The sequence below is a fragment of the Gopherus evgoodei genome, chromosome 8, assembly GCF_007399415.2.
Source record: "Gopherus evgoodei ecotype Sinaloan lineage chromosome 8, rGopEvg1_v1.p, whole genome shotgun sequence".
In the NCBI taxonomy this organism is placed as follows: domain Eukaryota; kingdom Metazoa; phylum Chordata; order Testudines; family Testudinidae; genus Gopherus; species Gopherus evgoodei.
In genome coordinates, this window is record NC_044329.1 from 74,792,161 (window position 1) to 74,927,428 (window position 135,268).

The 135,268-nt window shown below is 41.3% G+C and overlaps 2 protein-coding genes and 1 long non-coding RNA gene across 5 annotated transcripts; 1 reads left to right on the plus strand and 2 right to left on the minus strand.

The window, feature by feature from the left end:
- Positions 1–8,100: 8,100 nt before the first annotated feature.
- On the plus strand, positions 8,101–35,236 carry LOC115656222. Its single transcript, XR_004001602.1, has 5 exons — positions 8,101–9,155; positions 13,338–13,623; positions 23,924–24,072; positions 24,630–25,638; positions 34,810–35,236. It is a non-coding gene; the product is annotated as an uncharacterized LOC115656222 (long non-coding RNA).
- SLC35A3 (solute carrier family 35 member A3) lies at positions 9,532–44,788 on the minus strand. Of its 3 annotated transcripts, none has more exons than XM_030572646.1 (8): positions 44,680–44,788; positions 19,628–19,832; positions 18,342–18,496; positions 18,139–18,261; positions 17,296–17,467; positions 14,647–14,765; positions 12,560–12,693; positions 9,532–11,719 (listed from the first exon to the last, which is right to left on the minus strand). In XM_030572646.1, exons 2-8 carry the CDS (start codon positions 19,812–19,814, stop codon positions 11,629–11,631), a joined length of 981 nt encoding a protein of 326 aa, XP_030428506.1. In that variant the 5' UTR covers positions 19,815–19,832; positions 44,680–44,788; the 3' UTR covers positions 9,532–11,628. The 3 variants fall into 3 exon arrangements, 2 of the variants coding, with proteins under 2 accessions (XP_030428506.1, XP_030428505.1); XM_030572645.1 differs by lacking the exon at positions 44,680–44,788 and adding an exon at positions 23,315–23,808; XR_004001601.1 differs by lacking the exons at positions 9,532–11,719; positions 12,560–12,693; positions 44,680–44,788 and adding exons at positions 16,508–16,731; positions 23,315–23,820 and having other exon boundaries at positions 14,678–14,765.
- Positions 44,789–48,589: 3,801 nt separating this feature from the next.
- Positions 48,590–93,160, minus strand: LOC115656774 (hornerin-like). Its single transcript, XM_030573923.1, has 34 exons — positions 93,064–93,160; positions 88,682–88,818; positions 87,523–87,614; positions 86,061–86,172; positions 85,342–85,377; positions 84,753–84,791; positions 83,711–83,755; positions 82,615–82,659; positions 81,579–81,617; positions 80,379–80,417; positions 79,386–79,415; positions 77,873–77,911; positions 76,749–76,766; positions 75,708–75,752; positions 72,685–72,714; positions 71,088–71,123; positions 70,161–70,202; positions 69,811–69,849; positions 68,485–68,559; positions 66,634–66,678; positions 65,896–65,928; positions 63,494–63,532; positions 62,168–62,242; positions 60,316–60,360; positions 59,578–59,610; positions 57,177–57,215; positions 56,934–56,978; positions 55,091–55,132; positions 54,567–54,608; positions 53,921–53,962; positions 53,276–53,317; positions 53,035–53,070; positions 51,627–51,656; positions 48,590–50,878 (listed from the first exon to the last, which is right to left on the minus strand). Exons 1-34 carry the CDS (start codon positions 93,158–93,160, stop codon positions 50,780–50,782), a joined length of 1,722 nt encoding a protein of 573 aa, XP_030429783.1. The 3' UTR covers positions 48,590–50,779.
- Positions 93,161–135,268: the final 42,108 nt, after the last annotated feature.

The window sequence follows — 135,268 nt, forward strand, 5'->3', positions numbered from 1 at the left end:
GGAAAATACCAATTTATAGCTAGAGGAGGAGTCAGAGAGGAAGAAAGAGAGGGCTGTTTTCCTCATGGGAGGAGTTAGCAGATTTACATTGCACTGCCTGGTATCATACACAACAGCTCATAAATAGAAGCTGCTTACTCGCCATGGCAATGTATAATAATTTTCTCCAGCTACTACTGGTTGATTATGAGAGTCCCTCCCACAGTACAAGGGGAGAAGCTTGTTCAAAGCATGGAGTCACCTCAAATGTGCCCAGTAAAGAATTAAAATATACAAACCTTGGGAGCGTCCCAGTGGGGCCTGCCCAGTATTTCAGCTCCCACAACATGTTCCCCTTCTTACCACCCTTTTACTAGTTATGTATTATTATTAATATAGCACAAAACTGAAGCAGGCACTTTGCAGAAGCAAAGACTCCTACATGGAAGGGCTTCTAATCTGACTATATAAAGAGATCTTAGATGCAACAGAAATCAAAGTGGTTAACTATGATGTCAATTCTTCTCTAAATGGAGAGTAAGGGTTTATAGGATCATGGAAGATGTGTTTTAAGGAAAGATGTGAAGGAGAGGATAGAGACATGCTGGGCAAGGAGAGGAAGGGGAGTTCCAGTAATAGGGAGCATCAGAGAAGACGGCACAGAGACGAGTGGGAGAAGGAAGCAAAGGGGACACTTAGTTGTGTGACTGAGATGGAGCACTAGAGGAGCATGGGATGCACTATCATCCTGCTGTTTAATGAATTCTGGCTGCCACCTGCCTTCACCAACATTATTTCTCATTAATACATTATTAAATTTACAATTTTGCCACTCTTAAGAGTGGCATTCGGGCTCCACCTCATAATTGCCTTCAGAAAAGATCAGGATTATTATGGTTCTTGCCTCAGCCACATTTGTAATACTATATATCTGCTTTCTAATGAGTGGGTCCTATAGCAGGTAGGGACCCTAGGTTTTTCAGAAGCCATGTCTGAGCAGATAATTTTCTAAAGCTGCTTCACAAACAAGGATCTGGGGTTTGGCTTCATTGACAAAATAGCAATAAAATAATAAAGATCAGACCTTTCTTCCAGCTTCGGCTGCTCTTAGACTTCTTCCCTCACGACCCCTCAGACCACAAACCAGATTCTCCCTCCTCTACAGAGCCACTCCCACTGTACTTCCATTAATAATGGCTGTCCACACCCACAAAGCAGGACTTTAAGAAGAGATTTTAAGACTAGAAGGAAGCATTAGATCAACTAGCCTAACCTCTTGTGTAACACAGGCTGCAAAATTTCACCTAGTTACCCTTATACGGAGCCTGGTGACTTATGTTCAACTAAAGAATGTCTTCCAGAAATGCCTCTAGTCCTGATGCGAACACACCAAAAGATCACAAATCCCCCCTTTCCCTTGGTGGTCTGTTCCAATGGTTAATTGCAATGTTAAAAAATTGTGTATTATTTTTCATTTGAATTGGTCTGTCTTCAGCTTACAGCCACTGGTTTTTGTTATGCCTTCCTCAGTTAGTTTAAAGAGCCCTTGTACTCTGTATTTTCTCCCTGTGAAGGCACTGATACACACTAATCAAGTCACCTCTCACTTTTCTCTTTGGTGAGCTAAACAGATTGTGCTCTTCAAGTTCAAATTCTGCCCTTGAAAGTGTACCTGGAGCACTCATTGAGAAATGGACGTCGCATTGCACAAGGGCAGAATTTGGTTTGTGGCTACCTCTGATTCTAGTAGAAACCATACTTTCATTGGAGGAAAGAATTTGGCTGAAAAAGAGACGGGTCAGAAGAGATCATTTAGGTCATCCAGTAGGAAGCCATGTATTTTGCTTACTTCTCCCTATATCTTTCCCACTAATGTCTTTTGATTCTCAGGCACTTATGTATGCATGAATACACACAATGTGTTCACCTGGAAAGAGTGGAATTCCTTAGTTCTGGATTGACTTACTATAGGAAAAAAAGAGAAAGTTACTCACCTTGCAGTAACTGAAGTTCTTTGAGATGTGTCCCTCTGTGGGTGCTCCACTCTAGTTCCTCTGTGTGATGGTGCAGCCTGGCGCCGTTGATTAGAGATTTTTGGTAGCAGTGCCTGGTCGGGACGCACGCACTCAGTTGGTATCTCCTGTCTCGTTGGAATCTTCCTGAGTGTGTGCGTCCCGCTCTCGAACAAAACAGACATTTGCGATTCTGGGTTGTGGCAAAGAGATCTATTGATGGGGTGCCCCAGAGGGAGAAGAGCTGTTGGAGTATTGCGGGGTGCAGCTTCCATTCGTGTTCTGTCAATAAGTGTCCGCTAAGTGCGTTGGCAGTAGTGTTGTGGCAACCTGGTAGGTAGGAAGCAATGAATTGTATTCAATGCTGTATGCACCAATTCCATAGTCAGATGGCTTCCATGCGGTGGGAATGTGATTGGGCTCCCCTTGTCTATTTATGTAGTACATGCATGCTATGTTGTCTGTCAAGACCTGAAGAGATTTGTTTTTTTATGAGGGGAAGAAAGTGAAGGCAAACTCGTCTCACTGCTCTGCGCTCTAACAGATTTATGTGTAGGCGTGTCTCTGATGCGGACTACTGGCCTTGTACCCTGTGTCCCCCTACGTGCGCTCTCCAACCGATTAGGGAAGTGTCTGTGGTGAGCATGAACGTTGGGGATCGTTGCTGGAAGGAAACCCCCATGCAGAGGTTTTCTGGTCTTGTCCACCAATGTAAGGAAACTATAACATTGGGAGAAGGAGTTAGCAGCATCCCTAAGGTCTGTCTGTTGGATTTGAGATTGGAATTGAGCCAGCCCTGGAGACATCTCATGTGTAGCCTGGTGTGCTGAACCACGAAGGAGCTGTAGAAAGATTCTTGCCTGTGTCCTAGGACGAACAGACAGTGTGCATATGAGCTGCGTGATAGCGAGGAATCTGTGATATGGGAGCGAGGCCCTGCTCTGGATTGAGTTGTGATGAGCTTGTAGAACTGATTAATAAAGTGAACAATTAAAAACAATTTCATTTATGTAACTTCTGTTCACCATTCACTACACTTGCCTACATTGTAACTTCTGTTCCATATTGTAATTCAAACCCCATTTTAAAACACTCACTCCATTTTGTAAAAGCTTCCTCCAACCTTCATTTTTGCAAACCCTGCTGTAATCTTATTAGTTTAGTTTAAATGTGTGAATGAGGTATGTATGAATGACGGAATCAACCTCCAGCCCCAGCCTGTCCTGATGAGATAAAGTTCAAATACCAACGGCTGAAGACCTAGACAACAGCCCTAAACAAAGTCTAAACCCAGAGGCAGCGTGACACAGCAAGACCTATAGACTTTGAATCCAAACTAAAAGCCTATAAAAAAGAAGGGTGAGATGAGAAAAGGACAACAGAACAACAGAAGGAAGATCAAAGCCAGGTTCAAGGCTGAAAGTCACGCCTGCAACTGAGACTCTGGGTAACATTCTGCTGCCAACATGGAAGAACATCGGTGCCTGCCCAACAGAGATCCAGCTAAGCCTTGTGCCCAGCTTTCCTGGCCAGTTAGCTGCCACAAGCTACGAACCCAAGCTGCAAAATCAAGCCATGAACTTAAGCTATCTTCAGAACTGGTAACTATGCAGCAGCTGCAGAACACCTGATGAATGTGGGTGGGTGTGTGTGTATAGGTATTAGGTATAATGTGAATGTGTGTATGTGTGTGTGTATAGGTATTAGGTATAATGTGAATGTGTGTATGCGTGTGTGTATAGGTATTAGGTATAATGTGTGTGTATAAGAATTAAGATATTAGTTATTAGTCATAAATTGTTATCATAATAAATGTGGCATCTTTGCCTTGTCCCCTTTAATAAGATCCTGCTGGTTTTTACTGGTCTAATATAATTGGTATAGCATTTTGGTGGAGAATAGCGAAAGGGGGATTATTGGTATTTTTGCCTCACTTATTGTAAACCAATCTGTGTGCACACAACCGGCTCTACAGAGCATGGTTCTATTCTTGGTTAACCAAAACCTGCTGGCCCCCGTGTGGGTAGCAGGAAAATAAAGAGCTCTTAAAATTGTTAACAAAACCTGCTGGCCTCCGCGTAGGTAGCAGAAAACTTAAAATTGTTAACAAAACCTGCTGGCCTCCTCGTAGGTAGCAGAAAACATAAAATTGTTAACAAAACCTGCTGGCCTCCGAAGAGGTAGCAGAAAGAAAGAAAGAAAAATCAGGGGCAGCAAGAGGTCCCAGGGGCCAGCAGTGCTGCTTGCTGAACAAAATTAAAAATGTTTAAGAAAAGGCAAGGGAAAACAGTTTCAGAGGAAGGAATGGAGTCAAAAGTAGCTTCTACCTCACCTTTTATTAAAGAGATAAAGCCTTCTAAACAAATCCTGCAGAGATATGGGCACAGTCCTTAGACTGAACAAGCCCTTGCAGATATCTGCACCATTTTGGATCTAGAGGAAAGCTTGGCCCAATATATCCTCATATGTAAACCCCCAAATGCAACAAAAAGAGACGCTGCAGGGATCTGGCTGCTGTGGGAGGCTTGTAATGACAACTACCTCCACCTAACAGCCTATAAAAAGAAGAAGAAGAAAAAAAGGAACATTTGAGACCCCAGAAGGGGCAGACTTTTGGGACCCCTCTAGAGAGTGGGAAGGGGGATATTTGGGTAGATTCCTCCTCCCAGGGCCAAAATGCCATTGCAACATTAACAACAGTGCCTGCTTCTGCCTCAGATCTCCAGGCCATGGCAAAGTGGCTGGGAATTTTAAAATGAAAAAAAAAAAATCTAAAGTCACAAAGAAATGAACCACCTAATTAGCATTTGTGCAGCCCCAAGTACCAAACACACTGTGGCAAAGACTGAGCAGGGTCTGCCATGTGGAAGCACTGTGCTAATTTGTTTCTAAGCTTCTATTTTTCAGGCTCTGAACCAGAACATCAGAAAAGCTGGTACCAGCTGAAGAGTTATAAAATACCATGGTTATAGCGTCGCGACAAAGTCTGTGTTCTGTGTTGCTAGCACAGGACACCACTAGAGACAGACACAGAACATGCATTGGGTCCAGAAAAGAAAAAGAAATACTACACTAGACAGGACAAATGTCTTTTCCTCTCTCTACTCCCCCCCCCAGTCCATCCAACTTAGCAATCACCACTTGTGTCCAAAAAAACTTTGGTCCCCAGTGCATCAGATTTATTTTTTGTTAGGTTATCTAATAGTCATTTTGTTGTTAATGTTTATTATTAATACATTTGTATTGTTAGTTACATTTGCTTATATTGTTAATTTCACACTTTCCTCTACGCACTCTGGTTCTACTCCCCCAAGCCCTAAAGGGTAGTTCTTGGGCCCTCATAACTTGTAAAACCTTGGCCCATAATTGTAAGGTCCCATCTTTCAGGTCCCCAGAAACCTCTTGAAAACAACTGTTAAAAATAGGGGATTCTGCAACATTTTAGCAACAAAATGTTAGTTTAAGTCCAAATCAGCTTAACCTTGCATGACAACTGTGGTCCTCCTACAAAATCTTATTTGCTGTGTGTGCTTAAAAAGGTCCTGACTTCAGTAACTTTTATTGTTTAATGGCTATTGCTGCATCAAACTTGGTCCTCATTTTATTTGTCAATGTACCCAATGATTGTAATGGTTTTATTGTATTCCCAATTATTATAACTATAATTGTTTTCATTTATGTGTAGGTTATATCTGGTGTTTAGTTAATTGTAATAGGTTTAGTTATATTCACCTAGTTATAATTATTTGGTTTGTTTGCAACAGATCACCTTGCCCTACAATGTCAACCTATTAGTAATCCTAACTATTATGTTGGTTCTGCCTTAAAACAATTACATAAAGTGTGACCCATTCAATGCCCCTGGATTGAAGGGTCAAAAGGGGGACAATGTAGAACTGATAAATGAAATTGTTTTTAATTGTTCACTTTATTAATGTAACTTCTGTTCACCATTCACTACACTTGCCTACATTGTAACTTCTGTTCCATATTGTAATTCAAACCCCATTTTAAAACACTCACTCCATTTTGTAAAAGCTTCCTCCAACCTTCATTTTTGCAAACCCTGCTGTAATCTTATTAGTTTAGTTTAAATGTGTGAATGAGGTATGTATGAATGACGGAATCAACCTCCAGCCCCAGCCTGTCCTGATGAGATAAAGTTCAAATACCAACGGCTGAAGACCTAGACAACAGCCCTAAACAAAGTCTAAACCCAGAGGCAGCGTGACACAGCAAGACCTATAGACTTTGAATCCAAACTAAAAGCCTATAAAAAAGAAGGGTGAGATGAGAAAAGGACAACAGAACAACAGAAGGAAGATCAAAGCCAGGTTCAAGGCTGAAAGTCACGCCTGCAACTGAGACTCTGGGTAACATTCTGCTGCCAACATGGAAGAACATTGGTGCCTGCCCAACAGAGATCCAGCTCAGCCTTGTGCCCAGCTTTCCTGGCCAGTTATCTGCCACAAGCTACGAACCCAAGCTGCAAAATCAAGCCATGAACTTAAGCTATCTTCGGAACTGGTAACTATGCAGCAGCTGCAGAACACCTGATGAATGTGTGTATGTGTGTGTGTATAGGTATTAGGTATAATGTGAATGTGTGTGTGTGTATATAGGTATTAGGTTTAATGTGTGTGTATATAAGAATTAAGATATTAGTTATTAGTCATAAATTGTTATCATAATAAATGTGGCATCTTTGCCTTGTCCCCTTTAATAAGATCCTGCTGGTTTTTACTGGTCTAATATAATTGGTATAACATTTACTAAAAGCCTATAAAAAAGAAGGGTGAGATGAGAAAAGGACAACAGAACAACAGAAGGAAGATCAAAGCCAGGTTCAAGGCTGAAAGTCACGCCTGCAATTGAGACTCTGGGTAACATTCTGCTGCCAACATGGAAGAACATCGGTGCCTGCCCAACAGAGATCCAGCTCAGCCTTGTGCCCAGCTTTCCTGGCCAGTTAGCTGCCACAAGCTATGAACCCAAGCTGCAAAATCAAGCCATGAACTTAAGCTATCTTCAGAACTGGTAACTATGCAGCAGCTGCAGAACACCTGATGAATGTGGGTGTGTGTGTGTGAATGTGTGTATGTGTGTATAGGTATTAGGTATCATGTGTGTGTATAAGAATTAAGATATTAGTTATTAGTCATAAATTGTTATCATAATAAATGTGGCATCTTTGCCTTGTCCCCTCTAATAAGATCCTGCTGGTTTTTACTGGTCTAATATAATTGGTATAACAAGCTCCGATGAACTCGATCTGTTGTGTAGGTGTCAGGGTGGATTTTTGGATGTTTATTTGGAGGCCTAGGCTGTGAAAGAGGGAGATGGCGAAATGGGTAGCTTGAAGTGTCTCGCTATAGGAGTTGACCTTGATGAGGCAATCGTCCAGGTAGGGGAACAGTGTGATCCCGTGTTTGCGGTTGTGAGGCACGACCACGGCTAGAGTCTTGGAAAACACTATCAGTGCTGTGGAGAGTCCGAAAGGAAGAACTCTGTATTGAAAATGGTCGTGACCGATCGTGAATCGTAGGAAGCGTCTGTGAGCTGGATGAATTGATATATGAAAATAAGCATCCTGTAGGTTGAGGGATGTGAACCAGTCCCCTTGATCCAGTGCAGGTATTACTGTGCCCAGTGTGACCATCTTGAATCTTTGTATCCTCACGAATTTGTTCAGTTGGCATAGGTCTCGTATAGGCCTCCATCCTCCGGTCTTTTTCCAAGTCAGAAAGTAATGGGAGTAGAAACCTGTCCCTTGATGTTGTGTTGGCACAGGTTTTACTGCACCTAGTTGTAGAAGATGTGCCACTTCTATGGTCCCTGAAGAGGTCCCTGAAGAGGGACGGGGAAGGGTAGGAGGTCCCTGAAGAGGGACGGGGAAGGGTAGGATGGTAGGATTTAAAAGGGTCCTCGGGTTGCTAAAGTTTGAGAACCGGTGGCATAACAAATGCCAAGATTGATTTGTCAATTGAAAAACAGTTGAACAAAAAAAGCCAACCAACTACTACTTCTAAATTATACCCATGAAAATAAGTTTACCCCCCGCCAAACAATTATATGTTCCCCAAACACATACTGCATTTCTTTAGTTTTTTTAATTAACTGCATGTGAAACTGGTCTAAGTAACTGAAAAGCAAGTATAATGCCAAACACAATATCCATTTCATGAAGAGAAAGGAAACAAAAAGGTAAAAAACACAGGAAACACAAGTTATTTTATAAAATTAAGAACTAGAACACTAATCTAATGATCTACCCACAGGTTTCAAAATTCTTGGTGACAGAGCAACTGTGTTGTACTTTGTCAAAAACAAGTAAGTTTAATAAAGCTAAAAGCAAACTTATTTGAATTCTCTGTGACACAAGAGTTTTAATGGGCACTTGTGGATAGATTATGTCAATTTGTGAAGAAAATGTATTTTTTTAACCTCACATTTTTTCCACCACTGAGCTGCTGGTTTATTTCACTTGCGGGATAAATTCAATATATCAGTAGTTTTAAGCTATGCTGCTTTTCTTTTGTTCTAGCTGGCCTGATAGTTTACTGTTGCTGCACATGCTAGAGGTCCTAAGGTGATTTCCAAACACAGTATTAAATAAAATACTGGTAATTCCATACTGCGTGCCTTTCAAAAAACAAATGATCACACATTCATGTTGTTGTAGATAAATACTGCATTATAACTTTATAAATATTAAAATAAAAGCTTGGTACTAAGTATACATAAGCTACCTAAATATACAAACTAAATTAATCAATCAGCTATTCTAAAGAATGAAAAGATGGGTCAGAAAGCTAGTCTGTGCGCTAAAAATTAGCTTTGGTATATGTGTAAAGCACACCATGTCCTTGCTACTTTCCAGGCTTCTGAATGCTCTGCAATGGCCATGGTTCTGCAATTCCTGTACTGTGCTGGCCAGTGGATCCACAGTTGCATGTCATCCTACCTGGCTCTGAAACTATTCCTGTGAGAAAGTGTAACTGTGCCCTCCGGACAACATTGCTTCACCCATGAGATGTAGACAACCTGTGTAACCTCTTCAAATCCTGTCCTATTCCTTTCCACAGCAACCGCATTGGTTCCACTTATCTCAGGAACAGGATTTGCCTCTTAATGCAGCAGAGAGATGTTTTCCAAAGCCTGGAGGTGACCTATTTTATTCACAGTGTCATATGTGTCTGTTCCTCCCTTTAAACTGATGCTTGTTGTGATATTGGTTCAGCCCTGGGTGAAAGAGCAAGACTGGATTTCTTACAACAAACCCTGCCAATCACTGTCTAGGGTCTGACAACACAGTGCCTTTTGACTCTAGTTCCTCCCCTAATACACGTTCCCTTGCTTTTCTTCAAATTGAAAGAAGTTTCTCAATGGATTAGTCAATAGAAGTGACCTGTTAATTACCACTGCTATAAATATCATGAAATTGAGGATATTATTGTCCTGGCCAAGTTCCAATTCACGTAACTGTATTCCAACTACATAAATTCCTTATGCAGTTTCAAGAAGATGAGGCATCTTTCACTTCCTGTCCTAAACTGCTATGTAAGTATTGCTGTGCACTGCTAGTTACCACACTTTACCTCAGCAGTGCATTTCAGTGTTGAGTGAAGTGATCCAGTTTGTAAATCACTTTATGAAACCTATAAGATTAGTCTTGAAGGTATGATATTCCTTGATCTGGAGATCACAAAACATAACAACCATCCATAGATCTTAGAGCCAATAGTATCTCTAGTTCAACCACTTGCATGCATTTTGGGAGTCCTCTATTCTATTTCCCTTGTAGTAAACACAAAAGTTCAATTAAAGTCAAATCCATATCGTTACCTAGAAAAAAATCATTATTCTTACCTGCTGAAAATAAGAATGATTTTTGCCTTCTCCGTTATAATAGTTTACTTTAAAATCTCATGGCATTTTACCACATTTTCTGTAGAATTCTCTATTAGTCCATTACTAAAACATTTTGGAAAACTGGTTGCAATACTCTGGTAAGCATTTTTTAAAACTCTTCTGTCATAACAATTTTAATTTCTGCTGACCCGTACGTGTGGTGACATTAAATACTTTGATTTTCACTATCTATGATGCTACAGGTAAGGGACTGTCAACATTTCTATTAAAAATTTATACTTTCACAAGTGTAATACTTAGATGAGGAGTCACTTCACATTAATACTTGTCATAAAAGATCTTATGAAAACAATTTATTTTTAAGCTTTTGGGGAAGGTGTGTGTGGGGGGGAAGATGGAACAATATGAGTGGAACAAATAGGTATATGTAAATAATTTAGCAAGAGATTTGTCCATAACATGGTCTAATTGCTTTTGGTATTTTTAGGTAAAAAAAAGATAATATATGTTTTTATTTATCTATTACACAGTAACTATTCTCCATGATTTTCTTGTTTACTATAATCAGCATGTTTCCTAATTATGTAATTCTAACACTAGACTGCATAGCTCCAGAAGACTCATTTAGCTATTGGTTCAGTCACACTGGAAACAAAAAAATCTCTAAACAAGCCATTATATAAAAATGTACTGAAACAGCCTTGGAGGAATTCTTATGAGTTAACACCCATTTAAAAAAACATTTGTAATATGGTACATTACGGTATATACATTATATACCATAATGGATCCAAAACAAGTTGTAAAAGATAACAATAATTTAAAACATTTATTTGTTAAGGTTTCCAAAAAACAAAAACAATTTAAAAAAAAAATCTCCAAAGGAAACAAAACATGAAAACTACTTTAAGATAATACTCAGAAGTTGATTTATATCAATAGGGATAAAGGAATGAATGTTATCCAAGCAAGCACTCCATCATTAACACCAATGCCATTGAGCCAGGTAATTGCTGGAATCTATGGCGGGTGTTCATGTGGAGTTATTAGATGGCTTATAAAACTAGTGACCACCTTAGTTAACTTTGGAATGTCTAGCCCCAACTCTGAATTTCTCTTTTTTACAGATTTAGGTCAGAAGCTTGACCTTATAAAAACTTTATATAGTTAAGCAACAGAATTCAGATTTCTGTTTATTAAAATCAGCCTTCCATAAATATAAAAATCTTGGATATGTGTGAAAATGTCTTTCAATCACAGTCTTCACAGCTTTAATAAGGAACCCCTAATCAAAACCATTATATTCAATTTGATCTCTATAGATAAACAGTTAAAAACACATTTACTAACATTAAATATAATCAATTTGCAAAAACAGATACAGTTTGACAAATATTGTCATGTGCTCTTGCAAAGAGTGCATAGGATATATTTCTGCAGCAATCAAAACAGTAAAATCATCTAATATAACCTCAAGTTCAAGCTGTAAACATTCCTAATTGTAGTTACTTGGAAACATTTTGTTCCTTTCAAGTTTTTATAAGCAACTTGCACTAGGCTTTCCCCTTTATTTTTTTTTTCCATCAGCTTTACATACATTATTTTCTGTCTTTAACCCTTTGGTTCTCCAAAACCATTAACATGTTCTTGCTCAGATTCAGTGTAGTGATCCTTTCCTTCCAGTGCATGATGAAATCTTTCATAAGGAATTCTTGTTGAGGTCCCTAATGCACAGTCTTGAGAAACAGGTTGATAACGAAATCTGTTATGCCTTGATAGGATTGCCTGCAGGTTTTGGATCATAACCATATAGGAATGTAGCTGCTATCACAAGAATGGTTCCAAAGAAAAAGACACTGAATGGAATAGGGGGGGAAAAAGAAGTAACCCTTTGCAGTCAGTACAATTGTATTTATATTATCTGGTCAAAAGAAATAACATTCATTCTCTATGTTATTTCTAGTGGGGGGAAAATACGTTCCTTCAATTTGAAATGAACTGGCAACTGACTCATCTATTATTCTTAAACTATGAGAATAGGGAGAGATGGAAAGAAACAAAGAAGCCCGAACCTATCAACAGTGAAGTCAAAAACAGTGAAGTGTAAAATTGGGAATGGGGAAAGGACAGAAATTTTGGAGGGACAAGGTAAAAACTGAGGACCTGGCGGGGTAGAACCAGCTAAAGATAAAAAACAAACAAACAAACAAAAAAAGTGGAACCAGACAAAGATAAGATAAAGAGAGGACAAACTAAAAAGGGGTGGGGGGGGGACAGGCAGAGAGAAACCACATACTTGAACAAACATTTAGGGAAGCTGAAATAACAGGGGGTGGCAAACAGGGAAGAGAGAGGAAGGAAAAGACCAAGCTGAAAAGCATGTGGGTTGGGAAGGGGGAAAGATCAGGGCAGAGTGCTTAGAGAAAAACAGCAGCAGGAAGTTCCATTCTACATCACTTCCTGGGCTCTGCTTGGAGAGCTCTCAGAGAAAACATAATATTGTCACCTATACTACAATACTTAAGCAAAATGTTATTAAATGAAGTCCAGAATCCTTAACTCTGTATTTTAGCTCAGGAATCCATCTAATCCCTTCAAAAATAATTTCAACCATTCTTCTATATATACCAATACTCATTAAGCATCTAAATTTTTCAGCAACTTTTATATTCACGTATGCATGGAAAATAACTCACCTGGTTGGGACAAAATCTTGCAGCCAGAAATAGGAGATCAACGTTGACAATATAATTGACAAAGATGTTGCAAATCCTTTCAAAATATTGTCTGCATATTTTATAACAGCAGCAATCACAAGGCCTCCCAGTGCCTGCAAAAAGTTTGAAACACATTTAAGATTAGCACATATTTTAGATATTTTTTAAAATGACAGATATGGCAAACACAGACCTATCTTCAGACTATTGTATTTAAAGTTATGAAACGTTAATCAGTGTGTTTGAGCCAGGCCCTGAAAACATGAAAATTTCAAAGACCATTATAATGAGATGAGCAAGATATGAGCCAGTGGAGTATTTATAGACCTTTGTATCAATACATGCGATATGTATTCGTATGTTCCTAACTCACAGGGTGAGGCTTCCTTTGGCTTCTGGAATTACTAGGGGGCAATTACTGTAAAATCCCAAAGCTGGCTATGCAGACTCTCAGGCCCTTGAGGCTTGGGTTGCCTGAAGAGGAAGGGACAATGACTGGTTTTACCTGTTTTTGGGAGGCTTGGAGGCAAAGGCCTTTGGGATATAAAGGCTGAGTGTAAACAGTCTAAAAGGTTTTCTTTCTGATTCGGCAAAAGGACATGACCTTTTCTATAAGGGAGGACTCAACCATATTGAAGGGTTCACTTAAAGTCTGGAATCTTGTCAGGGTCTCCACAAGACTGACGGGGAGCTACGGCCAAGTGCTTGAGATCCTGTTTTCATTTTATAAATTTTCTCTTAACATTTTATATCCTAGACTGAATGAGCTCCGCTTTGAAAGAGCTGTGTGGTAACTTGTAACCACTAATAAGAACACTAACCACTGATAAGAACATTGTCCTTGTCGAGAAAGCAGAGAGAAAGAGTTAGACACTGGCCAGACATGCTTGCAGAGAATCAGAATGCAACTACAGGCAGCTGCAGCCTAAAATCCTGGTCAGAAGATAGTGGGGATGCAGGCCCCTGATCAGAGGAGAGCTGAAGGCTAAAGGCCTGAGACCTGAGAGGGCATTCCTTCAGAAGACCACAGACAGAAATTAAAGGTGCTGTTATCTGAAACTGTGATATGTAATTGATTATTTCAGTGGTAACATCTATTTCAAAATCTTTGCACACATTTCTTAAAAAGTTTTTAGCTATGTATAAAGGCATTAGGTATATTTTATGCCATTGTATCTATGGTGGATGAAAGCAATCAGGGCCGGTGCAACCCATTAGACGACATAGGTGGTCGCCTAGGGTGCTAGCATTTGGGGGGTGGCATTTCGGATCCTTCGGCGGCAACCACGGTGGCCTGATCTTTTGCTCCCCTAGCCGGCGGTGGCATTTAGGGGGAAGGACCTGGGGCAGGGAGGATCGCCTGCAACAAGTAAGAGGGGGGCGCAGCATGCAAGGGAACTGCTCCCCGCCCCAGCTTACCTCTGCTCTGCCTCCTCCCCAGAGCCGCCCTACTCTGCTTCTCTCCCTCCCTGGCTTGCAGTGCCAAACAGATGATTGGCGCCACAAGCCTGGGAGGCGCGAGAAGTGGAGCGGTGACGGTATGCTCAGGGAGGAGGCGGAGCAGAAGTGAGCTGGGGTGGGGAGCTGCCACATGGCTCCACAGGCCGGGGGGCGGGGGGAAGGAGCCTAGGGCGCAAAACATCCTTGCACCCGCCATGAAAGCAATTGACAACAGAACTCTTTCTGTAGAATAAGGGATCAGCGATTATGTTATCAAGAGGACATTACTAGTGAGTGGGTGTACATTTTTGGCTCATAAAGTTGGTTATTAGGGTGGGTTGCATAATTGCTGGTACGCTTTATTTTCTTTATTTATCTGTTTTTAATATTACAAAATCAATAGTTACAGAATTTTATTGTGCAGAATGTTTGATAACTCAATGCTTGGACTGATAATTTGCAATTTCTCTATTTAGAGGTCTATTTTGCCACCGATGCAAGGGACATTTACTTGCAAAATTCCTATTAGCATTAATGGGAACTACCAGTGTAATTTCCCCAAGCATTTATGGGGAAATAGATTCCCAAGTGTCTTTTATGTAGGCATATGGGTTTAGATACATTACCTGTAGAACTACAACTATCCAGGTAAGTTTGTTATATCCTTGAAAAAATCCATTCTTTGACAGAAGTTCTCCATCATATATGTACACACCCATCAATCCAAATATGCTACCAAAAAATCCTAAAAGATAAAAAGACAGACTTGAAAGCTTGAAACAAACAAACAAAAAAACGGTGGGAGGAGGGTCCCCATTCCTATAACTGGATCTGCATAACTACTGGGGTCTGCCCACGTAAATCAAGTCTCAATATCAGGCTTTGGTTTGCAATATAATAACCATGTTTAAATCCAACCAGTGGATCCGACAGGAACTTTTTTTTTTAAATAGTTTTTCCTCTTATAATAGATTTTGATCATTTCAGTTATGACTGATGTATTCTTGGCCTACATTGCTTTACATATAAGCAGATAACTTTGGTGTATGGATTTAATTTTTTAAAAAGATACTCTCAAAGGATTTTAATATTTTAAATATTATTGTCAGTTTATAATGAACCTTTAAGAAACTTAAAAGTTGTTTCCTTATATTTTTTAAAAAGTTCTTTCATAAACTCGTTTGCTGTTACAGAATTTCTCCTGAATGTTGTGTTTGCATTGGAGTTGGAAGTGTTAGAGCATTACTTCTACTACAGAAATAAATGATGAGAAAAAAATCCATTAGATAGTAATCATGTATTTTACAAATTTTAGAAAAATATTTGAAAAGGAAATTGTGACTAATATTCCTTTAATTTCTGAATAGACAACTTAAAAAATTTCTAAACATTTTACATAAATCAGACATTATTCAAATTATTCCATCAGCTTAAGTTAAAACAACTGAAAATGTTAAATATTTTTCTGAAAAAGCTGACATGCCTTTCACTATTATAAACCTCAAATTTAAACTCATAGCTCAAAGTATCATTACCCCATACAGGCACTTTAAAACCCTGTTTTAAGACTGTAATTGTTCTTGTACACCAAGTAATGGAACATTGGGGGATGGGGGGGAGAGGGAGACCAGGGACAACATCAGACTGTTTTTGTAGATTCCTTTCTGCACTGTAGAAGAAAATCTTCAGAACAATTTATCAAAGAATCATCACTTTTCAATATAGTTATGAATATTTACTTTGCAATCATTTCAAATGTGTGTTCTGCTGTTAGTTCCTTACAGTGAGGATGACTCCAGAGTTTTAGTTAAATTTTAGACTTGGCCTGGTTCAAATAAACATGGGTTCCCCTACAAAGTACCTGGATTATGATTGGGGTCCACATCTGAAAACCCAAGATTCAGTGCAAGTTTCTCACCCTCCACCCAAATTCTATACCATGAAAAGGGTGGGTGAGATCAAATCTGTGCGACCCTAAGAGACAGTAAGCATAACTCATGTATTCAGACCTGACATGTGTGTGTGTGTGTAGACAGTTAGAAGTATAGTGAATCCTGTTTTCCTGTTAAGCAGGAGGAAAGGAACCAGAAAATAAATTAAGACGACTGTTCAAATCTATACATCAGTAAGTAACCATAAGTAAACAGGTGCATTAATTTTCCCTCTATTTTGAAAGAGGCAGAATATATACAGTTCCCTAAATTAAAATACCTTTTCAAAGGGTATTCAAATCTTATAACACTCTTCTCTATATTCTAGAGAAATTATGAATATTTTTAGTTCACTTCATTGCAACAAGGAGAGCTCAAAGGAAAAATAAAAGAGTTCAAATCCTGATGGAGGCATTTACTTAAATGTAAATACTTCGACTACAGTTGCAATAGATGGAAATTATATGTCCATCCTCTGCCTGCTAGAAGAGTGTCTCCTTCTACAACCCGTTAAGAGGCAGGGGAACAAGGGGAGGTATTGCCGTTTTTCACTCACGTGAGGAAACTGGTTTAAAAGCCAGTTCAGAATAGATTGTCCCCGTCATCTTCAAAAGCCAGTTTCCAGGGGATTCAGAATCCCTTTTGAGATGGGTGGTGTGAGAGAGATAGAGCATGCAATAGATGAGGATAATGAAGAGCTAGGGTCATAGTTCACACATGTGAACAAATGCGGGTAATGAAGGAGTTCACTGTGTCTTTAAAAATGTCAGTCTCTAATTCCTATAGTCAGAGATATAGGGGTTATGTTTAAATTCTTACACAAACATAGCTTTAAACATTTGTTTTGTTCTACTGTATGTCTAAATTCTATAAAAACCTTGTTAGATGGTGTCCATACTTTTTAAATCAATTCAGTGTTTATGAAACGTGTTGGATTCATATTACTGGACACATATTACTTAATTACTTTATGAGACAAATCACACCATCTTTCAAATAAGTCACATAGGATACGTTTATTTCAAATGCTCCACAGTCCAAATTCAACTGGCTATATTCCAGTTGTTCTCTAGAACCAGTTAGTCTCCATTTTAAATCAAAGTAAACAGACTTACAAATGTTGAATTAGCAAGTTAAATACAATAAGTGAGTTTAGAGCAGGATGCAACTCCTGGTGTTAATGTTAGAAAAACAGATCTCAAACTTGCTAAATGTTTATGTAATAATCTGATTATCCACAGCATGATAAAATATGATTATACTTATTTTACTGTATATCTGAATTTTGTTCACTGTTCATCTGAACGCAGTATCTCCTTTTTAAATGACCAAAACTGGACTTACCAAGTTGGATGTTTCTGATCCAGACAGACTGTTTGGTTTCTTTTAAAATTTTCTCAAAATAAACCCCAGCAAATCCACTTGAAAAGCAGGCTATAAGGACTGCTATAAGACCAACAAATTGAGATCCTGCTGACAACTCTTTAGTAGTTGTTGCTTGAGAATCTGAGGGCCACTAAGTGTAAAAACAAAACAATGTGTGTACATTTTAAAAAAATGATACAAATTATTTCATAAAATTAAGTTTTAATGTTTATAGAATGCACGTTTGTTTTCTATCAAGGCTCTGTACTGCTGATAAATGCAGAGAGGTTTATTGCACGATTGTAAAGTCTTATATTCTGTTATCACATATTTTTGAACATTTCACTAAATCTACTGTTAAAATTTTTTCCTTTGTATCTTGTTGAATAAGGGATAAAATTCTGTGCTCACTGAAATTAACAGCAAAACTCACACTAGCTTCTACAGGGCCAGGATTTCACCCAAGATATCTTATGAATGGCAGGAGGACAGATATTATGTATAGTGTTTGTGTGTATAATGTTTATTATTTTATAAAAAATGATGCAAGGCTGTAGGCAAATACATACTGAAAAGTTTCTTAAGAACTGTAAGAGGTTAAAAAAATCAAAAGTAACTCAAACTTCAGAGCAGACAAAAAAAATTTAATCCATCTCTGCAAACTCTCCTATCCTATGATTCTACCCTGGAAATTTTGGAAACTTTGTATTTGACTCAATTAGTTCCAGGAGCACAATATAATTACCTACACTCAAATACTTGTGTTCCTTAATAAAAAGAATAAAAGAAATCCCAAATAACTTAGACACATACTATATTTACCTGTACAAATGCAACTCCCGTCATCAAAATCACTAATGATAACCATTGGTATACACCTAATTTCTTACTTAGCATGGACACAGAAAATAATGCGGTAGTAAGAATTTTTAATTGATATGTGACCTGAAAAGACAAAATAAAGTTATCACTATACAACCTGTTTTTTGTCTGCACAATCATGGCAAAATCTAAAAACACAATACCTGGTAAGTGGCTGCATCTAGATTTGACAGTGCTACATACAGCAAGTTATTCTGGAGAGTATAAATCCCTGATGGAATAGCAAGTTTAAGTGTTTCCATAGGCTTGTTAAGGATTTCATCACGTAACACTCTGTTCAGAGCCCGTAAATTGCACTCTATTCAAAGAAACAATAAAATAAATAAAGATTAAAAAAAAAAGAGAGAGGGAAAACGGGAGGGCTACAAATTGTAACAGTTTTTTTTAGATTGCTACACACTTTTTATGACAACTTTTGTCTTCAGAAAACTCAAAATGCTGTATGATCTTTCTCAGATTTTTACATTTATTCTATAAAGGCATGCAACTCCTGATACTTGCTATCATACAAAGTGTCCGCATTAGCCCAAAATACTAAAGCTGAAACAATTATCCAAAATAATGTTCACAAATCCTATGCTGATTACAATTTCTGTGACTAAGAATTTAATAAGGCTTCCTAAAAAAAAAAAAAAAAAAAGTAGAAATCTTTCCACTTGAAACTTCAACATCGCTTCATTTTGCAGCTCAATCTTTTCTTTAAATTTATACTAAGCTTATGAAAACCCCTTATGTGTTTATGGATGTGTCACTTGAACCAAATGGGAAGATTTTTGTTTGAGGGTTGAAAACTAAGGACAAGATATTGAGATTCTGGAAAGAGGAAAATGATTGTGCTATATAAAGCATACAATGTGAGAACTAAAGTGAGTTTGAAAATATAGAAAGTTATTTTGATCTTAGATATTGGGCTTCTTTCTATAATACTGAAACAGCTTCTCTCCTTTCATGCTTGCATGACCTCACTGTGGCTCCTGCATTTGTCACTTATGCTTCTAGCACATCTACAGCTTTGTGCCTTCCCTTTCTCCTACTCCTACTCATTCTTCTCTAGAGATGCTTTCTGGGTGAACAGAAGGTGCAGGCCTGTTACCAGGACAACAGTTCTTGCCCTACATCCATGACCTGTCAAGTGGAATCTTTTGGGTATATATTTATACAAAATTTACAAAAGATTATACTGCGTGCTTAGGTATGAAGTACAAAACAGAAGAAGTCTTTCCTGCTTGTAGGTTAACTTTCTCATAGAAATGGTTTTAGATCTTTTCACATATTTTGACATGGGAAGGGCAATCTTTTGTTCTCTCTATCTTGGCATTCACATAGCTCCTTATCACAGCATTCGAGCACCTGTTTTTCCAGTTGTCATTGAAATACAACAATTGGTAAATATAGGAAAGCTACTTCTAGATTAAAATCTGAAACATACTGCTGTCTTTGTAGACCAATAAAATGCAGGCCATAATCTTCAAAAATTCAGCAACAACTACTGCAGTAGAGGATAAGTAACGAGGTCCTTCCTCTTTCAATGTCCGAGAATATCGCATAGTCAAAACTAAACTAGTAGTCTGAAAGACCAAGATCCCCAAGGAAAGGTATTTTAAATTGGTAGACATTGCTTGACTTTCAGTTTCCTGAAACAGAATAAAAAGGAAAAAAATTAAAAGTTAAAACCAAAACCAGACAGTTTCTCTGTGAATTAGCATTTTTAAAGGGTATCCAGGGAACATAGCTACTGAAGGGAATTGAGAGAGAGTTTGTCTATCGAATTCCCTAATCAGAAAACAATGGTGTAAAGAATGAATTCATTTCCAGGGGACTGTATGTAGTAAAATAACGCATGGTGATACTACCAGAGTTTTAGGAAGAATAATCTTTATTACATAAGAAACACCTGCAATAATAATGCTCTTGATTCTCACTCAGTTTTTACTATTACTATGCAAGACTTCATTCCAATCAAGGGTGGAATAAACGTGTTTAAATAGGACTTTGATACTTAAGAGATTACAGAAAGTAAATATTCCACATAATAAGGTTTAGTATAGTAACATGGCAGTCATGAATAGAACGGTTCCTTGCACATTCAAAGATCTATTGAAATAAATAAATCTAATTTGACAATGTTAATAAAAAAGGATATAAAAGCCTAAAAACCTTAAATGCTTTTCATAATACATGATTATAGATTAGAAGAATATAGATCCAACAACAAACATTGCAATGATGTCAGAACCAATATGCTGATTATTGTATTAAAATTAAATATTCCTTATATTTGCTCTGGGTAATGAAAAATTTCACAGACATCTTTACTGTAACTATTAATGCAGGTTCTCCCACTGTACATGTACATTTCTACATATATCTTCTAATTTACCAATTAGAGACCAAATAGTAGTCACTAAGATAGTCCCTCAAATTTCTACTTTAAAAACACTTGAAATGTTGAGAGGCCCTAAACCTGCCAACACTTATGCACATTTAACATGTTTCACAGTACAATAGTTACTAACTACATTTACAGTAACTGCAGTTATAATCAGTGTTGATGAAACATAATCCCTGTACTGAAAATTCATCTGTCTGTCAAACAATGTAGGCTCCAGAAAGGCCAACACTGAAACTACAGGTGTAACTTCAATTACATCATATCAGTAAGATGAAAAGAACAAAGACCCAATTCTGCAAATACATCAGCAAGTGGCAAAGCCTAAATGTCCTGTCTAAAGTATGAAAATTCACTGAAGCTAATACTGGATTACACCAGTGAAGCTGAATCAACATCAGGAATCATAAAGTATATAGGCCTCTGGCTACTACCATCACTTTAAGCACTGTATTTATCAGATCTGAGCTAAGCAGTACCTAGTACAGACGGCAAGAGAGATGATTAGGCCTGTTTTAGGAGAACTAGCAAAATGCTTCGTGTTAACAAGGAAATCCAGAACAGTATCACTGGAATTAAGTACATTATAGTTGCTTCATTTTCTTCTACTCCTCCCAGTTATTAGCTATGAATGCTTACCATACAAATAGATTCATACTGAAGACACATCAACTTTACGTTCCATGGAAAACGTACCAATTACAGCATTCGCTATTTGTATATTGAACCAAAATCATAATATTTTAAAAAAGATTAAAAAAAGGAAGTCCATGAGCATACAAGTAGAATAAACAAAAAGAGTAAAATTCAAGACAAGTCATTCTGGTCCACATTTTTAAGTTTCTGTGCTTGATATATGCAATGCCCAATGCATGCACAAGGTGGAGAGGTGCATATGCTCACACAGGTGATATATAATTCTTGACTTGCAAGTATCTGGCGTTGTGTGTAAAGCTGAACATGTAGAAAATATGCAAGTACCTTTGAAAATTTGCACCTGAAATTAAAGCTATTTTAAAATGACTGCAGTTCTGTGTCAAAATATATTTTATAAAACTAGTTATTCTTTCCCAGATCTGCACAGCTGTATTATTAATATAATTCTGTCTTATATAGATATGGTATCTCAGAGTTTAGATGGATTTTTTCCAGGTAAATATGTAAAGTGGCTATAAAATGTGGGTACTTAAGGAAACAACAAAAATTTGACAAGATTTGTAACCATTCAGCCACAGATGGAGATTAACTGCATTTCTGTTCTCTGGGCACTAAGATTATTTGCAGTATGTAGTATCTGGCTGCACACATTTTTGTAAAAAGCCCATTTGTACTGTTTGTGCTATTTACTTCAATAAATTAAGTAGAAAAACTTCTGGAGTAAGAGGCAATACAAGACTACTGGTGTTGAAAATTAACTGGTTGATCGTCAACCAGAACTGAGCAATATAAAGACCCTATGTACTTTGCAGCAAGTCTGACCTCAACGCTGTGGCAATCGGGTAAGGCAGACTGAAGATTTTTTAGCAGCTTTAGATAAATGCAAAAACTGAGTTATTTAACTAAATATGAAAATGAATGTTACTACAATATCATTTATTTACATAATTTTACATTAAATTAAGTTTTATGCTACTCCAACATTTTTATATCTTCAGTGCATTGGAGATGTACTATATTAGAGAAGATGTTAAGGTAAAGCTGAAGATTTCTGTACTTGGAGTTTTTGACACCTGGAATGGTGTAGAACGCAGCACTTGAGTTTGAGAGATAAGCACATTATTCTTAGGCTGCTACACAAAGAAAACTTGGATAACTTTCCACCTGTAGTAGCAATGGTGGAGGCTATACAGATGACAAACACCTGAGTCCTGTCTACACTACAGCCTTCACTGTTGCTGGCATAGTGAAGCTACACTGATGATGAAACAGAGGAGCTAATTTTCCCAGTATAGAAGAGACCTAATATTTCCCCATTTTATTTTCCTAGGTGTGGGATTACAGTGTGTCCATGTTGTATTAGATTGCTTCTGAAGCCAGCAGATCTTAGGGCTGAAACCCAGTAGTATTCTATGAAATTAATTTCATATTACATTGTATGAATTCTAAGCCACCATATTTTCTTATTCTTTTTTTGGATGAAGGTGATCTTGCATATTAATATGAGAGTTTTGCCAATTATCATTTTCATTCACACCAAACAATTCCTCCTACCTTCTACGGTACCCATCCTTTCTTTTAACAAGGAGTGTTTGGGATCTGGCACCACAATCACCATTAGATGGTTAAAGAGAATATGGGTTTCTCCTAAAATACATTTACGGATAAGTTTTTTCCAAAAAACTTTTAAATCTCATAATCAAAATGCTTCTGAACAAATTCCTTTGAAATAAATACATATAAATTAGAATAAAGACCTTTGCAGAATCCTTTGATAGTCAACTTCTGTATTCTGGGAACTAGCAAAGCAATACTGAAATACAGGTCATCCCTACAAATGAAGTTTTGAACAGTGCTCTGGGATGATCTTTAAAATGGGTCATATCATCAGTAAATACTGCCCATTTCCATTTATTGAAACATATCATTTTATTATGTAATTTAAAAATAGCACTAATGGTTTAGCTATGATGACTGTTAAGTTAATATTCAGCATCACAAATACCATCACAAAACTTTTCCATTAAAAACAAAACAAACATACACTAGACAAATGTGAAAAATACATACAGAAATGTTGTTTTGTAGTACAATCTTCTGTTCATTAGCTGCCATGATTCCAGAAAACAGAAATTTTAAGATTGTAACATTATTTATTTAAGCAATGCCTCCTTAAAATTGGTTACAAATCCTTGGGTTATTTTTTTCAACCAATTCTTCCCCTGCCACACTCCTTCCAAGCAGATTTTAAAATTGGATAAAGTGCCTCAAAACGGTAGTAGCAGTAGAATGTCATATTTGCATTTCATAATTCCCTGAAGAAGTCACACAGTTTTACAAATGATGCAAAGAAAAAAAAACCTCAACAAAAAAACCCACAACAACCCTAAGTATGGTCAGTGATATAGAGAAAAAAAAAATGTTCTCGGAGTTAAGAGTTGAATTTAGGATAGATTCCATGAAAAGTGGCCTCAGCAGTGTTCAGCAACACAGGTTTGTACACAATAATCTCACTGAATTCTAGACGGTAGGGCTGGTTCTATATATCAGATAAGTCACATGCCAGGAATTGTGTAACAATTGAACTTACGTATTTCAATAAATCACCCACGCATTCACCTTTCCAACTTGCCAGTAAGCTTATTAGCTTTGCTTTGTGTCTTTCTTTTTCTTTTCCAGAAGGATCACATATCAGCTTGTACAACTCAGTGCAAATTGGACTTGGATCCATTGAAACACATAAATGGGTACTGAACTTTGGAGCATCTGAATAGTTTCATTGGCTTCAGTGGGACTACTCACACACTTGGAGTCAAGCATATGCTTAGGTGAGTTGCTAGTCTGCTCAGCACTTTGCAAGACATTAAAACAGCAGTGGCTGCCAGCAGCACCTAAGGCCGAGGGAGGGGTTAATCAAAGCTAGGAATTTGGTGGCATAGGTACTTTGACTTCATGAGGGAAAAAGTCTGTTTTTAACCCTGTGTAAACATCCTAGCACACACAAGGCAATTTGCAGTTTTCCTACGTCAGCTGGTTGAGGAAAACCAGGCTCCCGCCAGGGTTTACCTCAACCAACCAACATGATAAAACTACAAAATGCATTATCTACACTAGGATTTTAACAAGTGTGAAAATCATACCTTTCTTCTTTTGCCTTACACTTCATTGGTCTCAGGAGCCCTGCCCCAAACTCCTTTTGCAGGAGCATCAAGAGGCTGGAATCCTCCACAGAATTTCCCAGACGTGGCCCTTAAAAAGGCCCCCAACATCCTTTAGGATGGAGGGACTCAGCAGCAGTTTCATGTCCGAGTAGTATGGCCTCATCAAGTGTTTTATATGTACTCTATCCAGTTTTAGTAAGCTATACATTGTTTGCTCACTAAAGGTCAATTCCTGTAGAAGATCTGCAGAAAGCTCCAAGAGCAGCAAAATCAGCACTGAATGCGAGTCCCAGCTGCAGAGATGCTGCATAGGACAACTTAGTCCCTGTCCTATGTGCCATAGAACAATGATATGTGGCAACTCTGCATATCATACCACTCAAGGGATTTTGAAAGCAGGGGCATCAGCAGCAATTCCATGATTGCCAACTTCAGTTGGCGGAGAGTTCAAAGGCTGTGGCAGTTGCTGAAGTAGCAATGTGAGCACCTCCACTGGTGCTATACAGCTTAGGAAGGAACAAGATTCTGTCCTCCCAGATCCTCACAGAAAATGCCCAAAACAAAGCTTATTTACTTACACTTTCCACAGGAATGAACATTTGGCCTACTGTCTATCAGGAAGCCCAGTACTCTGCGCTCAGCTCTGCTAGCTCTCACAGCATTTCTTTCTGAAACACTGAAAGAGTAGTGAGGCCTCTCATGTTGCAAAACTGTTTTTTATTGTTACACAAGTATTTTGTGGGGAAAAATTAGAAAATAAATTGTTTTGGGAGATATATCTCAATGATGTGAATGCAGGCAGGCTGATCCTTTTTTGCTGGGTCATTTTCAATTTGGCCGCTACAGAGAGAGAAATCATATATAGAGGAGTCAGTACAAAATAATCCTGGGTTCTATTTTTGGCAAGAACTAAACAACAACGACTACAGTTAACCACGATTATCCAAATTTCAAATCTGACTTCGGGTTCCTTGCTCCTGTGTCTATCACTCACACTGACAGTGTTCTGATTATCCAAAATTATTCAATATCCTTCATTAGATTTGAATAGTTTAAGCTGAATTGTTGTATTCCTCTTCCCAAACTTACCACAGCTCACCTACACATCATTTTGTGAAACTTCTCCAGAAAGGCCAGCTTTACAATCTGAGAAACACTGTTTCAGGAATATTAAAAAGAGAAGTGGTGAGTGCAAGAAGAGAATACTGAAACAAGGAGTGCCCCAATGAAAAGGTAAAAGAGAAAGCACTGTGACAACATTATATATGCATGACAACATTACACACATGACTGGAATAGTGGTATAGAAGGGTACAGCTTGCTCAGGAAGGACAGGTAGGGAAAAAAGAGAGGTTGTGTTGCCTTACATATTAAAAATGTATACACTTGGACTGAGGTTGAGACAAATGAGAGACAGACTTGCTGAAAGTCTCTGGGTAAGGATAAAAGTGGGAAAAAACAAGGGTGATGTTATGGCAGGGGTCTACTACAGACCACAGAACCAGGAAGAAGAGGTTGATGAGGCTTTTTTTAACAACTAACAAAATAATCCAAAGCACAGGAGTTGGGGGAGATGGGGAACTTCAACTACCCAGACACTTGTTGGGAAAATAACACAGCTGGGCACAGATTAGACAATGAATTCTTGGAATGTATTGGAGACAATTTTTTATTTCAGAAGTTGGAGAAAACTATTAGGGGAGAGGTTGTTCTAGATTTGATTTTGACAATTAGGGAGGAACTGGTTGAGAATCTGAAAGTGGAAGGCAACTTAGACTCTTAGACTTTAAGGTCAGAAGGGACTATCATGATCGTCTAGTCTGACCTTCCGTACAATGCAAGCCACAGAATTTCACCCACGCTCTCCTGTAATAAACCCCTAACCTATGTCTGAGCTACTAAAGTCCTCAAATCATGGGTTAAAGACTTCAAGGTGCAGAGAATCCTCCAGCAAGTGACCTGTGCCCCATACCGCAGAGGAAGGCAAAAACCACCCAGGGCCTCTGCCAATCTGCCCTGGAGGAAAATTCCTTCCCGACCCCAAATATGGCAATCAGCTAAACCCTGAGGATGTGGGCAAGACTGACCAGCCAGACACCCAGGAAAGAATTCTCTGTAGTAACTCAGATCCCACCTCATCTAACATCCCATCACAGGCCTATATTGGTCATATTTACTATTAATAATCAACGATCAATTAATTGCCAAAATTAGGCTACCCCATCATATCATCCCCTCCATAAACTTATCAAGCTTAGTCTTGAAGCCAGATATGTCTTTCGCCCCCACTGCTCCCCTTGGAAGGCTGTTCCAGAACTTCACTTCTCTGATGACTAGAAACTATCTAATTTCAAGTCTAAACTTCCTGATGGCCAGTTTATATCCATTTGTTCTTGTGTCCACATTGGTACTGAGCTTAAATAATTCCTTTCCCTCCCTGGTATTTATCCCTCTGATATATTTATAGAGAGCAATCACATCTCCCCTCAGCCTTCTTTTGGTTAGGCTAAACAAGCCAAGCTCTTTGAGTCTCCTTTCATAAGATAGGTTTTCCATTGCTCGGCTCATCCTAGTAACCCTTCTCTGTACCTGATCCAGTTTGAATTCATCCTTCTTAAACATGGGAGACCAGACCTGCACACAGTATTCCAGATGAGGTCTCAAGAGTGCCTTGTATAACGGTACTAACACCTCCCTATCTCTACTGGAAATACCTCGCCTGACACATCCCAAGACTGCATTAGCTTTTTTAACGGCCATATCACATTAGCAGCTCATAGTCATCCTGTGATCAACCAATACTTCAAGGTCCTTCTCCTCCTCTGTTACTTCCAATTGATGAGTCCACAGTTTATAACAAAAATTCATGTTATTAATCCCTAAACGCATGATCTTGCACTTTTCACTATTAAATTATATCCTATTACTATTACTCCAATTTACAAGGTCATCCAGATCTTCCTGTATGATATTCTGGTCCTTCTCCGTGTTAGCAATACCTCCCAGCTTTGTGTCATCCACAAACTTTATTACCACACTCCCACTTTTTGTGCCAAGATCAGTAATAAAAAGATTAAATAAGATTGGTCCCAAAATCAATCCCTGAGGAACTCCACTAGTAACCTCCTTCCAGCCTGACGGTTCACCTTTCAGAATGACCCGTTGTAGTCTCCCCTTTAACCAGTTCCTTATCCACCTTTCAATTTTCATACTGATCCCCATCTTTTCCAATTTAACTAATAATTCCCCATGTGGAACCGTATCAAATGCCTTACTGAAATCGAGGTAAATTAGATCCACGGCATTTCCTTTGTCTAAAAAAATCTGTTACCTTCTCAAAGAAGGAGATCAGGTTGGTTTCGCATGACCTACCTTTCGTAAAACCATATTGTATTTTGTCCCAATTACCTCTGACCTCAACATCTTTAACTACTTTCTCCTTCAAATTTTTTCCTAAGACCTTGCATACTACAGATGTCAAAACTAACAGGCCTGTAGTTACTCGGATCACTTTTTTCCCCTTTCTTAAAAATAGAACCTATGTTAGCAATTCTCCGGTCATACAACCTCTGAGTTTACAGATTCATTAAAAAATCTTGCAAATGGGCTTGCAATTTCATGTTTAATATTTAATATTCTTGGATTAAGATTATCTGGCCCCTGATTTAGTCCCATTAAGCTGTTCGAGTTTGACTTCCACCTCGGATGTGGTAATATCTACCTCCATATCCTCATTTCCATTTGTCATCCTGCTATTATCCCTAAGCTCCTCATTAGCCTAATTAAAGACTGAGGCAAAGTATTTGTTTAGATATTGGGACATGCCTAGACTACCCTTAACTTCCAGCTCATCCTCAGTGTTTAGCGGTCTCACTTCTTCTTTCTTTGTTTTCTTCTTATTTATATGGTTATAGACAGGGCCGGTTCTAGGTTTTTTGCTGCCCCAAGCAAAAAAATCTGGAAGCCCCTCCGTTTTTTTTGGGGTTTTTTTTTGGCTTTTACATGTTTGCACTTTGCAATGGTTTTTTTTGTTTTGTTTTTTGTTTTGGCTCCCCCAGGATTCTACTCGGCCCCCATCCCAAGCAAACAGGAGCCCCCCTTGTTCCCTTTCTGTCTCTCTTCAAGCTTTGCTCTGTGCTGGGAGGCAGGGGGTGGGGGTCCTCTGGAAAGGGTGGGGGGAAGTGATCTGCCTGGGTCAAGGGCTGGGATTCTGGACCAGGGTGTGCCTGGGAAGGAGAGCAGGACCCTAGCCTGGGACAGCCTGGCCCCCAGAAGGCTGGGCTGGCAGAGCGGCTGCCGGGGGTGTCTCTCCGGGTGTGCCGCAGGGGGTAGGGGCAGTGGCGGGAGCCTCCTTTATAGACAGCAGCGGAGCACAATGCGGGGCCATGGAGGATGTGGCCACAGGCCCGCTGGGCGGCGAGCCCTACTATTACTATGGGGAGGCGAACGAGAGCAGGCCAGGCATGCAGTGTGAGTGGCCAGCAGACTGGAAGGTGTCCTCGCTGCTGCCTGTGCTCTACATGCTGGTCTTTGTGCTGTGGTTGTCGGGCAGAAGGCTGGTGATCTTCATTGTGTGGGAGGACCCGCAGGCCAAGCACCATACCGCTCCGCCGACACCTACATTGGCAACCTGGTGCTGGCTGACCTGGCCTTTGTGGTGACCCTGCCGCTGTGGGCCGCCTACATGGTGCCATGCTTCCATTGGCCCTTCGGCTCAGCGCTGTGCAAGCTCAGCAGCTGCCAGGTGCTGCTCAACATGTTCGCCTCCGCCTTCTGCCTGGGCTGCCTCAGCTTCGAGCACTACCTGGCCATCATTTGCTCGCTGCCACGCTCCCGGCCCGTGCGTCCCAGCGCCTCTGCGCTGCTCTCGCTGGCCGCGCTCTGGTTGCTGGCCCTGCTGCTGCGCGACACGCAGCCCAGCCCAGCCGACAACCAGAATGCTGTCCCTGGAAATGTCCACCTCAAGCACGTGCTTGCTTTACTGGTGCCTAGAGCTGGTCCTGGTTATAGAACCTATTGGTTTTAATTCCCTTTGCAAGGTCCAACTCTACATGGCTTTTGGCCTTCCTCACTTTATCCCTACATGTTCTGACCCCAATAAGGTAGCTTTCCCTGCTGATCTCTCTCATCTTCCACTCCTTGTAGGCTTTCTGCTTTTTCTTAATCACCTCTCTGAGATGCTTGCTCATCCAGCTTGATCTACAACTCCTGCCTATGAATTTTTGTCCCTTTCTTGGGATCCAGGCTTCTGATAATTTCTTCAACTTTGATCTGAAGTAATTCCAGGCCTCCTCCTCCATTAGATCCACAAGTTCTTTAGTCCAATCTGCTTCCCTAACTAATTTCCTTAATTTTTTAAAGTTAGTCATTTTGAAATAAAAAACCCTACTCACAGATCTATTTTTGTTTATCCTGCCATTTAGTCTGAACTGAATTAGCTCATGATCGCTCGAACCAAGGTTGTCCCCTAAAACCATTTCTTCTATGAGGTCCTCACTACTCACCAAAACCAAATATAAAAGGATATCCCCTCTTGTTGGCTCAGCAACTATTGGTGAAGGAATCCATCAGCTATCGCATCCAGGAAAATCTGAACTATATTATTACTTGCACTTGTCCCCCAGTCTATATCTGGGAAGTTAAAGTCTCCCATGATCACACAATTCATTAGTATTTACTTCACTAAAAACATTAAAGAGGTCTCTAGCCATATCCAGATCAGATCCCAGTGGTCTATAGCACACCCCAAGCACTATCCCAGGGGAGGATCTAGTAGCTTTCTTCCCCAGTGTGATTTTTGCCCAGACAGACTCCATTCCATCACTTATTTCTTTAGAATCTACCTCATCATTGATATACAATGCTACTCCACCACCTCTGCCTTTATTTTTGTCTTTCCTAAACAGCACATACCCTTCAATACTTGTACTCCAGTCATGACTACTATTCAACCATGTTTCTGTTATCCCTATAATATCTGGTTTCACTTCCTGCACCAGTAACTCTAGTTCCTCCATTTTGTTACCTAGGCTCCTCGCATGCGTGTACAAACAACTTAATTTTTGCTGTTTGGGTTGGGTGAAAGAGATCATGAAATAGTAGAGTTCATGATTCTAAGGAATGGTAGGAGGGAGAACAGCACAATAAAGACAGTGGATTTCAAAAGGGCAGAGTTTAGCAAACTCAGGGAGTTGGTAGGTGAAATCCCATGGGAAACAAGTCTAAGGGGAAAAACAATTGAAGACAGTTGGCAGTTTTTCAAAGAGACATTATTAAGGCACAAGAGAAAACTATCCCACTGCGAAAGATAGGAAGTATAACAAGAGACCACCCTGGCTTAACCAGGCGATCTTCAATGATCTAAAACTCAAAAAAGAGTCCTACAAAAAGTGGAAACTCAGTCAAATTACAAAGGATGAATTTAAACAAACAACACAAGTATGCAGGGACAAAATTAGAAAGGCCAACACACAAAATGAGATCAAACTAGCTAGGGACATAAAGGGTAACGAAAACATTTTACAAATACATTAGAAGCAAGAGGAAGAGCAATGACAGAGTAGGCGCATTACTCAATGAGGGGGGAAAGACAATAACAGAAAATGTGGAAATGGCAGAGGTGCTTAATGACTTCGTTTTGGTTTTCACCAAGAAGGCTGGTGGTGATTGGATGTCTAACACAGTGAATACCAGTGAAAATGAGGTAGGATCAAAGTCTAAAATAAGGAAAGAACAAGTCAAAAATTACTTAGACAAGTCAGATGTCTTCAAATCACCAGGGCCTGATGAAATGCATCCTAGAATACTCAAGGAGCTGACTGAGGAGATATCTAAGCCATTAGCAATTATCTTTGAAAAGTCATGGAAGACAGAAGAGATTCCAAAGGAGTGGAAAAAGGGCAAATATAGTGCCCATCTATAAAGAGGAAAATAAAGACAACCCCAGGAATTACAGATCAGTCAGCTTAACTTCTGTACCCGAAAAGATAATGGAGCAAATAATGAAGAAATCAATTTGCAGAAACCTAGAAGATAATGAGGTGATAAATAACAGTCAGGATGGAATTGTCAAGAACAAATCATGTCAAACCAACCTGATAGCTTTCTTTGATATGGTAACATGCCTTGTGGATAGTGGGGAAATGGTAGATGAGGTATATCTTGACTTTAGTAAGGCTTTTGATACTGTCTCACATGAACTTCTCATAAACAAACTAGGGAAATACAATCTAGATGGGGCTACTATAAGGTGGGTGCATAACTGGTTGAAAAATCATTCCTAGAGAGTAGTTGTCAGTGGTTCGCAGTCATGCTGGAGGGACCTAACAAGTGGGGTCCCGCAGGGATTAGTTCTGGTTCTTTTCAATATCTTCATCAATGATTTAGATAATGGAATAGAGAGTATACTTATAAAGTTTGTGGATGATACCAAGTTGGGATGGGTTGCAAGTGCTTTGGAGGACAGGATTAAAATTCAAAATGATCTGGACAAACTGGAGAAATGGTCTAAGTAAATAGGATGAAATTCAATCAGGAAATGCAAAGTACTCCACTTAGGAAGGAATGATCAGTTGCACACATACAAGATGGGAAACAACTTCCCAGGAAGGAGAACTGCAGAAAGGGATCTGGAGGTCATACTGGATCACAAGCTAAATATGAATCAACGTGTAACATTGTTGCAAAAAAAGCAAACATCATTCTGGGATGTATTAGCAGGAGTACTGTAAGACATGAGAAGTAATTCTTCCACTCTACTCCGCGCTGATTAGGCCTCAACTGAAGTGTCCAGTTCTGGGCGCCACATTTCAGGAAAGATGCGGACAAATTGGAGAAAGTCCAGAGAAGAGCAACAAAAATTATTAAAGGTCTAGAAAACATGACCTATGATGGAAGATTTAAAAAATTGGCTTTGTTTAGTCTGGAGAAGAGAAGACTGAGGTGGGACATGATTGCAGTTTTCCAGTACATAAAAGGTTGTTACAAGGCGGAAGGAGAAAAATTGTTCTTCTTAACCTCTGAGGATAGGACAAGAAGCAATGGGCTTAAATTGCAGCAAGGGCGGCTTAGGTTGGACATTAGGAAAAACTTCCTAACTGTCAGACTGGTTAAGCACTAGAATAAATTACCTAGGGAGGGTTTAGATAATACTTAGTCCTGCCTTCAGGGCAGAGGATTGGACTAGGTGACCTCTCGAGGTCCCTTCCAGTTCTATGATTCTATATTACACAGATGAACAGCCAAAGTACAATGCAAGTTATCCATAATGCTAACAAGTCATAAGAAGCAGAAAGGGGCCAGTTAAAGTTACAAATGACTATAACACCACCAAATAAAACTAATTGATTTACCATGAAGTAACTTGCCAAATAACTGAGCTACCAACATTAAACATCATACTACTACAGTAACTCCTCACTTAGTTATGTTCCTGAAAAATGCAACTTTAAGTGAAACAATGTTAATCGAATCCAATTTTCCCATAAGATTTAATGTAAATGTAGGGGGTTAGGTTCCAAGGAAACTTTTTATGGGCAGACAAAAGGTATCATATACTGTACTGTACTGCGGTTGGGAAGTGCCCCTGGCTTACCCCACACAGGCACAGCCCACTGCAGGCAAGGACACCAGGAAACACCTTCACAGCAGCAGCTTCCCCAGGGAAGAATAGGCACCGACTTTGCCGGGGGATGCTCCAGGCCTGCCTCTTCCTGGCCTCGCAACACTCCAGGCTCACCTCTACCCACCTCCACTCCACCTCCTCTCCGGAGCAGCCACATCCCCACTCCTTCTCTTCCCCTTCCACTGCCCAAGTCCTAAGTGCCACCAAACAGCTGTTTGGCCGCGCTTAGGACTTTCTGGGAGGGAGGGGGAGGAATGGAGACATGGTGCTTCCCTGCTCCTCCCCCTCCCACCCAGAAAGTCCTACATCCTGCCAAACAGCTGTTTGGCGGCGGGGGAAGTGCTGGGAGGGAGTGGGAGGAGGCAGAGAAGAGGAACTTGTGCAATGCTCCCTTATAAAGTCACTGCTCTTCCACAGAATCTTACAAGCAGTGGACAGAGCAGGCAGCCAAGCGACATTATAAGGGAGCACTGCACAACTTTAAATGAGCATGTTCCCTAATTGAGCAGTGACATAACTTTGAAACAACGTTAAGTGGGAGGACATTAAGTGAGGAATTACTGTACTACTACTGATTCATATTTTCCTCAGCCAAGTAACAAAATGTCAGTTTTACTGAAATCAGAAACATTAAATTAGATGTAGCAAGAGTACAAAAGACACAAAACCTTTGTGGTAGTTGTGAAAAACTTCTGAACTTACATGCTCTGTTTTGCAGCAGTAACTATATTTCATATTCCTGAGTCCCAAAAACATTATAAAAGTAGATTTAAATAATGAATTTGTTACAAATTCCAATGCATCCGTGACTTTCACATTCTGATATTAAGCATTTGTAAAAGTGAGACTATTATCACTACAAGTTGAGAAAAATCTGAGTGTCTTGTTCTCAGTTATAAAATGACTAATACAGTACTCAAAAGCAGCTCTATAAAGATTAAGAAAATTCTCGCTCTATTCTTCCTATAATTATAATAATTATTTCCTTACTTTTATTATTAGCTATCATCCATTTGCAATTCCTTTAACTGTCATTTTCTGTCAGGCCCTGGGATTTATATATAATTAATTCACAAGTTTAAAGTCTACATCTCACAAAGGCCTCATCAGGAATGGCAGCCACACTGTACTTTTGAGGATCAAGTCTTTAGAGACTAAGGCAATTTAAACTATAGGAGGTTAGCACCTCTTTAATTCAGTCTGGAAGTAAAGCATGCTGGTGACATCGTCATAAAATTCTGTCTACACATAAGAGTGCACTTAACATTGACAATCACTGATGCATCCTCAAAATGCTCCCGTATTGATTGAACCAGGGACATTTAAAAAAAAATAGTGAAGGCATCTTTATTTCCATTTTAGACTCTAATCCTGCAACACATACCATGTGGGCAGACCCTGGGACTCCAGGCAGCTACAGGTTTTCACACACCAGTAACAGCTTGCAAGATTAAGGTCTTAGTTTGTGGCTGTAGATCACAAAACGACAGCATAGAGTAAACACAAAGTGTGTGTTAACATTGTTTCATGTGCCACAACAGAGAGCTGGAGTCAATGTTTAAACTACTTTGTACTGATTCACAAAAAATGTTTGGCAAGAAAATATCTTTTGTTACTCTCCTATCTTTCTTTTTTGTTTTACTGTAAGTTAAATTTTAAAATAAATAAAACAGTCTCAAATTGTTCCTATTGTTACATTTTCAGCCTTCACAGTGACAATTATATGCTAACATAAGCTGCACTCAGGATGGCTAAAAACTAAATTCATCTGACATTTCCAGGGTTGAGGCTCTTTTAGAACATAAGCGTTGAGTGACAGGATGTTCTGCTCCGCTGGAATGTTAGTGCATTTGACTATCAGTGTGTTTTTGCACAGAAAAAAAAAATTAAAACAAGAAAACATTTAATCAAGACACCTGCATTTCTGCAAAAAGTGAGACAGTAGAGAACTGCAGATTCAGGACCTGAGTAAAGCAGAGGGTAAGTTTAACTATGGTTCAGGTTCTGCACCTCACCACAATATATTAAAGAAAGTTAATAAATAAAAGGTGAAAAAAAGTTTGTAAATTCTTTCAAGTTAAACAGGTCTGTGCATATCACCTGTGTCTGCATTTCCAGAAAATGGAAGACAAAAGAGGGACATGAACTGAGTTGTTGATAATCCGGGGGGTAGCTGTGTTTTTGTGGATACAGACTAACAACAAGGAGCCTGGTGGCACCTTAAAGACTAACAGATTTATTTGAGTATAAGCTTTCATGGGTAAAAAACCTCATTTCTTCAGATGCAACAGAAGAAGTGAAGTTTTTTAACCCACGAAAGCTTATGCCCAAATGAATCTGTTAGTCTTTAAGGTGCCACCAGACTCCTTGTTATTTGAGTTGTTAACGCCACAGTTGACAAATATTAAACTGATAAGAACAGATACAACTTTTAGATAATGTTTTCACCTCTTAGCTCAGAGAGAAATGCTATTAACAAGACTTGGGCAAACAAGGAAGGGAAAATGAAGAAGAAAAACTGAGAGGAAGCAAACCTGTCTGAATTCTACTAAAAACTGATGCAATGCACAGAGTATGAAGCTTCTGGTACATACAATTTGAAGGATCCATTTTCAAATGCAATTTCTCTGTACAGTGTCATATGTGCCTTTTCTTTCTCCCTAAACTCCAGTCCAACTCTGACATTTTACTCTTCCGCCCATATTAGATAACATGAATACGGGCTATTTAAAATAACAAAACTAAATTTTTTTGTATGATTGTCCTATTCCTTAAATCTTTTTCAGCAGCTGAGTGTATCAGGAAGTCTTTCTGCACAAGATGTAAGGGTTCAATAAAGTATATTAGGGCTAAGTGATTAAAAATTAATTGTGATTAATTGCACTATTAAACAATAATAGAATACCATTTATTTAAATATTTGGGATGTTTTCTACATTTTCAAATATATTGATTTCAATTACAATACAGACTAAAAAGTGTACAGTGTTCACTATATTTATTTTTGATTACAAATATTTGTGCTGTAAAAAACAAAATAATATTTTCAATTCACCTAATATAAGTACTGTAGTGCAATTTCTTTATCATCAAAGTTGAACATACAAATGTCAAACTATGTACAAAAAAACAACTGCATTCAAAAATAAAACAATGTACAACTTTAGAGCCTTCAAGTCCACTTGGTCCTCCTTCAGCCAAATCCTCAGACAAACAAGTTCGGTTACATTTGCAGGAGATAATGCTGCCCACTTCTTGTTTACAATGTCACCTGAAAGTGAGAACAGGCTTTCGCATGGCATTGTTGTAGCCAGTGTTGCAAGATATTTACGTGCCAGATGTGTTAAAGATTCATATGTCCCTTCATGCTTCAACCACCATTCCAGAGGATATGCATCCATGCTGATGACAGGTTCTGCTCGATAACTATCCAAAACAGAGCAGACTGATGCATGTCCATTTTCATCATCTGAGTCATATGACACCAGCAGAAGGCTGATTTTCTTTTTTGGTGGTTCAGGTTCTGTAGTTTCCGCATCTGGGTGTTGCTCTTTTAAGACTTCTGAAACCATGCTGCACACCTCATCACTCTCAGATTTTGGACAGCACTTAAACCTTGGGTCAAGTGCTGCAGCTATTTTTAGAAATCTCACATTGGTACCTTCTTTGCATTTTGTCAGATCTGCAGTGACAGTGTTCATAAATCAAACAACACATGCTGGGTCATCATCTGAGACCGCTATAACACAAAATATATGGCAGAATGCGAGTAAAACAGAGCAGGGGACATAAAATTCTCCCTGAAGGAGTTCAGTCACAAATGTAATTAACACACTATTTTTTTAATGATCATCATCAGCATGGAAGCATGTCCTCTGGAATGGTGGTTGAAGCATGAAGGGATACACAAATGTTTAGCGTACCTGGCACATAAATACCTTGCAACGCTGGCTAAAAAAGTGCCATGTGAATGCCTGTTCTCACTTTCAGGTGGCATTGTAAATAAGAAAAAGGCAGTATTATCTCCCACAAATGTAAACAAACTTGTTTGTCTTCGCGATTCGCTGAACAAGAAGTAGGACTGAGTGGACTTGTAGGCTCTAAAGTTTTCCATTGTTTTGTTTTTGAGTGCAGTTATATACAACAAAAAAATCTACATTTGTAAGTTACACTTTCATGATAGAGATTGTACTACAGTATGTGTATGAGGTGAATTGAAAAATACGATTTCTTTTATCATTTTTACAGTGCAAATATTTGCAATAAAAATAATATAAAGTGAGCACTGTACACTTTGTATTCTGTGTTGTAACAGAAATCAATATATTTGAAAATGTAGAAAACCCATCCAAAAATATTTAATAAATTTCAATTGGTATTTTATTGTTTAACAGTGCGATTGTGATTAATTTTTTAATTGCAGTTAATTCTTTTTAGTTAATTGCATGAGTTAACTGCGATTAATCGATAGCCCTAAAGTATATCTAAGGTAATAAAATATTTAAAGAGTGGGAAGCAGGACACAGATGGCAATTAGAATGCACAGAAATTCTTAATAACTAAAAGTCTACCAAAAAGTATTGTTGAACTAGTTTATGTGCTGGAATTTAGACATCCACTAACTCTTCCTAAATGTCACAAGCTGTGGAGGGAGACACCCCGGAATCCCAGGAGGCATGCAGCCAGGAGCTCTTCTCAAGCCAGGAGGAGGCTAGCCAGTTGCAGCAGCTGGAAGATGCTGGTGAGGAAGAAGCTGAGGAGCATGCTCGGGGTAAGCAGATTTTTATGTTTTGGGAGAGGAGGGTTGGGGTTATGGCTGCCTGCATGCATGCCTAAACGTGGAATAGCCCATTGATTTGCTCTATCACGTCTCTGTAATCTGCCTCGGTAATCTCTTGAAAAGTTGCAGCCAGAGCGTGGGCAATGTGCTTTCGCAAGTTTATAGGGAGAGCCACCGTGGTCCTTGTCCCGGTCAGGCTAACTCGTCCGATCCACTGTGCAGCGAGGGGTGGGGGGACCATGGCTGCACACAGGCAAGCTGCATAGGGGCCAGGGCGGAATCCACACTGCTGTAGAAGACCCTCCCTCTCTTCCCAGGTAACATGCAGCAGTGATATATCTGGCAGTAGGAAACCCTGTTGAGAATTTAGGGATACTTGAGTGCAGGGCACCAGGTTTGCGGTCCCCCCCCAGCCTCGCGGTGCGTTCTGGTCTCCCCACCCCCTTCCAGCACGTAGCCAGCCCCGCGGTGCGCTCCGGTCTCTCCCCCCCCTTCCCAGCAGGCAGCCAGCCCCGCGGTGCGCTCCGGTCTCTCCCCCCCTTTCCCAGCAGGCAGCCAGCCCCGCAGTGCGCTCCGGTCTCTCCCCCCCCTTCCCAGCAGGCAGCCAGCCCCGCGGTGCGCTCCGGTCTCTCCCTCCCCTTCCCAGCAGGCAGCCAGCCCCGCGGTGCGCTCCGGTCTCTTTCCCTCCTTTCCAGCAGGCAGCCAGCCCCGTGGTGCGCTCCGGTCTTTCCCCTCCCCTTCCCAGCAGGCAGCCAGCCCAGCTGTGAGTCGTCCCCCCCCCTCACCAGCAGGCCGGCAGTTACGTGGACCGCCTCCCCCTCCCCCCCACCAGCAGCTCGCCACCTTCCTGTTCACTACTGTCCCCTGTGCAGGACACCAGCTACCTCCTGTACCCAGTGCAGATAAACCCCAGTGACCCATCGGTCAATTCCCCCTCCCAGGTGCAGTCAGGGCAGAAACACTCACCCCATTGCTCGCCATGCCTTCGCTTCCCTGGCCTCTCTGTGTTATGTTAGATATGTGGGAAGGATGCTACAAAAAGTCTAAAAACTCCTTCACTGTGTGATAATAAACAATGTAGCCTCTGTGTATTACATGTTTCTATCTATGTTTTTTTTTTAGTGACCTTGACTAATGCAGCCGGATCACCGGCCTCACGTCGCTTGCAGAATTTGAGAAAAAATCCACGAAAATCAAAAGAAGAATTGATCAAAGCAGTTATGATTCACTACAACAGAGAAAGTAGGAAGACGCAGGAATGGAGAGAGAAAATGCATGAGTGGAGGCAAACAGAAAGCAGGAGAAAGGAATTGGCTACCAAAAAAACCTCAAAGCATCTGATAAGCCTCCTGGCTCACCAAACTGACTCTTTCGAGTCTCTCGTAGCCATGCAGGCAGATCTGTACCGTGGTAACCCACACACCTCCCAAAGCTCTCTTTCTTGTTCCCCAGTATTTGCACAAAACACCTTTCTCCAGCAGCCTGGTTCTTATTACCCCCAGCTGCCCCCAACACCTGTACGATCACCTACCAGCCCTGATAACTACAAATCTTACCCTGTGCACTCCACCCCCATTACTCTGTAGCATAGTAATCCTGAAGTGCAGCAGACATTGAACAGTAATCCAGACAGGACATATTCAAACCTCTGAATGTACAGTCCACCACCCTAACCCCCCTGGCCTTTTATGTACTCTACTTTGAATAAAGGATTTTATGGCTTTTACAATACGTTTTATTATTGCAGGAAGTGGTAAATATTGTACCCCAAGGTAGAAAGGAGCACAGCAAAGGCACCAAACATTACTGTTGGCCCTCAGCATCAAATTGCTCCCTTAAGGCATCCCTAATCCTTGAAGCCCTTTCCTGGGCCTCTCTAGTAGCCCTGCTCTCTGGCTGTGCAAATTTATCCTCTAGGCGTCGAACCTTGGAGGTCCATTCCTCACTGAATCTTTCACCCTTCCCTTCACAAATATTATGGAGGGTACAGCACGCGGATATAATAGCGGAGATGCTGCTTTCCCCCAAATCTAGCTTCCCATAAAGACACCTCTAGCGCCCTTTCAAATGGCCAAAAGCACACTCCACAGTCATTCTGCACCGGCTCAGCCTGTAGTTGAACCGGTCCTTGCTCCTGTCAAGCTTCCCTGTATACGGTTTCATGAGCCATGGCATTAAGGGGTAAGCGGGGTCTCCAAGGATCACAGTGGGCATTTCGACGTCCCCTACTGTGATCTTGCGGTCTGGGAAAAAAGTCCCGGCCCTCAGCCTCCTGAACAGGGCACTGTTCCGAAAGATGCGTGCATCATGCACCTTTCCAGGCCATCCTGAGTAAATGTCAGTGAAACGCCCACGGTGATCCACAAGCGCTTGCAGAACCACGGAGAAATACCCTTTGTGATTAACGTACTCTGATGCCAGGTGGGCTGGGGACAGAATAGGAATATGCGTCCCATCTATTGCCACTCCACAGTTAGGGAAACCCATTTGTGCAAAGCCATCCACAATGTCCTGCACGTTCCCCAGAGTCACAGTTCTTCTTAGCAGGGTGCGATTAATGGCTGTGCAAACTTGCATCAGCACCTTGCCAACGGTGGACTTTCCCACTCCAAACTGGTTCGCCACCGATCGGTAGCTGTCTGGAGTTGCCAGCTTCCAGATTGCAATAGCCACCCGCTTCTCCACTGGCAGGGCAGCTCTCAATCTTGTGTCCCTGCGCCGCAGGGTAGGGGCGAGCTCAGCACACAGTCCCATGAAAGTGGCTTTTCTCATCCGAAAGTTCTGCAGCCACTGCTTGTCATCCCAGGCTTGCAGGACGATGTGATCCCACCACTCAGTGCTCGTTTCCCGAGCCCAAAGGCGCCGTTCCACGGTGCTGAGCACGTCTGTTACTGCCACAAGCAATTGAGTGTCTTGAGCGTCAGGCGTTTCAATATCATCGTCTGACTCCTCACTGTCACTTTGCAGCTGAAGGAATAGCTCCACTGCCATGCGTGATGTGCTGGTAACATTCATCAGCAAGGTCCTCAGCAGCTCAGGCTCCATTTGTAACAGAAATCTCAGAAATCGTGCTGCAGACTCACAATGCCGCCAAATTGCTCGGAATGTGCAGCAAAGCACCATGGGGCGTTGGAACAGGAAGCGGAAAGACCCGCACACTTCCTTCCCCTTCCCACAAGCCACAGCGCCAAAATGGGATGAGGTGCTCTGTGGGATAGCTGCCCACAATGCACCACTCCCAACAGCGCTGCAAGTGCTGCAAATGTGGCCACACTGCAGCGCTGGTAGCTGTCAGTGTGGCCATACTGCAGCGCTGGCCCTACACAGCTGTACGAACACAGCTGTAACTACCAGTGCTGCAAAACTGTAAGTGTAGACATGGCCTAAGCTTCTTGTTTTCAAAACTCTCCACAGATCAGCTTCACTCTCAAACCGCACTCTTAACATTGGTTTCCTCTCTGTCCCCTCCTATTAACTCTCCTTGGTTGTCAGGCACACTTTCAACTGCACCTCTTCATACAGCTGGAACTTCTTCCATCCAAGCCATTAAATCATTTTATCATTTCAAATCTCACCTCAGTCACCTTCTTTTGTTCTTCTGTTTGTGACTCATTCTCTTTGCAAGGCACTTTACAGTCAATACCGTTAAACAAGTTGTATTTCTCTTGGTACATACTTTCTTCAGCAATGCTTTCACATTAAATAAAAAATGCTCAAGCAAAGTTTTTCCCCTCTCTCCACTTGCAGAAGCTGAATAACCTGCTCAGCCAACAAAGCTTTGTTTTCAATAGGAGCTTTTCTAAGGGTAGCTTTTCTACTTTTTCTAGCCAGTTAAGGAGTTTAAAAAAACAACAACCTGCAACTGAATATTTTCATGATGGGAATATAAAATGTATCCAGTAAAAAACACATGATGATTGTTCCAGCACAGCTACTGAACTCCCAGAGCACAATACTACATTTCCCCCTTTTACGAGCATGCTGCTATGACTAAGTGTCAGAAAATGCATTGTTTAAAAATTCTCCACAGGATAGTTACATAAGAAAACTTATTTGCTAAAAATTCCCTCTCTCCATGAATCCTTCTCAACTCTGTTTCAATTAGATAGTCTTCTGTGGCTAAGAGTTGGGGCCCCTTCAAGGATAGGGAGGGTATTCCACTGACACTCTGGTACATCAAAGTGGAAAACTCCAATATCACTGATGTTTGACATCATTGGAGTTCTTATGCTTACTTGCCTGTCTAGTTTCAAATACTATTTTAACTTCTTTGGGACAACGGCTGTCTCTTCCGGTATTTGTAGAAAACCTAGTAGCATGGGGACCAGTGTTCCTTCTAATTTTTCCCCACACAAATGCAGAATCAATTTTGTTATGTGCACCAATATGGAGGTGATGGTGCACATAACAAAATTAATGTGGCGGGGGAGGAGCTGAAGGGTTTGGAGTGTGGGAGGGGGTTCAGGGCTGGGGCAGAGGGTTGGGGTGCAGGGGTGTGAGAGCTTCAGCTGGGGGTGCGGGTTCTGGGGTGGGGCTGGGGATGAAGAATTTGGGGTGCACAAAGGTGCTCAAGGCTTACAGAGGGGAGAGAGGACTCCCCCCAGCTCTCTCTCCCTGCTACAACACCTGGGCTCGACGGGAGAGGCTCCAGGGCTGGGGCTGCAAGATAGGTGTCCCCCCCCCCCCCGCCGTGGCAGGTCCAGGGCTGAGTTGGGGGATCAGGGAGGGGAACGCGCCGTGCCTTTCCCTTGGCCACGGCAGGGCGAGTACCCTGAGTGCCTGCGCAGCACCAAACAGGCTGCTGCATAGCCACGCAGCTTACAGGGAACTTAAGGGACTCCATTATGGGCTTTCAGGAGCTATTGCAAAACAAATCATCTTTATTTTCTTTCTTTATTTTTCAAATGAAAAATCTCTTGGAAAACCTTTTTATTTAAAAAAAAACCAAACCACCACCACCACAACCCTATATGCATATATACGAACAGCAAGAATTGGAAACTGAGAAGCTGAAGTATTGCATGAGATATTTAAAGTTATCTGAGGTTAAATCTGCAGTTCCTTCTCTACCTCACGCACAAATGTAGAACCTAGAAATAAGATCTCACAAGTTAGATGACCAGTAAGCGAGATCAAATATTGAACCAGTAAACATTCATTATTCCTTTACGTAGGAAATTGAGGAAGTCATTGAGTTGAATCTAATATCAGTAGTATTCATGAGATTAAGAGCTATTGTACACGCATCCTGGTGTAAAAGTTTTATATTGACATAACAGTTATCAAGCCAAACCTTGTCTGTCAACATAGGCAGTAAGGCATACGGTATCAAATTCCTCTCTCCCTCTTTAAAAAACAAAAAACAAAAAACAAAAAAACAGTGCATACACTGTACTATTCATTGTACATATCACTGTAGAGGCAGGCCTGAGCTGCAAAATTCAGATCTAATCTGAATTTCCCCAAAATCTGAGGGTCTTCAGTTCTGGGTTTTGGTTCAGACCCCACCTCAAATATAAATGCATATAAAGGGCTTGTCTTCACTACAGTATTAGTCCCAAGTATAACTCAAGTACAGTCCCCATCCCAACTCCTGTCCACACACAAAAAAACTCCAATTTGAATTAATTAGTGCTTTAAACTCAAGCTAGTTTGCAGCGTTGTGTGTTGAACCATGAATGCTGCTGATGGCTCAGCTACCAATGGGGATGCAGCTACAAATAACTGCTAATACAACCATTCTGTGTAGTTCAAGCATTGTTTCACAGTGTGGCCACTCTCACTTGAGCTAACTCACAATGAAGACAAACCCACAGGTGCTTATCAGCAAAAAACAGTAATTACAAATGAAATTACAGATTAATTAACATTGTTGTGGAAGCTTAACTGCTAAATGGTCTGTTGTATGTGTTTTCCACATTGCTCATCCTTCTTTCAGTGTATCAAATGTTCTCAGTCTCCTCCAAATTCTTCCTCAAAAGTCACTGCTTTTCCCTTGCTTTCCACAAGCAACCTCCTTTCCCTTCTGCCACATTCTCAATTAAAATATAGATTATAAACTTCATTCAATGCAATTCTCAATATTGTTTACTCTTGCCTACTGTGTCCTTTGTCTTCATTTTCTGTTTGCTTGATGTAGATTGTAAAAATTTTGATCTCAAAAGCCCGATACAAAGTTCCAATGATACAACATTTTTCTTATAAAATATATCTAGTACTGTGTTAAATCTGGTATAATTTATGTGCTATTTGCAGGGATCTGTGTGTGTGTTTTATAGTGATGTGAATCAGAGAAACTATCCCAGGCAGGTGAGGGACAACTGGGATTTCATCATCCGGAATTGAGAAACATCTGCTGTCCATGTTTTTTTTGCTTTCTGCTCTCACCTCATCCTCTCCCTGGCTATTTCAGCACAACTCCCTGTTCCTTAAACCAACATTTATCCTCTACTCCAATATCATAACCTACCTCCCCGCACTCACACACGTCCTCCCCTCCCCCTGTACATCCCTCCTCTCCCCCCCAGAGGCCACCCTAATTCTGTGCCCTGCCCCTCATACAGCCCCCCTTTCTCCCCCCAGAGGCTACCCCAATCCTGTGCCCTGCGCCCCCCATACAGCCTCCCTCTCCTCCCCTGGGGATTACCCCAATCTTGTGCCCTGCCCCCGCCATACAGCCCCCCTCTCCTCCTCCGGGCCACCCTAAGCCTATATGCTGCCCCCATACAGCCCCCTCTCCCCACCCCAGCCCCTCACCGGGGCTGTCCCAATCCCATGGCCGGCCCCTCAGTCCCGTAGCTACGCGGTCCCGGCCCTGCCCGAGCCCGAGCCCGAGCCCGAGCCCCTGCCCCGACCCCAGGAGGCGTCTCACCTCCCGCGCTAGGAGCACGGCCCCGCTCCCTGCCAGCCCCTCGCCGCCGGCTCGCACGGCGCTGTGCAGGCGCTTCCGGCTGCCAGGTCTAGGTCGGTCCAGCTCCGCAAAGGCCCCGGCTGCAGCCGCTGCCCCGCCTGCTCCGTTCCCAGGACCCGGCGCGCAGCGAGGCTGCTCCGCTCTCGGCTCGGTCCGAGCCCGCTCGCCGCCGGCAGCGCCCGGGTTAGCCTAGGGCGCCGCGGGAAGGGGCTGGGCTGGGCTGCCCCGCCCCGGCCCGGAGCCGCCGCAGCCCAAGCGCTGCAGGAGGAGGCAGTTTAGGGCAGCGTTAAAAAAAGAGCAAGGGCTAGGAGGAGCGGGGCGGGGGTTGGGGCACAGGGGTCGGTAGGTATCTACGGTGATGGGGGGCATGGCGTGTGCGTGGGGGTGTTTGGGGCACCGGGGTCTGTAGGTATCTAGGGTGATGGGGCGTGGTGTGGGGGGGTGTTTGGGGCACAGGGGTCTGTAGGCATTTAGGGTGATGGGGGCGTGGTGTGTGCGTGGGGGTGTTTGGGGCACAGGGGTCTGTAGGTATCTAGGCTTGTGGGGGGCCATGGGGTGTGAGGTCAGGACCCAGCAGTCATACAGATGTTGGGGCAGTGCCTGGAAGAGACAGTATGATAATTTCACTAATACAATCTGTCTTCCCTCCCCTCCCCCAGGTACTAAGAGAGGAGGGGGCAGGCCAAGCACACACGTTGTGCCAAACCCTGAGTCAGAGACTGCAGGGGAACAATACTCAGAGCCAGAGAAGGGAGGTCATGGCCTGGGAGCGTGATGGAAAGTCAGTGAGAAGATGTACTGTAACCCACCTTGTAATAAGAAATATCAGGGGTGAAAGTAAGCCAGTATGGGTCTGTACAGCGTATTGGTAAAAAGTGGCTTCTAGTACCGGTCAGTAGCAACCGACATTAAAGCATTACCAGTGTAGTGTCACTACCCCTTTTGTGCCCCCCGTCTGTGGCCCTGCCAGGTCCCTACTGGCAGGGCTGCTGACGGGGAGGTGGACCAATAGAGGCAACAACGTTAGTGCTGCCGGGGCAAAGGACTCTGCTTAAAGTGCTTTAAATTGCCACTGGAGCCCCTGCGGCGTGGGCCAGGCAGCGCAGATGGGCTGGCTGGAGGAGCCAGCCCCGTACCCATAAGTGTTGAGTGTTACTTTCACCCCAGAATAAGAGCTTTGTAAATGCAGTGCCCTGGCAGTGCCCCAGTATGTTAAAGTGAAAAAGAAAAAATACAACCTAAGGAAGAACCTTCCTCTCTCTGTCCATTGTGTGTTGTCCATCTGTTTGGATGGAAACCTCCAGTTCATAGGAATGATAGTTTTTTGTATGCTTTCCACAACAGCAAGGATTTAACATAATAATCTCAAGTGATTCACTTGCCCCTGTATAAAGTATGACATACATGGTGCTTATGCATGCTCAACATCATAATTAAAGGAAATAAGGTTTAGCATTGAAGGCACAGTTAGCAACAGGCTCTTTTGCATAGGAAAAAATCCCAAACTTCATACATGTGTAATACGCAAAAATGTGTAACTAAAAGTGATTTTTTTTTTAAATTGAACTACTGAACTGAAATTCCATGCTGAACAGGAAAAACTTGTCTGGCCTCACAAACATGCCAAGTTTGGCAAACCTGGTTCTACCCTTTAAATTGTTTGGGGGGAAGGGCAGGCAGAGGGGAGGAGGAAACAAATTGTAGATTTAATGGGAAGAAATCATAAAACAGTGGCTGAAAGAAATACATCTAAAACATCAGCCATAAGCCATGAGTTAAATTTCATGCAAAGTCTGACTGATTTCCTAAGATTGCAAGCTAAGACTTTTCTTCTAGTTGTGTGCACATTAAAGGAGGTTTTAGAAAGCTTTCTCACTGTTGCTAGTACTGACTCAGTTCTACCAGCATTAACAGTGTTGGCATTCCTACTGTAGGGCAGCTGATACTTACATTTTAATAATCCATCTCTCTAACAGCGAACACTAGATGACACTAGGGTATGGCTACACTTGACATTTCAAAGCGCTGCCGCGGCAGTGCTGCGGGAGCGCTGCCGCGGCAGCGCTTTGAAGTGTGAGTGTGGTCGGAGCACCAGCGCTGGGAGAGAGCTCTCCCAGCGCTGCACGTAAACCACATCCCTTACGGGTGTAGCTTGCAGCACAGGGAGCCGTGCTCCCAGCGCTGCGGCACTGATTACACTGAGGCTTTACAGGGCTGTATCTTGCAGCGCTCAGGAGGGTGTTTTTTCACACCCCTGCGTGCAAAAGTTGCAGCGCTGTAAAGTGCCAGTGTAGCCAAGCCCGCAGCAGCAAACAACCAGTCAACAGTGAAGCTCTCAGTGTCAGACAGTGAGAAAGATTGGCAAACTTTCTCTAATATATACTATTGTCAAACAGGGACGTACTACTGAGCAAATGTCCTGCTATGGTGTTAAGCGACAGAAAATGCCATTTTTCAGATGACGCAACACCAAAGGATGTGACCACTTGTTCAACAGCACATGGCTTTTTTTGTTTTTTTTGTTTTGTTTTGCAAGAATAGAGAGCTAACCCCTGGTGTCATGGCCAAGGGTATGGCTACACTTGCACCTGTACAGCGCTGGGAGTTAAACCTGTCTTCGTACAGCTGAGTAGGGAAAGCGCTGCAGTCTGTCCACACTGCCAACTGTCAGCGCACTGTCGTGGCCACATTTGCAGCATCTGCAGCAGCATTGGGAGCGATGCATTATGGACAGCTATCCCAGCGTTCAAGTGGATGCAATGTGCTTTTCAAAAGGAGGGGGTGGGTTGGAGTGTGACAGAGAGCGTGGAGGAGAGAGAGAGTTGATTTTTGGAACTGACACTCTGTCAGCAGCTGCCTTGCAAGTTCCGACCCTCTCCCCCACCCCTCTCTCACTCATTGAAAGCAAATAGCCCTCTTTGCTTTTTTCCTCACAGACCAGATAAGCAGCTGCTCCGAAACAGACCCCCCCACTCCCGCCCGTTGCACTACTTCTCTTCTTAAGCCCCTTGCTTCCCCCTCTTTTCAAACATACACTAGCTGTGGGCATTCCAAAGGGAGCTCCCTGCCTCTGCTTTGTCACAGCAAACAGGAGCTGTGTTTATTTTTTTGAAAAGCAGCTTCGGGAGCCCCGAGTTCACAACAAAACAAAGAGAGTTATCTTTAAAGGATTATGGGAAGCTTCCGGAGGTCAGTTACAGCGTAGTAAGATTATTCCCTGTTTACACTGGCACCCCAGCGCTGCAGCAGCAGCGCTATACTCTATTCCTCTTGTAGAGGTGGAGTACAGGCAGCGCTGTAGCCAGGGAGATACAGTGCTGTATGTGCCTTGCCAGTGTGGACGGGGTGCGAGTTACAGTGCTATAAAGCCACCACCAGCGCTGCAACTCTTAAGTGTTGCCAAGGCCCAAGTTCCAGTTTGGGTAATTACTTTTTGCCCGCCTACTTCCCCTCACTTAAGTTGAATCCAATAGTCTTCACTTCCCAATCTAAAAGTGTTGTGCAGTTATGCTTAATGGGGTTATGGCTACTCTATTCACAAGAGGATTTAATGATATGATCATATATATGTGGTTTGTCTATAATTGTGTAAAGCGCTATCAAAAACAATAATCCTGGCAAGTGCTTGGAGCAAAGTTGAAGTCCCACGGATTTCCACAGCTTTCTTCATGACACGTGTATTCTGGTTGTTCGAGTTGCATCCTTGATGCTCATCTTACCCAAAGAATAGTTTTGACTCAATTTCATTCTCATCTAGAAGCGGCAGCCCCAAACTCCCACCTAACTATAGAAACTGTTCAGATCATATTTCCTGGTGGGTGTCTTGTGCCAATGGAAAATAGTTACAGAAAATTTCTAACAGCTGAACAAGTTTTATTAGAATAAGGAAAACAATATTACATATAAAGCCTCTCTTTTTCTCTTATTAATTCCCTGTAAAGATTCACGCCAACTATCCCATGTTACCTTTGTTCCTGCTATTGATTTAGAGACAAAGACATACAGTGAATACTTTACAAGTTTTTTTTTTCCCCAGTAACCAAAAATGGTGGTATTTTTCTCTCAAACATCACTTCACCCAAACTCATAATTCTCAGGTCCACATTATTTACACCTACAATCCTTGCATTTTCAGTTGCCCACACATAGTTATGGTGTGTTATGAAACTCACGTAAAACTGCACACACATATTATACCAAAAACCATTTAAAAACTAATTTTTTTATACCTCTGAAAAATGATAAATGGCAAGACATTGTATGGACCCAATGATAGATATTGCACTGCTTCAATTAAGATATGCAAATGAACACTACACAGCATATTCTATTTTAGGTAACTATTTTATTATATATATTAATCTCTTAAAGATATGCACTATGGGTCAAATCTGGGAGTTCTTATTCAAGCAAAACTCATTTTGCATGAGTAATGACTTCAGGATTTGAGTTGAGAATATTAAGACTTTATGGAGTGTTGACAGTGTGCTCTGTACAGAACACAGGGGAAAAAACAGCAATGAATGAAATCCTGGCCTTATTGAAGTCAATGGCAAAATTCCCATCAATTTCAATGGGGACAGGATTTCATCCATGTACTTACCCCAGGAGGTTTACAGTGTGAATGTAGTTTTAAGTGCTTTAAGACTACACACAACTTCTATAGGTCTTGGACTGATTTTTTGTAAAAGTGTTTTAGGTGCACTTGGTTAACATTTGACCTATCTTAAAACATACCATGCTATTAGAACAATGACAGTTGTACACATCTTTTAGAGACAATACTGTACAATAAAGATGTAATTTATTAAACACCATTTACCTGCTGCTAGGAATTTATTGCTTGAAAGTGAGTATGAACAGGTTACATTTTAAAACTACTAGCATTCGCATTTTCTGGGAGTAATCTGCATCTTCTCAGATTACATATCCAGCCTTTCAAAGGCAACACTTCTGAATAGATCTCCAAGGGAAAACACTGCTAAAAGATGCTATATGTGACACTCTGTTTCCTTGAAATCCTTGCCAGTCAAAGATTATGTTTCTCTGGGACTATATCTGCTGCACAGTAATACGGTTTTATGGATCTCAATATCATTCTTGAAATTAAATTTGACAATAAATCAGGTCTCGTAGTTTAGGCAAAATACTTGTGGAAAGAGAGCTTATACAGAGATACTAGCAGTTTCAGTAGCCAGAAATTCTCAAACATTCCCAGAGTTGGTGTTTTTCATCGGTTCCAAGGTTATTAGCCTTCCAAAGCCTCTTCTGGGCTATACTCCCTACTAAAGATCTAGGTGGAGTGTGCCTAGACCTGTGGTTTTCAACCCATGGTCCACACACTATGTCTAAGATTTAAAAAGAGTCTACACCACCAATTTGAAATTTTTTAAGAGGTCTGCAAATGAAAAAAGGTTGAAAATCACTGGTCTAGACACATTGTGTTCTATTCTAAGTATCAGAATGTCTGCCTTCAGTGGCTTTTTATGGAAGAGGTGGAATATCCAAAAGTTTCACTGCAGTAAGAAATTTCTGCATTGCAAGATTTACACTTCGCTCTAGTTTAATTACTATAATAGATTAAATGTAATATTCCAACACTGCTTTTCTGATCCATTGAGGCTTTTTTATAAAAAATTACAGGATTGGCTTTATTTTATGTAATGATGAGAGAGAGCCTTCATCTTGCACACATGAAAATCCGCTATTATTTTTTTCCCTGGGTTAATAGCCATGTGGTTCCAGATATCTTCAGAGTGGTTGGATTCACAACTAGATCAGATTCAAATAGGGTATTCATCACGTCAGTTAGAAATAAAAATTCATATAGTTAGGACACAATATCTCCTTTTCAGATGATGCCTAAAATACTGAAAAATAAACCAGCATATACTGTAAACTAAAAAAGGTAGAACTAATCAAAAGCGTGGCATATTAACCATACATAATGACATTACAACAAACCAACGAATTATATATTCAACTTTGATTAGAATTTTATACAGAAAATTAATCTTATTACAGAATACATTTCGTGGTCTCCAGTCACGTATTCAGATGTTCATATAAACCACTTGGGCACAACTGAAGAGGTGGCAAAGGCACTCAAAACACTGAATAGCAGCAAAAGGCTAGGGCTGGACTGTTTCCCAGCAGAGCTCTACAAAGAACAGAAAGACATGTTATTTATTCTCAGAAACAGCCAGGCAATGAGGAACAATTTGATAAATCTGAAGCAAAGAACAATTTTATTCATTTTGATTCTCAAAGCATGATAAATTCCAGAGAACTGTACTACTTATCTGTGTTCATTAATAAATGTTGACTGTGTGGTTTGGGTAGTAGTACTGGCTAGCCAGTATGTTACATAAAGTTATTTGTGGGATGGGCTAAACAAAAAATACTGTATGGGAGGAGTATGTGTGACAGTTAGCCCTTTTGGCTTGTCTGCAGAACTCAGAATCTGCACGAAATTCAGACTTGATTTAAGGAGGTGCATGCCAGAGATTTCTGTAGAGTTGTGCAGGGTTTCAATGGGATGCTGTGTTCAGTTACCTGGTACTGAAAAGGAAATACTGGTGGTCCTTTAAAGGCAGAGGATTCTGAATAATAAAATATTCCAATTATTAGACCTAATCTAAATAATAACCACGCATTCAGTTTCCAAGTGGTAGGCTGAATTGAAGCAATACAGTGGAAATTCAGTATTTTGTATACTTCTACTTGAATTTGATGAGACTATTATACTTCACTATAATGTCCAATATTCTCAGATATTTGTATGGCCTAAAGGAACTCTGATAGATCTCTCATATCACAAACAGACCTAATCAAAATTATATCCATATTTTCAATGTAAGCTGCCTATTGGAAGAAAACAGTAAAAGCTATAAGGGAAGAGTGCTTACTATGAAGCCGTCTTCTGAGGAATGTGAGCCCTGTTTAAAAAAAAGGGAAACAGTTATTTCCCCCCACATGTAAAATTGTTTTTAATTTATGGTATGAGGGTTTGACTCTCTATTCTGAGAAAGTGGATTGAAAGTGCTGTAATCTCAAAGACAAAGTTGCATGGACATAAAATGGGAGAAAGTGGAGCAGTGAATCAGGCTCACCTACTTTATCTAAAAATCCTTGCTAAATGGAATGAAAGAACATTTATTTTGTTTCCTTTCATTCAGCTGCCTTACATTACACACAGGCCTGGTGTCCATAATTCAAGAAGAATGTAGAAAAACTTTGGGAGGGTTCAAAGAAGAGGCATGAGACTGGTTAAAAGATTAGAAAACATGCCTTATAGTGAAAGACTCAAGGAGCTCAATATCTGTTGAGTTTATCAAAAGAAGATAAGGTTAGTGATGACTTCATCACAATCTAAGTATCTACACGAAGAACAGACATTTCATAACTTAGGGATCTTCAGTCTAGCAAACAAAAGTATAAAAAAAAGTATAATGTATTTAAAAAAAAACTTCTGTGATTACAGGTCTGTGAGGAAAAGCAACCTAAAATTTATTTGTGCTGGCCCTCTGCACTGGTGTGAATTCCACCATTACATGAGCCAACTACTGTGAGTTATGTAGTTTTAATACAGCACAAACATCTGCTACAGTAAGATTAAAAATCCAAGTATTTTCAAAATGGCGGCCACTATTTTTTTTCTGCAAGGAGACCAAACTATTTCATTCTGGTTAATGAAAACGGAAGTTGTTGTTGAATGACTCTAAATTTTCTGTCAGATGTGATTCCTTATATGGGATTACTATAGTGTCATTATGGTTTGAAACTGAAGGAAGTCTTCATTGAAATATCCCATGTCATAACTATAGGTGCCATTCAAACAAACAACTATGCCTCAGAGTATCATCTCATGAGTTTGCTGCAGCCTCTGTACTGAAGGCACTTAGACTGATACCAGGAATATAAAGTTCTAACCACAATTCTATTATTTACATGAAAAGACGGTACCTACAGACTGAACATGCAGACCTGGAGTGTGCTTGCATCATAAACGAGACCCTCTGGTGATTATGCATGACTAGTTTGAGACAGAACTACATTACGCTACACATGTATTGATTTATTGAGTGGCAGAATAGATTAAAACTGTAATGGGTCCCCACTGTGATGTGCAGCATTTGTGCTACTACTCCATTGCAGAGTAGAAACATCCAGTATTCTAATGTATTTTTTATCCAGAGTAAAGTAATTCCTGAACATATTTCTCACATCAGAACTGATAGATATTGTTTGGATTAGGTCTATTTTTTCACTTTACTGGAAGAAAGTGGTAAATACTGTGGGGAAAACAGGACTTACATCTCCACCAGATGGCTTTCCTCCTGAAGGTAATCCCTGTAAAAAGGAACAAACCAGTTATTTTAGTGTAAAGGAGTATCTTTAACTATAGTTCAGTTTGAGGAACAGATATTTGTACTTTGCTGCTTAATGGAATGAAAACAAAAAACAGGAGAGTGAAAATATTGTGTTTCCCTTCATTCCACAACCCTACCTTAGAACAACACACTAAAGTAGAGTGAGAAACCTAAAGTAGTCTTACCTGGCCGTTGGAAGTGTTGTTGAATGAGATAAATGCTCCACCCTTTAAAGAAACCAGAACTGAGTCAATTTCTTGTGAAGAGACTTGATTAAGTGCCATACTTCATTCAGGGTATTTAAAAAAAAAAAAAGGAGAGAGAGAGAGAGAGAGAAGACCCCTGTCTGTGCTTAACTGCTTAGTGAAGTGTAGAGTAAGCAGAAAGTGTACAGTCTCTTTCGTATTACTTCACTCCAGCAATTTGCACTATGCAGTCTTTACATGAAGGTTCTTTGAAAATTTAAATTCAGTGGATGTTGATCCATTTACATCACAACAGGAGGAGAAATGATTGTTTTTCTGGTGAAAGTAGCCAAAATGAAAGACAGCTCATGTCCTGCGATGGAGTAAGTATAATGATTAGAGAGGCTTTTATCAGCTGTGGAAGTATGAAGGATGGAGATTCTAAGGAAGATGAGATAACTCATGTTGGAGTTTAGATCTGATCAGAAGGTGACATTCCAAATCAGTTAATCAAATAACTTCAATCCCTATGTAACCATGTTCACTGTACACCACAAGCGGAGGTAATTTCTGAAACTTGAACGTTCATTGACTAGGAAGCTCTTTGGAAGGAGATTTTAAATTCAGTAGAGAATGTGTTATTACCTGGACATTGGCACTACTGCTGTTTGTGCTAGAGGACTCATTCTGTAAAGAAAACAAAAATGTGAGAACTATATTGTTCCCTGTGAGAACAATTATTCTACCATAATTTTACTGGAAGATTTCCCCAAAAATGTCATACTATACAGGCTAGAGGCCAGTTTTGCACTCTTGTTTGCCAATAGTGCATATTGGGTTCTCCACGCATATGCACACAACATTCTATCTAGAATGCACTTGTAGCAGGATGTGCTCTGTCTCCACTGGATGGATTTGCCTCTGAGCTCTTCAGGTCATTAACAATATTTATTCTGTTCTGAGGGTTCATCACATAAAAGAGACTCTGAATACTACTCTCTTGGCATATATCACCTTGGGTCTTTTATCCTGAAAAACTACTACTTGCCAGGAGACATCTTATGGAAACTGGTGAATATGGTCCAGTGACCTTGTATCCCTGTCCCTAGTCACTGATTTAGGTCACAGTTAGGGGGTGGAATATTCACAGCTCTGAACAACAGAAGTTTTGCCAGCATGTGTGGTAGTGTAGACATAGCCTTAGTGTATGTCTACCCTTAAAACTGCTAGCATTACAACAGCTTTACTCAGACAAAATTCGGGGGGGGGGGGAAGACAGGTGTTGCTTTACCTGTCCATTGTAACTGCTTCTGCTTAGAGCACGAGATGTATCCTGTGGAAAGACAATGAAATGAGCTAGTAACACAAGAAAATTTTGACATGTACACTCAGGCACAATGCCTCATTTTGGGCTATATTTTTATTTGTTCTGATATCTGGAGACCTTTTGGCCTATAAATTAAATGGTACAATACATAATTATAATGTAAAGGCTTATTTGCACATAATTCCCAGGTCCACACCTCCCATACTTGTTGCGCGCAACAACTGTACAGCGTTCCTGAGCACTGCTTAGATGAAATAATTCTACTGCAGTTTAAATGTCCACTAATTTCAGTATGTCCCAATTCTGCAAGATGGATGGAAACCGAGGGTGTCCTGAAGTCTACAGCAAGACCTTACAAGATCAGACCTTCTCCTAAACCTAACTCTCTTTACAGTAAAATTACTCTTCAAATAAATCAATCAAGTGTTCATTTTCTTAGAGGCATACTAGAGCAAATACCCTAAATATGATGAAGAAAGTGTGCTTACCCGGGCAACAATAACCTTGTTGCCTGCACAGTTGGATGATCTCTGTGGAAAAAAACCAGAAGACATTATTGTCTTGTAGAAGTAACAAGATGGACCATTCACCTACACAAAGATAAAATTCCCTGGGACAGATTCTGCCTAGATTTACTGTGGCTTCCACTAGGTGAAAGCCCAGGAGCAGATCCCTGATGGAGTAAATGCAGCCAGAGGAGAACTATTTTTTTTTTAAAATGGCATATATGTACATTTAAATGAATGCTAACTCTGGGTGACACAACAGCTCAAGGTGCTGTGCTGTGTGCATTTGGAGGGTGAGTTCTCAGGGAAGTATTCAGTCAGAGTACCTGGGTTTGAGTACTATATGAGTACTAAAAATTGAAGTAGTCTATATTTTGAACAACTATGCAGCAGCATTAAAAGCTGGTTGAAGGGGGTCAATAGAAATCAATATAATTTCAAATAGCTTCAATCTTTATGTAAATGATCAAATGAATGGTAAAAAATCCATACACCACACTATTGGCCCAGATTTTTGATGTTGAAGCATTCAGTTAGTAAGAAGCACCTCAGCACAAGACCTTCAATACTGTGGAGAAAGAAAGAGCTTACCTGACCACTGACTTCATATATAGAGAAGTGACACCAGGTGACCTGCCCCATAGCACCCACTCCTGACCTAGTATGGTGCTGCAGGCAATCCATGCCTCACCTTCCCTTTCCCCAGGACATGTTAAGAACTCCACAAGTTCAAAAGAGTGTAAGGCAAAATTCCCTTGCTGGGATTTTATTTTACTAGATAAAAATAAACTTGAAATAAAGTCTCACTCCTTGGCTGTAGGGCTACATAGCCCTACTGCTTAGAGCCTACAGTCTTGGAGAGTTCCTGTCCCATAAGGTAGTGTCTCTCTGTGAGCATCTCCCTACAGCTTGGCCCTGATAGCCTTTTATCCAACTCAGCTTCTTCTTATTCAATTATATGCCTAGGTAGGCTCCTTCCCATCGAAATTAGCTCTTTGAGAGGATTCTGGGGCCAGGCTTCCCATGAAGGGGCCAGCACCTTATGATAAGGAGTCAGCCTGGAAAGACACCAATTATTTGTGTGTTAAATAACTTATTTAAATAGAATAAAGTTACAGAAATTTGCCTCCTCTTGTGCAAAGAAAAGATAGGAGATTGCGTACCGTGGGCCTGGTTCTTTACTGCCTTGCATCTTGGCTAGTCGTTTATATTGCTGTAAAATAGATTCCAAATTAATCTGGAATCCTACCATTCTGATCTGTTACCATTGTACATTCTTTGAACAATGTGCAAAATGGAGGACCAGGGACAGTTTTGTCTCCTGTTATTCACTCAACTCAGGCCAATGAAAGGCTTCCTAGAGTTGCAGGGAGGTACAATTGAAAATGACAGTAAAATGGACACTAGTACATTTTGAGCCAAAATTCTTTACTGGTATAAATTGGTGTAGCTTCACTAAAAGCTTTTAATGAGGGTTTCATTTGACCATGGTTAAATAAATGTTAAAGATCACATAATACAAGTGTTGTCACATATATAATAGTTTAGAAATTCCAATATTATTTCAAATATTTTCATAAGTTTTTATTTGGGATTTAGAGACATTCCCTTTGATGTTTTCATTGAAAACACTGCAGCACTGTGCTAGTGCCTGAGGAAAAAAGTGGTTGTTCTAGAGTTAGAAGTGACCCTGGCTAGTAGTTTTCACAGCTGAATGAAAGGTGAAAATTAGGAGAATGTATGCAGAATGATGAGTAAATTAGTGCTCATGTACTAAGAGGCAAGTTGGGACAAAAACTTAGACACTGGAGAAAAAAGTACTCACCTGATCACAATCACGGTTACTGCTGCCTGAATTATTTTGTGAACCCTGTAGAGACACCTGAAATCAGTTATTTCCTCATAAAATGGATTGCTTAAATACAATGGACTAGATCTTGGAGCCTGTAGCTTGGAAATTAAGGTCACACAAATAGAAAGCTTTGGTAGTATAAAGAGTCCCTAAAGTCTAAGGTTTGTGATAAGGAGTAAAACAAGACCTTAAGAAGCAAAATGAAGAGCCACTTACCTGGCTACTGCCATAACTCTGTGAGGACAATGATCCAGTCTTTAAAGTAAACCAAAAATAAATTATTTCTTAGTAAAGGGGATGGGTTCACTATGATTTTATTAGGGAAAAGTAAACTATTGATATTTATTTAGGGGAAGGATGGATTAAGGAATGGTGAATACTGCAGACTGGATGATTATGTGACTTAAATGTAAACTGAAAATAGCAATAAGGTAAATACCGGGGAGCAATAAATATCCCTTTTTAAATGCCCCACACTGCACTCAGATGCCCAGTTTTGAACAGTCTCCACAGAAAGTATCATTTTTCAGTAAAAATTCTGTTTAAGAGAATGGTATTAAAAAAATGGAGCACTCCATGCCCTTCTATTGCGTTAATATGGTGAATGGCCATGAGTTTGTCACATGGGAACTTGGAAGCTTCAAGGAAGTTAATTTTAAAGAATGGTCTAAAGTGAAGGTTCCAAGATGGTCAACATTCATCCATGAGGAGGAACTCTGATCTACAACCGTAATGTCAGTTTTGGCATTTCAAGGAGACAATGGCTCATACCTCGGTCAGACAGCAAGATGGCTTTTCTAACTATAGGGAAATACAAAATGTGTAACAAAGAATGGGTTAAATCCTGGCCCCACTGAGGTCAATGGAAGTTTTGCCATTGACTTCATTGAGCCCAGGATTTTATGTTCTTACATTATAGTTACTGGCAGAGACACTGACTTTATAGCTCATTACAACAATTTGTAACCTACCTCTCCTTTGTTCTAGGACTGCAGAGGTGTTAACTGCCCACTTCGTCTTATGCTTAACAGTCTATTCCACCTTGTATTTAGCTGTGACACTCTTTACCTTCTCTAAAGAAGAGCTCTGTGAAGCTCAAGTTTCTTCCACGAACAGAAATTTGTCCAGTAGAACATATTACATCAGCCACCTTGTCTCTCTAGTAGCAAATAATATAATTCAACCTCTAATTTTCTATATAACTTCATCCTTCAACAAAAATTCCCACCCAACAGCTAATGGATACAATGCAAATTACAGTGAAGTGTTCCAGTACCAAGAAGCATGCTGGAATAAATTTCCATGTGGTAAGTGGAGCTTAAAAGGGTGCAGCACAGGTCACTCGAGGTGGTGAGTGCAAGGAAGTAGACCTGCACAGGTAGTTCCTGCTGGGGGACAGAAGTCCTCCTCTGCCTGGAAGAAACCTCAAGAGGGAGCTGCAGGCCAGCTCCAGAGAGAAAGCAGAATGCCTGCCCATGAGAGAAGGAGTTGAGCTCCTGGACCCCTCTCAGTTGAGGGCATGTTGTGAATTGACAGCTGGGCCCACATTGGGCCTCCAAAGAGACTGAATGTGGCAGGAAGTGATCCAGGGAACAGGGATGGTGACACTCTTGCCCAGGCTGCATGCCTGAACTGACAGTCCCAGGGCCCCAGGTTGGAATCTGGAGAAGCGAGAGAGCCTGGGTTCCCCCAATGCTGACCAGAGACATGAGCCACAAGGGGAACTGTGGACTAGTGCTTGCCCTGCTAGGGGCACAACCCACTCCCAATACGGGGCCCTGGAATTCTGTCTTTGCTAATATTCTATTCTCTGGTCACTTGTCTTTCAGTTCTCTGGTGCTGAGGAGCTGCTTCTTCACCAGCACCCAGCACAGTGAGAGTCCCTCTCTTCTTGTGCTTAACATGAGTTTCAAAATATAAAAACACTATGGCTTTAGTGTAGTCATGATGACAGGGAGCCAGGGACCAGAGACATAGTTAAGTTTGGGTCCAGTAGAGGGGGCCAAACTCACTGCCTCAAAGGGGCAACGTTGGTGTTGGGGAATCACTGTGAAAAGATCCCCCACTTACTTCCTTCCCCACACCTCGTCTTACAGGTGGGACAGGGGGATGATCTGGATCAGGACCAGCTCTATCATTTTTGCTACCCCAAGCAAAAAAGCCCAAACAAACAAAAAAACCCAAAATAACAACAACAACAACAAAAAACACCACACACAAGCTTGAACTGTGCTGCCCCAAAAATTGATGGAATGCCGCCCCTTAGCATCTTCCACCCCAGGCACATGCTTCCTCTGCTGGTGCCTGGAGCCGGCCCTGATCTGGAGCTACAATTTAATTAAGTTAAAAAGAAACTGCCAAGTAAGTTAGGTGTTCTTCAAATTTTGCCCTAAATCATTTAGGCACTTTAGTGACAAGTCAAATTCTCTAAAGTTATGTAGGGGTGTGTGCCCTTTTTTTTTTAAACTAAATCTAATGAGGTTTGTACATACTTTTCGGAGAAATTGTTTGCAGCATTGTTCCACCGTTTGAGAACAAGAAATTAAATTTATAACACATTCCATTACTAGAACCAGTTTAAGGCTAACCTTAAAAACAACGGAGAAAGTTTACTCACCTGGTGGCAGGGACTGCTGTCGTATGAAGTACCCTGGGTAAAAAGACACCCAAATCATTCATTTCCTTGCAAACAACTTATCTTTCCTCCTGAAGCTTCTAGTCTCAATCCGTCTTTTTCACTATTAACTCCACTATATTCTTTTACCTAGTTTCACTATCACTACTTTGACCTCATATTTGACTCCCTTTTTCTCGTCATATAGCCAGGTTCTCACTATTCAATAGAGTGTTACTGAACCTGAGCTCATTTCAGGTGTGTACACTGGGAAATGAAATTCTAATGAAGGATTGTCTTTGACCAGGAAACTACTAATTCAACTCTCATTCTTGAGGAGTCAGCCTGAGAGAGTATTTCTGATTGTAGTTGTGTTAAATGAAGCAACATTTAGTTGAGAAATAGTCACACATGTCTGTACTTGTTTGTGATTTTAGAGGAATAGAGAATCCAAATTCAGGTACTTATGAACTATATGGTTAATGATTAGTCTCAAAATGGATGGGTCATTAACTGTACCTATTATTTATATACTAGTGTCTAACTGAGGCCAGTCCTGTTCAGTACAATAGCCAAGGTTCCATCTCTCTGGTTCTCTGCACTGTATAATTTCAGGCACAACAATGGAAACAAAAAGCTCCTACTTCAGTTAATGGGCACAATCCAATTTATAACAAAATGTTTTAATACTAATAACAAATTGAGACAAATCTCCACATATAGAGGAGGAAAGGGACTTACTTCTCCACAACCCGTACTGACACCGGAGACAGACAATCCACCCGGCTGGAAAAAAAAATCCCAACAATTTATTTTCATTGTAGAAATGATGCTTCAAGCAGATAAATATATAGGATTCTGTTTGAAGGAGAGAAGCACCAGAGGATAGTAAGTTCTCCAACTTACCTCCCTTTATCTTGCCATCCTACGCTACGGAAAGATTTACCTTTCAAAATGAAAGTGAAGAAGGTACTTATACACCTAGGGCCTGATCCAATATCCACTGAAGTCCATGGAAAGTCTCATTGACAGCAATGGGGTTTGGACCTGGGATAAAATTTTCAGAAGCACTTGAGTGACTTAGGAAACTAACTCCTATTTTCAAAAGGGACTCAGGTTACTTTAGGAGCTTAAGTCTCACTGAAAGTCAAATGGGATTTAGGCTTGTAAGTGTCTAAATAATTCTTGAAAATGTGAGTCAGGGTCCTAAGTCACTCAGATGACGGAAAATTCTACCCCTGGCCCTTGGTTGTGAATACACTGAAAACAGATGTTACTGTTCTGCAATGGCAGCTTGTGTATAGAGGGCACTGGGGACACTGCCCCAACAAAGTATGCAAGTCCGCACATGTAGAACGTATGTGTGAGAGAGAATGAGAGAGAGCACACGCATGTGACTAAATACGAATCGCAAACATCGAAAATCTATAGCAGCATGCTACAGATTTGCAGGGTTTGTCATTTGTATTTAGTAACAAGGTAGTTCTCCACCACCACCACTCCTCAGGCACATGTGTAGTTAAGGTCTAACCAAAGGTGAAGCCAACACTGATTTTCAGTGGGGTTTAGGGTACTGGATTCACTTCCCAAGCCACAAGCTGCAGTGACTGCAGAGTGTCACTAAAGTGTTTATATCTTACTGACCCACATTAAACCCTGTTGAGGGCCTAAAATGTACCTAGTTCTCATAGATGTAGTATCCTTTCAATAAGGACTACGTTAACGTGCTTTAGGTACCCTTTAGAGCAGTGATTCTCAACCGATGCTCCTTGGGCCGCTTGTGGCTCAATCAGCATGCAGCTGCAGCCCATGTGACATCCTCAGGATGATAATATATACATGCTATCTAATACATATATGGTATGTGGATGCAGCCCACAACAGACGGAGAGCTGCAAAGTGGCCCACAATGGTAAATAGGTTGAGAACCACTGATCTAGAGTGTGCCAGCAGGGCCAACGTGGAGAAGTTAGCTTGCAACAGTTTTAGAGCACTCTACAGTTAACTGCCCTCCAGTCCACATATACACTTTAGGGACCAGCTTCACATGCCCTGGTGCAGACTCCAGGGGCCAGGTAGGTTATTCACAGGCCCAGACTTTCCGTCCCCCTCCCCCACTGTTCTGCACCACTTGCTCCAAAGTTCAGCTATCACTGCTCTTCTGGTGAAAATGCATTACTAGACCTTTGAATGCCGTTCAACAGGAAGAAATAAGAAGCCAAGGAAGTCATGTTTGACAGAGACAAATAACGCCAAATTCTTTGGTGATATAAATTGTCATAGCGTTATTGATTTCAACAGAGTGGTGCCAATTTATCCCAGTAGAGAATTTGGCCCATAGATTTTGACTTAATTTCAGGGCACTAGTGAAGAAGAGAGCAGTGATTTGCCTATGTTGTGACAGTTCTAGTTTGGACCAGTTGCAAACAGCATTTCTGTATCCCCTACCATCAGCCCTCTCTCTATATTAACCTAGAGTAATTTAACCCTGCAACAACAAATTCCACCAAAACTAAAAGGACATAATCCAAACAGTAGGGAAGTGATTGATTACTCAGAAGATAACTAAGAGCGAGGAGAAAAGATTGCTTACCTTGCTGCCCTGTGAGATTACTTGGCTGCCCTGTGAGATTACTTGGCTGCCCTGTGAGAAAGTGGACTGATCCTGCTAAGGAAGCAGAAGCCATTTATTTCATTTGTGAAAAAAAAAAGAAGCAGCAGCATATCTGAATACTATACTATTTGTGCAAGGGATGTCTGTTGGTATTTTCCTACTTGTGAAAGGAAAGGAACAGGTGGAGAACACTGTATTAGTGACCTTTGACTCCACTCCATTGATTTAATATGGGACCTGCAGAAGTTAAAGTGATGTTATGTTGTGTTTTGAGCACACAGAAACCGTTTTGATTTTCAGATGGAAGAGGGTGGTTCATTTAAATTGTATTCATGTGAATATATGGAGTCTGTGTAGGTAAGTGCACCTGAGCCTTTAATGGGGTATGAGAGATCCATGATCCCATCAATGGAATGACCATCCTTTAGATTTTGGTCTGAGCTAGTAAGTTTTCTTATGAGTGCTCAACTACTGCAAGCAACGTTCAGGGGAAAAAAATGAGAGAAAAATAAATATGGTTTACCTGGCTTTGTGAGCAGGACTGATTTCTCTAAAGAAGCCAGTTATTTTTTTGTGAAAGGATAAACCACATGATCACATCCATACAACATTTAAGAAAGAATCTAACTATGAAATGATTCTTGGCATTTGAATAACACAGAGGACATGACTAGAATTGCAAAATGGTTGGAAACTATATGACAGCTTCTCTGAGCAATAGTGACCCTAATGCAAATAGGTGTGTTTCCTTTTTAAAATGTGCTTATCTGAAATTAATTTGGGAAAAACTGGGAGAGGCTAAATAGATGAAAGAGAAAGAAACAGAGGAAGTGGACACTGTTTCAGAATTAGTCAATAATAAACAAAGTTAGGACAGGAGTAAAAAGAGGACAGTCTGAATAAGCAGAGAAGTGAAAAATGGTTCCTTGGTTTTTAAATTAATTGTATGAACCTCAGCAACTTGAATACATATCTAAGTTAAGATTAAATTAACATTAATATTAGACAGAAACAAGAAACCGTGGAGGTTCTAGCTGTTATTGATCTGTATATACTGAGGTCTGAGAGGAACAAATAACCATAAAGGGATTTATCCACTGCACGGATACCTCCGTTAACTGTCAGTAATTACACAGTATCCTTCTGGTCTTGTTTAAGAGCAACACAAATAATCTTGGATCTTGTAGCTTGGAAATTAAGGTCACACAAATAGAAAGCTTTGGTAGTATAAAGAGTCCCTAAAGTCTAAGGTTTGTGATAAGGAGTAAAACAAAACCTTAAGAAGCAAAATGAAGAGCCACTTACCTGGCTACTGCCATAACTCTGTGAGGACAATGATCCAGTCTTTAAAGTAAATCAAAAATAAATTATTTCTTAGTAAAGGGGATGGGTTCACTATGATTTTATTAGGGAAAAGAACCCTATTGATATTTATTTAGGGGAAGGATGGATTAAGGAATGGTGAATACTGCAGACTTGATGATTATGTGACTTATATGTAAACCGAAAATAGCAATAAGGAAAATACCGGGGAGCAATAAACATCCCTTTTTAAATGCCCCACACTGCACTCAGATGTCCAATTTTGAACAGTCTCCACAGAAAGTATCATTTTTCAGTAAAAATTCTGTTTAAGAGAATGGTATTAAAAAAATGGAGCACTCCATGCCCTTCTATTGCGTTAATATGGTGAATGGCCATGAGTTTGTCACATGGGAACTTGGAAGCTTCAAGGAAGTTAATTTTAAAGAATGGTCTAAAGTGAAGGTTCCAAGATGGTCAACATTCATCCATGAGGAGGAACTCTGATCTACAACCGTAATGTCAGTTTTGGCATTTCAAGGAGACAATGGCTCATACCTCAGTCAGACAGCAAGATGGCTTTTCTAACTATAGGGAAATACAAAATGTGTAACAAAGAATGGGTTAAATCCTGGCCCCACTGAGGTCAATGGAAGTTTTGCCATTGACTTCATTGAGCCCAGGATTTTATGTTCTTACATTATAGTTACTGGCAGAGACACTGACTTTATAGCTCATTACAACAATTTGTAACCTACCTCTCCTTTGTTCTAGGACTGCAGAGGTGTTAACTGCCCACTTCGTCTTATGCTTAACAGTCTATTCCACCTTGTATTTAGCTGTGACACTCTTTACCTTCTCTAAAGAAGAGCTCTGTGAAGCTCAAGTTTCTTCCACGAACAGAAATTTGTCCAGTAGAACATATTACATCAGCCACCTTGTCTCTCTAGTAGCAAATAATATAATTCAACCTCTAATTTTCTATATAACTTCATCCTTCAACAAAAATTCCCACCCAACAGCTAATGGATACAATGCAAATTACAGTGAAGTGTTCCAGTACCAAGAAGCATGCTGGAATAAATTTCCATGTGGTAAGTGGAGCTTAAAAGGGTGCAGCACAGGTCACTCGAGGTGGTGAGTGCAAGGAAGTAGACCTGCACAGGTAGTTCCTGCTGGGGGACAGAAGTCCTCCTCTGCCTGGAAGAAACCTCAAGAGGGAGCTGCAGGCCAGCTCCAGAGAGAAAGCAGAATGCCTGCCCATGAGAGAAGGAGTTGAGCTCCTGGACCCCTCTCAGTTGAGGGCATGTTGTGAATTGACAGCTGGGCCCACATTGGGCCTCCAAAGAGACTGAATGTGGCAGGAAGTGATCCAGGGAACAGGGATGGAGACACTCTTGCCCAGGCTGCATGCCTGAACTGACAGTCCCAGGGCCCCAGGTTGGAATCTGGAGGAGCGAGAGAGCCTGGGTTCCCCCAATGCTGACCAGAGACATGAGCCACAAGGGGAACTGTGGACTAGTGCTTGCCCTGCTAGGGGCACAACCCACTCCCAATACGGGGCCCTGGAATTCTGTCTTTGCTAATATTCTATTCTCTGGTCACTTGTCTTTCAGTTCTCTGGTGCTGAGGAGCTGCTTCTTCACCAGCACCCAGCACAGTGAGAGTCCCTCTCTTCTTGTGCTTAACATGAGTTTCAAAATATAAAAACACTATGGCTTTAGTGTAGTCATGATGACAGGGAGCCAGGGACCAGAGACATAGCTAAGTTTGGGTCCAGTAGAGGGGGCCAAACTCACTGCCTCAAAGGGGCAACGTTGGTGTTGGGGAATCACTGTGAAAAGATCCCCCACTTACTTCCTTCCCCACACCTCGTCTTACAGGTGGGACAGGGGGATGATCTGGATCAGGACCAGCTCTATCATTTTTGCTACCCCAAGCAAAAAAGCCCAAACAAACAAAAAAAACCCAAAATAACAACAACAACAACAAAAAACACCACACACAAGCTTGAACTGTGCTGCCCCAAAAATTGATGGAATGCCGCCCCTTAGCATCTTCCACCCCAGGCACATGCTTCCTCTGCTGGTGCCTGGAGCCGGCCCTGATCTGGAGCTACAATTTAATTAAGTTAAAAAGAAACTGCCAAGTAAGTTAGGTGTTCTTCAAATTTTGCCCTAAATCATTTAGGCACTTTAGTGACAAGTCAAATTCTCTAAAGTTATGTAGGGGTGTGTGCCCTTTTTTTTTAAAACTAAATCTAATGAGGTTTGTACATACTTTTCGGAGAAATTGTTTGCAGCATTGTTCCACCGTTTGAGAACAAGAAATTAAATTTATAACACATTCCATTACTAGAACCAGTTTAAGGCTAACCTTAAAAACAACGGAGAAAGTTTACTCACCTGGTGGCAGGGACTGCTGTCGTATGAAGTACCCTGGGTAAAAAGACACCCAAATCATTCATTTCCTTGCAAACAACTTATCTTTCCTCCTGAAGCTTCTAGTCTCAATCCGTCTTTTTCACTATTAACTCCACTATATTCTTTTACCTAGTTTCACTATCACTACTTTGACCTCATATTTGACTCCCTTTTTCTCGTCATATAGCCAGGTTCTCACTATTCAATAGAGTGTTACTGAACCTGAGCTCATTTCAGGTGTGTACACTGGGAAATGAAATTCTAATGAAGGATTGTCTTTGACCAGGAAACTACTAATTCAACTCTCATTCTTGAGGAGTCAGCCTGAGAGAGTATTTCTGATTGTAGTTGTGTTAAATGAAGCAACATTTAGTTGAGAAATAGTCACACATGTCTGTACTTGTTTGTGATTTTAGAGGAATAGAGAATCCAAATTCAGGTACTTATGAACTATATGGTTAATGATAAGTCTCAAAATGGATGGGTCATTAACTGTACCTATTATTTATATACTAGTGTCTAACTGAGGCCAGTCCTGTTCAGTACAATAGCCAAGGTTCCATCTCTCTGGTTCTCTGCACTGTATAATTTCAGGCACAACAATGGAAACAAAAAGCTCCTACTTCAGTTAATGGGCACAATCCAATTTATAACAAAATGATTTAATACTAGTAACAAATTGAGACAAATCTCCACATATAGAGGAGGAAAGGGACTTACCTCTCCACAACCCGTACTGACACCGGAGACAGACAATCCACCCTGCTGGAAAAAAAAATCCCAACAATTTATTTTCATTGTAGAAATGATGCTTCAAGCAGATAAATATACAGGATTCTGTTTGAAGGAGAGAAGCACCAGAGGATAGTAAGTTCTCCAACTTACCTCCCTTTATCTTGCCATCCTACGCTACGGAAAGATTTACCTTTCAAAATGAAAGTGAAGAAGGTACTTATATATCTAGGGCCTGATCCAATATCCACTGAAGTCCATGGAAAGTCTCATTGACAGCAATGGGGTTTGGACCTGGGATAAAATTTTCAGAAGCACTTGAGTGACTTAGGAAACTAACTCCTATTTTCAAAAGGGACTCAGGTTACTTTAGGAGCTTAAGTCTCATTGAAAGTCAAATGGGATTTAGGCTTGTAAGTGTCTAAATAATTCTTGAAAATGTGAGTCAGGGTCCTAAGTCACTCAGATGACGGAAAATTCTACCCCTGGCCCTTGGTTGTGAATACACTGAAAACAGATGTTACTGTTCTGCAATGGCAGCTTGTGTATAGAGGGCACTGGGGACACTGCCCCAACAAAGTATGCAAGTCCGCACATGTAGAACGTATGTGTGAGAGAGAATGAGAGAGAGCACACGCATGTGACTAAATACGAATCGCAAACATCGAAAATCTATAGCAGCGTGCTACAGATTTGCAGAGTTTGTCATTTGTATTTAGTAACAAGGTGTTCTCCACCACCACCACTCCTCAGGCACATGTGTAGTTAAGGTCTAACCAAAGGTGAAGCCAACACTGATTTTCAGTGGGGTTTAGGGTACTGGATTCACTTCCCAAGCCACAAGCTGCAGTGACTGCAGAGTGTCACTAAAGTGTTCATATCTTACTGACCCACATTAAACCCTGCTGAGGGCCTAAAATGTACCTAGTTCTCATAGATGTAGTATCCTTTCAATAAGGACTACGTTAACGTGCTTTAGGTACCCTTTAGAGCAGTGATTCTCAACCGATGCTCCTTGGGCCGCTTGTGGCTCAATCAGCACGCAGCTGCAGCCCATGTGACATCCTCAGGATGATAATATATACATGCTATCTAATACATATATGGTATGTGGATGCAGCCCACAACAAACAGAGAGCTGCAAAGTGGCCCACAATGGTAAATAGGTTGAGAACCACTGATCTAGAGTGTGCCAGCAGGGCCAACGTGGAGAAGTTAGCTTGCAACAGTTTTAGAGCACTCTACAGTTAACTGCCCTCCAGTCCACATATACACTTTAGGGACCAGCTTCACATGCCCTGGTGCAGACTCCAGGGGCCAGGTAGGTTATTCACAGGCCCAGACTTTCCGTCCCCCTCCCCCACTGTTCTGCACCACTTGCTCCAAAGTTCAGCTATCACTGCTCTTCTGGTGAAAATGCATTACTAGACCTTTGAATGCCGTTCAACAGGAAGAAATAAGAAGCCAAGGAAGTCATGTTTGACAGAGACAAATAACGCCAAATTCTTTGGTGACATAAATTTTCATAGCGTTATTGATTTCAACAGAGTGGTGCCAATTTACCCCAGTAGAGAATTTGGCCCATAGATTTTGACTTAATTTCAGGGCACTAGTGAAGAAGAGTGCAGTGATTTGCCTATGTTGTGACAGTTCTAGTTTGGACCAGTTGCAAACAGCATTTCTGTATCCCCTACCATCAGCCCTCTCTCTATATTAACCTAGAGTGATTTAACCCTGCAACAACAAATTCCACCAAAACTAAAAGGACATAATCCAAACAGTAGGGAAGTGATTGATTACTCAGAAGATAACTAAGAGCGAGGAGAAAAGATTGCTTACCTTGCTGCCCTGTGAGATTACTTGGCTGCCCTGTGAGATTACTTGGCTGCCCTGTGAGAAAGTGGACTGATCCTGCTAAGGAAGCAGAAGCCATTTATTTCATTTGCGAAAAAAAAAGAAGCAGCAGCATATCTGAATACTATACTATTTGTGCAAGGGATGTCTGTTGGTATTTTCCTACTTGTGAAAGGAAAGGAACAGGTGGAGAACACTGTATTAGTGACCTTTGACTCCACTCCATTGATTTAATATGGGACCTGCAGAAGTTAAAGTGATGTTATGTTGTGTTTTGAGCACACAGAAACCGTTTTGATTTTCAGATGGAAGAGGGTGGTTCATTTAAATTCTATTCATGTGAATATATGGAGTCTGTGTAGGTAAGTGCACCTGAGCCTTTAAAGGGGTATGAGAGATCCATGATCCCATCAATGGAATGACCATCCTTTAGATTTTGGTCTGAGCTAGTAAGTTTTCTTATGAGTGCTCAACTACTGCAAGCAACGTTCAGGGGAAAAAAATGAGAGAAAAATAAATATGGTTTACCTGGCTTTGTGAGCAGGACTGATTTCTCTAAAGAAGCCAGTTATTTTTTTGTGAAAGGATAAACCACATGATCACATCCATACAACATTTAAGAAAGAATCTAACTATGAAATGATTCTTGGCATTTGAATAACACAGAGGACATGATTAGAATTGCAAAATGGTTGGAAACTATATGACAGCTTCTCTGAGCAATAGTGACCCTAATGCAAATAGGTGTGTTTCCTTTTTAAAATGTGCTTATCTGAAATTAATTTGGGAAAAACTGGGAGAGGCTAAATAGATGAAAGAGAAAGAAACAGAGGAAGTGGACACTGTTTCAGAATTAGTCAATAATAAACAAAGTTAGGACAAGAGTAAAAAGAAGGACAGTCTGAATAAGCAGAGAAGTGAAAAATGGTTCCTTGGTTTTTAAATTAATTGTATGAACCTCAGCAACTTGAATACATATCTAAGTTAAGATTAAATTAACATTAATATTAGACAGAAACAAGAAACCGTGGAGGTTCTAGCTGTTATTGATCTGTATATATTGAGTTCTGAGAGGAACAAATAACCATAAAGGGATTTATCCACTGCACGGATACCTCTGTTAACTGTCAGTAATTACACAGTATCCTTCTGGTCTTGTTTAAGAGCAACACAAATAATCTTGGCTCTTGTAGCTTGGAAATTAAGGTCACACAAATAGAAAGCTTTGGTAGTATAAAGAGTCCCTAAAGTCTAAGGTTTGTGATAAGGAGTAAAACAAAACCTTAAGAAGCAAAATGAAGAGCCACTTACCTGGCTATTGCCATAACTCTGTGAGGACAATGATCCAGTCTTTAAAGTAAATCAAGAACAACACAAATAATTGCAGTCAACCAAATGGATCTTTATTTGACTTTGGACCATTTGTATTCGCTCACCACAAAGGCGCATGGTTTGCTAGACTATTCATAGAAGTAAATTTGATTGCTGTAGTTATATAATTTCCCCCCCTCCCCTTCTTTACAGCTCTCACACCACCAATGGTACCAATATAGTAAATCTGTCTTTTAAGATTTTGGCTGCTTAGAAGTTTGCCATGCTTAAAAGCAAAGAAAACAAAAAAACACAACTCCCCCCCATAGAATGGATATAAAAGTACATACTTGGCCTTTGGTATTGCTGTTCTGTGAGGTAGAAGATTGACTCTGTAAAGAAACCATAAATCAGTAATTTTGTTGTGAAAAGGCTTGATTAAATGCCATACTGTCTCAGGAAAAGATACCCATCTGTACTTATCTGGATGGCGGAAGGAATATACAGAGACTGGTACAAGCTTTGTCTCTGTTCCATTAGGCTACAGTATGGAAAGTTGAGAGTATACTTCTACGAAAGGGTCATATCTGGTGAAAGAACACCATTTACTGAATGGTAATCAAATCTCCTCCAGAGAAAATATACTGAGTGGCCTTGAATCTATACAGAGGCATAGAAGAGGCAAATTCTAATGAACATTGATGTGTGCAGGTGTGTGTACATTCAATGATCATTCTTTAGGTGTCAATCTGAGCTAATAGCATCTCCTAGGAAAGTCAGACAAACGTATATACATAGGTTATTTAACTACAGAGCAATCTGAAGTGTTTTGCCAGAATATTAACCTGATGAGAGTTTTGCTTGAGTTAACAGGTGTTGGATAAGCCCCTATTTTACTTTTCACCATTGATAGGGAGCAGTGACGACACATTCTGTCTCATAAAGCTTCCCACACTTCTCCAGTGCAGTGGGTGAGGTGCAAACTGCTACACTCCTATAAAGGGGTATATCATACACATGTCCCACCATGGGGAGGGCAGAGTCATGGTTAACTTATGCCCCATCCTATCTGCCCCTTCAGGGTACAGTGCTCCCCTTTGTGAAGGGGCAGCAATTCTGGTCATTCTTTTTGCGGTAATCCTTCAAAACGCTCTCTCTCCCCCTCTCCTCACTGCATGACTGTGTAACAACCATCCAGAATCTAGCCCTACATCTCTGGTTACCATGAGAGGCACATCAGGACAAATCTTTAAACACAGTGGTAAGATTGCGCTTACCAGTTTACAGATAATGATGTTGTAGGAGGATGAACTCTGTAAAGAAACCCAACAGTTACTTCCATGGATGCAGGGTTGTTTGAATACAACCACATTTTAAGAAAAGAAAACAATTTGCATTTATCTACACAGTTAGGAGAGAGCCTGCAGAGAGTTATCTAGTCCTTATTTTGCTCCTACTGATCACCACTGGACACTAAAATAAAAAATACCCTGGATAATTATGGGCCAAATTAGTGAATTATACATTGGTCTATATGAAGGGCACTGCCAAGCCATACCAATCTAGAAGAAATTGCCAGGGGGAATGTGTCACAACCAGAGCACTTTGACACTGTCAGGTGTTTAGAGAGGGGAAAGAAGGTATGGTCCCAACTTGTACTCCTCTCTCCAGGCCCACTTTGGGTAGTTTGTAGCCCTGAGGGCTCTAAGAGGCACAACTTCAGCACAATTCCCAAAATCTCCTTATGCTGGTCTAGCTCTGCAAAATGTCCTGTATAAATTGCAGTGTGGCACCTAAGTACTAAGGCCAATATTTTCAAATCTGTCTCTAATGATAGGCCTCCAAATCCATATTATAGGCATCTAAATAAAACTGATGACTTTCAGAGGTGATGAGCATCTTTAGCTACCACTCATGTCTATAGGAGAGGTGGGTGCTCAGGACCTCTGGAAAAATCAGGCCACTTTTCTGTAGGTGCCTTACTTTGGATAAAAATTTGAAACCTGTGTGCCTAGAGGACTTTGGGGCAGATTTTTTGAAGGCAAAAATAAGAGTAAGGTGACCACTGACTTTCAATAAGAGATGGGAGTCTAACTATTCCATATTCCTTTGAAAATTTCCCCCTTGGTATATATGGTTTCCACATAGAAAGTTTCCTGCCTTGAAGTCACTCCTCAAGGGATATATCCAATGTTTGGATAACAGTCTTCTCCCTAGTGGGCCAACTACCCCCATCTCCATTTTTTTTTAAACAGTGAGAAAATTCAGGTCTTTCGAGCACCACAATTCAGTCTTGCAATGCAATGTAAACACACATATTAGAGTTATACTGTGGAGAAATGCCTTACTGACCTGGGTAAGGAAAATATAAATAAATATGAACATTGAGTAGGAAATTATTTTTTAAACAATTTGTGTCTCAGCAGTTTTACAGCCCGGTTTATTTGTATTTTTCTTCTATTTAATTGAAACTTTAAAAAACAAATTGAAAATGTCAATGTAATAAATAATAATAATTGAACAACCTTTCAGCTTGGTAATAAATCATGTAATGGCTAGCAAACTCCACCTCTGGCCAAGCAGTTATTTTCCTTCTATACACCTTAATTTTCAGCCTCAGAGTTTACTCCACCCAGGATATTGTTATTACCTCACAAAAAAGGAAGAACCCTGTACTTATCAATTAAGTAGCCACCATCATCCTCTAGATTTCTCTATTACTTTATCCATAGTAATGCTACCTTTCAACAAAAGCTGCCACACAACAATTAATGGAAGTAGTAAATAAATGTTTTGTTGTGAGTTGGACTAAGAGGCAAGTTAAGTAAAAACATAAGTACAGTGGGAGGACGTAGGGAAGGGAAGAATACTCACTCGATCGCAAGGATTGACTCTCTGTCCACCCTGTAAAGAAACCAGAAATCTAGTCATTTCCTTGTAAAATAGATTGTCTAAATACAACACTGTTTCAAGAAAAGAAATGTATAAATTGTTTGGTGGAGTGAAGGAGCACAGGAGGTTTCAGGTTTGCCTCCCTTTGTTCATCCACCCTGCACTATGGATTGGTTTAGTATGGATGGGATTCCTTCAAATATTAAATAAACTCAATACAAAAACAATTTTAATTTTGAGAAATGTAATATTTTTAGTCAAATAGGATCTGTTTGTTTGTAAGGTGGTTACCTGGCCAAAGATACTGTCACTCTGTGATGAAGACAACCTTGTGAAGAAACCATTTATTTCCTTGTAAATGGGTTTGTATGTTGAATGTTTTACTGCTTGCTCAAAAGACACCTATTTTTATTTGGCTATAAGTGGGAGGGAAAGACTAGAGGAGGGAGAAGATTCCATTGTAGCCATGTCCACACTAGACATTTTCATGCATTACTCCCAGTGGGATGTGCTACCCTCCTGCTAGTACCAGATGATGCACTACTGTAGAACAGGCACAAGTGGTTTTATCACCACATCAGTAAACTGTGGTAAAAATGGGTGAGTCCTGTCTATTCTAACACACTGGTGGTAGTGTCAGATCTATTGTAGACAACACCTGAATCTCCGCAAGGGACTGTTTCATAGCTGGCAACTGATAGAGCACAGCAATGTTTTGGCCATGTTCCCTCTTCCTGCAACACCTACTACGTTGGGCTTAGGGGTGGGGGTGCAAAGTAATGTACTACATCATTCTACATACACTAGAAGGTGATGTGCTGGCCATATTGGCTCTACATGACATGGGAATCCCAAACTGGCTAACTAGATGAGCTTTCCCAGAGTCACACTCACCTCTCTCAATTTTTAAATCACATTTATTTAATTATTTAAACAAGGCTCCAATAACCATAACAATTAGCCATAATCAAATGGTAAGCACATGTTTAGTTAGAAAGCAGCACATTGAAGTAAAACTGCGGTGGGAGAGGTTTACTCGGCCATAGGACTGGCTTTTCTGTGATCTCCTTAAAAGAAATCAGAAACCAGTTATCACCTGGAAACGGGGTTTGTTACAAGAGTGTACTGTTTGTAGAAAGAATATCTATGGGAAATTTTCATGTTGGGGTTCTTTCTAAGTAAGAGAAAACATAGTCTTTCAGCAAGATAATTCTGGTTATTTATGTAATTTTTCCAAAGAGAAAGTGGACTATGTCCTCTTCTGAGTGGAATATACTGATTTGCTTTTACTTATCACACACAAAAATAGGGATAAAGGATGTTTTGGGGCCCTGACATTTTACACGCATCTATTAGGGAACATAAAGATGATTTTTCAGAAAAAAAAACCATACACATAAATAAATGTAAAAAAGTTCTGGGAAACCTAAAATAGAATTAAACAATGGATAAAATATTGGGGAAGCAGTTTCAAAATTCTACTGTTCCTGCTCAAGTCAATTGCAAAGTTCTTAATGTGTTATTTACATAAATATTGCTGCTGCCCGAGAAACAGTGTCCACGCTATAAAGAGTCCAGAAGCCAATTTATTTTTGATGAGGAACTGTTCATATAGTATATTGTTTCAAGAAAAGAAACCATACTATACTTATGGTATGAAAAATTAGATGAGGTTGTTTTCCCTCCTGTTATTCCACCACCCATCTAGCGCCAGTTGTTATATTTTCAGAGAAAATGTCATTTTATAGAATAAGTTCTGTTTGATTTTATAGTATTTCCAAGGGGTCCAAACGATCCTGTTCACCAAACACAGATTTGTCTTAATACAGATTTGCTATGGCCAAATGCAAAATGAAAACATTTAATTATAGATTTTTAAAAAAAAAAAAAAAGGAAAAAAGCCATGGTATACGACCTTAAAATAAAAATCATGTGCAATTATGAGACAAATCTTCACTTTACAACATAATGTTGTTTAAAACCATTTAAAAAACCAAATAATCCATTCTAGTGACCATTTATAGAGCCAAATTAGACAAAAAAAACCCTCAAACCAAACAAACAACAAAACAATACAAAAAAACCATGGAGGGATCTGTCTCCATACTGGTCTGGCAAATGTATTAAAATCCTTAAAGTAACTGTTTTTTGCCATGAAAGTCATAAACACACTGGGCCAGATTCTCAGCTTGTGTAAACTGGTGTAGCTATTTCAGTGAAACTGACAGTCTGGCTAATGGCCTTACTGATTATAATAGGGAAGAAGAGTAGAGGGCAGGTGAATGTTTGCCTTGTGGGTAAGATTACGTATAATCCAGAAGCCATTTATCTCCTCATAGGATATAAAAGTATGATGTAACCCTTTAATAAAAGTAATGGGCATAATCTAATTGCTAATTAATTAATTGCTCAGTTACAAAGAGACATGCTGACACAAAAACTATAAGTACAGAAGGGAAAATGCTCATTTGAGTATGGACTTTCTTCTCATATGAGCAAGAACTCTGTAGAGAAATCAAACTAGTTATTACCATGTAAAAGAGCTTGTAAACTTTCAGGTTACAATTTTGACTTGTAACCTGCAAAATCTTTTTAATACTGAATAAAACGGAGGGCCAGAATCCTCAGCTGGTACAAATCAATCTATCTTCATGGACTCCAGTGGAGCTTTGCAGGTTACACCACCTTGTGATCTGGCATTGGAAGATGTGCAGGCCTAGATGCTTAAGGTCACGCAGATATTGAGAGCACTAAAGAATCAAAGGTTTCCATATTGTATTGTTACTAAAAATAATGGCATAGTCTTGAGTCACTAATTTATAGCATCCTTGACTTGCTGAGACCACTGTCAGATAATCTTAGACATCCCCTAGCTCTCTGTTCATAGTTTGTCCATTTTCAATGAAGGCTCCCATTCAACTAATCCACTGGAGCGAATAAGCATTCAGTTCACTTAGAGACATGTTGGGATGAAACTCTAAACACAATCAGGAAAGCGTGCTTACTTGTGAATGGATAATGCGGCTGTCATATCCAGAATTGACCAAGATCTGTAAAGAAACCAGGGGCTATTGAATTGAAATTGTTTAAATGAAATATACTTTCAGGAAAAGAATGATTTGTACTTCCCTGCTCAAGGAAATAAAGCAGCAAGTGAAACTTGATTGTGTCTCCCCATTTCCACCACACAATACTTATGGAAAGGTTTACTGTAGAGATTCTTTGAAATTAAAAATAAACTGGACATAGTTCTGAGTTGGATCTTCAGATGTGGCTGATATATGCTTTGCATATATGCTCAGGAAGCAAGCTGGCAGATCCCTAGCATAACTTAGGGTATGTCTACACTCAGAGCTGGAAGAGTGATTCCCAGCTCCTGCAGACACTTTCACACTAGCTCTCATTGAGCTACTGTGCTAAAAATAGAAGCATAGCCATGGTAGCACAGGCAGTGGCACAGGCTTCAGCTGGGGTTGTACTTGGCACAGCTAGCCAGTGTTGCCACATGATGAGAGCTAGCACAAGTATGTCTACTTGAGCTGGGACTCACACCTAGCTCACAGTGTAGACATAGCCTTAGAGTACCTGCTACTACAGCCCTTTGTGGCCGACAGTGCCACAGTGCTCAGCTTGTTGGTGTTTGGAGGAGCGGGGGGGCGGGGGTTTGGAGCCTTGTTGCAATGTGAATAGAGATAGAGCTGCCCTTGAACAAACTGGAACTCTGCCTCACCTTTATGTGGGTCAGGATAGGTTGAGGAAGAGCCTTTATCTCCCTCACCCTCTCTGCCTGGGCCTTATATGGATGCATAGTATCTGTCCTTTGATAATTTCATCTAGGGTAATGAAAATTTTCAGGTGAAGCTCCATTCCACCTCCTAACAGCAATTCACCCAGAATCCTATGTCACTCCCATACAGCTCAGTCCCACTGGTTCTGTAGGAATCATGGACATCCTTCCATATGGGAGAAACCAGGCATAGGATTTGCATTCATAAGAACATGACATTACAAATACAGAAGAAAAACAAACAAACAAAAGTGCTTACCGATGGGAAAGTTTCACGCTGTAAAAGAAACCAGAAACCTGATTATTTTGTTTAAGGGTTTAAGACAGAATACTGCTTCAGAAAAAGAACCCTATTGCCTGGATGAAGTGAAAGACCAAAGGCAAGTGCACAGCCTATTTTGTCTCTCTTCATTGCACCATCTACACTATGGAAAGATTTACCATGTCTGATGGTTCTCTGAAAATTAAAGCAGTGTGTATACTTCTCCATTTGGTTTTGAGTAGATATTATGACACTTTTTGTCCCCTAGTGAAAGAGTTCTGTTCATTTGAATGGCATCTAAAATGATAGTAGTCTATGTCTTCCTATAGAGTACGCAGAGTCTGATCCAAAGCCCGGGAGTCTGTTGGAGTCTTTTTGTACCTTAGATTATTGTGGGTGCGGAGGTGTGCGGGGGAGCATTCTGATGCACGGTGAGGTGTCCATAGCCCCATACATTTAACAACATCATTTGTGAGATATATGCAGCTTTTCAGTCAGCTGCCTACACCAAGAATAAAGGAATCTGAAGGATTTAGTACTAAGGAAGGTTATTAGAGGCAAATGGAAAAAAGGTTTTTTTGCCACATTTCATTCTGAAACAAGCCCTAAATATTTCATCCACTTTTAGGCAGAAATTATTTTAGTCTGAAAGAAAGATTTCAAAGTGAATGGGCACAGTAGAACTACAACAGCTGGAAACTAAAAACTGAAATAAGTTTACAGAAGAAAGTTGCAATAGAAACAGGAAGACGAAGTGGCCTTGTTTGAGATAGATATAATGGATAGTGAGTTCTGGGATCAGCAGTGAATCAGACCACTATACAATTACAGAACGTAATCATGTTCTTGTGGGTCAATAACAACATTCTTGTAGCCTAACTGAGAAAATTTCATTTCTGTATAACATCAAATCATTGCAGTGATCTCTTAGATCTGGATGTAACTTTTAGTTATTTAGTCAGCCTCTTTCTCTATACACAATTGCATCATTAATATAATCCCACTCAACAAAAGCTGCCACCCAACAACCAGACTACTGTATCTACCTGAGCACTAAGCATGTGGCTATTCAGAAGCACTTAGATTCATAACTCTAAGAGTAGTGGAGAAAGGATGCTTACCACAGGTGGGTAGGGTTTGCTGTCGGGATAGGAAACTGGCTGTAATGAAACCAGAAACAAGTTATTTTCTCATAATTGGGGTTTATTTAAAATGCAGTATTGTTTCATGAAAAGAAACCTCTCTACACTTAGAAGTCTGATGGAATGATAATAACTAGCACCTACACAATATAGCGTTTTTATATATCTGAAACCACGTTACAAAAAGTATTAGTATCTCCATTTCACAGATGGGTGAACTGAAGCACCAAGAGCTAAGTGACTTGCCCAAGGCCAACAGTGAGTCACTGGGAAGCAAGTGGCAGCCCCCAGCAGTGAGTCTCACAACTCGAGCCTACAGACTCAGGCTGGAGGAGCTTGTGCTACAGTGCTAAAAATAGTTGTGTAGCTGTTCAGGCTTGGGCTGGATCTTGGAATCTGAAGCCTAGGCCGGAGGGTGGGCTTCAGAACCTGAACTCCAGCCCTAGTTGCAAGGTCTACTTAGCTGTCCTTAGTGTCATAGCATGAGCTCCACAAAACCGAATCTATAGACCCGGACTTGGAGACTTGCTGAAGCAGGCTGCTGCTGCTCTGCACTATAGACATATCCTCACACATCCACTAGTCCTTTGGATGGAAGGGCAAAAGAGGACGCATACTCCGTTTTGTGTCCTTTCATTCACTTCTATTCTGTTGGGAGGTTTAATATGGAGATCCTTTGAAAATTAAAGTAAACTCAATAGTAATATATTGTTTTGATCATAATGTTATTTTTCTGGTGAAAAGTTTGTTTTGACTGAATTAAAAAAGGAAAATAGCCCCTATCCATAAGTGGAGTAATTACTGTGACAGGAAGTGATTTTAATCACATATACAAGGGAATTCTGATGAGAGGGAGGACTAAGTAGTTTAATTTTAAAAATAGGTAATTTAAAAAAACCTGACAGTATTATTTTAATGCTGGAATAAATAGAAAATTGAAGTGACCATAGTTATGGTGATTTGGATGGAGAGGTCTGACCAGTCACAAATCTGCGTGTAGGGATTTGCCTACTATGGGTTTATCGATCATTTCCATACAATAGTGAGTCAGTCCCTGTACAACATCTTCGTACTCCAATTGTTTGTCTGAGACGATTCAGTTTCAATATTATGGGCCAAATTAATCCCTGGTGCCAATTCCACTGGCTTTACACCAGGGATGAATTTAGATCCATCTCATCCTAAAGTTCCCTTTGTAAAAATAACTATAGTGCCTTCCATCCTAGGATGTCTTATAAAGCTGTCTATGCATTTTTTTTTACTATACTACTTTATCCACAGTACAGTCGCCATAATATAACTAATGAGCCTAATGCATTTGACAGCTAGTAAACCAAGTATTCAGTTACTGAGAGATAATATGGGAAACAGCTTTGGGCCAGCATCTCAGCTGGTGTAAACTAGTAGAGTTTCATTCAAGTTAAAGGTTCTATACCGATTTACACCTGCAGAGAACATGGCCCTTTAAATTCAACAGAGAATGAGTGCTTACCTTTTGAACACCACTGCCTGAGGAGACAGACTGTGAAGAATACAGAAACAAATTATTTACTTAGAAAAGAGTTTGCCAAATGTAATTCAGTACCTATCAGACAGGAGACAGTAATAGCTCTAAGATCTTTTTGGATTGCCAAACCATGAAACATTTGAAAGAAAAGTATTCTTATGTGAGGCAATTAATGAATAACATAAGCAACAGATTAACGGGAGCACAAGAGGGAAAAGCGTAACCCAATTGTCTCCATTGTTTCTAGTACAATGCCCAGTTATTTCTGCCAGGTTCATATACAACAAATTTATGTTGAAAAGAAAGTTTCAAATAGTTGAAGTAACAAATCTAGGCGGAATGTTAGGTAGAGTTCAGTGATTTGAAATGGAAGATAAGTCATACATTGGCAGTAGCAAGTTAGACCTTGAATCCCTTAATCAGAGGTAGAAACATCAGGAGAACATAGAAGACTGTAGGAACGGAGCCAGCTGGAAGTAATGGAATTCTCCATATGAACAGAAATGTTTTTATGAAGTTTAAAACAATTTCCAGGAACCTCCCACAACACTGACCCACATATATACTTCCCATATGGCAGAAGCAGAGGAAACTCCTATGTGTAAGCTTTGCTTTTTGTATTGACTATCCACCAGATAAAAACTTTCTAGTGAAAATATTTTGTTTGTCTGTTTCCAATAGTAATCAAAGATAGAAAATATCTGCTGTCCACTTGCAGAAAAAAAATAACTAACTCAGGGTCAGTTTAACCAGGCAGAAGGAAACTAACAAGGTGGAGCTATGTAATGCCCCATAAATACAGCATTTATCTGCTGAAATCATTCGGCCTAGTAATATCACCTAATAATTTCAAGACATCCCTCTCTGAGGTCCTCCCATGGATTTTCCCACAGTAGGGCAACATTTGAGCCTACCTGTTTAATTACTGAGTTGCACAGCAAGTTTAAACTCTAAATATAGTAGAGAATGTGTTCCTACCTGACCATAGGAAATGCCTGTGTTAATTGCGACAGCACCCTGTAAACAAATCACAGACTAGTTATTTCTTTGTCAAATGGTGTGTTCCAATAAATACCCTTTTTGGAAATAAAACCTATTTGGAATTCTTTGTTTGGTGGCGTGGAGGACTAGGGGAAGGTGCAAATATTAAGCTAAATTCTGATTTCAGTTACATCTGAATATATTCAGAGTAACTCCTCTGACTTCAGATAAACTACTTAGTAACCTTGGTGTAAATCCAGAGATCAGACACTTCCAACATTCAACTACATTACATCATATGTAAGTTTAATGGATGGTGTTCATTTGAAATTAAAGTTGACACTCATATGTTTAGGTCAGAATCCAGCATAGCATGTAAATACAAGCCTAACTTTAAGCACAGCATGGCAGTAGTCCCATTGTAAACAGTGCTTTGCTAGGTCAGGGCCTTAGTTCTCAGTAGACATCAGAGAAAGTGCCACCCTTCTGGTGAAAATATTTTGCTTGTTTCTATGGTATTCAAAATAGAAATAGAAAATGTCATTTCAAGATAATTAAAAGAAAAAAGGGAAGTTGATAGTACATAAATTCTCTAATACAAAAATCAAAAAAAGTGTTGCTAAAAGAATCAATTGATATTATGGGACATGTTTTTCAGCCATGCAAAGGGAACTCCACCAAGAAAAGAAGGACTAAATTGATCAGTAAGTGTGATATACTATACAATGTGGGGGGTGGATGACAATATTTAAAAAAGAGGAATCCTAAAAGCAGACAGTACTTGACTAAGAATAATACAAAGAGCATCATCTCAGATGCAGGTAGGGAGTAGTTATGCAGAATATGGAACTGGGGATAGAAACTAACAGTTATGGTTGCCTTTCTTGTTTTAGAGATACGGATGTTGACATATCAGACCACTAACAAATCAATGTAATGCTTATTGACAATTCGCATACACTTTTGAGTCAGTAACCCTACAACAACATATTTGTGCTTGGTTAGCTGAGACTATTTTGTTTCAGGATAATGCTAACTAACCTCAGACATCCTCCAGCTCCTGCCTCATCTTTATCCAGAGTAATCCAACTCTGCAGCATGACTGTAATGGAGCTAATACAGTTTGCAACAAACTGTTGAGTTACTGAGTAGCATTTTGGGAGAAAACATCAAATGCAGAGGCAAACAAATACTTACATCTCTACAGCCATATCTGCTGTATATGCCATCAGTGCCCTGTAAAGGAAACAGAAAGCACTTATTTTGTTATTGTTGTTGTAATTACTAGAAGAAAGTAAGCACAAGTACACAGAACCTCAACTTTGGCTGGTCCTCAAGTCTGGGAGATGCAAAAGATCCTGATGCCTCCCCCCAGTTCTGCACTGTACCTCCACAAAAGGGCGAGGCACATTCTGGCCCTAAATTAATTAATATATGCTGATATTAATGAAATGTTTGACAGATTTTGTAAATAGATTTAATGGAAAAATAATTTAAATTTGCTTTTAAAAAGCGCTCACATTATGTTTGCAGCCTGCCACTGTCTGCTGATACGGTTTTTTTGAGGGACTTTTGCTTCTTCTGCCTGGCCCTCCTTAGTTTGCTCTCAGTCAGGCCAGTTCTTGGACCTAGCAGTCTGTTTCAGTCTCTTGGCTGTGTTTGTGGAGGGAGCCTGGTGCAGGTTGTCCCTTTGCTGTCCCAGGCCTTTCTGCCTCCTCTTCCTTCTCTGTACTCTCCCCCCCATAGCAGGCCTTGTTTCCTTGCAGCTGGGCGTGCCTGCCTTTCTGACTGCTTGCTTGTAAACAGGAGAGACTCTCCTCTCCCTTCTGTTTATGCTCAGTATGGGATTTGTAGACCCCATTACACAGCACAAAATTGTAGTATTTTGCTGGTGCATGTAAAACAGAAAGCTTAAACTGAATAGAAATAAAAGTTAAATATTTATTGTGGAGTTACAGCTGCTGAATTTTGAGGTCAGCAGCAAAATCTGAATACACAGACAGGAATAGTCTATGAATGTTATGAGTCTACGAACTGGGCAGCATCCTTGCTTTCTGATTAGCTGAATCTATTCTACCTGAGTACATTGTCAAAATCATCTCTTAGTTTTTCCACATTACTTTTAGTATAAAACAAAAGCTCCTACATTTACACTAATGTAACTGATAGCTAAGCATGTAGTTAAAATAGTCACACTGGGACAAAATTCAGCGAAGATGAGAAAAGTGCTTACTGGGACGCATCCACCCCGGCTGCCTCCTGGAGAAATGACTCCAACCTGAAAGAAAGAAGATGCTAGTTATTTCCATGTTTTATGAAACACGGGAAAAGAAAGCCGCAATTTTCAGCACCAAAAGTCTGTATTGCCATTCAGCAGTATGTGGAGACTGGGGATACGTGTGGGTGGATGTTATTATACCGTTTGAGTCAGTAACTGTGGCACACACATATGATGTGATTGCCTGGAACAATTCCATTTCAGTAGGATAACCTTAGCCATCATCTTAGTTTCCATACAATTTTATCCTTAGGCATGTAGCCCTTCATCAAACCCCTCATAACAGAAGTGGGGAACCAATTCTCCACCTGGGAAGTTACTAAAAGTTGCATCGTGGATATACCCTCTACAAACTAGAGAAAGAGGGCTGACTTGGGAATAGCTGTTGCTATCCTGTGAAATGTGGATAAATTATAAAGAAATTGGAAATATATTTCCTTGTAACAAAAATACTCCCAGTTGAAGGAGTCATGTGAAGGAGAGATGGTGTTGCAAATATTATTGAACTAAGTGAATGTAAAGGACGCTAGGTCAGAAAGTTTTGTAACATTTTGTAAATTAACTAAAAGGAAAAAATGAAAATGTCTAGAAACAAAAGAGAAACTGCATATTCTATTTTTATTGTCCAAGTGGAAGGAAAAAAAAAGGTGACTATTAATGGGGTAGAATAATTTCATTTTTTAATAATACCAGATTGCATTAACACCACAAATAAGGAAACAAGGATCTATTTATTGTTTTGTTGACAGCATCAGCGTAATGCTTGGTTAATAAAGTAGAGGTGGCCATGTTTGTTGTGAGGATATATGGATGGTGAGTCCTGAGTGAAGTAACCAGTTAACCTGCAAGGACTTAGATCCTGCATGATCGACTGTTACCATGCATTTGTGGATCAGTAACTGTTTGGAATCCCTGAGCTTACTGACAGAGACATTTTTAACACGGTATTGAATAACATCAGTCAGTCTCTCTCTCTATAATTTTGGATACTCAAGTATACTAAGATCTACCCTGGGAAAAATTATAAGTAGAGGGGAGCTAGGGTACTTACCTGACCAACAGAATAGCTAGTCTGAGAGGAACCAGAGGATCCACCCTGTGAACAAATCAGAAATCAATTATCAATTTTGCAAAGGACTAGTTCTATATAAACTGCTGCTTCAGGAAAAGAAAAGAACTACCTTGTGGAATGAAATACCACAGGCGACATTTTTTTTGTCCTTTCATGCCACCAGCCTACATCATTAAAAAGTTCACTACAGAGAACTTAACCCTATTCCCCTCTCCACACACAAGCAAAGCTAAATATTCATATTGGGCCAGATCTTCAGTGGGTTTATATTGGCATTATTCCATTTACTTACTAAATATGAGGTTTCAGCCTCATATTTAATGCCCAGCACTAGGAGTGAGCCTGAGCTGGTAATTCTTTTAGGCAGTCCAAACTAAGTAATGTTCAGATGAAAAGTGATTGTACGCAGCTATCTAGTAATATGACTACACAACCATTGGAGTGTACGAAATGTATAGCATAGTTGCTGGAAGCAAGAAAGGCAAAACAAAAGATCTTCACTGAACTGTCACCTATTGTTTCTTAAACAAAACTAATATTTTATTCAGTTTCATATAGAAATTATTGTATACTGAAAGGAAGATTTCAGAATATGTGAGGTACATGATATTGGTGGAATTGCAAAACCTGAAGGAATCATTATGGCTGGAAAGTGAAGATAAAGGAAGCAAGCTGACAGCAGAAAATCTTGAGCTTATCTGACCTTAGAGAGAAACATCTGGAAGATATAGCAGGAATGACAGATATCTAGAAGTTATGGCAGATTTTATTCACCCAAAGGCAAATTGTCAAATGCAAAGAATAAATTGAGTTAGAGATACTACATGATATAGGTCAGTTTCTGTGATAGCTTTGCCTATCACAAGTAGAAACAGTCTTAGAATTCTGATGAATGGGGAGTGATCATTTCTCCTTGCTGCAACCAGTTCAAATTAAAGAAAGAGGAACGCTAAGTAAGCAATTCTTGTCATTTGTGGATGGTAAGTAGTGAATCAGTGCTCTCTGGAGAAGGAATGTTTACCTGAATACATCCACCACTAGTTGAGTAAGTTCCTCCTTTCTGTAAGAAAAGCAGAATCCAGTTACTTCTTCTTAAAGAGCTTGTATCAACACCATATTGTTTCAGGAAAATAAACACTTTTTCATGCTTGGTTTGAATGGACCAGAGGAGTTTGTTTTCATTCTATCACCCTAATTGGTCTGATATGAGAACTGATAGGTTATCTCTCCGAAAATAAAAACAAACTGGATACTGATGCACTCAGATTTGAGTAGAAACCACAGACAGTGTCAACTTCTTGTGAAAATGTTTGAATAGCATTGTCCATGTCCTACTAAAGCGTCAATAGAATGAATGGAACAGAACTTACTGGATGAGGAGTATGAAGGATGGGAATTCTAAAGTTGAGATAATCAAAGTATCAAATTAATGCCAGTCCTTTAAAAGTCAGTCTGTCAAGATTTTCTATGAGCGTCACACCAAACATCCAGGAGAAAAATATTTATGCACATGGTGATATTCTTCTTTAAATGCTCCCACAAAACAAATAACAACACAATACAATTAAAAAATAAAAGACACTGGGAAAATGTAGAGAAATAGTTCTTACCTTGGTACATTCCATCTCAATCACAATCCGTGAAGCCTATAAAGAGAACAGAAGCCAGTTATTACTTTGTAAAAGAGCTTGTTTGAATTTATATTTCCTGGGACAGAAACTCTCATTTACTTGGAGAGACAAAGGGCCAGAGAAAGATGTTCGCTTTTGGTTAGATCAGCAGCTGGTGCAAACCAGCACTGCTTCATTGAACTCAATGGAACAATGGTGATTTACATCAGTGGAAGATCTGCTCCTCTGGTTTATTCTTCCTTCACTTCACCTCCCTACACTATGGGAAAGTTTAGTATGTGGAGTTCTTTGAAAATGAAAATTAACTGGATACATAAACTTTCATTTCTAAGAACATCCAGTGTAGTCACCCAATCCTTATGGCCTGGGGTAGCCATGGAGGACAGGGCTTATAATGTGGCTTATGCCTCTTGGATCACCTGGCTCTATAATTTAACTCCAATCCTTGTATGGTATTCATTGGCTAGAATGACTCAGTTTCCTTACTGTCAGATGGGATAATAATACTTAATGTAACTCAAGTATTGTGAGGATTAGGTAGGTAGGGTCAAATTTTCCAAAGCAGTGACTGATTTTGCCTGACTCAGTTTATGGATGCCCAATTTGAAACACCTCAGATGGGGCCCACTGTCATAGGAGTATATTTTGACTTCCACATTTATTTATACTACTCAGACAAAGATAAACTCAAAACATACCTTCTTCTTATTCCTTCTTTCTGTGACATTGGCTGACTGAGAATGTCTAGGAGTGACAGTTTTGCTGAGAACTCCAACCCAGAAGTTCTTTGAATCTTGAACAAATGTTGCTCTAGAGGGAAAATAAGATCAGTACAATTTACTTTCTCTAGAAAATTATATTTCAGTATATTATGAAATATAGTCGCAAGATTTCTTTCAGCTAAGAAAACTCAGGCTTGTTTGCGTTATTTAAAAATGTATGATTTTCAGTATGAATTTGTGTTGCAGCCTTCAAGAAAAGGTGTAAGAAAAAAGTTTCAAGAGTATGTAATTAAATCTTAGAAATTTTTGTGTTTTCTAATTCCTATATTAATGTTCAACATCATGCTAAGGATCAACAAAATAGAAGGTTAGAAGGCATGGAAGAGGAATGAAAGCTGCTTGGAGAAGCATAGAATCCTTGTGGATATCTGCTCAAATATCCGCCAGTGTTGGAGAGGCCTTGGCAGAACTTCTCAGCTTTCATATAGTCTCAGTCTATGGCTGAAGCATGGCTTTGATTGGACCAGGGAGAGGCGATGATCATACTGTGGAAGAGTTACTCCATTTCTGTGTCTTTTTGCTCCTCTTTGTACGTGTAAGGACTTAAGGGAGTTACAGATTTGGCCTTTCTACTGTAAACTTCAGATTTCAGAAATTTAATATCTCAGCTGTTTCAAATGGATTTTGATTAACAACAAAAACATCTGGGGCTAACAATATGTTTGCCAAGTGTTAATCAATACTTTGCAATATGCCAGGCTAATTAAAGTTACATAAAACATGGCATACATTTGGCTTTAGCAGCTTTCTTCACTCAATCAATGTGTGTCTTGTGTCATTTTCACAAAAGGGCACGAACAAAATATTTGCTGAGAACAGGTTAAGAAAATGCCAGAATTAAATAAATAAAGTGATGTTTAAAATTAGCCTTCAAGGATTCCCACCTCTAATCATTATTTTTTCCATACTCATACTTATTTTATTAAAAAAGCAAACATTTTTATCAGTGTCGTATTAGGACCCGAGCCAAAGCCCACTGAAATCAATAAAAGGCCTCTCTCATGTATGGCACTACTCACATTCATGTAGTTTTTCATGTGCATAAGGAATGGGGACCTAAAGGGTAAAAATTGCTTTCTGAGCCAGGGTCCACTAGTAATGCTATGGACCTTCTTAGAACTATTTGTGTGAGTAGAGGTTTGTAGGACTGGGCCACATATACAGTAGTTACTTTTAACAAACTTTACATAAAAATGGTAGTGGTTTTATTATACAAATACAATGGGAAGATAATGCAAACAATGAAACAAAACAATACCAGGGAAAATATATGGAGAGCATAGAATGGTTATGCCAGAATGAAAGTGTACACCCAAGGAAACCATATTGAATTGTCCCATGAAAATAAAATATCAAAGCAAAAAAATCAAATATATACCTAAATTGAATACTCTTCGTGTCCGAAGGTGCAATCCAAGTTGTTGTAACTTTGTGCTTCACCTCTGAATTTGTGTGGCTTACCGCTGAATTCTGTAATTAAAAAAATAAATACGAAAAGCAAAAGCATTTTTTATCTATATGGGCTTGCATATATTAGTAAAGGAATTTGGCTACAACACCACAGGTAGGGCTGCAGATTTGTCACGGTGGTTGAAAATTCACAGATATAGTGATTTCTCTGTCCATGACTTTTCTTTCTGTCCATGATTTTAATAAAGCACCCATGCAGAGGGGAGATTCCAGGGTGTGGGGAGAAGAAGAGGGTTTGGAGAGTGAACCTACTGGCATTCACCCCACAGCAGCAGCTCCTGTCCCACAGGATTGGACCTAACTTCCCGCTCAAGGAGTTCTGACATGGTACATGGGGTCACAGTGCCACTCAGATTTGGTGCAAATGCCCTTCTGTCATGATGGAGGGTGGCCGGACCAAACTTGAGTAAGTGACGTGGTGACCTGGTGCACAGGGTTGTGCACAGAATCGATCCCCCTTCTCTGTCCATACCCATGACTTTACACACTATTTCCCCTTAAGCCCATGGTTTTTTTTACTAAATTTACCATGACTTGTTGCATGATTTTTGTTTAAAAAAAAAAGAGCCATGACAAATGATCTTTCACTACCACAAGAGGTCAAGACTTTGGATCTATACCTCATTCAAAAGACAGCACATCTAACAGCACAGCAGAGCCCTCTAGTGCCATGCTGGAACATTAGTTTGGTACTAAGAATTGGGCCATGCACCACAACCATTTTACTCTGATTTTGCAGTTGACCCTCTGCAACATTGTGCATAAAAATCCAAAGATATTGATCTGCATCCAAATGTGTCTTCTAGACATTGAATTCTAGTCACAGTGAAATCCGACACATCATATAGCGAACAGGCTTGGAAATCATAGGCCATAAACAGGTGAACAGTTCTCATGGTTTGTCTGAACAAAAGTCCTTTTCTTTCTGTGAGCCGGAATCCTGGAGTTCTGATATAATTTCACATGTATTGCAGAAAGAAAAATGTGTGTTTCTTTTGATCAGTATCAACAGAAGTATGTAAAAGTTAACCAAGCTAAGTAACTAATCTGAATGAGTGAGCACATACCGAAACATTATGACATGCAAGGGCTTGCGTGCTTGGATCTGTAATTTTAAAGGAACCAACAGGAGTATCTCCTTCAAGTTCTCGAGCCTGTAGATGAAATCCTTGAAAACCATGCTCTGCAGTTCCCTCTAGAGTTACTGAGAAAACAGTCATTTAAAGAAATGTAAGTTTCACATGCTGTGGCGCTGTCTTAAATAATACTTGACATCACATTTCCGGTGCATCAAAGCATCCTGCATCCACAGTAATGCCTTATATATATATAAAATGTTATGTTTAACTGCAGTTTTTATTAGCAATACTGAGACTGACAAGGAGGAAAAGAAACAAAGGAAAGGTAGCATAGGCATTTGTGTGACATATTACTAAATATATTTGTGAAGTAACTTAACACTCCATATAATTTACAAAAAACTTTAAAATGCAATACAGATTCTCTACACAGTGAACTGTAAAACCAAAATCTTCTTATTCATTCAACCTGCTCCTTGTGTGTATTCAGAGTCCTACCTACTGGCTTTAGTGACAAAGATTTTCTATTTTTACTTGTTAGCCCTGCAGAGCCAACATTGCAGGGGGCTAGGAGGTATTGAGAGAGAGAGATGGTTTCTCTTCTGTCTGAGTTCCAGAAGTAGGGGGCTAGTGTTTTGTTAGCTAAGTTCCAGCTGCAGAATCTTTATTTTCAGTGATGTACAAGGTAGGAAAAAACCCAACTTGACTCTCAGCTACCAGGCTGCTGAGTATGCAGAGTTGCAAGTTAGGAAACACACTGATTTACTCATAAACTATTATGTTTGTTCTTAAAAGAATCGAGAGACAATAAACAGAGAACCGCACAATGTCATTTTTGAAGAGTCACTTTGCAAAGTGAAACTATACTTTAAAGGGACACAGACAAGTTTTTATTATTATGAATGTATTTGGGTAATGCCAACAAAGTGCTAGGTGTTTTCCCAAATATAATAGAAAGCCTGGTCTCTTTCCCAAAGAACTTGTCTTACAGACAAAGATAGCCAGAGGAAAGATAGAGGACCCAGTGGACAACATACAAGTCAAGGTTAAGATAGTGATTGGCTACATCTTGATAATACTGTACTTGGGCAAACATTAAAAAAAATAGTAAACTATCTCCAATTAATCCTCAACCTGCCCATAATTAGTCAACTACTTTCTTGTAGGGTGTCAAGAGTAGTGGCCTAGAGGCCAAGTCAGGTGAAGGCATTCCATACACTAGGGGGCATTGTGGACTAAGGCACAGAAGTGGCTGTAAAAGAAGCAGATAAAGAGTATGTTGCTGGTGGAGCTGGGGACAATGTAAAAAAAGAGATAAGAGCAGATGAGCAGGGAGAGGCAGAATTATGTAGGGTCTTGAAGGCAAGTGTAGGAACCTTAAAACCTGAAGCAATGGAAAATAGGGAGCCAGTGGCAGGATTTAAAAAGGGCAAGGCCAGAGGGACAGGAAAGGAAGATCTTAGTAGCTGCTAAGGCCCGTTGCTTGTTTTACTATTTCTTAATGTTATAATGTGATGGGAATGTTCTCCCACACCTAAATGTTCATTTAAAATCCACCCTCATTTTGTTGCTGAGAATTGTTTTAGAACTCACAGGCACTTCTGAGTAGTCTAACGGCCCTGCCATCTTTGGAGGAGCTATTAACAAAACCTCTTTTTAGAGCTGCATGGATTCTGCCTGATGTTTCCAGTCACAATGAGCCACACGTTCCCCTTCTTCTACATGTTGCCCCGGTATCCTGTCCCCCATGAAAGCCCATCCAGCTCAGCTCCATGGGACTGGATTCCAAAGATATTCTAGGGGCACAGTAGGACAGCAGCTGCTCTGTTCTCTATTTTGAGCTGCCTGGATTTCAAAGTGGAAACTGACCTGACTAACTCCCCTTCATACCGCCTGCTCATCTTAGTGGGGGCTTGTTGTCCGCTTTGATAAAGAAAGCTGACCCCAGGCCCAAAAAGCCGGGTCTTGATCGAGCTAATAAGTATATCAAGGCCTTAGGCCTCAATCATACTAATACATAGCAAAGTAAGAAAAGCTGATTTTCCACTAACCCTCCTGAGGCTCACTCTCTGATTTTACTACACACTATTATCATAACGCTATAAAGTTATTAAATGCTGCTAACACTACAATCACCACCAAATGCTGCTAAACAAGTAAATGCTGCTATATGGGGTTATACTGACATAAAAGTCCCTGAAATAACCCATCCATCACTGCCAAAAGATTAACAGCTGTCGGGTCATTATAGTTTATCAAGTAGCTCATGCAAGCATAAAAGATAACCCCTAATAACTTGGCCAAAAGAACAAACATGTATTTTTGGACCCAAGTTCCTCAAAATTTGCTTGAGAAAACAGCTGCTCAAACCGCTAGAGAAGGATAACCGGGGTGCCAAGGTCTTGGCGATAGAAGGAGCTTCCTAAAAGGAAGTACAAAGGAACAGCTTAGCCATTTTTAGCTCTTTTTGCAATAATTGTTTTGAGAACATGTCATATATCACCCAAATAAGGTAATGACAGATGTACAAGCTCATGTGATAATTTGCGGTTTTAGGCTTTATAAAAACAGGTATCTCTGCTGTAAGGTAGAGCGACTTCCCCTTGCTAGGGGACTTTGTCGTCTCTCCCTGCATATATGCTTGTAATCTCTGATTAATCAATAAAGGAGCCTCAGGCTGTCTGATCAACTCAACTCGGTGGTGGTCATTTTCCACGACAGCTTGTTGTTGGAGTTAGTCAATAGTCATGAAGTTGCTTTAGGAGCCTTGCCATCAAGGTGAGAGGGGCCCACAGATCAGTGCTGGGGAGCAGGCTTGACATGTGTTCAGCTGGGCCCCGAGCTTCCTGTGGTTTCAGAGAAACTCTCATCCCTGCTCTGTCCCCTTGAAAGAGCCAGAACTATGCTCCTTCTGAGGACCCCCTTTCAAACCTTGGCATAGAAGGTATGCTGAGGTCAGGAATGGTGGCAGGAAGAATGTGTCGGGTTGGGGCTGTAGCATGCAAAACTGTGGATATTGTTTCCAACTCTCAGAAAAAAAAATCACAAGTCTCAAAAGTTTTGGTGTATTCCTTAAAGCCCCAGCTGGTGGACTCAAGATTGCAGGAGAATCTTAGTGTGTTTTTTTTTTCCCCGAAGTGAAAGCTTCTAGCCTCTCAGTTGCTCAGAAAAAGCTTGAAAACATGAAGTGAGCATGACCTAGAGACTCAGAAACCAGAAGGCAAATAAAAAGCACCCAAAATGTATTATTTTTAGAAATCTCATGACTTTTCATCCAATCTCATGAAATTTCAGGGTCTGGCTCATGCGTGTTGAATGCTTCAGGCTGGTAATTGTGAGAATCTGAGCAGTGCTGTTGTCCACATGGCAGCAGGAAGGCTGCTGCCACCTAAACAGGGATGTCTAAATTACACCAGGTGCTGCCCCAGCCCAGGACTGGGCAGGTGCAAAGGTGACGTAAAGCCTGGGCTGCTAATTCTGTGCTGAGCCTCTGAAAGGCACAACATACAAAGCCACCCTTGGAGTTCTAACACATTGAGTTGTGTAGGCAAATTTTACTCTCCTGCAGTATTGTAGCAAGTTGAGGGTAGTTCCCCTTTCTTGTGTACAGCGCTCAGCATACAACCAGTGTTCAACAAATGAAATGAAATCAAATAAATAATAGCATAGTTGACTTTAGTTTCATCACAGAAATTGTGTAATGGGATGAAATCATATTTGCCCAATAGGCAAGGGAAAAACAATAGGCAAGATATGACCTGGGTATGGATGAGTGGAGATGAAAGAAAGGGATATATTTTGAAGATGCTGCAGAAGGAAAACAGGTGGAATGTTGGTGCAGCCTGAATTCAGTAGGAGAAGGAGAGTGAAAGAGTGTATGGGGAAAAGAGTACTAGCCCTTTAATTGACTGGCAAAAGCCTACAACCTGCAGCCTGGGGATCATTAAGGAGGCCATGTCCATCTTGAGGGCTGAGCCATATAAACAAGAATAGGATTGGAAGCAGAACAGGGGAGTGAGCAGGTGGGGGTGGTGGTTTCTCACTCAGGCACTTGGAGACAAGTTTAACCTGATTCAGAGACTTGGGTGTGGAGGACTATAACATTTGGATGCCCTGAACCTGGGGTCTGATGAACTGTTTGTTGTAAAGATTCCTGGCCTGAAAGCTGATTAAAATGTGAGGGCATTTTGTTAATCTTTGGCAGCTCCTCCTTGCCCCGGTAATGTTAAACTGAAATCTACTGCTGCTCCACTTAGGAAAATTAAGGAAGGGCACACCTGTAGGGCCACACCAGGCTGCAAGAGGGTGCTCAAGGACTGCCTGCACCTTTACATGGAGACAGAGTTTTTTAAATGAGTTATATAGTTTACCTTCGATTTCATTTCCTGGATCATATTTATCAAAAGATACAGCAATAACATATGGTGGAATGGATTTTTGTGGTTCACCTCCATGGTGTGGTAGCATAGTATCACAATCTATTGTAGCGTTTTCATGTGGAAAACAAAGGACTCTTGGCAAAAATACCCCACACAACACAAACACGAAGAAGGGATATCTGTCCATCTGTGGAAAAACAGAAAGCATAGAGAAGTCGCTATGGCTATATCTACACTTAAAATGGAACAGTGGTGCAGCTGCACCACTGTAGCGCTTCAGCATAGACACTTACAAGAGCACCAGGAGACGTTTACTAAACCCCCAGGTCTGTGGATCCCATGTTTTGGTTCAGGCCTCTCTATAGTCAAGCCATATCCAGTTTAAAAGCCTGTCCCTCAGCATGCTTCTTGTTAAGAAAAATCATGACTGGTGGGGTCTCTTCCCATCCCTTCTACTGCCAAATGTTTGCCAGGAAATTTATTGTTAAATCCCCTGTTAAACTCTTAGTTTGATTTTTTTGTTACTGTATATATCTCAGAGAAGTTAAGACTAAATGCCACTCAGATGTACCACTTCACAAACAAATAATGATGGGGAGCAGGAGTGAAAATACATCCAGGCTGCAGAGAACTTCAATGAGACAAAAAGTTGGGGGAGAAGGACGTATTCTTGTAATTCACCTCAGTGGTGGCACAAATGGTGCAATCTCTTGAAGAACAGAGAGAACATTTTCTAAAAGTTTGCTAAAGCTTGTAAAATTAGATTTTATTGCCCAACTGTCTAAGCAAACTTAATATTGAGCCATGCCACCACATAATTTGATTCAGTCATTAAACCTCATGAATATTCTACTCTGTCCCAGTTATAATTGTGCAGGTACATTCTGAAATCCCAAATATTATTTAAAAGCCCTCCCTATTTTTCATGTCTGCCTGTTGGTGCGTTGTCTTGTGGTGACATGTTAGGCTATAGAATAAATCAAAAAGGAGACATTGGCTCAAGATTTCTTAAAGGATTTCTAACACTATCTACAAGGGATGTCTGTCCTTTTTCCATTGAGCCATATTTCTGCATCCACATTTAGAATAGAAGAATATTTGATTTTGTACATATGTGGAAAAAAGAGTAAACTACCTTGTAAAAAGGGGAAGGCAGAATCAGATGTAAGAAAAATCTAAAAAGCTGATGCAAGGGACCAAGAATATACCGGGTTAACTTTGAACTGAAATTAAATGCCTTGCCAACAAGGCACCATGTCAGCAGATAACAAAATGGACAGTTGTGAGGTCTGCATCATAATATACCTCATGAGGAGAAGCTGATGAGGGTCTGTGAAATGCCACAATCAATAAGACATCTAAATAAATAACCATGTCTTTTAAAGAAGAGACTCTCTCCCTGAAACTCTCATAGAAAATGCTATTTAAATGGAAATCTTGTAAGTATTATGTTCAGAAATGTTCAGGTGGGTGCGGTTACTAACTTCCCTGTGAAAATTTTGACTTAGCCCACTTCTAATTAAAGTTTAAGTATAGCATGTGGTGCTACAGTATTAACTGCTGCTATAAGCTGTGATTTAATAAGAACTAGTCTTTGTGTTGTTGAGATCCTTCTGTTTGACTCATATCATAGGTAGAAGTGTTTTGGTTTCTATTAGTTGCTTTATTTTTAAGCATAGCATCCATGGCATTTAAATTAGCTGAGACTAGAAAATTCACCCTAAAATACTTGTTTTCTGGAGCTATTCTGTAGTTAGATGTACTCTGGTCTGTCATGCAAGAAAACTGGCCTTAAGTTTCTTATTTTCTCAATTTCTGGATAGTAAGGAGACTGAGGACCAAAGGCAGCATGCTGAACCATGAGTGATAGGGACTTCTGTCTGCATCAGCCCTCTGATCCTTCAGATGAAAAGCAATACAAAGAATTTGTAAGAGGAAGTCCATTCATTCTGGTCAGGAGATATATCTGTGACACGGAATCTTGGGAACTAGGTTAAAAATGAGCAAAAATGGTGGATATCTTAACACCTTATTAAATTTCGAGTCTGGACTAGAGATAAGTGCAGAAAGATCCCAAAAGAAAAAAACTCCCATGGAAATTTTGTTTTAATACAGAGATTCCAGTGTAATTATAATTTCTTGCTGGCATAAAGCTATAAGTTTTTTCCATGAAAATATTCTTCTGATACAAACTTAAAAATTAATATTTGTCAAATGCAACAAGGCAAATTTTATGGAAAAATGTTATTTTCATGTTTCTAAGAGTTTTTTTTAAAATATACAAAACATTAACTGTGCCCTCAGATACATATAGTCAGCCCCCACTGATTGCAGTGACCTATTTGGCACATATCTAATGGCAAAATTCTAATTCTTTTCTTTGCGATCCCCATCCTGGATACATTCTCTTCTAAATACTTACATGGCCCTCATCACTGTAGTCTCTAATCCCCGGCCTTCAAAACCTCCAGCCACATTTAATTTAGCATAACTTCACACCAACATAAGTCCCTGTAGATATATTTAATTATTTCAGTATTGACCCTACCCCTGTCCTAAATCTGGGGGGTGGGGGGCGGTTCAGATACAGACAATTGAGTGACTTGATTGCCATTGTCCCACAGAATCTTGGGCAAACCCTTAAATCAAGACTAAAAATGTTTAAAAACAAAGCCTTAAAATATAATGAACAATGTCACTTTAATTAAATCTAAACACTTCCCTTTGAAATATAGCCTGGATGAGCCCTTCCATGCTTGCAGTTTAGGGGTCAATCCTGCATCCCTAAACCCAACAGACACCCTCTTCCCAGACTCATTCTTTTCAAACATCCTTCTCCTTCCCTTGTTAGTACTAAATCCTGTTTATTAGCCATACATACACTCTAAAGCAGTGGTAGGATTCCTGCAGCCCCTGGGCCACAGGTGGCCCACCACTGCTCCTCAGCCTTTGGGAACAAACAGCATCTGATCAGATTACATCTTCCCTCCAAAATCCCAGCAATGTACCTTATTGGTTGAGTCCTGATCAGTGAACAACCCCTGGATCCTCTATGGTCAGTGTAGAACAGCTGCAGCTGTGAAGTGCAAGAACCTGAACAAAGAAGGAGACAGAAATCAAGGCAGAAGTGGAAGGATCCACCAATCACAAACAGGGTGGGGAAAGGCAAGCAGCCAATCAGTGACACTGGCATCTCCACCATGGAAATTAGGACACAACAGATGGAATTCTCCCATCCAGATGGGGCAATAACAACACATACTGATCACAAATGAGTCATGCCTTCTCTGACCTTAAAGCCATGACTGCTATTGGGATACATAAAACTTCTGAGGGATGATGGCTTAAAGCAACATTTATTGGCTAAAATCTCTGGGAAAATACACATGCAAGTGAAAGTTCTATATATTCTATTCTATTTCACTTTAGCTTCTTGACTCCTGTCTTCAGCTTTTCACTGTTTCACCCCAGTATTGCAGCATGGAACATTCAGTTTGGGGGGATGCTAGTAAGTTTCCCCTGCATCCTGCCTCTCCCAAAGAGACAAATGAAGCTGGATTGTGCCATCTGATATTTTTAAAAAGGTTTTGTGGGAAGGTGTAATGCTAACAGCATCACTACAGTGCACCATCAGTGTTAAAACAATACTGATAAGGCTAGTTACATGTTTGTGTTTGCTATAATATTGGTAAGACATTGTACAAAGGCAGCTAGGGGAGACGTAGGCCATTAGGTCATGAGGCAGTGACTGTAAACCTAGTATCTTGATTCTATAAGGAATATTGCCTCTCTCTTCTGGTTTATTTCAGAGGAACTTGTGTTTGAGCTGAGTCATAGACAGGGATTCATGTATTCCACCCCGACTGTAGAATCTAGACTTTTGGTTTGGGCTTTTTTGTTTCTGATCTTTGTACAGAAAACCTTGAAAACATAAACAGAATGTAAATTGTTATAGTGTTGTCCTCCTGAGTCTGCAGAGAGTCTGAAACAAAAGTTCTAAGAGAGGGATGAAATTCTTCATTCTCATTGGGTTATTAATTAAAGATGACATTTTAACTGTCAGCATTTAATTATGTTACTGTTGATCATGTTAGCATAAATATCCAGTCAATGTGCTTACCATACATTCCCAAACTCCCACCTCTGTTCCAAAAGCCCCCACCCAACTGCCAAAACCTCCAGGATTCTTCTGATAGCTTCTGTGAAGCTATCATGTATTGATGTATTGTCCATTAAAAATAATCTTTGTTGTACTGAAAACTGAAAACATTGGAAAGCATAAGATTAATTCTATTTAAAATAAACACAGAGTGAAAACTGTGGTTATCATTTAAAAACATCAGTGTTTAGTATCCACATGAAGCTGCTGCTCAATTTTCAGTCCACAGCATAGAAGCGCCACATAATCTAGGGACTTGGCAGCAAAATTTAGGTCCTATGTGCTGTGGAATACAAAGGACTTTGGTAGTAGAACAGTGGTGGGAGATGAACTGTTTGCAGTATTCTTTCATAACCGGTCAGATGTCACAAGGTTTCACAGCTGATGTTGCTTAACCGATTCAAGAAGCCTAGTGTTTTTTCAAAGAGCTCCAAGCACAGGTGAAGTCCTTTGGCCAATGCACGATAATAATGTGTGGAAATCTGACTGATTGAATCCACATTTCTTCTCTTCTTTTCCCTCTCTAAAGTGCTATGCACACCTGTAGCGCTATATAAATAATAATGGGCCACATCGTAAAGTTCTTACTTAGGTGATGCCAATGGGACTTTCACACGGGTGTGAATTAGTAGAAATGGAGCACACTACACACATTCCTCTGAAGATTCATTTTAAAACATTAAAAAATATTAAATTGAAAATGAAGGAGCCATACACTAATAGGAATAATTTATGCTAATAGTGTCATGAGAAAGCTATGCATCAGTATCCCTCCAAACCACACCCTTATGTGGTTTATTGCAGCTGTACATTTACATGCTGCCTAAGATGTCAAGGGACATGAGTAGCATGTGTAAGGGTGATACTTGTTTCATTTTTATCTTATGCATTGTGCAATATAATGCAGCTCATGACCTGACGTAGTTTCTCTGCGTACTTTTAAGATAGGTATTTGGGTGTAACTGCTAACACATGTAGTATGTCTTGTAATGCAGTCACATCTAATTAACTACCATTTTCAGGTGATTTACCTTGCCTCACCATAGTAGATTATTTTACACCCAGCCATGGGTTCACAATTTAAACATCCATTCACCATGCTGAGGGTATGCTACAGAACTGGGATGTGATTATAAGATTACACCCATGAGACAGAAAAGCCATAATATTGACGTACGGTATCATTAATTTTCCATTCATAGGCAATCTAAAGGGTTTTTCTTACGCAAAACACCTATTAGAATCACTGCATGTTTGTGTTTGCAAGTATTTTATATCATGTCCAGGATACTGTAATCACAGTGTATGGATGAGAAAGGCCATTTGGAAAATCAGTGTTGTGGCCAAGGGGACACAGACACAATTGTGTAAATTATGTTGATGTAAAGTGTATATATGTAGCCTGCTAGATCTGAATTGTTTTGGCCCCCAATTAGGGGGCTTTAACTCAATCTGCAGCAGTTTATGCTTTTAGTTCTGGAAATCCCTGGTTCAATTGGTGTGTTGGTTGAGAGGGTAGCTGACACAGATGCTGCTCACAATGGAAGCAGGCATACTCTGACTATACCCAGAGATTGTCATGGAAATGAAGAATTGGTTATGCCCATGTCTTATACATGACTACTAAGAAAGAAGACTTTAAAGGCATTTAAAACCTATTCTTTACTAAACTGACCAGATGTGTGACATGAGAATGTGGGAAGCAGTACGTTATTACTAGAAGGTAGTGATGATGGATATATTGTGTTACTAATAGTTGACACCTTCATGACAGTAAAGACAGATGTCCTAATTCAGAGGTAATGTGTAAATTAGGGCCCCTTCCATTGCCTTAGATCCCCTTGCATTCAAGTAGACTTATTTTCATCTAATGTATCAATATTTAAAGGAGTTTAATTGGTGTAACTGCATCCTGTGTAGCTGAAAGAAATTGGTGGAAGGTTTAACTTAATAATAGCTCTCAACCTACCTTAGCATACACTTTTCTTTTGACTCCTCAGCCTGCAAATTATGCCAACTTACACACCCATAGAGATCAGTAGAGTGGATATAAGTATCTCGAAGGGATTCTGAGCAGAAGGGGGCATATGGGCTTGGTGTATGGAGGTCTAACACATCATCTGTGAATTTGGTGAGGATGCAGCTGTGTTGTGACGATGTAAAACAAGAGACATTTTTCATCCTCCAATCTCATGTTCTCTTTTAGTACAGTTTCTGCTATTTATCTCTACAGCAAGAGAAAGAGATATATCTAAAGAAGACAAGAGAAATATTTGCTCCAGCTGCCAAACAAGATATCTCATTATAGAGGGGTGCCTAGATCACCAGATGTTCCTCTTTGATTTCTTCCATTGTAGGCAGTTCAAAGCTGAGGAATATGCAGTACAGGAAGATAAGGAAAATACTGCATGGGGTATTCCTGTGAGGACATGGGTGAGGCTGCAAGAAGGCTACTAGCTAAAGATGAAACAGAAAGACCCAAACAGGCTCTTTTTCATTCAGAGATGGAAATTTTAGGTGGATTTTTTAAACAGGGTTCAACTGGCTTAACTTTGATCTCACTGAAGTCAATAGGAATTAGCTGACTTCAGCAGAAGCAGAATTTGGCTAATGCTTAGTACTTTTGAAAATTCCACTCTGTAACTTTCTCCCTCTTTCAGTATGTGGCATTACTGTTGGTGATCAGCCACCAGTGGTGATTATGGTTATGGGGAGAAAAAATGATATGGTTAAGATGAAGGACTGGGGTTCTATTCCCTGTTCTACCACCCACTTCTGGGGTGAATTGGGGTAAATCACTTAATCTCTCTGTGTTTCAGTTTCCTCATCTGTAAAATAGGGATGATGATCCATACCTAACTCATAGAATGGTGGGAGGCTTAATTACTGGTTGTGAAGTACTTGAGCTCCTCAGATAGAAGGGGAGGTATGAGTGCACAGTAATTGCCTGATTATTGTGTTTGCTGTGAAGGTTTTTGAAGAGTCACTGTGGCATCACTGTCACAGCTCTGTCTGCAGCATGCAGGGAAGCTTGGTCAATCAGGTTAGTCACTGAGCCAGGAACGAAGGTTTGTTTGTGCTTTAAATAAATTGTGTTTACTCACACTTCCCTTCTTTTTGCTGTGCTCTTCTCACTGCTAGGATGGCACCTCCTCCTGGTCACTCTGGGAAATAGCTCGCCAGCTCAACACCGCGTCCCATGGTTGCACACCATCACTCTGTCTCTCTCTGCCAGTCTGCAGCCCCTCTCTTGCTCCATGAGCTGCTGCTGCCTCTTTGTGACTCAGCCCTCTGGCCAGGTCACTGTTGTGGTTTCCCCTTCCAGAGGGGAGTATCACGGTTCCTGCCCTCCAGCAGCCTCTGGCAGTCTTCTGCTTCATTGCCATTCCCACAATGTCTGGTAAAGGAACCCAGGCCCACCCTCCACTCTGGGTTCTGGCTCAGAGACCCTCTACACAGAGATGCTCTAACGCTCCATTCCTTGCACCTTGCTGCCTTCCCCTGCGCTGCTGCCATATCTCCTTAATTTGTATGAACAGTTACCATCCAAGATGACCTAGAGTCTGAACCACGACCAGCTCTAGGCACCAGTAAAGCAAGCATGTGCTTGGGGCAGCACAGTTCCAGGGGCGACATTCTGGTTGCTGGCCAGGCTGGGCTGCGTGTCGCGCAGTAGCAGGGCCAGCAGACAGCGCCGCTAGTGAGAGCAGCGCGGAGGTGCAGAGACCACGGTCTGGGAATGTGGCAGTGAGCGCATGATGGCCAGGTAGCGCTCAAAGCTGAGGCAGCCCAGGCAGAAGGCAGAGGCGAACATATTGAGCAGCACCAGGTAGCTGCTGAGCTTGCACAGCGCAGAGTCGAAGGGCCAGTGGAAGCGCAGCACCGTGTAGGTGGCCCACAGCGGCAGGTTCACCATAAAACCCAGGTTGGCCAGTGCCAGGTTGCCAGTGTAGGTGTTGTTGGAGCGGTGCGGCGCTTGGCCCATGGGCCTCCCCACACGATAAAGATCATCAGCCTGCTGCCCGACAGCCCCAGCATGAAGACCAGCATGTAAAGCACAAGCAGCAGCAAGGACACCTCCCAGTCCACTGGCCACTCACACTGAATGCCTGGTCTGCTCTTGTTCGCCTCCCCGTAGTAATAGTAGGGCTTGCCGCCCAGCGGGTCTATGGCTGTGTCCTCTATAGCCCTGCACTGTGCCCCACCATCATCTATAAAGGGGGCTTCCGCTACTGTCTCCGCCCCCTGCGGCACACCTGGAGAGCCACCCCTGGCTGCCGCTCTGCCAGCCCAGCCTTCCGGGGCCAGGCTATCGCAGGCCAGGGTCCTGCCCTTCTTCCCAGGCACACCCCAGTCCAGAATCCCAGCCCCTGACCCAGGCACATCACTTTTCCCCCCACTTCCAGAGTACCCCCACCCCCTGCCTCCCAGCACAGAACGAAGCTTGAAGAGAGACAGAAAGGGAACAAGAGGGCTCCTGTTTGCTTGAGTTGGGGGGTGAGTGGAATCCCAGGGGAGCCAAAACAAAAAACAAAAAAAAAGAGACATTGAAAAGTGCAAACATGTGTGAGAGCCAAAAAAAAAAAGGGGGGCAGGGTTCCAAATTTTTTTTTTGCTTGAGTTGGCAAAAAACCTAGAGCCGGCCTGGTGTCAAGTATAGACATACCCTCAGATTGGCACTTCCTGTCTCTGGGCTGATGATTTAACTCCTAGCACCTTCCCTAGAGGACTTATTCTCTCTTCTGGAAGCTCCCATGCAAAAAGGATTGGAGTCCATAGTGGAATTTTCAAGCATTGTCACAGGGTGCTGTGCCCCCCACAACACATGCTCCTCCCTGTGGACAGTCAGATTCATTGGGGGTAGCATAGTACAGATTGATGTTACTTCCCTGTTGCCCTTTTTTATGTTTCAGAAAATGTTGGGTCTTGAAGGAACTCCGTCAATCCCATGCTCCTGTATAGCATCAAACCTAGAGATTTCGCCCAAAATTGTCAAACTTGAATGCCCAAATTTAGTCACTGAGATCAATGAAATTACTTGGAGCTGCAGTTGCTCAGCATCTCAGCATCAAATCTGAGCACTTTTCAGATCCCTTTATATGAATATCTGTGCCTACAGACCCACAAATTTGATAATTTTGGCTTTCATTAGCACTGCCTTCTCTGGTCCCAATCTTTGTTTTACTTTATTTGGCCTTCCATTGCTTTAATTCGGAAGAGAATGTGGCATCATCCCTTCTTCCACACTTGCATCTAACCCTCACTCCCTGTTCAATGAAAAAGGGAGATGCTTCTCTTTTTTCTTTATAACGGAATGTAATGCTTCAGAAAGAGCTTAGGCTGACAGCTCAGGTAATGTTAGTCTTCTTTTAAGCCACCGGCCAGACACACTACAGGAAGCAATCACATGAGAGGTTTCCTCACAACATCCCTCTAGCCATATCTAGAGAGTCCACTAAGGCACCAATATTAGGGTAATTATTTCTATTGCTTTTAAAAATAAGTGTTTGGCACTGGAGGACCTGAGAAAATGGGAAGATGACCCAGAATGTGAGAGGAGGGAGGCTCTGCGAATTGCTAGCTGCACCTCTAGAGGGTGTGTCATTGTATTTTTCCTATAACTGAGCCACAGACAGAGAACTAGTAAAATAGATACTTTGTTATGAAAGCATTGAGCCAGAGCCTCTGGTCTGTCACAGCTGTGCTCAGTACAGGACCTGTGGAGACACAGGGGAGCTTTATGGCCCTGGATCTGGGTACTGGCTGGAAATGCTCCAGTCCCTGGAGTGAAAAAACAAAACAAAACAAAAATGACCCAAATTTTCACTAATCTACTTCTGGCTGCCTACAGCCCCAAGGGGCCATTCCAACCAACAGCCAAAGGAAACCAGAGTGGACAGGTGCCCTGACTGTGTACCTTTCCCCAGAATACCTCCTGTGCCAGGGATCAAGAGGAGTGTAGCTAGTTCTCTGCCACTCAAGGTTTCTCTTAAGCCAGAAGAATTCCCATGTATCTGGGGAAGCTTGCTTTCTGATTGCTTTGCTCCATGAGAGAAACAAAAAGCAGCAAAAGGTTCTCTTCTTTCTGCACCTAGCAACATTTGACAGCAACTACCTGTCCCACTGTACTCTCATGCTCTGTCATCACACCAACCGTGGTGGCGAAGCACATTAGCTTATTGCTTTTTCTAAAATGATCAGCAGTTAAATAGTAAATTATAACATTTAAACTAAGATCATAAGGCTTCAGATTTAAGACTCCACTGAGATGAAAGGGGCACTTCCTATCCTTAGAGTTCTTGTTTCAGGCTGTCTGCAGACTCAGGCAGACATCATTCACATTTTTTATTTGCCACTATAAGGACTAGAAACATTTTGTTACCTTAAATATTAAATTCTGGAGCATAATTATGCGGCAATTTCAGAAAGAAAGGCAACTAAGGACAATTTATGTAGGTCTATAATTACACGAGACCCTGCAGATGTTGAACCTAATGCTAATTTAGTTTTACTAAATAATGGATCCTGTTGTTTTGGTGCTTTCTCTGTGCCTAATGGAGGTTTGGACCTGGATGCAAGGAGCTGTCTGAAATTAAATCCAGACAAAACAGAAGTGATGCTCATGTATAAAGGGTTTCTTCTGTAGTCTCAGAAGGGAATTGTATCAGCATCTTCAGTTAAGGAATGTAGTGCCATGCTTTTCCACTATGGGTTGCTGTCTATGTATTCAACTAGACACCTTTATGATCCTGGATATATAGAGAAGAAAGGATCCAATTCTGTTTTACTCCCACTCCACCCCCCATTTGAGGCTGACCAGGAGTCTGTAAACTAGTTGGCTACCTAAAGATGACTCAAGTCACCCAATGTATAATCAGAATATAAACAGCAAAAAGGTATCTCACTGCCTTCTTTAGGATGAAGGCACTGTACATGAGAGACTCCTCCCTCTTTGCCTCTGTCTATGTGAGAGTAAAGCAAATTTCTCCCTAGCACAATCACTCGGGAATCTGAAATTGTCAGCATTGGGTATGTTTTGCAGAACATCATTGGGCGGGGCATGTTTTTGTAAAACCAAAACTAGGTTTGAAATCAGTTTTGGTTTTGGATTCACTGTGTCAGTTTCAGAGGTGATATAAAACGTTATACACAAGTTAGATGCCTGTGCAATAATGCAGACTTCTGTACACGTAGCACCTTAGGGCTAGTCTACACTACTGCAGTAAATGAATCTAACGTATGCAAACATCCCTTATGCTTTCTCAGGGAGGTGGAGTACACAAACAGATGGGAGAGTGCTCTTCCATTGATTTAGCATAATTTCACCAGACCTGCTAAATCAACACTCGCTGCATTGATTGCAGTGGTGCCGATCTACCGGCAACTGTAGACACACCCTTACTCCTCCTTGCAGCCTTTTACTGATGAGAGTGTAAATGGAAAGGAGTTCAAGATGATATAACCTATAGGCCAAGCAGCAGGATGAAAGGTGTAAGTTTAAATAGTGTACAGGCTACTTTAACTTAAAACCTACTTGTGAAGCCTGCTCTAAAATGAATCTAAATTGATGTAAGCACATACTAAGGGGCCAGAAAGGAAGAGAGAAAAGCATGTAAGGTCTGGTCCCTTCTATGAACTGTTGGCACATTTGAATACAGTTGTCAATAATCATATTACATAATACAGGGGCACTCTTTATATCAGGACAAATCATGTCAGCAAATCTCGGAGTCTGACCACAATTAGCTGATATGATGATGTACATGATTTGTCCTGGCCCACACTGAGTGTTAAACTGTGTTCAGACTCTAGGTCATCTTGTGTGGTAACTGTTCACACATAGACCAGGCTTTAGGTCCAGGAGTTGCTTCTTTTGCTCTTTTCTGGCCTCTTGGTGTGTGGTTACACCAGCTTGGACCCATTTGGACTTCTTTACACCCAATTAAGCTGGTCTACTTGGGAGCACTCAGGAAAGTTAAACCAAATTAATTTTTCAAGTGGACTAATTAAACTGCATTAAACCCTTATATGGAAACAAAGCAAAATAAGCCAACTTAAGGCCACTTCAGTTCTGAGTGTAAGTGTCCACACAGGGGTTTAATGCAGTTTAACTAATCCAGTTTAAATTTCCACCTTTAGTTAATTTGGATTAATGTTCCTGCATGTCCTCATGCAGACAAGAAGTGTCAGGTAGGGAAGGGGATATGACTTTTATGTTGGTAAGTGGGTGGGACTTTAAGGGCCAAATTCTGTTCTGACCTATTTCCTATGCAATCCCACTGTAGTAAATGTGTTTGCAAGAGTGTAAATAGACCAGAATTTTACTAAAATTGAGTAAGCCTAAATGAGTATATGGCTCTGTCTACACTATGGAGCCTGTTCTGGCATAGCTATGCCAGCATATCCTCCAGTGTAGAGGCAGCGTACACCAACAAGAGTTTTTCTGTTAGGACTTGTCTACACATAAACTGCTATGGCTGCACAGAGACAATGCTACCTACCTCTAGTTGGTTTAAGTGTCCATACAAAGAGATTGTACTGTTTTTTTTTCTTTTTCTTTTTACTTAAAATTCAATTTAGTTAGGCTTTGTGTACACTTAAAGTTAATACTGACATAGCTGTGTCGGTCAGGGGTGTGAAAAATCCCTGACTGTAGAACTGATAAATGAAATTGTTTTAAATTTATTAATGTAACTTTTGTTCATCATCCACACTACACTTGCCTACACTGTAACTTCTGTTCCGTATTGTAATTCAAACCCCATTTTAAAACACTCACTCCATTTTGTAAAAGCTTCCTCCAACCTTCATTTTTGCAAACTCTGCTGTAATCTTATTAGTTTAGTTTAAATGTGTGAATGAGGTATGTATGGATGACAGAATCAACCTCCAGCCCCAGCCTGTCCTGATGAGATAAAGTTCAAATACCAACGGCTGAAGACCTAGACAACAGCCCTAAGCAAAGTAAGAAGCATCCACCCCAAAAAGAAAAGGACAACAGAACAACAGAAGGAAGATCAAAGCCAAGTTCAAGGCTGAAAGTCACACCTGCAATTGATGGGTGATCAATCCAAACCCAGAGGCAGCGTGACACAGCAAGACCTATAGACTTTGAATCCAAACTAAAAGCCTATAAAAAAGAAGGGTGAGATGAGAGACTCTGGGTAACATTCTGCTGCCAACATGGAAGGACATTGGTGCCTGCCCAACAGAGATCCAGCTTGTCCTTGTGCCCAGCTTTCCTGGCCAGTTAGCTGCCACAAGCTACGAACCCAAGCTACAAAATCAAGCTATAAACTTAAGCTATCTTCAGGACTGGTAACTATGCAGCAGCTGCAGAACATCTGATGGATGTGTGTATGTGTGTGTATAGGTATTAGGTATAATGTGTGTGTATAAGAATTAAGATATTAGTTATTAGTCATAAATCAAATTGTTATCATAATAAATGTGGTATCTTTGTCTTGCCCCCTGAAAAGATCCTGTGTAGTTTTGTCTGTACAACATGACCAACATAACTATGGTGACAAAATGCCCAGTGTAGACACCACTACGTCCACAGAAGAAGGCTTCTGTTGACTTAGCTAACATTGTTTGGGGAGGTTGCGTTCCTACACCAGCAGAAAAACTCCTTCCATCAGTGTATGCTGTGCCTGCACTTGGGGGCTATGATGGCATAGGATCTAGAGTACAGACATAACCTTAAATTGATGTAATTTTCTATTTGCGTCCTGTGCCCTTAGCGTCTCATCTGAATGTTGCCCTCAGTCTATATATAGGAATTTGAAATATGTAACACTTTTCAGGGTTATTCTGCTCAGCTGAGACTCCCAAATTAAAAAAGAATTTCCTGTCTCCCTACAAATAATTCTTCTTGTACCCATAGAACTACCAAGGAGTAACAATTTTAAGCATAACACATGCAAAATCCAGCATCAACAATCCAAAAATATGAGTAGGCAAACCCTCTTTCAGTATATAGCCCTTGCACCTTCAACAAAGGAGTTGGTACTTTACTTTCAGGGAGAGCTTAATATTTTCTGTTTCTATCAAAATAACTTCCGTCTCATTTGTATAATGTTGTTTCTCTGAACCCTCTAGGATGATATACACAGCAAGAGACAACACAGTGATCTATTTCTGCTCCCTCAGATTCTGCCAATTTACACCAATTGAGACTCTGTCCCAAAATATCAAATTCCTACTTTGCTGGTATTTAAATAAATCCAGATGTATACAAATGCATACAAGGCATTCACCAAACAAACGTAACACTGACTCACAGGACACAACACTTTACTTCTCCATTCACACAAGGTAATTAAAAAAGACTTAAAATAATTTCAGAGTATAAATTACCAACATATGAAACTCCAGTGCCCTTGCAGCTAAGTATATGAACACCGCCCTGCAAGGTCATTTCCACATATGACTTATAATGAAAGAATACCAACACTTCAATTATTAACTATTTGCCCATTATGCAACCCAATTATGTATTGACCATTGATACAGGCACTTATTTCTCACTTAAAATAAATTAGAAGTTATATGAAATAGACTAGAATAGCAGGGGCACCTGAAGAAGAAGGGGGACACTGGTAAGCAAGAATTGTGACCTGGATAACGTAGGCTTGTTTTGTGACTCACCCTCCATTTCCTGCATGGAGGAAGGTTACACACACCACTGGGATTTGGAGCATCTGTTGGTGGCGGCATTGAGCTAGATCACATATGCTCTGGTGGTTTAGCTGAGTGCTACAGGAACAGAGAGGAGAAGCTTCAAACTGAGGGCTGCTGTGCTATATAAGCCTGCAGTCGAGTACCTGTGAGCTGCCCCTGTGGCTGGCTGCATTAGGAGCTTCTGTGGGAACACAGATGGAAGGCAGTGACTTTCAGGTAATCACTTGCTGCTTTACCCACGGCTGCAAAGAAGAAAGCATTAGGAAGAATGGCTGATTTTCTCTGTTCCGCACTCCACCAAGGCTAATCTGAGGTCCCTAAAGGGGTATTGCTAGTTTGGAACCACTGGATTAGGAGCTGCACTCTGTCTATAGCTCCTTGCTCACACTTGGGCTTCAGTGCACTGTGCTACTTGGGAGTTCTACATCTTCCCTACCACCTCTACTACCATTCCCAACTCAGCTGTTATGTGCTTCACAATTTCCACCTTCTTAACCAGACTTAATAGCTTGTTCGGCTTAGGAGGTACACAGTAATTCTGAGACAAACAGTGGCCTCGTAGGTTCTGAGGATGTCACAAGATGCACACTCAGGTAGCTACTATCTCCTTTATAATTCCACAAGAATGCAAATTGGGCTGGGAGAACAGCAATCAACCTGGGGAGTCAGGCTGAGAACAAGTTGACTGCTAGACGATAGGATGTTCTGCCCTTCTTCATCCACCTGGCTGAACACTTCTCTAGATCAAACTTGAGAGCATGAACACTGGAAATCTGCAAGCTCTTCTTTGAAGATTTTAAATGCCTGCTCATATTTGTCCTTCCATCCAGACTTGTAGAGCATTTTCTTCTTCCTCACGTTTGAGGAGCAGTAATAAAGACAGCATTACTCACAAAACTGCAGTGGTAGCTGCTATCCATGTGCAAACCTTCATCTGGCATTTAGTGGTGGATATTGCCCAGTTTTTAAGAGTCTCTACCTTTCTGGTTCCAGTTTAGATTATCTACTCCCCACAGTGTGTCCTATATGTGCTATCTCAGCCATGCCAAGCTCACGTTTTTCTGTCTTGAGCATTAAGTCCTGCTGATAAGCACTGTCCTTGTGTGTTGTAAGAAAGTGTCCAGTCTCTGACTGTACATAGCTATGTTGTTATAGGCCACTGCAAATTTGTCCAGACCTGTCAGCACTCCATTAATCAGACTCCACAATGTAGCTAGCGCATTCTTCATGCTGACAGACAACATCAGAAGCCCATGTGATCTAATTTAATTTTACAATAGCAGACTCTAGCCTGTCCGCCTATCTTTGTTAAGTCAATTATGGTCACATTCTAGACCAGCCCCAGCTTCTCCTTTAAATAATCTATTCTGGGTATTGGAAAGGCATCTGCCACAATGACTATTCCTTTTATGGTAACCCCTACAAAACAGGTGTATCCATTTGGTTTCAGAATTAGGACTAGTGAAGCCAGGGACTTTTTGATGGCTCAGTGACCCTAGCTGAGTTATGCCAGGTATTATTATTATTCGTCAGGTGACAGCCTGTACTCAGCGCTGTACAAGATACAAATATAAAAACAGTCCTTGTCCCAGAAGGCTTACAATGTAGAACAGGGGTCGGCAACCTTTCAGACATGGTGTGCCGAATCTTCATTTATTCACTCTAATTTAAGGTTTCGTGTGCCAGTAATACATTTTAATGTTTTTAGAAGGTCTTTTTCTATAAGTCTATAATATATAATTAAACTCTTGTTGTATGTAAAGTAAATAAGGTTTTAAAAATGTTTAAGAAACTTCATTTAAAATTAAATTAAAATGCAGAGGCCCTCGGACTGGTGGCCAGGACCTGGGCAGTGTGAGTGCCACTGAAAATCAGCTCACGTGCTGAAGGCGGCACCAGTGCCATAGGTTGCCTACCCCTGTGCTAGGGAGTTCCTAGACAGGAATGGTGGCTAAGGGAGAGGGACAGAGCTTGAAGAGAGAACTGCTTGAGCGGCTCATCTCATTCATGGCTGCAAGATTACCGGCTTCTGCTGTTGCCACCAAAGGACCCGAAATGCCGCCCCCCAAATACTAGCACCCTAGGCGACCACCTAGGGCACCTAATGGGTTGCACCAGCCCTGAACACGGCCCTTTCCCAACCCACACACCAGGGTAAAAGCGTACATGACCTCAGGTGCAATGAAAACTGTTGGACAGCAAGGAGGAAGGAAGGAAAGGCCTTGGGAAGAGAGCTGTTTGTAAATCTTATTTAGATTAAGACTGGAAATAAGGGTAAACTGTCTCAAATTGGTTTTTAGCTGGTTAGTAATTGGCAATGACATCACTTCTTTGATTAAATACTTATACATGTTTTATTAGTGTTTGGATGTAGCAAATTGCTTATCATTTAGGCTCTTTAGGCATGTTTAGAGCAATTGTATAATTACCATTTGGCCATTGGACTTAATAAAGAAATTTATGGTTAAGTTAGTGTTTGGTGGTTTCCCATATTAATATTATTTCAAATATTATCAATCATTTCAATCCCTTGAAAATCAGCCAATTGGTCTGGAGTTGATAGAGTGATGATATTACTTCACTCCATGTTTCTCCCAAAGTCCCCTACTCATTCTGAAATTAAAATCTCTGTTGGCAGATTCCTCCTTGAGAAAATCAATCAGTCAAAGTATCTGTGAACTTATTGGACTTGATGAGACTCAGTGATACACCTTCAAGGTCCAATAATCTACCACTGAGAGGCAAAAGCTTTGCCCTGTTGTGACAGCATGCTTAGTGGTCCCATGAAAGCAATTCCTATCCCTTGAAAGGGAATGGTTTTAATAGGCCTGGGTACAAGGGCAGCTTTCCTATGTCACATGTCTTCCCCGCTCCTCTGTCTTGCATGACACATGGTAATATCCTGTCACACATAAATGGCCAGAAGAAATTCTTAATGATGTGGGCTCAAGTTCTTTTTACCCTATGTGCCCAGCAAGAAGGATGTTCAAGGCAATTTTTAGCAGTTGTGCTCTGTATGTCTGAGGTATAAGGTTGTGGCTTACCCTTTCATTTCCCCCCACTTCTTTCCTGGTGTGTACCTATGCCCAGTAACCACTGTTATCATGACTCAGATTCTAAAGATCACTTAGAAGATCTAGGGGGAAGCAGTCGGTTTTATGTTTTCGGGGCCTCAAGTTCCCTATCAAATATGGTATTTCTGGCTACTCTACTCCACCTGAATGGTCAGGATGCTGCTTTAAATGTGCACAACTCCACTCCCTCAACACACACACACAAAAGCCTATGTCCTTCCATCTTGAAAAATATATATATAGAGAGAATTCTCTCTGGTCCTGTTATGGGCCTGCTTGAAAGACAGCGAGAACAGCTTCTTTAATGGTACGTTGTTTGACAAGCCCAGACTAGAAGTGCGGTTAAGCCTGCAACTGCAAGGGATTGTTGCTGGCATGCAGCATGAGGAACTAGGTGTGACATAGACCTATGTGGTGATGACTTGAACCTGTAGGGAATCTGAGTGTTTCCCATTTTATCATGGCCCTGGCTGGTGCACATCACAAGTTTCTCTGTTCTCTTGTTTAATGGAAACCTCCGTTGCCAACTCTCAAGATTTAATCAGGAATCTCACCATTTCTTGTGCTTTTCTTTAAGCCCCAGATCCTAGAGTCAAGCAGTTATATGAGAGTCTCCGCTTTCATTTTTAAAAACAGTGTGTTTCTAGCCCTCATGCTTGCAGAGACAAGTTGGAAAATGTAATCTGAGCACACCCTAAAGATTCAGAAACTAGAAGGCAAAGACAAAGAACTCAACACTTAAAAAAAAAAATCTCATGACTTTGAATGTTGTGTTTGGCAACACGGCAACTAGCCCTGCTGTTTTGGTGGTTAGGAAAGGAAAGTGTTTCTCAGCTGTGGAACTCACTGTCAACAGAGTTGAGGCTGACCAAGAGTGCTTGCCACCCTGGCTTTATTCATCAGGCTTGCTCCCAGAATATGAGCCATTAAATTGCTGCAGACTGGCCATGGTACTCCTGGAAATAACCACCTGGACTTAACTTCCCCAAAGTAAACAGCTTTAATTCAAGGAGGAAAGTGAAAGAACTTGTCTCTTTCCTAACAATAGTAAATCATTATTTCTTCCCCTGTAACCACTAACACAGGAACTGCGGGGACAAAGTTCACTCTCAGTTCAAAGAATGGGCAAACTTCTGGGTTATTTCTCATTTTAATTAGAACCTTTTCAGTTTTCACCAATCCTCTGTACAACAGGAATGTTGGATAACATGGGACCAATAGCAGGGAATCCAGATACTCTGTGCAATACGGAAAGTTGCTGAGTTGGATTTTTCACTGTAGTGACAAATTTGGAACTGGGTGCAACTCTGAGTAAATTTAATATTGTGACATGGGAAGAGGATCAATCCTTATGCTCCTAAAGAAAGCAATCAGTATTAGTAAAGTAACAATAATCCCACAAAGAGATTGTTACTTATTTGGTGCCCAAATACTAATAGAGACAAAGCTGCATGAGTGCGACTACCAGGGTTGTGGGTACACAACTGGCAGGCTTACAGGGGAGAGGAGAATGGAGATACGAGAGAGAAACACTCGATACATTCACACGATAACTCTCGATAGCCAATATTTAGCAAAACAACCACCACCACTGGACTCTACAAAGGAATGTGTAGCATTTGTGGTGTTCTCATACCAAGGACCTGCGGCTGTTTATCCTGATGCAGGTGTAGATAGAGCTTTGCCAAACACCAGGTACATGTGGGAGAGCTGCAGAGGGAAGGCTTCAGCACATCCTGTTTTGAACGGTTTCATCAGACTTAACCTATAATTATTTTTAGGAGTAGATCTCACAGCACCCCAAGGATATTCACTCTTTCCCCCACTTTGCTTGTCAAGGTTTTTTCCCCACTTTGAACTTTAGCGTCCAAAAAGTGGGGACCTCCATGATCACTTTCAAGCTCAATTACCAGCTTAAATTCGGTACGCTGCCACCAGCCAAAAATATAGTGTTTGGCACACTTCCTGTTCCCCCAAAACCTTCCCTGGGGAACCCAAGACCCAAACTCCTTGGATCTGAACACAAGGAGAAATTAGCCTCCCCCCCCTTTTTCCCCCCAGACTTTCCCCTCCCTGGGTTACCCTGAGAGGCTACACTGATCCAAACCCCTTGAATCTAAAAACAAAGAGGAATTAACCTTCCCCCCCTCCTTTTCCCCCCACCAATCCCTGGTGAGTTCAGACCCAATCCCCTTGGGTCTTAAAACAAGGAAAAAAATCAATCAGGTTCTTAAAAAAGAAAGCTTTTAATTAAAGAAAGAAAAGGTAAAAATTATCTCTGTAAAATCAGGATGGAAAATGTTTTATAGGGTATTCAGATTCATACAGCCTAGAGGGACCTCCCCACCCTCTTAGCCTGAGATTCAAAGTTACAGCAAACAGAGGTAAAAATCCTTCCAGCAAAATACACATTTACAAGTTAAGAAAACAAACATAAGACTAATCTGCCTTTCCTGGCTATTACTTACTATTTTGAAACATGAGAGACTGATTCAGAAAGATTGGAGAAAACCTGGTTGTATGTCTGGTCCCTCTTAGCCCCAAGAGAGAACAACGAACAAAACAAACAGCACAAACAAAGACTTCCCTCCAGCAAGATTTGAAAGTATCTTGTCCCCCCATTGGTCCTCTGGTCAGGTGTCAGCCAGGTTCACTGAGCTTCTTAACCCTTTACAAGTAAAAGAGACATTAACCCTTAACCATCTGTTTATGACACCTGTTTTGAACGGTTTCATCAGGCTTAACCTATAATTATTTTTAGGAGTAGATCTCACAGCACCCCAAGGATATTCACTCTTTCCCTCATTTTGCTCTTAATAACCCCACACCGAATCAATAATTCTTCTAGCCATGGAGCCCTGGGCTTCTTCCAGCTAACCTCACATACAAAGGGGACTCTTTGAAGCAGTTGTCTGCCAAACATACAGAAAGCAAATGGATTTTAGAAAATTAATTCCCCCTAGTTGAGTCAGGAGGGAAAACACAACATACAAGCTCTAAAATGGCCTAACCTGGATTTTTTAATAGTGAGATTAAAAGACACAAGAAAGTAGCTGGTGATAAAACTTCAGTGAAATGAGTTCAGAAAGTCTAGAAAGAAAAATTTTAAGAATAAGTGACGTTCAGAAGGCAGAAAAACTTGCTTGAAATGTTATTCCATAATGAGACTATTTCTAAAAATTGATATAATTAAAAGAAAGTAAAAATAAAAAATAAACAGAATATGAGAGAAAACAAACTGAATTGAGTATTGAAGCAGTTCTTGTCTCTGGGACAATCTAAGACCAGATTCCTGAAAATGGAGCTTAGAAACTAGTAACAACAACGCTGGGATTACTAAGTGACTAATCATCTCATTAGGAGGGTGTCAGCTTCCAAATATGGTGTAATATTTCTAAAAAGGAGCCCACTCCTACACTCCAATGGAATAGTAGAGGCGTGGCTTTGCTTAGAAGAATCTTATTTACCTGGCCTGTGAAATGAAAAGTTGTGTGTGCCAGGCATTAATAATTCCTATTATCTCTCTATAGGTTATCAGACTATTTTGCAATCTCTTATGTGATAGCAATTTATTGTTTCTAAGGGTTTTGCACAGTGGGAGTACTTTTCGTGGCTTTGTTTTCACTTCACATCCAAGTCATATTCTGCTGTTTCCAACAGAGAGTTCATCTCAAAGAGCATGGCAATTATACAAGGGCAGGAACTGTAGTTTTGAGAAAAGGCCTGGGGGGAAAGGATATGGAGATGTGCTGGGAAAAAAGGCTGGAACTAATCAAAAGGTAGCACCATATGACAACATACAATTCATGTATTCTCTATTGAAAAATTACCACATGGCACTTATGTATATCAAAGAACTGAATATGTGCTCTAATCAGCTATACAGCTGCATGATAACCCTCTCTATTCCAAATATCCATTATCCCTGTGGGGACAACAGTAGAAAAGATGGTTGGGTGTCTTTGCCAAATCATTTACGTATTTGAAAAGTTCTGAATGATTTAGAATAATTATTATTGGGTCACCCCTGGAATCATTGTTATGTAGAAGCACCTAATGGGATTAAATAAATCTGGTTATACATACTTTACACAGATTATATTATAGGTGCTCACATGAGATTTAGCTAACTGCAGAGATGGCAGAATTTACTAGGTTTCTGGAAGGACAATTCTTTTAGGACTCATACATTTGTTTATCCACAGAGAAGCTGCCTTATTAGGAGACTTTGTCTTTTCTAATAACCTTACAGTACCAGGAATACTGATTTACTGGCATGGTCATCACATTTCATGTCTCATGAAAGCTCACTCTTTCAGCTGATGTTCTTTTGGGAATGTCAGATTAGGGTGAAGAGTCCATGGCTATTGCTGGTGTATCTTACCTTCAAGTATTATTTTACACAGTGACTGCTTATCTCTTATCTGCCACCTGAACATTTCTGTAATTTGGTCATTTCACAGGAGAACCAAGATGGCATATATTTCATGGAAGAGCCATGGGGCATTCCACCCCTATTGTGATTACTTATGCATGAGAAATATGCATGAGAAACTATTAAGTAACAAAATAGACTATAGCAATTGATGTCACTGAGGATCAAGCCAATAGCTGGTAAATTTGATTTAGTCCCTTTCAGTGCTAAAATGTAATTGAACTTTTGTTATTTAACTTATGTTTATTTATAACTGATTATTACATTTTTAGGGATTATTTATAGCCAATGAATGGCATACAATAGAATTTAATTTTAGCTTATATTTCCAGATAGCGCTCTTCTGTCTACACTTCTGTTAAGAAACCATGTTAATTCAAAAGTGTGTTCTTGAAATGCTATACCTAAGGCCCTAACAAATTCATGTCTATTTTGGTCAATTTCACGGTCATAGGATTTTAAAAATAGCAATTTTCATGATTTCAGCTATTTAAATCTGAAATTTCACAGTGTTGTAATTGTAGGAATCCTGACCCAAAAAGGAATTGTGAGGGGATCGCAAGGTTATTGTGGGGGAGTTGTGGTGTTTCTACCCTTACTTCTGCACTGCAGTGGTGCTGCCTTCAGAACTGGGCATCTGAAGAGCAGCCTTAAAACCACCACGTGAATGCCATAACCCCAGAAGCATGGAGCCTGCTCAGTTGTGCACTCTTGCTGTGAGCAGCTCAAACACCTCACGCCTTCTCCTGCAGTATTTCCAGAGCCAAAGTAGGTTCTGTCACATGGAACAAAGCGATGTCCTGAGAACAGCCCTGCTGCAAGCTATTGCAAAAAGCAATATTCACAGTTGCTGCTGGCAGTCACAGAGCAGCTGCACTCTGCTGAGCATCATTTCTGGTCCCGTGAAACAAGCACTGACTGGTGGGACCGCATCATTTTGCAGGTCTGGGATGACAAGCAGTGGTTGCAGAACTTTCAAATGCGGAACTTTTTGCAGAGCTTTCCCTTTCCCTTTCCTTTCAGTTCAGGAACCCCATATTGAGAGCTGCTCTGACAGTGGAGAAGCGAGTCTCAATCACTATATGGAAGCTTGCAATGCCAGACAGTTACCGGTCAATTTGGAGTAGGTAAATCAACTGTGGGAGTTGCTGTGCTCCAAGTGGGCAGGGCTATTAATCGACGTCTGCTACGAAAGCTAGTGAGTCTGGGAAATGTGCAGGACATAGTGGATGGTTTTGCCATGATGGGGTTCCCTAATTGCGGTGGGGAGATAGATGGCACGTATATCCCCATCTTGGCACCAGAATGCCTTGCCAAAGAGTACTTAAACCAAAAGGGATAATTTTCAATGGGTTGCAAGCGCTGGTGGATCACAGGGGGCGTTTCACCAACATCACTCTAGGATGGTTGGGAAAGGTGCATGACGCATGCATCTTTAGGAACTTGGGTCCGTTCAAAAAGCTGCAATCCAGGACTTTCTTTCCAGACCACAAAATGAGCACTGATCTTGTTGAGATTCCTGTAGTTATCCTGGGGGACCCAGCCTACCTCTTGCTTCCATGATTCATGAAGCCATACACCAGATGTCTTGATAGCAGTAAGGAATGGTTCAACCATAGGCTCAGCAAGTGCAGAATGGTGGTTGAATGTGCCTTTGGTCAATTAAAAGGGTACTGGAGAAGTTTTATTAACAAGGTGGGACCTTAGTGAAGAGAACAACCCAATGGTTATAGGTGCCTGCTGTGTGCCAGGGCCGCCCGGGGGGGGGGGGAATGGGGCAATTTGCCCCAGGCCCTGGGTTCCACAGAGGCCCCCAAGAGAACGGCTGAGGCTCCCACCACGGCCTGACCCCATCCCTCTCCCAGAGCCTCAGCACATCCAGGAGCTTCCCTGAACAGCAGCAGCGTGTCTCCAGTGGGGCCTGAGCTCAGAGCCGCATGGTAAGGGGGCGGGACTGGGAGCTCAGGCCCCGCTGGAGCTTGCAGACCCGCCCCCTTACCACAAGGCTCTGAAAGGGGAGGAGCTCAGGCCCTGCCGGAGGCAAGCTGCACTGCTGTTCAGGGACGCTCCTGGATGTGACGTGCTGAGGCTCCAGGTGATAGGGGGAGCCGGGGTAAGAGTCTGGCGCTGGGGCTAGGAGGGTTGAATAAGGGGCAGGGAGTCCCGGGGACAGTCAGGAAACAGGGAGGGGGCAGAGGTGGGGGGGGCGGTCAGGGGACAGGGAATGGGGGGGTTGGATTGTGGGCATTCCGAGGATCTGTCAGGACTCAGTGGGGGGGGGGGGTGGATAGGGGTCGGGGCAGTCAGGGGACAGGGAGCAGGGTTGAGGTCTCGAGGTGGTGGGGGTGGAGGGTTTCTGGGGGACGGTGAGGGGGCAAGGAGAAGGATGGGTCAAGGATTCTGAAGGGGGTGGGCAGTTTGGGGGCAGGAAGTGGGTGGGAGCTGGATAGGGGGCAGGGCCAGGCTGTTTGGGAGGCACAGCCTTCCCTACCCTAAAGCTCATTCGCAGTTTGAGGCTTGCAGAAGAGCCAAGCTGTTAGCTTTTCCATTAGGGCTACCATCCCTTTCACTTCTCAAATGCCAAATTATAGTCTATATTTAATTTCAGTGCTATAGGGAGATTCATGTCAGGGGAGGGTAACTTCATTTAAAATTAGCCACCGGGGGAGGGATCACATGAAAAGAGCAATATCCTGCACCACCTACCTCCTTCCCAACCCTACCAAGGGAGATCCCCCATCTCCTGCATTCCCTGCAGCTTCAGAGGGGTTAATTCAGTGGTTCTCAAAGTTTTGTCCTGGTGACCCCTTTCACATAGCAAACCTCTGAGTGCGACACCTCCTACCCCCTTATAAATTGAAAATACTTTTTAATATATTTAACACTATTATAAATGCAGGAGGCAAAGAGGGGTTTGAGGTGGAGGCTGACAGCTTGCAACTCCCAGTAATAATCTCATGACCCACTGAGGGGTCCCAACCCCCAGTTTGAGAACCCCTGGGTTAATTTAATTTTAGCACCCTGTGTCCATTCACATGCATATGTTATTTTGAGCATTTCAGTTTTCACAACATAGGCTCATCCCAGATTCTGGAACAAGCTCAAATACTCAGTTCGTGGAGTATGTACATAAGCTATACTAAAGACAAACCCACAGTAACCTTCTCCAGTTTGTGAGGGACCCGATGGAGCCAGTCTCTAGGAAACAGATAAATGCATGGAGGTTAAGTCCATTGATGACTATTAGCCAGGGTGGGTAACCAATGATGTCCCTAGCCTCTGTTTGTCAGAGGGTAGAGATGGATGGCAGGAGAGAGATCACTTGATCATTACCTGTTAGGTTTAGTCCCTCTGGAGCACTTGGCATTGGCCGTTGTCGATAGACAGGATACTGGGCTGGATGGACCTTTGGTTTGACCCAGTATGGCTGTTCTTATGTTCTAAGCTAAATGAACCCAAAGTTATGGAGACAGATATGAATCAAGGAAGCCAGCAGAGTTTCAGAAACCTGGAAAAATCTCTGACTGGATGGGCTCAGGCAGTTGGCCACAAGCTGAGGTGGTTCAAAAGTTTTGGATTTTTTTTAAGCAGAATTTTTGTTGTTGTTTCTTTAAACAATCAAACACAGCAAGCAGCAAATATTTGGCCACACACTTCTGAAACTCCAAACCATATTCAGGTTTTGGCAGAGTAATTTCAGCTTTTCAATTAAAAAAACCCACAACACATTTTGAAGGAAAGCAGACATTGTCTGTGATTTTTTTTCTGCTTTTTAAAAAACTCCTAGTTTTTGCTCCAAAAAAAGTTTTGATGGAAAATATTTGTCCTATCCTTTTAATGAGCTTCAGTGCCTTTTAGCACTAGCTGATGCTGAGAAACAGTGATACCTTGTAAAGAAGTTTTCTTAAAACTGGGTTTGTGCCGAGATGCGGAAGGTTTATTTTTCCCAGGGCCACCTGTGATGGGGGAGCAAGTGGAGCAATTTGTCTGGCCCCCACAGGCCCCCCCCCAAGAATATAGTATTGCAATTTTTTTTATTGAAGGGGCCCCGAAATTGCTTTGCCCCAGCCCCCCTGAATCCTCTAGGCGGCCCTGCTGTGTGCTCCATAATATCTGTGGGGAAAAAAGGGGAAAATTTTCCACAGGGGTGGGCAGTTAAGGCAGATCACACGGCAGCCATTTTGAGCAGTCAGACACCAGGGCAATAAGAAGAGCACAGCAAGGGGCGCTGCGTATTCACAAGGCTTTGAAAAGCCGTTTCATTAATGAGTCACAGTAATGTGAGCTGCTTGCCTGCATTGTTCTTTCCCAAAGCTTCACCTGGCTTGTAACACTGTCTCTGTGAAGCCAACACCCCGCCCAAGCCCTCTGCTTCTACTCAGTAAAGAACATTCATTTCTCAAATCTATTTACTTTATTTAACAAACATAACTAAAGAGGGAGAACAGAAAGAAAAGGTAAGGGAGTTGTAAAGTTGGACCGTAAGAAAAATTTTCAGCTGTGTAACATAACACCACTTTCTAGACCATCAAAAGTCTGTGAATGGGTGCCTTCTGTTCCTTATATCCTCCCCCTGAGTTAAGTGAAAGGGATAATGGACTTTTCTCCCATACCTCATGGAACACTTGGGGAGGGTGATTCTGCGGCAGGCGATGCTGTTTGTCTGTCTACCAGGGTCTGCAGAAAAACTCTACCCTCCTGCTTCTGTTTCTGTAGTTCAACCAGATGCCTCAAAATGTCTGATTGGTCCCTCATAATCCGAAGCATCTTATCCTGCACCACACACTCATGCTCATGGGAACCTTGTCTGCTCTCCAGGTCCATGGCTAACTTCTCAGACAGTGAAATCCTCCACGCTCTCAGCTCTGTGTCAGCTGTCCCAGAAGCATTCATTATCTTGGTGAATATGTCCTCCTGCATTCTCTTTCTTCTCCTTCTAATCAGTGAAAGTCTGCCCAGAAACCTTCTGCAAAGGATTGCAGAGTACCTCCATGAAATTTTCCTAGAGATATCCAAGGAGAATTCCTGGGCTGAGTCCACATAAACAGTCTTTTCTGGGGGTGCCCCTCTGCATAGCTGGAGCAGCCTCTTGTAAACAGAGAACCTCAGCACATAGCTTTTTATTCACAGTAAACATGCAGTACCACCGCATGTGTGTGCTCGCTAAAGTTTAACTGGACTCTTATTGTAACTGTTTACTCACCAGAGGTGGCTACCCAGCATCACCATTGGCCACTGTGATGTCCTGTGACCCACGGGGCTCCAGGGTTAAAATATTTCCTGGCTCTCAGGGAGAATGGATCCACCACTCACCTGTCTCTCATTCTCCTCCTCCTCCTCCTCATCATCCACCATTTCATTCTCCCTGTTGTCCCTAGACACACACACCTGTGAGGTGTCCACGTTGCTTGTGTGGGTACTTGTAGGGTCATTGTGAGAATCGCATACAGATCGTTATAGAACCAGCATGTGTGGGGCTCTGCATCAGAATGACTGTTCACCTCCATTGCCTTCTGGTATGCTTGGTGAAGTTCTTTTATTTTCACATGGCACCACTGTGTGTTCCTCATGTAGCCCTTCTCCCCCATTCCATAAGTGATCTTTGCACAGATGTCAGTGTTTCTTCTGCTGGATCAGAGCTCTTCCTACACAGACTCTTTGCCCCACATAGTGATGAGATCCAGCACCTCGTATGCAGACCAAACTGGAGCACGTTTGGGGTGTGTAGTCTCCATGAACAGCTGTGCTTAAGCTGGCACACTCCCAAAGCTGAACAAACAGGAAATGGGAAATCAAAAATTCCCAGGGCATTAGCAGAGTTGAGAATGATCTCCAAAGTGATCACAGATGAGCATTGTGGGACATCACCTGGAGGCCAAGTAAGTCGAATTACACAACGCTGCATCTGCAGTACCTCGACCCGTGAAAGTCAAATTAAGTTTTGCAACCCTTGCAGAGGTGGATTACAGAAGTTGACATTAGAGGTGACTTAGGTCGGCATAAAGGACCCGGTAGTGTAGACACATACGTTAACAAGTCGACTTAAGGCGGCTTCCTGCGACCTAACTCTGTAGTGTAGACCAGGCCTCATACACATACAAACCTTCTCTGAGTATTAATAACTCTGCAGATTAAAAGTACATTACTCAAAATAAATGAACTTCCCCTGATTGTTTAGGGCCAGATTGTCAAAGGGATTTAGGTGCCTACTTGGATTTTCAAAAGCACTTAAGTTGGTTTGGCACCTAATTGCCATGGAAATCCATGGACATTAGGGGCCTAACCTGCTTAGGCTCTTTTGAAAATCCAGGGAAGTGCTTAGCTACATATTTGGATGACTAAATACCTTTGAAAATCTGGCTCTTGTAATTATTCAGTCCCACACCTTGACGTTCGTGGTTGGATCTTCTTCCTGTTGTGAGCTGGAAAATTAAGTAGAATGGCTGAACAATAGCAATATCCTTTAGAAGAAATATATGCTTCTTGTGTGTGCAAAATAGAATCAGCTGCATGAGCTGTGTGACCTTCCAAGAACTACTATAATTTGATATTAAGATCATTATAAATGAAGATTTGGTCATGCATGGAGCTCATTGCCTGGCTGATTCTGTATTGGTCTGACATAAAAACGGCTCTCTCCCAATCCCCCGAAGAATATTATGGGCCAGATTGAGCCATCCATTTTCAGGTTAAATAGTACCATACTCCACAAATAGTCCCATTGATTTAAATGAAGCCCTGTACAAATATTTCAAATATGTTAAGGAAAGTGTTATGTGATGTTACCAGCCCCTAAACAAGGAACTCCTTATACAGTTTCCTCAGTCACCTCTATAAAAAGTCGAAAAGCTTTCTTAGTGAAGTAGAACAGGAGTGTGCGTGTGCATGTGTGTTAAAGAAAAATCTGCAGATTATGCAGTTTGGATAGATGTTTAGCCATACCAATGTTTGTTGACACTATAGCAAACTTACACCATGTAGTAAATGATGCACTGAAATAATAATGAATGAACAAGTGATGTTGTATTATTTAACCTTTTCTATTTCAGCTTACAACTATATTCACTTAGAAAGATTCTACACAATTTCCCACAGGACTTTTCTGCAGATTGTCCACAAAAATCTGTTGTTTTCATTTAATCAACTTTATAAGTCCACCTTATTGACCAACTTCATTTTATCAAATCTTACCTGAAAAAAATATGTTTCTTGTGTATTTCTTGTCTTCTCTTGGCCCTTATTTATTGTTTAATCTGGTTATATTTAACTCTGCAAAAATGCTTTGGAATACAGGATTGTATGGTTATCCAGAATAAAGTTGTGTTATGTTGCATTGCTGAGATCTATGTTTTCCTTAAACTCTTGTTTCTTTCCACCATTCTTCCTGCCAAGTAGCACATATTACCCACATAGAGTACACAGACTCCTTGTAAATCATAGAGCCAAACAGCAAGCCCTCTGTTTCATGAAATTAACTGAGGCTACTGTCCCTTTCCATTTTCTGTCCACTGGGCTGCTCCCTTTTAAGTGGCCCATTTGGGTAGCTGAACAGCTGGAAACATAAGAGACTGAGTAAACCATAAATATAAATGAATACTTTATGTTGTTCCTTCTGTAAGAGAAACATTCCAGCCTTGCCATGCTAAGATGTTTATTTAGCAAAAAATGATAGCTTCTCGAAAAGACCAATGTTTCTAGAAGAAGCCTAACTACCATAGTATTCTGATTATTTCCAGTAGATATGGTTAAACTTCTCTAGTTTTGGTATCCTCAAGGAAACAGTTTTCAGTGGGACACACTGAATAATAGGACTGGAAAAAATAGTCAAAGACTTATTTACTCTAAAAAACATGACAGAGATATTAAGCATCTAGAGAGACTGTTTAGTCTCTGTGCTAATGTAGTTTTCTTCTAAAATGCTTGTTCTGTTTGGCATAAAGTCAGGGATGGGAGAAACAACAATTCATCACCTAAGGGTACGTCTACACTACAGGATTAGTCTGATTTTACATAAACCGATTTTGTAAAACAGATTGTATGAAGTCGAGTGCACGCGGCCACACTAAGCACATTAATTCGGCGGTGTGCATCCATGGTCCGAGGCTAGTGTCGATTTCTGGAGCGTTGCACTGTGGGTAGCTAATCCGTAGCTATCCCATAGTTCCCGCAGTCTCCCTCGCCCATTGGAATTCTGGGTTGAGATCTCAGTGCCTGATGGGGCAAAAAATCATTGTCGTGGGTGGTTCTGGGTAAATGTCGTCACTCATTCCTTCCTCCAGGAAAACAACGGCAGACAATCATTTCGCGCCCTTTTTCCCTGGATTGCCATGGCAGACACCATAGCAAGGCAACCATGGAGCCCATTCAGCTTTTTTTTTTTTTTTTTTTTACTATCACCGTTATGTGTACTGGATGCAGCTGACAAAGGCTTTACTGCAGCGCTACACAGCAGCATTCGTTTGCTTTTGCATGATAGCAGAGATGGTTATCAGTCGTTCTGTATCGTCTGCTGCCATTGCAAATTGGCAATAAGATGACGGTTATCTGTTGTTCTGTACTGTCTGCTGCTATCATGGGTGCCCCTGGCTGTGGTCGGCCAGGGGCGCAAAGGCAAAAATGGGAATGACTCCCCGAGTCAATCCCTCCTTTATGGTATCTAAAAATAGAGTCAGTCCTGCCTAGAATATGGGGCAAGTGTATTAGAGAACAAGTGTATCAGAGAGCACAGGTGCTCCATGTCATATCCCGCAGAAATGATGAGCTGCACGCCATTCACGGGGGTTGCCCCTGCAACAACCCCACCCGTTACTTCCTCTTCCCCAACCTTCCTGGGCTACTGTGGCAGTGTCCCCCCTATTTGTGTCATGAAATTATAAAGAATGCAGGAATACAGTGACTTGTTTGTGAGATAAAATGAGGGGGAGGCAGCCTCTCGCTGCTATGACAGTCCAGGCAGAACATTAAGCGGTGCGGGGGAGAGGAGCCCAGCATCCCGTTGCTATGATAGTCCAGGCAGTACAGAATCTTTTCTTTAGACAGGAAAGGGAGAGGGCTGATGGAGCTCAGCTCCCAGTTACTATGATGAGGACGGTTACCAGCCGTTCTGTACCATCTACTGGGAATGACCAGGAATCATTCCTATTTTTACCCAGGAGCCCCCGGCCAGCCTCACCTGAGGCCAGCCAGGAGCACTCATGGGCTGATAGTGACGACGGATATCAGTCATATTGTACCATCTGCCACCGGGGAGGGGAGAAGAGCGGATACTGCTCTTCACTGCTGCAGCATCGCGTCTACCACCAGCATTCAGTAGACATAGGGTGACATTGAAAAAAGTCAAGAAACGATTTCTTTCCCTTTTCTTTCACGTGGGCGGGGGAGGGAGTAAATTGACGAGCTATACCCTGAACCACGCCGGACAATGTGTTTGAACCTACAGGCACTGGGAGCTCAGCTAAGAATGCAAATACTTTTCGGAGACTGCTGTGGACTGTGGGATAGCTGGAGTCCTCAGTACCCCCTCCCTCCCTCCATGAGCATCCATTTGATTCTTTGGCTTTCCGTTACGCTTGTCACGCAGCACTGTGTAGCCTGGAGATTTTTTTTCAAACGCTTTGGCATTTCGTCTTCTGTAATGGAGCTCTGATAGAACAGATTTGTCTCCCCATACAGCAATCAGATCCAGTATCTCCCATACGGTCCATGCTGGAGCTTTTTTTGGATTTGGGACTGCATCGCCACCCATGCTGATCAGAGCTGGGCAAACAGGAAATGTAATTCAAAAGTTCGCGGGGCTTTTCCTGTTTACCTGGCCACTGCATCCGAGTTGAGATTGCTTTCCAGAGCGGTCACAGTGGTGCACTGTGAGATACCGCCCGGAAGCCAATACCGTTGATTTGCGGCCACGCTAACCCTAATCCGATATGGTAATACCGATTTTAGCGCTACTCCTCTCGTCGGGGAGGAGTACAGAAACCGATTTAAAGAGCCCTTTATATCGATATAAAGGGCCTCATAGTGTGGAGGGGTGCGCCATTAAATCGGTTTAATGCTGCTAAAATCGGTTTAAACGTGTAGTGTAGGCCTAAGAAAGTCATCACTTGTTTTGAAGAGTGAGACAAAATAGGTGAGGTAATACCTTTTACTGAGCTACACAGAGCTCTTCTGATCTGGTGAAGGAAACTGTTTGAGCTAAATTCAAGTTGGAACACATTGTGAAGCAGAAAGGGTAACACATGTTGGAGGTGGTAACTTGAAATGAAGTGGGAAATTGGGGGTTAGATGTTATGCATAGACCCCAATTGCTCACTTCATTTCAAGTGACTGCCTTCAAGTTCCAACATGTGTTACCCCTTCTACTTAATATGTATCATCTTGTATTTAGCTCAGCCACTCTGCTTCCTTCCCCAGAGCTCTGTGTACCTCAAAAGCTTGTACTTTCCACTAACTGACGTTGGTCCACCCACCCTGTCCCTCTAGTATTCTGAGACCAACACAGCTACGATGACACTCTAAATTGCTTGTTTTAGTATGTTATGAGTTGGAGGATTCTCACCCGTTGTTGAAGTTTGCTTTCTCTTTTAAGAATAGAGAGAGAGAGAAAGTCATACATTTTTTAACTTTCCAAAATGCAAAATTTCTTCAAGTTCCAATCATCCCTAGAGAAGGTGGAGAAGAGCTTAAATCACCTCTGGGTCTTTGATAAAAGGCTGCTGTTGATCACTATCTGGAAAAAGGAATAAGGTCAACTACATCCCAAAGTTGGTCTACACAAGAATAAGATCCTAACTATAGGGCTGGGTGAAAAATTTCCACCTAAATAGTTTTTAACAATACATTTTTTAACTAAAAGTGTTTTTTAACCAAAAGTTTTTGTTTAAAAAATGAAGACTACAAATTTTTTTTTGGCAATAACTGAAAACTTTCAGGCCCAAACTTTTGGTTTTCAGCCATAAAGTTTGTTTTTCAACAAGTCAAAAAAAATTGTGAAAAGACACCCATTTTCTAATTAGATCTAATCATGATCAAACAACATATCAAGTTAAAATAAATTAATGGACTGAGGCAATGAGACACTTCACATATTAAGTTGATTGGGCTGTTCATTTTATAGTAATTTAGGTTAACGCTTGTCTGACTCTCTGTCTAATAATGTATTTAATCAAAGAGTATTCACCAGTGACCTCGGGGTAAGACAAATTAATACTTACCAATGTGCAACAGCGGATTTGGAGGAAACTTCTTACTCTACTTCTTTCTCAGGCTTCCTCGTCTCTTCCCAATTTTCAGACTCTAATGGGGCAAACTCACTGCTCTCCTAGTTTGAAGATTGTAATTCCTTTTGCTCTTACCCTCTTCCAGTTATTAGGCCATTTTCTGGTTATCCAACAACACTGGTCAATAACAGTAAAATAATACAAGAAGCATAAAATGCATATGGTGTTTAAGCGCCATACCAGGGAACCATGGGTTAAGGAAGAAAGGAGAGCAGCAGAATATGGACCCTGGACTTCAGAAAAGCAGACTTTGACTTCCTCAGGGAACTGATGGGCAGGATCCCCTGGCCGAATAATATGAGGGGGAAAAGAGTCCAGGATAACTGGCCATATTTTAAAGAATCCTTATTGCGGTTGCAGGAACAAAACATCCCGATGTGTAGAAAGAAGAGAAAGTTACTCACCTTGCAGTAGCTGAGGTTGTTCGAGATGTGTGTCACTGTGAGTGCTCCACCGGGTGCATCCCGGTGCTGTTGATCGGAGATCTTCGGTAGCAGTGCCTGGTTGGGACGCATGTGCTCAGCTGATGTCTTGCGGTTTCATTAGAATCTGCCTGAGTGCACGTGTCCTGCGCCCCCCTCAGTTCCTTCTCTACCATGAAGAAATCATACTAGTACTCCAAAGTAGAGAAGAGGGTGGGGAGTGGAGCACTCACAGGGACACACATGTCGAACAACCTCAGTTACTGCAAGGTGAGTAAGTTTCTCTTCTTTGAGTGCTGTCCCTGTGGGTGCTCCACTCTAGGTGAATGTGGAGCAGTACCCACTATGGTTGGTGGGACTTTGGAGATGTGGCAGTGAGTACTGTAGAGAGTACTGTATGACCTACTATGGTGTCTGCCATGGTATCCTGCGTGATAACATAGTGTTTGGCTAACGTGTGTTCAGATGACCATGTAGCCATTTTACAGATGTCAGGAATGGGTACATTATGTAGGAAGGCAATGGATGTTCACATGGCTCCAGTGGAATGCGTTCTAATGCCTTCGGGCGGTTGAATATTTTGGATGCGGTAACAGGATCTGATGCAGTCAGAGATCCACTTGGACAGGTGTTGCCTAGAGATAGCCGTTCCTTTCGATCTTTTGGTAATGGAGACAAAGAGTCGTGGGGACATACAAAATGGTTTAGTCCTGTCTAAATAAAAGGTGATTGCTCGCCTAATGTTGAGTGTATGCAGAGTTGCCTCTTGTGAGGTTTGGGATAGAAAGTAGTAAGTATATTGGTTGGTTAAGGTGGAAGGTGGACACCACCTTAGGGAGAAACTTAGGATGTGGTCTCAGGGTCACTTTGTCTTTGGAGAAGATTGTGTAGGCAGGATAGGCCCTCAGGGCGCTTATTTCACCTACTCTTTTTGCTGATGTTATTGCAACTAAGAAAGCTACCTTCATGGACATGTGAAGAAGAGAGGAGGTAGCCAAGAGCTCGAATGGTGGTTTCATGAAACTGCAAAGAACAAGATTAAGATTCCATGTAGCTGCCACTGGATAAATTTCTGGATAGAGATTTTGTAGGCCTGTGAGAAATCATTTTATGGTGGGGTGGGTAGAGACTGAGTAGCCTTCTAAACAAGTCATAGAAGGTGGTGTGGAGGAAAAATGGTCTAAGGTCTAAAACTTTGGTCAAGTGAACTGTATGTATGGTCAGGTGAACTGTATGTGTGGTCTGGAGGAAGGGGGTAAAAGGAGAAGAGTAGACAGAAACTACAAAAGCAGAACTAACTGTAGAAATTATAAAAGTAGAATTAACCTTTTGTAACAGCTTATGATTAATAGCTGCCAGGTGGATAGAAAGCTGGCTAGAACATCGGGCTCAGTGGGTAGTGATCAATGGCTCCATGTCTAGTTGGCAGCTGGTATCAAGTGGAGTGCCCCAAGGGTCGGTCCTGGGGCCGGTTTTGTTCAATATCTTCATTAATGATCTGGAGGATGGTGTGGACTGCACCCTCAGCAAGTTTGCAGATGACACTAAACTGGGAATAGTGGTAGAAACGCTGGAGGGTAGGGATAGGATACAGAGGGACCTAGACAAATTAGAGGATTGGGTCAAAAGAAATCTGATGAGGTTTAATAAGGACAAGTGCAGAGTCCTGCACTTAGGAAGGAAGAATCCCATGCACTGCTACAGACTAGGGATCGAGTGGCTAGGTAGCAGCTCTGCAGAAAAGGACCTAGGGGTTACAGTGGCCAAGAAGCTGGATATGAGTCAACAGTGTGTCCTTGTTGCCAAGAAAGCTAACAGCATTTTGGGCTGTATAAGCAGGAGCATTGCCAGTAGATCAAGGGACGTGATCATCTCCTCTATTCAGCATTGGTGAGGCCTCATCTGGAGTAGTGTGTCCAGTTTTGGGCCCCACACTTCATGAAGGATGTGGAAAATTGGAAAGAGTCCAGCGGAGGGCAACAAAAATGATTAGGGGGCTAGAGCACATGACTTATGAGGAGAAGTTGAGGGAACTGGGATTATTTAGTCTGCAGAAGAGAAGAATGAGGGGGGATTTGATAGCTGCTTTCAACTACCTGAAAGGGGTTTTCAAAGAGGATGGATCTAGACAGTTCTCAGTAGCACCTGATGACAGAACAAGGAGTAATGGTCTCAAGTTGCAATGGGGGAGGTTTAGGTTGGATATTAGGAAAAACTTTTTCACTAGGAGGGTGGTGAAGCACTGGAATGGGTTACCTAGGGAGGTGGTGGAATCTCCTTCCATAGAGATTTTAAGGTCAGGGTTAACAAAGTCCTAGCTGGGATGAGTTAAATTGGGGATTAGGTCCTGCTTTGAGCAGGAGGTTGGATTAGATGACCTCCTGAGGTCCCTTCCAAACCTGATATTCTATGATTCTAAAGAGCATCTCTGTCCCCAGAAGGCCCCACCCAACCACAACAGCTGCACATTCTCACCGTGGAGGCACAGTTCAAAAGGGAATGACCCAGCCCAGTCAGGGTGGGCAAAGCAAGCAGGCAGTCTTGTGCTGGTAGCTCCTGCAGAAAGGCTGCAGGAGCACCATGCCGCTTGGAGCAGACCCTGCTGCAGAGGAACCAAAGGCTAGGAGCCTAGGAACAGAGGGCTGTGATTGAAGACAAAGAGCCTCCAGGTCACTGTCAGTGAGAACCCCTGAGGGTCCATAAACTGCCCCTTGTTGTGTCTTTGGAGGGGCTGAGAACGCAGTAGGAAGTGACCCAGGGGGCAGGTTTGGTGGCTTCCATCCCCAGGCTGCATATCTGACTGGCCACACACAGAGCCCTGGGTTGAAACCTGGTAGAGCAGGTAGGGCCCAGGTTCCCCTGCTGCTGGCCACAGACTCTTGCTGCTGAGTAACACAGCTGCAGATCTTGCTGTTGGGTGATATAGCCAGGCTTGGACATGAAACCCCTGACAACAGGTTACAATTCTAGGAGTAAAATTCCGCCCCCCAAAATGATACCCTTTTGAAACACACATTCAGATTGCTGGAGTTGATTTTCCCAGCCACATTGCTAAATCAAATTTTAATAACTCTTGAAAACAGACCTTAGTTAACTATGTTTGAGCCTATGCTCTAGCTCTCACCTATGGTGATTCAATAAAGTAGGTTTTATCTCTCTCCTCGTTGTTTTTTTTGACTATGATTAACACAGGTTGCAGTCAGTGCAGTTGCATATGGAAATTAGTATAACAGAGACCTTGCAGAACAGGTGAGCTTTTAGAAGTGATTTGGCAGAAGAGAAGAACAGAGCTTGGCAAACGCTGGTGTTCCAAGTGCAGAGGGCTGTGGAGTCAGAAGTGGGTGGATGAGACAAGGGAGAAGCTTGGGTGGAGTACAGGGAGTAGGAGGAGGGAAGGGGTCTAGTAAGAAGTTAGGTCAGAGGTATAGGCAGGATGGAGTTCCACAGAAGATTCAGAACAATGGCTAGAAGCTTAAGCTGAACACTTCCTCAGTCATAACATCTCTTCCAAAAAATCCTAATCCAGGTTCTTCTTCCCTCTCCTCCATCTTCAGTACTGTAACCTCTTTATTTCTGGCCTGCCATATACTCACTTAGCAGCTGCATTTTTGCATGGATTTGAGGGGGGCAAAGATCATCTTCCTTGCCAATCACTCAGATCACATCAACCCCCAGCTGAATCCCTCTACTGCCTCTGTTTTTCCCCTTCACTGTATCAGGTTCAAGCTTCTTGTCCTCACATTCAAGGTGCTTTAAAGCTCTGCTCCTTCCAACATGTACACTCTTGACTTGACTCTGACTGCATTACACTCAATGCCAACCTTAATCACCTATTCCACATCTCTCTTCATGCCTCCTTCCTCAACCCTCACCCCTTTTAAACCCTGAACTGAGCCCTAAGCCACAAACCTCTCCTCCCTTAAATCCCTGCCCAATAGGGTTGCCTACTTTCTACTCGCACAAAGCTGAACACCTCGCCCCCCCCACCACTCTCCCCTTTCCCTGAGGCCCCGCCCCTTTCCAAGGCCCCACCCTCGCTCAACTCCATCCCCGTCTCCCTCTGTCGCTTGTTCTCCTCACCTTCATTCACTTGCTCATTTTCACTAGGCTGGCTCAGTGGGTTGGGGTGCAGGAGTGGGTGAGGAATCCAGCTGAGGGTGCGGGCTTTGGAGTGGGGCTGATGATGGGGGGTTTGAGGTGCAGGAGGCTGCTCTAGGCTGGTACTGAGGAGTTTGGAGGACAGGAGGGGGACCACAGCTGGGGTAGGGGTTGGGGGATGGGAGGGGGTCAGGGATGCAGGCTCTGGGAGGCCCTTACCTCAAGCAGCTCCTGGAAGCAGCGACATGTCCCCCTCTAGCTCCTATGCAGAGGTGTGGCCAGGTGGATGTGTGCGCTGCTCCATCCTCAGGGGTGCCACCCCTGCAGCTCCCATTGGCCATGGTTCCTGGCCAATGGAAGCTGCGGAGCCAGCACTTGGGGTGGGGGCAGTGTGCAGAGCCCCCTGGCTGCCCCTCCACATAGGAGCCAGAGTGGGTACATGCCACTGTTTCTGGGAGCAGCGCAAAGCCTGCCTTAGCCCTCTTGCAATCCTATGCCCAAGACACACTTCTCTTATCATTCCTATAAGAAATCCATCAGAAAATGTTGGAGAGACTTGTGCATAGGATGCACTTGTACACATTTTATATAAATGTGAACAGCCCTTCATAGTGTCAATGAGGGCTCTGAGATTCTGGAACAAACTACCTCCCTTGTTCTGAAGTAGGCCGAATTTGGACATGCTTCAAAAGACACCTGACTGATAGGGTTTTTGGAGAGGGTTGAGGGTGTTCTCCCCAGCAGGATGAATGGGCAGAAGGGAATTTCTGTAGGTGTCTGGCTGGTGGGGTTCCTGTTGACATTATTATTTGAATAACACTGGGATTAATTGAATCGTATAATTAATGAACGTGTTTGGGTGCCTTGAGTCTTAGATAGGCATCTTTTACTCATTTTAAATCTAAATAAATAAAATATGACGTATGTCTTCTCAGACTGTAAGCTCTTTGGGCAAAGACCATATCTACCTGCGTTTTTGTACAATGTCTAGCATAACAGGGCACCAATCCTGCGTGGGGCTTTTGAGCACTACTCAAATAATAATAATGCAGAGAAAGTGGAAAGTACTGCAGAAGATTCAGGAGGGTGGTGCCCTGTTTCAAGCAGTACTACAGTAACATACACCAGGGAACTTTTATTGCTAACCTCTTTGGCATGCAGCAATTATCACCAAACCAGAAGGTTTGATCTGCCGCATTCCACAGGTAATAATCCCTCTCCCTCCTCCACTGTTTAACCAGAGGAGAGGGAGGAGGAGATGGCTGGGTGCTGTTACTGTCCTCAGCACAGGAGAGAACAGTCAGCCCAGCCGCAGATTCCTATTGGAAGAGTGAAGACAGAGGCAGCCAGATGCTGCTAACTATTGAGTGGGGGAGTGAAAAGCTCTCCATAGGTGAGGGAAGAGAAAACAGCAGGGCAAGATCTGAAAGCCAGGTTACAGCATCCCTGTGCTGTAGGAGTTGTACATACAGCCCTCGCAAAATGTGTGTAAGAGCTGTACATAATGAGATAATAAAGACAGAAACTAGCACAAGTTAATTGCATCCCATGGCACACTTGAGGTCCTGTGTTCTACAGTGAATTTTGGTTTTCTCAGAAGGATTGCTCAAGCCAAGATTTCCTTCCATTTTCTGATTAATATTTGTAGACTCATAGGTGGATGCTACACACCCCAATGATAATTATTTGTTGCTTCCCTCCCCATAAGGAAGTGTTGTTTTCTAAAGCTATGTAATGGTACCTCCATACATTGATATAGGTGTGACAGATATTGCAACTCTGTGCAATATCTTTGGGGACTATATTGAATTCACTTTATGAATGGTTTATGTATCACTGTGGGCCAGGAATTGTATGCAGTTCCAGCGGGGAGGGTTACCACAGCTCCTTTAAGAACCAAAGCCAGTGGGGGATGATTAAGATGAATCGCTTAGGTTGTTTTCCTCTCTAGAGAGGTACCATCCCTGGGAAGACTTGCATATACTGGTTCAAATTGGGTCTTCTAGAGACCCATAGAAAAAGAAAGGGATTTTGATATAAAAAGGCTGGAGTTAAATTGACTCAGGACTTTCTTTCTAATCCAGCAAATGGACAGTACCTTCTTGTGGAAGGTTGCAAAGACTTTGGCCTACTTGGGCCCCATAAGACTGATGATCAACTCTTGCTATGTCGAGTGTGTGTTTAAATCTGTTTGTTGTTTTTATGTTTTCTGTGTAATGCTTTTACCTTAAGAATAATATGCTTGCTTAGTAACTCCTGACTGCTGGCAATATACTAGTCATAGCCCTTAGAGATAGAAAGCAATGCACAGCCACTAGCTGTTAGGCAGACTGGCTTTCTGGGGACATCACAGTGTAAGGCAAAGTGCTATGCAGCCAGTCAAGAGGGAATAGGACAAGGGTCCCTGCCCAGAGACCTGAATGGCATTTGTGGAGTGGACCATGGAGGGGGCAGGGGAATACACATGCAGTTATCCTGAGACTATGACAGTTGGCACCTTAGAAATGCTAATAATACAAATAAAATAATCACTATCTCATTTTCATGGGTGGAAGGTGGAACTTTACAATGGGTTTGTTCTTTAGGGCAGAGATTAATAAGTGATGCCCAGACACAGGAGATTTCTTCTTTTAAAAAAAAATCAATAATATGAACACACATTCTGTTCACCCTGCACAAAGATGGCAAACAGCAGCAAATTTGCACACCGGCTGTTCTACTTTCTAATTCAGCCAAAATACCTATATCCCAGCCCTTCATCAGCAGCTTCACAATCTGATTCTGGGCCTGGATCCTGCTTCCAACATTTTTGATCCTGTGTCTTACTTGTCTGTATCTCAGTCACCACCAAATACATACATGCGAAGAAAACCGTTTGGCCTAGCACTTAATTTTCACATAGGGCCATGGATGCATTGCATGAGTTGGTTTTCCCAGTTCTCCTGGGTCAGTGCTGGTTCACCTAGGTCCTCTTGCTGACAAAGAAGGACCCATGTCAATCTTTAAGGCACTGCCTGCACCAGCCTTTTCCTCCTGCATTTCCTACGGTTGCTGTGACTTGTGGACTTGAATTAGTATAAACAAGGAGCTGCCATTATATTACCATATCATCTAATGCCATTCAGAGCAGGTCTAGATAACATGTATATAACAGGGCTCTCATTCAGGGAACTCAAATGGTGATAGCAAAAATGGGGATTGTTTTGGCAAGAAATGTAGCATAGTCAAAGCCATACAACATAAGGCCTCTGTACATATTTTTGCCAATAGATTTTGCCATTAATACAAGTAACAAGCACTCCACCCAGTACCCTGAAAGACCCTCTTGATGACTGATATGGCCAGCTCATCTTGATTCTGAGGTAAGCTTGTGAAATCCTTTTATGGAGCACTTCATACCAACTATTCATCTAATACACCAAGTCAATGGCTCAAACTTTGATGTGATCTGCACTATGAGAGAAAGATTTTTTGTGGACACCTCCCCTCCCATTCATGAGTACACAATGTAACCACACAGTAATTACATACTGAAAAATGGTATTAGGAAAATAACTAATGTATCTTTTAATTAGAGTTAGCAGCTGGAAACAAAGTTGGAGACCTAACACTAAAGTGACCAGCTAGCAGCCACCACCAAGTATGCTGTTGACCCGCCGTGGTTCACAGACCAGGGGTTTGGGAACCATTGCAATAACTCTGGAAAATACATTTCATTATCTCATTGGCCGTAACAATATAATAGTATTGTTTGCACAGCCTACATCTAAGGATGTTTCGGCACTTTTATTATATTTCCCTTTATTTTCAAAGGATCAAACAATGGTGACATATGCAGTCCAGACCATGAGTAGGTGTGGCTCAGCATGGGTTATTGCAACCATTCATTCAAAAAGAGTACCACAGCTGGATGGAAAAGAAACAATAACAGCAACTATAACTATAGCCATAAGTCTGAGACGAGGGGCATGACAAATACAGTAAATCTATACCGTGCAAATGTGGGCCAGATTACTGGATATGTAGAAAAATCATGATCTGTACTTCTC

Excerpts from the sequence above, each read along its gene's own strand:
- LOC115656774 (XM_030573923.1), bottom strand. The coding sequence starts at position 93,160 with ATGCTACCACACCATGGAGGTGAACCACAAAAATCCATTCCACCATAT. Across the intron at positions 70,203-71,087 it reads ACATCATTATCTGTAAACTG|AGTCAATCTTCTACCTCACA; the intron begins GTAAGCGCAATC and ends GTTTCTTTACAG. Across the intron at positions 60,361-62,167 it reads TAATCTCACAGGGCAGCAAG|CCGGGTGGATTGTCTGTCTC; the intron begins GTAAGCAATCTT and ends TTTTTTTTCCAG.
- SLC35A3 (XM_030572645.1), bottom strand. The coding sequence starts at position 23,359 with ATGGCAGCTAATGAACAGAAGATTGTACTACAAAACAACATTTCT. Across the intron at positions 19,833-23,314 it reads TACTACAAAACAACATTTCT|GAAACTGAAAGTCAAGCAAT; the intron begins GTATGTATTTTT and ends ATTCTGTTTCAG. Across the intron at positions 12,694-14,646 it reads GGATAGTTGTAGTTCTACAG|GCACTGGGAGGCCTTGTGAT; the intron begins GTAATGTATCTA and ends AACTTTTTGCAG.